The sequence below is a fragment of the Pleurodeles waltl genome, chromosome 10 (assembly GCF_031143425.1).
Source record: "Pleurodeles waltl isolate 20211129_DDA chromosome 10, aPleWal1.hap1.20221129, whole genome shotgun sequence".
Classification (NCBI taxonomy): Eukaryota; Metazoa; Chordata; class Amphibia; order Caudata; family Salamandridae; genus Pleurodeles; species Pleurodeles waltl.
Genome location: NC_090449.1, coordinates 91,444,403 through 91,588,581, shown reverse-complemented (window position 1 = coordinate 91,588,581; position 144,179 = coordinate 91,444,403).

Sequence of the window (144,179 nt, the reverse complement as noted above, 5' to 3'; positions counted from 1 at the left end):
TCTGTGAGCTTCCTCGGGTGTCCCACACCCCTCCTTTTTATATACTAAATGTTGACTTACATTCTCTTGTGTTCCTTTCATGTGCCAGTAGTTTTCTCTATTCTACTACTGACCCAAGTATCTGCCCAACTTCCTTATGCTTCCAGCTGCCCATCTATCCTGCTAGTGACTCGGCTGACCAATCAATCTCCAGAGAGACTAATCTTAGTCTTTGGGTCAACATGGCCTAAGTTGTGCATCTCACCCGATAGTCAAGCCTTAGTGTGATACAATGCAAAGTCTTGGCAGAACATATAGCATTGTCTAGTTAGCTAAATTGATTGAGGTATCATAATTAGTGTAAAACACACAAGGACATCCAATCTCTCAATGCAGTACATGGGCTTTTGCATGCATTTATACTCATCAACATTGCCTAGGCTATTTAACCCTTTTGCATCACTTCTTCTACACAATAGTTCCTATATACTGCACACTATCTAAGAGGTCAACAGTCCTTATCCTTAGAATAAACTTCTGCTCTGAAGATTCATAAACAATATTTTCTGAAGTTATCTGTAGTCTTTTCTTACCTTACCAAGTTCCAGAAGCACTTTGATTTCAGGTGGTGGGTCTTAATATTTAAGGATAACTCAGCACAGATTATTGATGACCCTAAACCTTTCACTTTAAAATGTCCAACTTATATATTTTCAAGTACTTTCTGCATTTTCTGACTGAGCTATACCGGAAACACCATTCTTGGGTTTTCAAAATGGCCAAAGGGAGGATCAAGCATCTTCATTTGCTTTGGCTCTCCTAACCCACTTATAAGTACTCTCATGCTAGTCAGTGGCAGCATTCTCCCTTTCTAAGGTAAACAACCTATACTGGTCACCTATCAATTGTTCATCTTCTAGAACCCTCATATGGTGGCCCGTAAATACTGATGGGCCTGGTAACAGAAATTACTAGGCCCTTCAAAATAATGTATTTTTATTTTTCAAACAGAAATTGTGGCTGCTGAAAATGTGAACTTCCAGAGGAAAACAAACAGGCATCAGCCTAGATACACCAATTCCTGCAGGGTTTTCTCCACATGTAACCTCTGTTGTTTACTTACACTGGGACACCCTGTAACATTAATTCTTTTGTCTTCTGAGCAGGAATGGCAGGAGACCAAATTTGGCTTGCTGAGATACATCAATCAAACTTCACCTCACAACTAAATGCTAAGCAGATGTTTGAACTTTTCCAGTTAGTGTCAACTCCTGTAATTACTTAACATTGTCTTTCTGGTAGTGTACCAGCAGCAGGGGGCAATGTGCCAAAATACCAATTGTCTCAAAGAAAGGTGGAACAGCAAATATACAGGGAGTTCATGTTTACTGCAAGAAACTGCAGTCAATTCAGTGGCTTCTACCTAGGTAAACTAGTTCTAATTTCAGTCTGTAAAAGGCAGAGGTTTATATATTTTCAATAAATCATTTTTCTGAGAGGGTGTAAGTGAAGTAATACCTGAAAATATATGAGGTGCCTATTAAACTTAGTATGGGCAATTGTACCTGGCCAAAGATAAATTTGATAATCAGATTTGTAAATATTAGCTCAGGGAATAATGGCAAATTGATGAAGAAGCTAAATTGTTCCTCCATCAGATTAGGAATTACAAGAAATTAAGGCTATAACAAGGTCACAGAAGACAGGCAGAGCAAGCATCCAGAAAATGTTTTCGATTGAGCTATAAAACTGTATGATATAGTTATTCTCACCCATGAAATATATATATATATATATATATATATATATATATATATATATATATATATATATATATATATATATATATATATACATATATATACAATTTCAGAAAGTCTGGGCTGAAAATAAAATACCAACTAGTAGAACATTACAAATATTTATATTATCAAACTGGGTGGGGAGCCTGGTCAGTGTGAATTATGGCATCCTATTAATTTGTGAGTACCGCACCTAGCACACAGGGGAGGAGGGAGAAAAAAAGAGTGACACACACACGCAACAAGCAACACCCCCACCCCCACCCCCAACACCATACACTCAAACAGATGCAATAACATTACATATCCACCCTGTATCCCTCAGGAATAATGCAAGGACAAAAATAATTGATTAAAGTGAGTGTAATAAGATACAATACTAGAAATTCGTGATTCAGAATCAAAAAAGTATATACATATATACAAATGGAGGGACACTGCCCAGTCCATAATGTCCGTGGGCCACAGGGTCATATCGCATAGGCCAAGGCCCCACTTGACATCTGCCTCAATACGGAGAGAACACTGCAGGGGCATCAGGTCGAAAATACACAGGCACCTCAAGGGGACGGGGAAGGGGGGGCACCTCAGCCGGAAGATGGTAGAACGCCACTGCTCCTGGAGGGGGCTACATGCCCACTGCTTGGTCCTGTGGAGTGCAAGACCACAGTCTCTCAAGTGGGTGGTTTGCCCACTGCTTGGTCCTGGGGAGTGCAAGGCCACAGTCTCTCAAGTGGGTGGTTTGCCCACTGCTTGGTCCCGGGGAGCGCAAGGCCACAGTCTCTCAAGTGGGTGGTTTGCCCACTGCTTGGTCCTGGGGAGTGCAAGGCCACAGTCTTTCAAGTGGATGGCTTTTCCGCTGGTTCTGGAGGGAGCTTAGTGCCCAGTGTGCTTCATCCTGGCAAGGAGGGGGTGAGTGGATGCCTTCTTCCACTGGTTCTGGAGGGGGCTTAGTGCCCAGTGTGCTTCATCCAGGCAAGGAGGGGGAGAGTGGATGCCTTCTTCCACTGGTTCTGGAGGGGGCTTTGTGCCCAGTGATGCAGCACTTGGGGAGTGCCAGGTCACAGTCCCTCACCTGTGTGTCAGACCCATGAGATCTGCATTGGGCAGGATGCATGACACTCCATGGAGGCAATACCACAGTCCATCCGCCTGCGGCTACAGCTGCACAGTGGTGGTAGTGCCGGTGCTGGTGGCGGTGCTGGCAGTGGTGGGGAGAGGCACCAGCTCTTCCCCTACAGCCTCGGACGGCTCCCCACTAGGGCTGCTGCTGCTGACAGTGGTGCAGGGGACGCTGCAGGTGGCGGTGCAGCTGGCAGTGCTGGTGGCAGGGCTGGTGGTGGTGGTAGCGGTGCTGGCAGTGGTAGGGAGAGGCTCTAGCCCTTCCCCTGCAGCCTCGGACAGATGAAGTGCCATGGTTGGTGTTGTGTGCTCAGATCCAGCTCCAGCACCAGGCTCCCTGCCTGTAGTGACCAGCCCTCTGTCTTTGGCCTTGCCAGCTGGTGGTCGCCTCTTGCCCTTGCCAGCTGGTGATGCCTCCTTGCCCTTGGTAGCTGGTAGTCCCTTCTTGCCCTTGCCAGCTGGTGGTGCCTTCTTGCCCTTGCCAGCTGGAGGTGCCTCCTTGCCCTTGGTAGCTGGTGACCCCTTCTTGCCCTTGCCAGCTGGTGCAGGCACATTGCCAGTACTGACGGGTGTCTCCTTGGAGCCTCTCACACATACAGTAGCTGCTGAAACTACAGTGGCAGTGGACTGGGTGGCTGAGGTGCTGGCCTGGGTTCTGCCTACCCTGGCCCGAAGTGAAGGACGGGGGAGGGAGGGGCAGGGAAGAGGTCAAGGGTAAAGAGGAAAAGTTTTTTAGGGTACACTGGGGCAGGAAGAGGGTGAAGGTTTGGGAGTGGAGGAAGAGGGAGTGATGATTGGAGGTGTCTGTCTGCTGTGTTTGGGTGCAGGTGCTTGGGTGTCTGAGTGCGTGCTTTTGTGTAGTTTGGGATGAGGGGGCACAGACACAGTGGGAGAGAACACGGGGGACGTGTACATGGATGTGGGGGGGGGTCTGCCAGTGAGGGGTGTGTAGTGATAGGCGTGATGGGGGTAGTGGACGAGGATGTAGTGCATGCAGGTGTGAGTAGAGATGCTACTGGGAGGGTGGTGGAGGACGAGGAGGAGGGGGAAACAGTGGAGGCAGTGGATATTGTTATGTCTGCATCTGGATGGTGTTTGTGTGAGTGCCTGTGGGATGATGTGTGGTGCTTGTGTTTGCCTGAGACACTCCTGTGTGTTGTCTTGGGTGCATGCTTGTCTGATGGTGTGCTTGGGATAGGCTGGGGTGAAGGAGAATGGGACTGGGTAGAGGAAGTTGAAGGGGGGAGGCTAGAGAAAGGGACAATGGCTGCCATCAGGAAGGAGGCCAGAGCCTGGAATGATCTGTGTTGGGCCGCCACGCCAGAGTAAGTGCCCTCCAGGAATACATTTGTTGTTGCAAATGCCCTGCCAGCCCCTGGATGACATTCACAATGGTTGACTGCCCAACAGAGATGGATCGCAGGAGGTCAATAGACTCCTCACTCAGGGCAGCAGGGCTGACTGGGGCAGGGCCTGAGGTGACTGAGGCGAAGTAGATGCCCACCCCCCTGGGTGAGTGGGCACAGGAAACACGCTGAGGGGCTGCTGGGAGGGCGGTGCTGGTATGGGGAGTGGCGGCTGTACCTGTAGTTGGGGTGGGCACAGAGGTGGAGGTATCACTGTTAGAACTGTCCCCTCCAGACTCCGCCGTGGTGCTCCCCTTGCCCTCCGTCCCCCTGGTGCCCTCACGGTCGGTGGATTCGGTCTCCATGCCCATGTGGGATGCAGCTCCCTCCGTTGCTGGTGCCTCTGCTCCTCCGCCAGATGATGCTAATGCACAGAAGGACAGGGTGACAAAACAAAAAAGGGGGGAAGAGACAGAGAATACACTTGATCAATGCCAGCAACAACACCACCGTTGGTGTACACAACACACAGGGGACAGCCCTATGCACTACCAGTCACAATGCTAGTTACCAGGCCAAGGACAATAATGCCTAACGCCAATAGCAGCATACCTGAGATCCACAGAACCCTGCCCAGTAGTAGATGGTCACTAGCATGTTTGGGGTTGGAGAGCAACAGACCCTGCCCAACATGGAACCTACCCTGCAATGTTCGACCTGGCCTAGGGGCACCCACAGACCCTCATCCCCCACCCAGATAACACTCCACCACGCGCAATTTGCAGAATAGGAAACTGTACTCACCCGCTTGTGGCTGCTGTGATGCCCTCAAGCACCCATCCAACTCCGGATAGACCACCACCAGTATGCGGAACATCAGGGGGGGTCAGGGTTTGACGGCACCCCTTCCTTGTTGGGAGGCCATCCCCAGCTGGGCCTCCACAGTCTTCCTTGCCCAGCGTCTCAGGTCCTCCCACCGTTTGCAACAGTGGGTGCTCCACCTGTCGTAGAACCCCAGGGTCCGCACATCCTTGGCGATGGCACACCATATACCCTTTTTCTGATGGGCGCTGACCTGCAGGGAAATAAACATAGAATAATGCTATCAGTCATACCGTCCGGCCTGTTACACTCCTGCCCCACCATATCCCTCCCATCCCCTTACACACATGCATTGCCCACCATACATGCAGCACTCTGCCCAGGACCCCTCAACCAGCCCCCCCTTACACGAGGCCTTCGCCCACAGCATTCCATGCATTCATGCCCCACGCATTGTGCACACAGTGTACTCACCTGTTGGTCTGGAGGCCCATATAGCAATCGGTACTGGGGTAGGACCCCATCCACCAGTCTCTCCAACTCCTCCGAAGTGAAGGCTAGGGTTCTTTCCCCAGAGACTCGAGCCATGGTCGCTTCCAGACACAGGTCACAGCAGCACATGCAGTGTAGGTCCTCTCCTGTTGAAGGTCAGGTATCAAGTGAGTGAACAGATAGAAAATGGCGGTCACGTCCACTGCAGTGCATACCGTCACCACCGGCGTACATCACCATTGGCTACTGGAAGTCCTATCAGTGCTACATTTCTCAGCAAGTGGCTCCTTCCAAGCGACAGTGTCTATGGCAGCAGGGATGTCTAAGCCAATGTTCTCAAACGTGCTGACCAGAGTGTTGTCTGTCCTGATGAAACACATACGCAGCTACATCGTTTCCCCCCAGGTGAAGGATTGGGCCACAGTGAAGGCTGACTTCTATGCAATGGGACATATCCCCAACATCATTGGGGCTCTTGATGGTACACATATTGCCTTTGTCCCCCCCGGAGAAATGAACAGGTGCTCAGAAATCGAAAGAGCTTTCATTCTATGAATGTGCACGCAGTGAGCCTGGCAGACCAGTACACCTCCCATGTGAATGCTAAGTATCCTGGGTCTGTGCATGATGCCTTTATCCTGAGGAACAGCAGCATCCCATATGTGATGGCTCAACTCCTGAGGCACAGGGTATAGCTAATAGGTGAGCCCTGGTCCCAATCCAATTGACATAGGTATATGGGTGTGGGTTTGGCCCTAAGGGTGAGTGTCTGGCTAACAGGTATCCCTCGATATTTGCAGTTGACTCTGGTTACCCCAACTTCTCATGGCTATTTACCCCAGTGAGGAATGCTAGGACAAGGGCAGAGGAAAGTTACGATGAGGCACATGGGCGTACAAGAAGAATTATTGAACGCACCTTTGGCCTCCTGAAGGCCAGGTTCAGTTACCTCCATCTGACAGATCGATCCCTGTGCCACTCACCCAAGAAGGTGTGCCAGATCATCGTGGCATGTTGCATGTTGCACAACCTAGCCTTGAGACGGCAGGTGCCTTTTCTGCAGGAGGATGGGGCTGGAGATGGACGTGTGGCAGCTGTGGAGCCTGTGGACAGTGACGAAGAGTAGGCAGAGAATGAGGATGTGGACAACAGAAAAACTATCATACGGCAGTACTTCCAGTGACACACAGGTAAGACACTGTAACTTCACCTTCCATTGCAGTTTTGTGTAGTTAATTTTCTCTAGGCAGGCTGCTGTTCCCACTACTCTTGCCACTTACTGTACCCTTTGACATGTCTGTTCACAAATCTTTTTGCCCTACTCTGGCTCCTGGTGTATTGACTGCAGCACATTACAGGTCATACCTATGTATACATAACTGTACAGTCTAATTGTAATGTCTACAGATTGTTAAACAAATACATCCTTAATTCATTTGACAGACTCCATACTTGTATTTTTTAAGAGGGTGTTTTCAGTGCTGAGAAGTAAATGGGGATGTGCAATGGGCCGAGGTGATGATGGAGGAAAGTCTAGGATAGAGTTCAATATATTTGTATCACAGGTGCATAGGAAGTGGAACAATGGCAGTTCAAGGTGGACAGGGTAACAGAGTGGTACATAAAGGTGACAATCAGGAGAGTATGATTTCCTGGCGGGGGTCTTGGCAATGTTCTCTGGTTTCTGCCTGGATTGCAGGGGCCGTTTGCGTGGTGGTTTTCCTTCTGCAGTGTTGTTCCTCTGGCGGGGCCTCCTGTCCACTAGCATTGGCAGAGGTGGAGGGCTGTTCATCGTTGTGGCTAGTGTCAGGGGCTTTTGGTGTGCCACTTCCTCCCTCATGGTGTTGGCCATGTCAGCCAGCACCCCTGCAATGGTGACCAGGGTGGTGTGGATGTTCCTCAGGTCCTCCCTGATCCCCAGGTACTGTCCCTCCTGCAGCCGCTGGGTCTCCTGCAACATGGCCAGTATCTGGCCCATCATCTCCTGGTAATGGTGGTATGCTCCCAGGATGTTAGTGAGTGCCTAGAGGAGGATCGGTTCCCCGGGCCTGTCCTCCCTCTGTCGCACAGCAGTCCTCCCAGCTCCCTGTTGTCCTGTGCCTCTGTCCCCTGAACCGTGTGCCCACTGCCACTGACCCGAGGTCCCTGATCGTCCTGTATTTTTGGGGTGGCCTGGGGTCCCTGTAGTGGTGGACACACTGCTGATTGATGTGTCCTGGGGTCAGGGGTATGGGCCCGCTGGATGGGTGCTGTGCTGGTGTTTCCTGAGGGTGGAGGCTCTTTGGTGTTATGGGACTGTGGCTGGGTAACCAACTATCCGGAGGTCCCTGATGGGCCAGGTAGGTCATCCTGATACAGGCGTGCAGAGCCCCTGTCATCACTGTGGGCCTCTTCAGTGGAGGTACTGGATGTTGCTGGCACCTCCTCTCCAGTGACATTGTGTGAGGAACCTCTGGGGATGTAAATACAGTGTTATAGTTTCAGCGTGTGTCATCTTGTGCATGGGTATGTTGCCCTCTATGGCTGATATTGCCATGGCAGATTGGCCTCAGTGAGAGTTGGTATTTGGTGGGCCAGATGATTGTCTCTAGTGTGCATGCAGTGGTGATGGTTCTCCATGCAGGTCTGTGGGTGGTGTCCATGCATTGGTATATCATGCAGGGCTTGGCATTGGGATGAGTGGGTTGTGATGGTGTGGTGTGTAGGTAGTGGTGGAGTGATGGGAGTGAGGATGGGGGTTAGTGATGGCAGGCAGGTGGGAGGGGTGAAAGTAGTAATGATTTGAGTTACCAGTGTCCAGTCCTCCAGCTACTCCTGCAAGGCCCTCAGGATGCAGTATTGTCAAGACTTGCTCCTCCCATGTTGTTAGCTGTGGGGGAGGAGGTGGTGGTCCACTGCCAGTCTTCTGTACAGCTATCTGGTGTTTTTCAACCACGGAACGCACATTCCCCCGTAGGTCGTTCCACCTCTTCCTGATGTCATCCCTTGTTCTTGGGTGCTGTCCCACGGCGTTGACCCTGTCCACGATCCTCCGCCATAGCTCCATCTTCCTTGCAATGAATGTCTGCTGCACCTGTGATCCGAATAGCTGTGGCTCTACCTAGATGGTTTCCTCCACCATGACCCTTAGCTCCTCCTCAGAGAACCTGGGGTGTCTTTGTGGTGCCATGGGTGTAGTGTGAATGGTGTGTGTGAGGGTGTATGGGGTGATGTTTTGGGGGGTGTACTGTGAGGTGCATGGATGGAGCATGGCTGATGGTGTTCTGTGGCTCTGGTTGTGTGGGTGCTCTTGGTGTCTTTCTCTCTCAGTTGTAAAAGGTTTTGAGTCATAAAGGGTTCTGGGTGTGGGTGTGGTGTGTGTCTGTGTGTCAGGTGTGTGTAGTTTGAATTGCCCAATGTGGTGGTGTTTTGTTGAGTGTGTGTATTTTGAGCGTGGCGGTATGTACTGCCAATGGTTTACCACGGTTGAATGTCTGCCGCGGTGATTCATGGGTCATAATGCTGTGGGCGTAGTTCTGTTAGCGTAATGGTGTGGGTTTGGATCCCGCCGGTTTATCACTGACCCTTGTATGTGTGTCTGTAAAGTGACGGATTTCTATGTGCGTGTCATAATGTGGGTGGCGGTATACCGCCGCAGTCGCCATGGCGATAGCGGGACTTACCGCCAATGTCATAATGAGGGCCAATGTGTCTATGGGAAAATGCCTTAGTACATATGGGCCCAAATTCCATACTAGCTAAAAGACTATTGAGAATGGTTGATGAGGCAGTCATTGCAGAACCACATGGATTGGTGTAACAACGGGATGTTCATGACCATGCCAAAGATTTTGCCTTTTGAACTGATACTGCAAATCAGCAGATTATACCACTGTCTATTATCATATATGACTACACAAATATATTACTTGTGAGGAAACCAATGTGGTTTCAAGTGCAATTGATTGTTTCTTTATGGAAGTTAACTCAAAACCCTCACAGACTCTATGGATTTTATGGTGCAAAATGTTATAGAAGACATTTGGAACATCAATGAGAGGAACTTCCACCATGTGGGATAACTCACACCTCCTGCATATCTTCCATTCTAAAGGATACTAGAGAAGCGCTAAAGATATTGGATTATGAAATACACATCAAGTGAACGTAAATGGGATTTAAAATACTTTGAAGAGATACAAATGGTCTGAGGCTTTGAGTTCCAATAGTCCAAAAAGTCATATTTCCTGAATGTGCTCGCTGATTAACTGTTTATAAAACAATGAAATTGGAGAGACGATGCAAAGACACCCATACGCCAATATCATATACCACAATAATACAAACTGTTATGAGCTATTCAGGAATCTGGTGACACACTTACGACCTGAAATCTGCTAAAATATGCAAGTCTCAAATTGCTTGCCCCTTTCTTGCACGTGGTTCCCACATTTTGACGCCTTTAATAAGAAAATATTTTACCTGCTTTTAGCAGGTGAAGATGTACTAAGTAATACAATGATTTTACCTGATGCATCCCAGGAAAATCTATAAGGTTATGCTCTTTGTAGCTCAAACCAGTGCTGTCACTGGCTCTGGCACGGGTCAAGACAAAACATTTTGATGAGTACTCACACCCAGGAATTTTAGCAGCCGTGGGAGGGTAAACATCTAAGTGGATCTGCCAGGATCAAAATATGTGGTTTGTAGGTTGGGCACAGAAATCAACAGTAGACACATTAACCAGCTGACCTATAACAATTGCACACACAGTGTGCCTAGAATAGGTGGAACACCAGCTTGAAGCGCTACATATATTCTTTTCACATTTTGATTTGTGTCATCTTCAACTGGTTTTGCGTTATATGTCATTTGCACATTGGAAATAAAAACTGCGTGTTGCAGGGACATTGTTCCCATCCTCGTAAACAACCTGTTCCCCCTTCTCTTTCCTCTACCCGGTAATTTCTGCACCTTACTTATGGGTTTTTGACCACCAAAATGTTTTAGATACACAAAAGCCAAACAGTGAACTTTACCATTCTGGCTAAACACATTTAACATGTCTGGACTTACCGTTTCTAGTAATATTTAAAATGACGTACTTTCCTTATGACTTTCTCTGAAAGGCTGGCAGGAAATCTTTCAGGATGGCTTGCTGTTGCTTTGTATCGAACAAACCCGATTCTCTTATTCAGTTGTCTGTGCACTGCTTGTATATAGTTTACAATAAAACTTATAGTCTGAAGCGCTGGTATTGTAAAAAAAAGATGGTTCCTTAAAAATGTAATATTTGAATGGCAGGTTATCTAAAAATGATGGTCTGATGAATTGGATGTTATCACAAAAATACTTTCTATTTCTGATACTTTTCCTTAGCAAATTATTATATGTAAGTCATTTGTGTTGACATGCTAACTATCTAATCCTCAAAAGAAACTGTTAAATAGTCTCTACTATTAAATAAATCACCTCTAAATGGCACGATACAACTTAACCATTGGTATATACATAATGGGGATCAATCTTCACTAGGCAAGGTGCACCTGTGTCTATTACTGCACTCACCGCAGTTCTTCTTCATTTCAACTATTTTGAAATCCAATTGTCAATTATTGTACTAACTCTTTATGATTAGATAGTTAATATTTATTGTTATGTTTGACCAATTTTCATTTTCTCATTAAGCACTTCTACTCATTTGTACTATTAAGGTACCTTGTAGTTTGAATGCATTTAATCTCTAGCTCTCTGTTATGTCCGACCCCGGACGATACCACCAGTCCCGGGGGGGGGGGGAAGTGGTGACCCTCACTAAATGTGAGAAAAGAATAATGGTGACCCTCTGGCGTCCGGCCAATGTGGTATGGTCCGGACGTCAGGGACCAAGGTAATAAAAGACACTGCAGGGAGGGGCGGAGGCAGTGAACGTTTACTAGCACTTGGTGTGGTGTGCTCTGTTCAGCGCGTATGCTACCGCGCGTCCGCGCATGCTGCCGCGTGTCCCAGGCCCCCAAAGCGAGTGTTCTCCTGACATCGGAGAACACAACAAACTGGCGACGAGACGGGATACGATAACTGACATCCCTCCGGAGGAGCGACAGCGCTGTATGCAGCCGCGCGGGTCGGAGCGGCCTGGCGGAGACACGTGGTCGGGAGCGGTCTCGTGGAGACACGTCTCCTAGCGCAGCTCCGAAGCGGCAGAGACGGCCGGCTGGGGAGCGAGGAGGTGGAGCCACGGGGAGCCGGCACTCCGACAAGCCCACAGAAGGAAATAAACGATACCACGAGGTGGCAGAGCACACGGTGAGAAAAGGGGGCGTGGCAGTGGCAAAAGGAGGCATAAAACAGGAGGAAAGGCGGCGCGAGCCTTAGCTCACAGCACCCGATACAGAAAAAAAAAAAAAAAAAACCTCAGCAAGCACAAAGGGAACAGCAACTGGGTCCCAGTGGCAGGGCATACACTGCAAGCACAGGAGAAAACGCTAATACAGGGGAATCTGAAGAGAGGACAGTAGAAAAAAAAAAAAAAAAAAACACGGCTCGGCAGCACAATGGCCACGTTCCCAGCATTGGAGCCGTTCGTAGTAGAAGGGCCTCCGTCAGCTCAGGCGGCTAAGTGGAAAATGTGGGTAGAGCGCCTAGAAAACTATTTTGCGGCAATGGCGCTGGACCCAGACAGACAGAGACCAATGCTCCTGCACATGGGAGGAGCAATGATACACAAAATAAGCAAAACAGTAGTGGAGGAGGGGCCCCCGTTCAACTATCGAACGCTAAAAAGGGCAATTACAGCCTATTTTGAGCCAATGGCAAATCCAGATTATGAACGATTTTTACTCCGCCAAGCCAGACAGCAAGCGGAAGAATCTGTAGACACCTACTATGCAAGACTAAGGGAATTGGCGAGTACATGCACTCTACAAGATCCGGAAGACGAAATTAGAGCCCAGTTTATACAAGGCTGCTTCTCCACTAAACTGAGGGAACACATATTGCAAATCCCTGGCATGGCAATGGCTGACATGTTAACAATGGGCAGATCAAAAGAACTGTCCAAAGTGAGAGCGGCACACATGGAGTCAGCGCTCACGCAAGTGATCAAAACGGAGCCAGTAAACACAATCAACTCGGGACCTATTACAAAAAGGAAAGACAAACCAAGGTTGGCGACCAACCATCGGCAATGCTACATGTGTGGAGGGACGTTCCCACATCAAGGAAGATGTCCCGCGTTAGGAAAACAGTGCTCGAACTGTCAAAAGCTAAATCACTTTGCGAAGGTATGTCGCTCCGGGACGAAACCCAAGGCAGAGAGACAAAGAGGAAATCACTCGGCCAAAACCATTCAACAGCCAGACGTAATTCCGGACATGGATGATGACGATGATGAACCGGAGGGAACAGTGTATGTAATACATGCCACAGAGCCAGGCAGCCGAGCACGAAAGAGGGCACCGAAATGCCAAGTGAAAATAGCTGACCATCAAGTGACGGCTCTAATCGACACAGGGGCCTCAATCAATATACTGGCTCAATCAGCATTCAGACAATTACAACAACCTCCTCCACTTCGTCGAACGGCTGTACAAGTGTTCGCGTATGGGTCAACTACGCCGATTCCGCTGGCGGGAGTATTTACAACAAAGATCAGTCATGAAGAACACACAGTCCAAGCCAAAGTCTATGTCGCCAAGATAGGTACAGGGATGCTACTCAGTTGCCGCACAGCGGAAGAACTAAAACTGGTAACATTTGCATTCAGCATACATATAGGAACGCTGGATAACATCCTGGAAGAATATAGCGAGATATTCAGAGGGATTGGCTGTCTGAAGGGGAGGCAAGTGAGATTGCACATTGACAAATCGATAGAGCCAGTGGCGCTGAAGCACAGGAGAATAGCGTTTCACCTCCGACCGCGAGTGGAGGCTGAACTCAAGAAACTGGAAGATGCAGACATTATCGAAAAAGTGGAGGGGCCCACACCCTGGGTGTCTCCCATTGTGGTTACCACCAAACCGAGACAGCCAGGAGAGGTGCGTATATGCGTGGACATGCGCCTACCAAATGTGGCCATTAGGAGAGAACGCCACCTCACGCCTACAGTAGATGATATCGTGACGGAAGTCAGTGGTTCAAAGTGGTTTTCAAAAATGGATTTGCGGGCTGGCTATCATCAGATTATGTTAGCCCCGGAGTCTCGGGCAATAACAACATTTTCCACACATGTAGGGCTGAGGCGGTACAAACGCCTCAGTTTTGGAGTTGCCAGTTCGGCGGAAGTGTTCCAGGACACAATAAGGGGGGTACTCGCGGGGCTGGAAGGAGTGATCAATGTAAGTGATGACATTTTGGTACATGCCCCCACCATAGAAGCACATTTAAAGAGACTCAGGGCGGTGTTTCAAAGACTAAAAATAAGTGGGCTGACTTTGCACAGAGAAAAATGCGAGTTCCTAAGACAGGACATTGCGTTTTTCGGGTACCATTTTTCAGAACAGGGTGTTCGACCTGACCCGGAGAAAGTAGCAGACATAAAATCGGCGCCTGCCCCCACCTCTGTCACGGGAGTCCGAAGCTTTCTGGGGATGGCGACTTACTGTGGAAGATTCATGAAGAACTTAGCCTCTCTCACAGCCCCGCTAAGAGAGCTCACAAAGACAAACGTCCCCTGGGAATGGAATCAGACACAGGAGGCAGCGTTTCAAGCGACAAAACAAGCACTGTCCTCAGAAACAACGCTAGTGTATTTTGACCCGGCAAGAGACACTGAGCTGTCAGTAGATGCCAGCCCCGTCGGGCTGGGGGCTGTGTTATCCCAAAAGGGCAAAGACGGAGAATGGGCCCCAGTAGCCTATGCTAGCAGAGCACTAACGATGACTGAACAAAGATACTCCCACATAGAGAAAGAGGCCCTAGCAGTGAGTTGGGGGTGCCGCCATTATCATTTATACCTATACGGTCATCCATTCCTGGTATACACTGATCACAAACCTCTGATCCCGCTGTTCAACAAAACAGCATCCCAACCCCCTCCACGAATAGAGAAGTGGATTTTACAACTCCAAGGGTATCAGTTCTCAGTGGTGTATCGGCCGGGCGCTCAAAACCCTGCTGACTACCTATCACGTCATGCCAGACCAGCCTCAGAGGAAGAGAAGGAGGAAGCAGAAGAGATTGAGGAATATGTGCGACTGGTGATAGAACGATCCAAACCACTGCCCATGTCGCTGAAAGAAATTCAGGAAGCCACCCAACGAGATGAGGTGTTATGCTTGGCCATGTCATGTGTCCAAAACGGGAAGTGGCATCTGCTGAAACAAAACTTGGCACTCAGGACGGAGGAGGCAGGTCTAGCCTTACAGGCGTTGTTTCGTGTTCGACATGAGCTGGCTGTATCTTCGGAGGACTGCCTTTTACGAGGAAATCGTCTGGTCATTCCGGAGGCACTCCAACAGCGTACGATTGACCTAGCTCATGCTGCTCATCAAGGCATGGTAAAAACCAAAGCCAGACTGCGAAGTAAAGTGTGGTTTCCGGACATGGATTCCAGAGTGGAACAGACAATACAGAAGTGTCATGTTTGCCAAATGGTGGGGCCGGCGGATCCCCCGTCCCCCATAATCACAGAACCGATTCCATCCACCCCGTGGTACAGAGCAAGTGCGGATTTAGGGAGTTTACCAGACGGTAGACACATGGTAGTGGTCATTGATGATTTTTCGAAGTATCCGGAGGTTGAGGTGGTGGAATCTACTACCACGGAGAAGGTGATACCATGTTTGGAAAAAGTAATGGCCACCCATGGAATTATGCAAGAGTTGAGGACTGACAATGGTCCCCCATTCTCGAGCAGTGAGTTTTCCAAATATCTGGCGTCTCACTCGATTCATCACCGAAAGATCACCCCTCGATGGCCTCAAGCCAATGGGGAAGCAGAAAGGTTCATGAGAACCCTAAACAAAGTGATACGAATCGCCGTGGCCCAAGGAAAGAATATAGACTGTGCGATATTTGGATTTCTGCGAGAATATCGATTGACACCACACAGCAATGGGAATGTCCCCGAGCTCGGTATGTATAAGACGAAATGTCAGAGACACAATACCCCAGATCAGCCCTGATACCAGGATGTACGAACAAGTGCAAATAAAGTTAGGAGAGAGACAAGCCAAAAATGATAAAATGTCTAAGAAAAGACGAGCGTGTGTGAAAGATCTGCAAGTAGGCGACAGAGTATTAATAAAGAATCGACATCCGGGAGGAAAGTTTAAGACTCTTTTTGAGTCTGATCCCTGGGCCGTGGTGAGAATAAAAGGGACTCTAGTAACTGCAAAGAAGGATGAGGAAACGGTCACTCGAAATGTATCGTGGTTCAAACGATACAACTATGATGAGACCGCCCTCGAAAAGACGGTTTCAAGGGAGGAGGTTAAGGAAGAGCCGGAGGAATGGGTAAGGCCAGAATCACCGGGAAGCCTACGTCTCCCGGTAACTGTCTTCTGCAGCCCCGAGACTCAGCAAGAAGAGGGAACACAGGACGCTGGTGAGGTAAACCGAGAGTTCAGGATGAGAGCGTCGGAAGAAATGCCGGAAGCGGAGGTACCTGAGACTGTGACAAAAAGAGGGGGGAACAGGTACAATTTGCGACCCCGTATCACGACCCCTCGGAACCTCCAAGACTATGACTGTGAGTAGCGGAGCCACAGAACGAGGGAAGTGGATCCTTCCGTTTAACAATTGTGTTTTTACCTTGATAACTTTTTCAGGCCTGGGAACCTGAGTTTGCAGTTTGTATTCGTTTGACATCATCATGTTTGGTTTTATTTTAAGGTGATGAGGAATGTTATGTCCGACCCCGGACGATACCACCAGTCCCGGGGGGGGGGGAAGTGGTGACCCTCACTAAATGTGAGAAAAGAATAATGGTGACCCTCTGGCGTCCGGCCAATGTGGTATGGTCCGGACGTCAGGGACCAAGGTAATAAAAGACACTGCAGGTAGGGGCGGAGGCAGTGAACGTTTACTAGCACTTGGTGTGGTGTGCTCTGTTCAGCGCGTATGCTACCGCGCGTCCGCGCATGCTGCCGCGTGTCCCAGGCCCCCAAAGCGAGTGTTCTCCTGACATCGGAGAACACAACACTCTCTATATTATCCGGTTTGTAATTTATTATATTCAGTATTATTTTCGGTATTGTCTTATCATATTATATACTGAACTTAATCAAATAAAATCTTGAGTGGTGAGAGGAATGTGGGGTTGCCAGCGATGAGTCAGAGGTGGGATAGTGAGTTGGAGGCAACTTTAACGGACAAACAACGGACTTTCTGCTGGACTCAGAGGAGTGAGATGCAGACATACACTGATTCTGTCATGGTCGCAGACTGCATCTCTAGGGCCTCATGGTCACTGTGCAAACAGACATCTGTGGTAAAACACATTTCACGAACCCCTTTGGTAAATACTGGCTGCGGGGTCATCAGAGCTTATGCTCTCAACCATACTGGTAGGACTGAAAACTGCCATCAGGAATTCTCTTGACTGCCATCTGACCGTGTTTGCCTTTGTCCATATCAAACCATTGCTGCCTTACTTTTTCATGACCTTGTACTTGCAGGAGCAGGCTGGTTTCCATTGGAACTTCATGTCCCAGCATCTTTGAGCGGTAGCCATCTTGGGAGGAGCTCATGTATTAAAACAGCCTAGCCCTAGAATGCATGCTCGTTATTTTGTCAGATTTAGCGGATGCTGTCATTGGCTGTCTCTTGGCACCCACTTTGTCTACAGAATCAAGGAGCATGGTTCTCGACTCGACTCTCGCATCGGAAAGCTTGACCCCTTCCGAGCAGTTCCTAGGATAGCGACATCCTACCTGCTGCAGCACTACGGCGGCTTAGAAGAGATCGGACCTATCTCTGGGGGTAAGCGTGCATCAGCACTCCAATATTTGAGCTACTGACTTTAATATTTTGAGGCAAGGCGAATCTCACATGAGAGGTGTAGTGCTTCCCTGTCTAAGTTACTGGATATTATTATTCAAAGACAAGACTGAGCCAACACTAGAGGTAACACAATTCTTGATATTTAAACTATGAACCCCTCCTGTGTATATTTCTCCTGAAGGAACACCTGAGGGTGACAAGAGCCTTGATGTGGCGATATGAATTGCAACATTTGGAGGTGTGCTTTGACAGTGCAGAATGTCAGGAAATCTCCCCACAACATACACAGAGCTATTTTATGTATGTACTCGTTGTCACTATATATATATATATATATATATATACATATATATATATATATATATATATATATATATATATATATATATATATATATATATATATATATATATATATATTTTCTTTGTCTGGTGTATGATGGTGAGTTGGCCAGTGTAAGTGTATAAAACTAAATCCATGTTGCTGCTTACCTCCTCAAAGTTTGACTTCCATATCTAGAACCCAATATCGGCTCAGGGTTCACCAGACTATGCCAAGTCAGGTGTTTCGGGGTTTACTCCTGCACAAATATAGTAAAGGGAATGGGGAATATAATGCCATTTACAAATCACTATGGTTTTGTCTTGCAGATCTCCTTCCCAGCTGTTCCTATCCCACACACGTATTCCCTTGCCTGAACATTCCAAGTCTGTGCCTAATGACACACTGACTTGGTGGTGCCTGGGGGTGGACCTCTGAAGTATTGCTCAAGCTCCAAGGAACTCCACAAGCATCATGACAGAGTCACTATAAATTCCTTTGGAAGGCTAATTATTAGGTGCTCAGGAATCTGAGATTGTTGATAATCATGTTGCAATCCAAATTGGGCTGTAATGCACTTGGTTGACCATTCATGAAGTTGGCAGGAGGTCTTCAATCACACAAATGTATTTATTAGTGTCAATAGGATCCCTCACCTTTGATGACTCTACTAGATATGTGTTCCATGCTCCAATACCAGAGATATAGGCCCTCATTATGAGTTTGGCGATCTTTTGGCAAGACCGCCCCAGCGGCGGCCGCCAAAAGACCGCCAGTGTTGGGGGCATCCTACCCGCCGTATTAGGAGTCCATAATGAAGACTGCCAAAAACCAGATACAAATCTGACACTGGCGGGCAGGAAAGCTGCGGTTCCAGCAACGCCCTACCAACAACTTGCCACCCACCATATTATGATCCACAAATTAGCACATCGGTCCTTCCATGGCGGAAAACCATTGCCAGTCCAAAGGCCTGCGGTCAAAACACAGTCCTGTCAGGACACAACATCACATTGGACAGTTGAAGACCCCACACCTGACACACATACATACACTAGACTCACCCACTCACAGCACTATATAACACCCCCCCACACAACCCACAAGCCTTTGCGACTCAAACCACAGATCGAGAGATGAGAGCAGCCACAATCACAAATCTAGCACCTACACACTAGAGCCACATATACACTTCACACTCACCACACACCACACACCACACAACTGCACCACCAACACTAAACACACATCACAATTACACACAAACACCACAACCTACCAGCGCTCACAACCAAACACCCCCACCCATCACCCTATCCTGCCCCATACACACACAACACTCACCTCCACCCACAACACAACCACCGTGTCCCGTCAAAAGCACCCACGCTTCACTGATAAAGAGTTGCGGGTAATTGTAGATAAAATTCTCAGGGCAGAGCCACAACTCTTTGGAGAACAGGTTCAGCAATCCTCCATAGGTAGGAAAATGGAGTTATGGCAGAGAATCTTCGACAGGATCAACTCAGTGGGCAACCACCCACGCAAAAGAGGGAAGATCAGGAAGAGGTGGAACAACCTATGGGGGAAGGTGCGTTCCAATGCATCCAGTCACCAGCTGGTGGTACTGAAGACTGGCGGTGGGCCTCCACCTCCTCCCCCAGAGTTCACATCATGGGAGGAGAAGTTCTTGGACATCCTGCATTCTGAGGGCCTGACTGAAATACCTAGAGCACAGGACTCTGGTGAGTAACTAACACTCCCCTGGCACTAATTTGTCCTGTCCAGCATGCTTCCTCACCACCCAAACACTCCCCAATTCACTCCGCCTCCCACAACACCTCCCTCTCAGTCGCCTAATGCCCCTCTCCTGCATGCCACAGCACCACCCACCCCCAATGCCCACACACTCCCTGCCAAGTGCACGGCAAGCACTGCCAAGTACAATCACTACGACTCCCACAATGCACTAGCCTATCCACATCAAAACCTGCAATGTCACATCATACCTCTTGCATGTATGACTATTGCACTAGCTACAACAACGGGAAGCTTCGACTGAGGATCACTGCATGGCAATGACAGCAATGCAGTGGCACTACACAATGCCACACTAGCCCAAACCCGGACACAGCCCTGTCACTAATCCAAGCTTACTACCCTGGAATGGACTATTCTTGGCCTTGAAAGTAAGAAGGTATACTCCATGCACAACAGGCACAGACAGGACAAACAACTTTGCATACACACGTACCCCCCTTCTATTTGGACACCATGTTGCAATGTACAGCCATTCCCACTCACAAACACCAAGCCATAATGCCCACCAGCTAACAAGGCCAACCTGTCCTTGTGAACCATCACTCAGGAACAGAACCCACCCACCGAGCTAAAGTGACCAAGCCTGATTCACAGCAACCCCAAGGAGCATGGTACACATGTCTCTATCCACTATCCACAAACAGTGTTAGCTGTGCTGCACCTGTCAATGCCATTGCTGGAAATTAAGTAAAGCCACTCCATGCATCAGACTAACAGACAACCATACACACCTCTAACATTTAACTGTCTCCCACTCCATCCACAGGTACCCCTGCCACAGCCACCACAGAGAGGTTACCAGAAACTGCCAGCCCGCCTCAGGATGAAGGCCCCAGTGAGGACCACGCTGCTGGATGTCTGGAGAGTGATGACCTACCTGGCCCATCTGGCCTCCCCTGCCCACATCAACCCCCCCACCCTGTGGCAACAACATCCCAGCCTACCCTCCATCCCCAAACCTGTGGCCCAAGGATTGTTCAATCAACTGTGTGCCCCACAGTACATCGACCTGAGTTGACTCCTCACACCTAAGACAGTGAAGGTCCTGGTGAAACTGGGAGTGGGTACGCTGTGCCAGGGGCACAGGCACATAGGGGTAGGGGATGTTGGAGGGAACCTGTGGGCCTGAGGACAGGTCAGCCAAGGGAGGCCTATGACCAGGAAGCCATCTCCCAAGTCCTGGGTGCATATCAACCATCCCAGGGCAGGATGGGCCAGATCATATCCATGTTGGAAGAAAACAAGAGGCTGCAGAGGGAATACCACTAGTAGGTCATGCGGCAGTGGCAGGCCCACAATGCCACCATGGCCTCCATTGCAGGGGTGCTCAGGGACATTAAGACCACCCTGCATGCTTCCTCCACCCACCAGCAGGCCCCTTCCACTAGCCACATCACACATGAGCCTTCTATATCTGAGGTTTCTAGTGGAATGGAGGCCCTGCCAGAGGAAGTACAGGCCTCAGACACCCCTCCTGCTGTAGCTGAAGAACCCCCCACAAACATGGACGTCCATCCAGACTTCTGGCTGGAGCAGATGCCAAGACCAAACCCACTGCCAGGAAGCGACCCTCTCCTGATTACTCTCCCTTGTGTGCCACTGATACACCCTGTTGACTGTTCAGTGGCATTACTCCATTTTCCCATGGCCTATGGCCACTAGACTTGTGCTACCTACAGCTGTGCCACCTACTCTGAGAATTTTATCTACCATGACACCATTCATTGCCAGTTTGCCACTCTATTCACAATAAACGCTATATATCATAGCTACTGCACGTGTCTTTATTTGTACAGATACAATTGTATGTTTACCAAATTGTCAATGTGGTATGGGCCACAATCCATCAGGCTGAGACGGACTGCAGAGGGAGGCATCCTCTGCAGCATACATAGTACAACAGATATGTGCTAGGTCTGATGTAAGGGAGTCACTATTCTTGCCACACACTAGAGTAAATCCACTTATTCAACAGAGACTACCATCAGGATAGTAGGCATGATGCCACACAAAGCACATATATAGTCCATAGTTGACATGCTCAGTGTAGTAGGCAACTAAACAGGGCACAACAGATAACACATCTACATCACCAGTTGCTGGACATACATCACAAAACACTGTAGATGGTACCTCTCATGTGCAAAACACCGCTCAGTGAATAGTAATCAAAGGATACTGAACATGAATGTCTCAAGCAATAGGTAGGAGTGACAAAGATGAACAGTGCACAGTCAGTCGCTGGAATGACATGAGAATAGGAGAATGCAGGACACATAGCACAATACAGGCCTGTCCATAGGAGATGTGATTCTTGCAACCTGCAAAGAGTACATATGTTAGAGATGAGACATTTCAACTCAGCACCTTACATGCAGTCAGTCATCTCCCACAACACATATAGGGATAGGAACACATTACACCACTACTGATATTCTAAATCAGGATGACCATTGATACCAAAGTATGTTGAAATATTAGAGATGCAAATACACAGACAACATACCTGTAGGTTACTGGAATAACTGATTGATGAGCTCAGACCTTGAGTCGGCTGCACTTTCCTCAATTGCCCCTCATCCATTTACATTTCTGCATCACCAGCCACTGGTCCAGCTGTCTCCCCCTCATCAGCTAGTAAGGGTATCTGACGTCTCAGGGCTAGATTATGGAGCATGCAGCAGGCAACTGTGATCTAGCATAGCTTTTGGAGGGTGTAGAGGAGGGCACCTCCAGAGATGTGCAGGTACCTGAATCTGGCCTTCAGGAGGTCAAATGTCTTTCTATAACGCACCTTGTCTTTCCGTGGGCCTCATTGAAATGGTGTTCCCCTTCAGTGGCAGGATACCTCACTGGTGTCAACAGCCAGGGAAGGTTAGGATAGCCAGAGTCACCTGTGTGCACAGAGGTAGGACCTGTTACATTATAGGTACAGCCAGAGGGAACATTATGATGATAGGTGCCATAACAGGGACACATTTCCAAATGCTTACATACCAATGAGCCAACCCCACTCCTTCTGCAGACGTTTCATCATGTGCGGGACATTGCTGTTTCTGAGAATGTAGGAGTCATAGACAGATCTTGGAAACATGGCTGTTACATGGGAGATGTACTGGTCTGCCACACACACACCAGCTGAACACTGATGGAGTGGTAGTTTTTCCGGTTCCTATACACCTGTTCATTTGCACTGGGAGGGACTAAGGGTATATGGGTGCCATCTATGGCCCCTATCACATGAGGGATATGTCCCACATCATAGAAGTCTGCCTTCACAAGGCCAAATCCCCTCATTGGGGGAACCTGATGTAGCTGTCCAGGTGTTTCAAAAAATCACACAGTACATCCATCAACACAAGACTGAACATGGGCTGTGACATCCCTGCTGCCAAGCCCACTGTAAGCTGAAAGGAACCTGTGGCAAGAAAGTGTAGCACTGACATGACTTGAACTGTGGGAGGGTTGGCATAGGGATTACATACGGCAGGAAATAGATCTGGCTCCAAGTGGGTACATAGATCCATGATGGTCTGACGATTCAGACGATAGGTCTGAATTATATGCCTCTCATCCTGGGTTGCAAGGTCCACTAGCGGACGGTACACTGGTGCATGTCTCAACCTCTTCATGACATGGTACCTAAGATGGAGAGGAAAGATTGTACACTGTGATATGCACACCACAACTGTTAGCAGAACAGATCAAAATAGCACACACCTAACACTATAGACATGTTGCACACTGCTTACAAATACTATATTGGGCATGCTGAAGCGGCATGGTCTCCACCCTTGATGCACATTGCTGCCCCTGATCAATAGTTTCTGACATACATCACGTGTCATGTTTCATATGTTGTACACTGACCTGATCTGCACTGAGCATGTATGTAGTCATGCCATGTACCTATATGGTGACAGCGCCAATCAGCCGATGAGTATCTGGACATGCTGGTTGTTAGACAACCAGACACATATGGTCACTGTGTCATGCATGTCACAAGTATGTGCCAAACCGTGTTGGCACAACTGAGGCCTACTCTACATTCTGCCAAAAAGGTGCATGGCACTCTTATTTTGCTGTATCAAGATATGATATGTGCATAAAATAGCATCCACCTGTACTGCAGCACTGGACAGGTGGAAGTGACCTAAGTCTGCCAGCGTCATGGCAGTAGGCAGTCGCAACCGCTGTGCAACTTCTCATTGGGTAACATTGCTGCCTATGGGGGACTGTGGCCGATGGTGATGCCCGGCAGCAGATGACAAGTTGTATGCGGCGGCTGTGACCGCCATTTTCTTCCACCTTGCTCATCTGATTCCTGACACTCTAGCAAGCAATACCTCTATGATCTGAGCTGCTGTGTACTGTCTCTGGGAGCCATTATGCCACGTCCTGTAAGTGATAGGGCCCCTGCCTTCACCCCAGAAAAGCTGGAGAAGCTGGTCAGAGGGGTCCTACCCCTGTATGAACAGCTGTATGGAGCACCACAGGAGCAGGTGAGCCCAGTGCCATAGTCATGTGTGATAGGGGTGTGTGTGATGGTGAATGGCATACTTGTACTGGTCCGGCAGTACATACATGCCAGGGGCATTGAGTTTAGGCTTGTGAACTGTGAGGTGGGTATGTGTGGGAATTTGATGGGTCTGCTGTTAATAGTCTACTGCTGTTGGTATAGTGCCAGTGTACATGACTTTCATCTTCTGCCTGTGTCACCCTTGCAGGTCAACACCCATCAGAAAAAGGGGTTCTGGCATGCTATCGCCAAGCAAGTGCGGACCCTGCGGGTCCATAGACGGCAGAGCAATGGAGGCCCAGCTGGGGATGTCCTCTCAACGCGGGAGGGATGCCCATTGGACCCTGACCCCCCATTTGCTCACAATTTGGTGCTGGCCTACACTGAGGTGGATGGTCATTTGATGGCAGCACAGCAGCCACAAGGGGGTCAGTACTGTCTGTATTCTGGGGCTTGGCTGGCCTTAATTGGTATTGGGTGCCTCAATGCTGGCAAAGTGCCATTGTAGTTAATGCTACATGTGCATCAACATTTGGAGATTGGCAATAAGCACCCTGGTAGAGTATATTTTGTAGATGTGTCCCCACGCTTTACTATCAGTGGATTTACATCTCCCTGTTCCATACCTCTCCAAATCTGTAATGTGGTGATGCACTAATGACATTGACACATGTGTGACTCCATCCTGGCCATACGATGGATGTGAGTATCAGTGGCACCCTAAGCATTGTGTATGAGCAGCTCTTTCCATCTGCATTAGTGGCTCTGTGGTGTCAATCCACTTACATCTCTGTAGACTACCTGTATATGCAACTGGGTGACTCTCCTTTCATCACTTTGTAAATCGTGTACTGTTTCTGGTATAGACAGATTGTGGGGCTGGCATTACAGTTCCACCACAGAGCTGGCCTTCATGGGACAGGAGTACTGGCCTGAGAACTGACTAGGCATATATAGGTGATCTGCTGACTGTAGAGGATGTGTAGGTAGGCAACCTGGAATACCGATACATGTAGATTTGATGAGGTCTGATTGCACAAATGTTGCATTCCTAGGAACAATACTGGTGGGAATGTGGCCTTCCAAACTATGGGTTGGTACTGATGGTGGTAAGTGCCCTGGGAGATCACTGATGTGTCACCGTGGTGTGTGTATATGGCATGTATTACAAAGCCCTAGCTTGTCCTCTGCTGCATTGCTGACTGACTGCCTACATCATATTGAAATAGATAGTTGGGGGCAATTCAGATGGCCTGTGACTCTTACAGATTAGGAGTGTTTTGGGTATTGCATAACACATGGTGTGTTGATGTGACATAAATGTTTCAATCATTCTCCTCAGGCTGCTTATGTGGTAGTAGGGTGTATCTTAGATGTACTGCCAGTGGTGTTTGTCCATTTGTGCCTAATGCATGCAAATATTTACCTCCTGAGATGTGTCATCTAGGCTCAGTGACAGATTTCACCAATTGTTGTATGGTGTGTGTGAGGGTGGAGTTGTCATGTTGTGTAGTCCAACTGGTGTAATAGCATGTGTGGTGGCATGGGAAGTAGTCCATGATGTGGTATGTCTGTTCCAGAGGTACATCTGTTGTGACACTGCACTCAGTGGATGTGTTTGCTTGTGTAACATGTGATCCATGTCCCATTGTAGATGCACTTATCAGTATGCTGAGTAGTGATATATGTGTTTTGTGTCAGCAGCTCTGGCTCTGTGATAGGGTCTGATTAGTCACATGGCTAAACCACACATCCACATAGTACACATCTGGTGTGGTGTCTGGGTGTCTGACTGGTATTGACTAAATCTGAGTTGTCCTCCATAATGGCGTCACTGTACTGAGTGGCCAGCAATGTGTAAGGACAGGTAGGTGGTGTGTGCTCAGTGAGTGAAGTTGTTTTCACTGTAATGGAAATATTACAGGGAACATGGACTAATCAGGTGTAGTCCCTATAGAGGCCTGCAGCATTTTGTTGTGTCAGCTGCACATCCACTGGGTGATAGGGTAATGGAGAGGTAAGATGTGTATTCAGCCACAGTATTGATAGTATATCCAAAGCATGCTGTTCCAGCTTGGGCGGGCATTGATTGGCATTATGGGGATGAGTCTAGCACTACAGTCCTAATTAGGTATTGCTGTAAGTGTGAGGGTTGGCAGACAGGTGTGGGTAGTAGTGACATGCCATGACATGATGTAGGTAATGTGTCTTTGCAAATGAGATTGCCTAGCCATGATATGTATTGTGACAGAGGTACATGTTTAGCTGTGTCAATGGGAGGCGTATGTTAACCATTTTGCCCCGTCTCTCTCTCTCTCCTTCCCTCTCGTGCTCTCTCTCATTGTGTGCATTAGCATTGTCTGGTGAAGGAGAAGGGTCACAGGCGAGTGGGGAAGCAGCAGCCCACGGGATCCAGGAAGGTGGTACCACCAACACCGAGGGACCAAGTGGGACGGAGGACGAGGAATCCTGCACCAGTGGACACTCCCTGGCAGTGGCGGACCCATCTGGGACCACCCCGGCACCATCTTTGTCCACCACCCCCTTACTACCATCATCCTCCCTGTAGCCCCCCCACCCAGGGCCTGGTTTGCTTGGATTAAGACGATAAAAGCGTCTCACAAGTACTGGAGCATGAACATCGGATGCGGAAACCCATGAGTTACTTTTAGGACCATAACCTTTCCATGAGATTAAGTACCATAGATTACGCCCTCTCAGTTTAGAATCCAACACTTTCTTGACTTCGTATTCTTCTTCCCCTTGTACTAGAACAGGAGCTGGATGAGGGTGGACCTTTTGGACTGCCTTTTTTAAGAGGGAAGTGTGGAACACTGGATGAATCCGTAAGGATCTGGGCAATTGTAGTTTATAGGTCACCGGATTGATTTGCTGAAGGACAGTATAAGGACCTATGAATTTGGGGTTAAACATGTGCTTCTTCTTAAAGTCTATGGCGGTCATTCTGACCGCGGCGGTCGGCGGTCGCCGCCCGCCAAGCGGTTCCCGGCGAAAGACCGCACCGCGGTCAAAAGACCGCGGCGGCCATTCCGGCTTTCCCGCGCGCCGGCGGCCGACCGCCAGAAGACCGCCGCCCGGCCCAGCGGGACAGCCCCTTCAACAATGAAGCCGGCTTGGAATGAAGCCGGCGGAGTTGAAGGGGTGCGACGGGTGCAGTGGCACCCGTCACGATTTTCACTGTCTGCTAAGCAGACAGTGAAAATCATTGTGGGGCCCTGTTAGGGGGCCCCTGCACTGCCCATGCCAGTGGCATGGGCAGTGCAGGGGCCCCCAGGGGCCCCACGGCACCCGTTCCCGCCATCCTGGTTCTGGCGGTGGACACCGCCAGAAACAGGCTGGCGGGAAGGCGGTCGGAATCCCCATGGCGGTGCTGCAAGCAGCGCTGCCATGGCGGGTTCCCTGGGCCAGCGGGAAACCGGCGGCTTCCCTTTTCCGACTGCGGCTTTACCGCCGCGGTCAGAATCGCCCAGGAAGCACCGCCAGCCTGTTGGCGGTGCTTCCGCCGCACTCCGCCATGGCGGTTATGGACCGCCAAGGTCAGAATGACCCCCTATATGTTTTGTGGAAAGCCACACTTTGTCACCTGGTTGATATTGCGGTCCTTCATAATGTTTCTTGTCATAATGCCTTTTATATTTTTGTTTGGCTTTTTCTAAATGCTGTTGAATCAGTTTCTGGGTTTGATGTAAATGGTGAATGGTTTCTGACACAGCTGGAGTAAGAGAACTGTCTTGAGGAATTGTGATGGGCAAGGTGTCAGGATGATAGCCAAATGAACGAAAAAAGGGTGTAACGGCAATAGAAGTGTGGAATGAGTTAGTGTAAGCTAACTGAGCTAACCAGAGCATAGATGTCCAAGAATGAAGTGCCTTTTTTGCGTAGGCACGTAGGTATTGTTTCAAAGTCTGATTTAGTCTCTCCGTTTGACCATCTGTTTGAGGATGGTGACTAGTAGATAGCGTAGATGTCACTTGGAGTGTTTTACACCATGTCTTCCAGAAATTGGAGGAAAATTGTGACCCCCGATCGGAGAGGATAACCTTTGGCAGTCCATGATAACGAACCACTCTGTTCAGTAAAATAATTGCCAATTCACTAGAAGTGGGCAATTTTTTACAGGCGATGAAATGTCCATATTTTGTGACCCTATCTACTACCACCAGAATTACTGAATGCTGTTGAACCACTGGCAGACCGGTAATAAAGTCTAAAGAAATGTGCTCCCATGGACGACTTGGGGTTGGAAGTGGATGTAACAACCCTTTTAGTTTTGAATGACATGTTTTATTGCGAACACAAACTTCACAGTTGTTTACCATTGCTTTTGCATCTTTTGTTAGGGTAGGCCACCAAAAATAGCGTTGGATCAGTTCAAGAGTTTTAGGAGTACCTGGGTGACCTGCCGTAGGTATAACATGCAACCAATGAAACACTATCTTGCGGAGTTTGGTAGTGGGTATGAACAAACGAGCGTCATGAAAGGGTAAACCTTGCTTGATTGACCTTTTGGGATCTGCTTGGGCCCATGTTTGCCATTTTTCAACAGTGAAAGAGTTGCGAATTTCTTCAAAGAAATCTTCAGTATTTATGATACATAGAACCTTGTCAGGAGCAATGATAGCTCTGGAGGCTTGAAATGCAGGCAATGTGGTAGACTCTTGATGGTACAAGGCGTCAGCCTTGCGATTATCTTTACCAGGCCGGAAGGTTACTACAAAATCAAATTCCGCAAAAAAAAGCATCCAGCGTAATTGCCGAGGGGTCAAAAGTCTGGCGGAACTCATTAATTAAAGATTACGATGATCAGTATATACTGTGACAGTGTATTTGGCACCCAACAAATGATGTCTCCATTCTTTAAAGGCGTCACGAATCGCCAGAAGCTCTTTTTCAGCAATGACATAGTTCTGTTCGGCTTCGTTCAACTTCCGAGACATATAAGCTACAGGATGAAGTTGACCAGTGTCTTTATTTCGTTGTGATAAGACGGCTCCTATTGCTACATCTGAAGCATCAGCTTCCACTATGAAAGGTTGATTCGCATCAGGATGAGTCAAGACTGGGGCAGTGGAGAAAGCTTCCTTCAAAGTCGAGAAGGCTTGATCAGCTTCTGGGGACCATACAAACTTTTCTTTCTTTGTTAGTAGCTTAGTGATTGGAGCCACTGTCTGGGAGAAATGATTTATGAATCTCCGGTAAAAATTTGCAAACCCCAGGAAACATTGTACATCATGAACAGTCTTTGGGGTGGGCCAATCAGATACGGCTTTTACTTTCTTTTCTGCCATCACGATACCTTGAGGGGTAAGAAAAACCCCTAAAAACTCAACTGTGGTAACATGAAACTGACACTTGGTTAGTTTACAGTATAAATAGTCTTTTCGAAGGGCTGCAAGAATTTTCTTGACATGTTGGACATGTTCGTTTTCATTGTCTGAGTAGATCAAAATGTCATCGATGTAGACTATGACAAATATGTCGAGGTACTCTCTAAGAACGTTATTCAAGAAAAATTGAAATGCTGCTGGAGCATTACACAGACCAAAAGGCATGACGGTGTATTCAAAAAGGCCATATCTTGTCTTGAACGCTGTTTTCCATTCGTCACCCTCTCTCATTCTGACCAAATGATAAGCACCTCGAAGGTCAAGCTTCGTGTAGATTTTTGCTCTCTTTACTTGTTCCAATAAGACCGGAATTAGGGGTAAAGGATATTTATTCTTGATGGTGACTTTGTTCAAACCCCTATAGTCGATGCAAGTTCGAAGTTCTCCATTAGCTTTTGGAACAAAAAACAAAGGTGAAGCTGCAGGAGACTTAGACGGGCGAATGAAGCCATTCTCCAAAAATTGATCTAGGTATTTTCGTAAATGTTGATTTTCATGTTCTGACAGGGCATGTACACAACAGTTGGGAAGTATCGCACTTGGGGCTAGATCTATTTGACAGTCATAAGATCTATGAGGAGGTAGAGTCTCTGCTCCTTTCTCATCAAATACATCTTTGTAAGATGAATACTGTTTGGGCAGCTGAATTTCTTTCTCCGCGGCAGTAGCTATGTAAGACGTTGCAAACTTTTGGTACTTGAATCTTTTTGAGACATTGTTTGTTACATAGTGCAGATGAGAACACAATATTTCGTTCTGCCCAATTGATCTCCGGATTGTGATGAGTTAACCATGGCAAACCGAGGATAATCCCATATTGGGGAGCATGGATCACGTCAAGGATGATTTTCTCTTTATGTTTCTTTCTTTGATTCTTATCTTCACAAATCATCGACAAGGGGATAGTCTGAAGAGTTACCAGACCTCCAGTCAACAGTTTTCCATCGACTGCCTGGATGATTTCTGGGGTCTTCTTTTCAATACATGGGATCCCCCATGCACGAACCAATTGGACATCAACAAAGTTCCCAGTAGCCCCAGAATCGACTAGAGCCTTTTTGAAATAGATCTTTTTCTTGACCTGAACTCTTATTTCCAGTTTAAGATGTCTAGATTGTGAAGGGTCCACGGTGACACCCAAGAGCAACCCTTCTCTGCATCTTGGGTGTTTTAGTTTTCCAACTCGACTGGTGCATTGGCTGCGACCTTCTGAACTGGACCTTGCTTGTTCTTTGGTTTGACTGGACAATCTTTGGCAAAATGACCTTTTCGCCCACAATAAAGACATTGTCCATTTTTTCTGCGTAGGTCCTTTTCATCTTTGGTCAAAGGTCTTCTGATGGTTCCAATTTCCATCGGTTCCATCGTTCTTTCTTTCGGAGTTCTTGAGTCTCTGTTATCATGAACGCGCCATGAATATTTTTCAATCTTTTTGCACGTTCCTTTACGTTCTGCTAAACGATGATCGAGTCTCAAGACAAGATTTATTAATTCTTGACAGTCTGTAGGTTGTGGGTTGATTTGCGCTAAGATATCTTTTAGTTCCTCTTTGAGTCCCTTGTAAAACAAAACCGCTGGTTTTTCTTCAGGCCAGGATGTCTCGGCAACCAGCCGGTTAAAGTTGGCTAAATACGACACTAGGGGCCTCATTATGACCCTGGCGGCGGCGGAGGCCGCCCGCCAGGATGCCGCCCTCCAAAATACCGCGCCGCGGTCAAAAGACCGCGGCGGGTATTACAAGTTTTCCCCTGGGCTGGCGGGCGGTTGCTGAAAAACCGCCCGCCAGCCCAGGGGAAAACGACCTTCCCACGAGGATGCCGGCTCGTAATCGAGCCGGCGGAGTGGGAAGGTGCGACGGGTGAAGTGGCACCCGTCACGTATTTCAGTGTCTGCAAGGCAGACACTGAAATACTTTGCGGGGCCCTCTTACGGGGGCCCCTGCCGTGCCCATGCCATTGGCATGGGCACGGCAGGGGCCACGCGACCCCCCCTACCGCCATCCTGTTCATGGCGGCTTTCCCGCCATGAACAGGATGGCGGTAGGGGGGGTCAGAATCCTCATGGCTGCGGAGCGCGCTCCGCAGCCATGGAGGATTCACACGAGCAGCGGAAAGTCAGCGGGAGACCGCTGACTTTCCGCTTCTGACCGCGGCTGAACCGCCGCGGTCAGAATGCTCGTTGGAGCACCGCCAGCCTGTTGGCGGTGCTCCCGTGGTCGGTGGCCCTGGCGGCCACCGGCCGCCAGGGTCAGAATGACCCTCTGGGTCTTGATTCCCTTGGCGTAAATCTAATAATTCATGATCTTCTGACTGTGTTACAGTTCTACGATAAAAAACTCTCTTAAATTCATGAACAAAATGTCTCCAGTTGTACAACAAAGGACTATTTTTACGCACAAGAGGAATTGCCCAAGTAGCTGCATCCCCAGACAGATATGATAACAAGAAAGCTACTTTGGACTGGACATCGTGGAAAGTAATTGGTCTGCAGGTGAAGTGTAGTTCCACTTGAACCAGGAAAGATTGCGCTTTCAAAGGGTCACCTGAGAAACGTTCTGGGGGAGCTAAAGGAATTGCAGAAGGAACATTTAGGGAAATCGGATTACTTCCAGAAGCCTGAGAACAAGTACCTGGCCAAGACACACCTGTGGGACTTTGGGGGTTATTACAACTTTGGAGGAAGTGGTAATCCGTCCCAAAAGTGACGGTAAAGTGACAGATATACCACCAGCCGTATTACGAGTCCATTATATCCTATGGAACTCGTAATACGGTTGGTGGTAAATCCGTCACATTTGGGACGGATTACCACCTCCTCCAAAGTTGTAATAACCCCCTTTGTTCCTTCTTCTCTACCTTATCTTGCAACTGACTCACTCTCTCTGCTAAGCTAGTTGTCAATTCTTTGGATGATAGCACCTCTGCTTGGAGCTGGTTCATAGCCTTGACTAACTCATCTAGCGTGGCCATGCTGAGAACATACACAAGCCAGGAGGATAATAATTTGTGGGCTCTCTATCCTGTCAGAGTCACCAGATCCTCTGGGTCTGTGCACGTTCCCAACACGTTCACCACTGAACAGCTCCAAGACTCTGATAGATAAATCACAGAGACTGAGAGAGTTCAAGAGGGGAAGAGGGGATTAGGAAGGGAACAGCTGGGAAGGAGACCTGTAGTAAGAAAAAGGTTAGGACACACAATAAGAAAATTATATCTCCTGAAATCAATACTAGACTATGATTCTAAGCCTAGTCACTCTGAAAACATGAACAATCTAAGAGTTAAGTTTAAAATGACTAAGTTTCAAGATGGACGGATACCTGTAGGGGAATCAAGATGAATTAAATGAAAACTTTCTTATTCAAGTACTTTCCTTTACATGAGAATCAGAAAAACATTCTGACTAAATTTTAAACCAGTCATATAAATCCTGTTTTGAGAATGTATACTAGGACCATACAATATTGCATCTAGAAACTCTGGCCTTCTGTGTACTCTTAAAATGTTTCAACACACATTGCGCATATTGCAGATATATATATATATAGTAAACACCATAAAAGGATTGTGCACCATGAATAACACAATATGGATTCAGGAAAAAAAATCACATAACTTGTCAACTCGAATATTACATAATAAATATCTTAGAATAGTGGCATACAATAAACAACATGAATTAAACTTGAGGAGAGAATCGTGCATCTTGCCGATTCTAGTGTCACCATGTAAAATACCAAGAAATGGTAGCACGCAATGAATATCAAAGTCAAATCATCATTAATTGAATCGCGCGTCTTGCCGATTTGTAAAACACGATGTAAATGTCAAGAAATAACAGCTCACAATAAATAACAAGATCAAAGTACATTCAAACGAATCGCGCTTCTTTTGCCGATTCTTAAGCCACCATGTAAATGTCAAGAAATGATAGCGCGCAATAAACAACAAAGTTAAATCCTCATGAAACGAGTTGCGCGTCTTGCCAGTTTGTAAAACATCATGTAAATGTCAAGAAATAGTAGCGCGCAATGGACAACAATGTTTAAACACCATAAAACGAATTGCGCGTCTTGACGATTCTTAAGCCACCATGCCAATGTCAAGAAATGGTAGCACGCAATGAACAACAAAGTCAAACCTTTATGAAACAAATCCCGCGTCTTGCCAATTTGTAAACTACCATATAAATGTCAAGAAAAGGTAGCGCGCAAGTAATCTGTTACTCATTTAAGAATTAAACCAAGAATATGAAAATTCTCAATAACGTTGTCGGGATAGTCCAACCACCGTCTTACCGCCTGGAACAATGATCACCGATGAAGGGCAGAAGACTGGAAGATCCAAATAGGCCGCCGGGAGCTCAGGAAGAAGCTGCTGCTCTGCACCGGGACCTCTGAATAGTGAGCACTGGGAGTTGGGCTGGCTCTCTTTTATAGAGTCTTGGCCTAGCCCAGAACCACGCCCAGGCATGTTGCAGGGAAAGTCTCTGGAAGGCCCTGGAAAGGGACCACACCCTAACACACTCTGAAAATCTGCAGCAATACATTGCAAAGGAACAGTATTTGTAAGCATATTAAAAATAAGTTTTCAGGATTGAACTCTGCAATGCAAAAGGTTAAACCACAACATATCAGCACAATGCATAAATTACGTTGTTTTGAGAGTGCTGGGTTTTTGCATTTTTGTCGCCAATAGAGCACGTACTGCTCTGGTGTTGACAACACCTGAGACTTTGGACTGGCCACTGGCTTTATGAATTTTTGTACATAGTACCTTATTTATTTGGTATCATATTAATACATCTGGGCCAACCTGCTTTTGGCTTCAATAGTAACATACTTGTCCTGACTTTTCTTTTTACAGGGGTGTTTAGTGTCAGTGGGCTTTGGTTTGTGTGTTTTGGTCGTGCTAGCTGTTGTGTTTCGCCTTCATGTGTGTGTGGGGGCCTGCCATTGGTTCCAGTGTCATTGCTGTGTTTTTTGTGTTAGATTCATTTGTGTTTGTTCCATGCATGTGTGTCGCCAAATTGTGTATAGTTTGTGTTGGCATGTGTAATGTTGGTGTTGTGTGCCCATGTGTGGTTGTTGTGTGTGTATGTGCGTGTATGTGGTGTTGGCTATGTCCTATGCTTTGTGTGTGGTGTGGGCGTGGTGGGACAAATGGTTGGTTGTATGGCTGTGTGATAGTATTGATTGGTTGTGTGGGGTTTTTATGTGTTGTTGTATATATGTTTCGTCATGTGGAGGTGTGCAGTGAGAGTGGTTGGCGAAGTGTATGTGTAGTTGCTGCTGAGATGTTGTTGTGTGAGGTGGTATGATTGTGTTGGACATTGACAGTGCTGTGTGTGTGCCGGTTGGTGTGTGTATGACACATGTGTGATGGCCGTGGTGTGTGTAGTTTGTGTGTGTGGTGTGTTGTATGTGTGTGCATGTGCATACTTAGGTGTGTGTGTGTGTGTGTTTGGATGGGTGTGTGGTTACATGTGTTTGTGTCCATCGCAAGGCATCCTGGCTGTGTGTTGTGTATGGGTGTGTACTAATGCCTTTCCCTCCAGTGTGTGCTAGGTGGCTGTACTTACGGTTGTTGTCTTCGTCACTGGTTCCGGAGTCATTGTACGAGTAGGAACAGTGAGAGGACTCAGAGTTCAGGTTCCATGGCAGCTCCAGGCAGCTCTGTGTTCCAGAAGGTGGGTGTTTCCTGTTATAGAGTTGGTTTCTGCCAGGGTTTTGGTGCTGGTGCGACCGCAGCGGAAACCCTGGGGGTGTGCAACCTCAATATGGCCAGTGGAAACATGGTCCCTGCTGTCTCAAGGTGCCTACCACCATCCGCGGTGGTCTGACCGCACTCGCGGTACTGGCATTGTATTGGCTATAAACTGTTGGGAAGACCGCCTTTATCATAATTTGGCGGTCTTCACTTCCGGGCCATCGGCGGTACGACCGCCACCGCCAACATGGCGGTCCGGGTACCGCCAAATTCGTAATGAGGGCCATAGTGTTTTTGTGATCCTACTGGCAAAAAGGCAAGTTGCAATGTGTTAGAAATGGGGCCACTGTCTTGGAATCACTGACTATGTAAGTAATTTGATTTATTATAAAGAAGTAATAGATACATACATTTCCCCACTCTTTTGCCCTTCACCCCTTTTGTCCTAGGAAATCTGTGGCCCTTTCCAAGTTTATCTTTCACACCGAAGGATAGTGCACAGTCCTGAAAATTGATTGTTGTACTAATTTGTGATTAGACTTCTAGAATGCTTATTAAACTCTCTTAAGGGAACTGCTGTTTTCACAGGGAGGCAGGATACTAACTAATTTGCTTGGATTTCTGATTTGTAGACTTATCAAAGTAGTTCCAACCTGAAAATTGCTTATATTGTTAGCTAGCAACCTCAGCTGTTGAACATTATGGGCCTGATTCACAAAGGTAAACTTAGTACAGGCCTGTCTTTTTATGTGCATATGCTCTGCAACAAGTGCAGAGACTCCACAATCGTAAGGACACTACTAGTAAAATTAGTTCACGAATAATAAAAAAATCGTAAATTTACACTAAAGTGTGAGTTTACCATGTGTGTCGTAATATACTGGCTGATGTTTGCAGGTCTACTTTAAAAGCTAAGCAAAGTTAATATAAAATGATATTGTTGTTTGTGTGTGAATTAAACACAATGCAGCTAGTTAATTACAAGCCATCTTAAAAAATTTAATGAAAACAGATTTTTTCTTATTTTCTCTATCTCAGGCTTATATCAGTACAGATATTTGGCAGGTTTCTAGTAACATATGCTGTTCAAGTAAGAATATGATCAATGAAAGGTAACTTTTAAAACAACAATTACCTCTTTATTATTTTGCTTTCATGATACATTGGCTACATTAAGGTGGCAATGCTAATCAAGCCATATTAATCAGATTAATTTTTCAACCACCACTAAGGGCCTGATTCTAACTTTGGAGGACGGTGTTAAACCGTCCCAAAAGTGGCGGATATACCACCTACCGTATTACGAGTCCATTATATCCTATGGAACTCGTAATACGGTAGGTGGTATATCCGCCACTTTTGGGACGGTTTAACACCGTCCTCCAAAGTTAGAATCAGGCCCTATGTCTACTATCCTGTTCAGCAAACCATTTTCTCAATCAGTGTTACAAACATCTGTGCGCCGTGTTTCTCCTGGTCTGCTTAGCTTCGATGTACTTGCTCATAGCAAACTATGTAATTACTGCATCCTACTAATCCTGATATTTCGGAGGATTCCTAACTAACCTTTCTCTCATATTTTGTACCCTTGGGGTTAAAGGTAAGATGAACGAGGTCTTACTCATAGGTAATTATTCTGACCCATCTCTAGTATGGCATTAGTAACAGAGAGTCTGTCTTTCATAAATCCAGTTTGACCTGCATGAATTAAATTAATTAGTACTTTGTTGGTCTAGTTGATTAAACTTTGCCATAAAGTTGACAGTCTTGATTCGTTACTGAAAATGTATGATAATTAGGTACAAGAGTATGGTTCTTCTGATTTAGGTAGCATTATTGCCAATGATTCTGTAAAAAGACGCAGATACTACACCAGTTTTAGTAAATGTTGAAAATATTTAAAAACAAAACTTGATGCAAGATGCATACATTTGTAACATCCATCAGACATTCCATTGGAACCAAGGAACTTCCTTGCCTTTAGAGGATTGTTAGTAGTGATAAATTCACCAACAGTTCTACAGGAATCTAGGCAAAGTTTATTAGACTGGTATATCACAGATAATTTACAAGATTTAAAAAATAAGTATATTTTTTTAGCAGAAATTACTCCCAGTGTACTATAGAATGTGGAATTACATTTCTGAAGCTGTTTGATTAGATTTGAAGTAGACAGTAAAAAAATCCCTTCATTTGGACTAATTGCATGTATCTGAGTTTTATCATTTTTAATACGAAGATAGTTTGTAGCTTTGAAGATTTTCTTGAAGTGAAAAAAACGTGCTTTGTCTTTCATCATCTGCAATCCAATCTTTTCCTAAGTAGTGAATTATATTCCTAGCACAGTTTCTGCAACTTTAATTTACAGATGCTGTTATTTGGAGATATCAATACAATTAGAAATTTAGCAACTATTTTTCAAAATCTAAAAGTTTAGAATGAAATTGTATGTGTTCATGTGCCATAATAGAAGTTGTTGTACCTCAAGTGTATGGTTGGAAGGCATCCCAACATATAACATTTGAAGATGCATCTTCTACATTACAAGCAAATTAATTTTCAATGGTAGACAACGTTTTCCATTTGGTACCATCTCTCAGTTCAAAGTCAACATTGAGTCCACCTACCTACAGTGAGAAACAAAAAAGTATTTCTATTTTAGACAAATAGAAATAAGAGCATGGTGTTATTTATGAATTTGTCCAAATTTGGAATTAGAGATTAAATAACACAGTGTTTTACATCAACGAGTAGTCAATCCAGGGATGAGAAATTTGAGAGTTAGAGTAGAAAGGCAATTCTATTTGCATAGGGAAAAAGGCTCCAGTGTTTAGAATTCTTAAAAAGCCCTTAAAGTATAACAATGAGTAGTAGATCTACATTTGGTAAAGGGTAGTCTGTGAAGCAGTGGGTCTCTTATTAAGCTGAAATCACTAGCCACATAAAGAGGAACATTATCTAGTCTTATGCTTTTAGTTGTGATATTCCTGCAAACAGTGGGTACATTAGCAATGGGCCATTAATACTGACCAAATGTATATTAAATTAATCTAATTTAACATTAGTTAAAATAAATATACCATCTGAGTCTAATATTTGTAATCTGAAGTTTTACGAAAATAAGATTGCAGCTCCATTATTCTTTACAATTAATTAGAATGATACAAAATGTACCAACCATCCTTTATTCATATAAGACAGAATTTTATAATAAAGATGTGTCTTGAAGTAGACTTAACTCTGAGTTATGTATGATCTTTCTTACATTTAACTTGGTGTATATGCCCTTCAACATTTAACATAAGTGATTTTGAGATTACGTGATTCATCCGTGGAGTGAGTAAAAAGGAGAAAGTTGAAGAAGTATACAAAAAGTACTCCATAAAACATTTGACCAACAAGAAAGAACAGGGTAGCTCACTCAGTTAAGACGATCAAGACATAAAAACAAACAGTACTTAACATATAATACCCATACCAAAACATAAATAACAATTTTGAGATGCGAACTGAACTGGCCAAAATGAACCAACATTTCAAAACCCTTTATACTGTATATATTTGTAATTAGGGCCTTGTGAGAAATTGGGTTGTTGGTTAAGTGGGGTGTTAACCCTGCTCAAGCAACAGCCACCCTCCCTGTCAGGGTAAACTACCAAAGTTATTAAACTAAACTGTGCTTAACCCTCTGGTAGCTTGGCACAAAAGCTGCCAGGTTTAAGTTAGGAGCAATGTGTAAATGATTTATGCAGCATACAAACAGTAACAAAGTGAATACACAACACAGGAGAAATCTCACACTATTTTTGAAAAAAGAATACATTTTAATAAATTATTTGACACCAAAACAGCAAAAATCCAATTAGTAGAACTGGAGTTATGAATATATAAAATTTACTGTAAAAACTAGTGCCTAAAAGATCAAAACGCTAACCTCAGACATATAATCATTTGAGACTGGGTTGAAGTAAAAAATTATGGTCAACTGCATCGGAGCACAGATTATATACAAGAGTAGATTGGGCCTGGTCAGCGTTTACCTTCCAACTTCGGAGAAATTTTGAAGACAATGGGAGAAAATAAAGTTCAGTGGGGCAAGCCTGCAGACGGTGTCAGAGGAGGAAGCCTCATCATCAGGGAGATTACTTCATTCAAACTTAGTCACTTCTTTGGAAGTTGAAAATCTCCAGTGGGATAAGGCTGGAGGCTTTAGCTGACAAGAGTTCCACAAGGCAGGATACCCTTTAGTATAGGAACTCTGAACAATAATTGCTGCTGAAAAGAAAAACAATAGTAGGAGATGCTACAATGTCAGGCCGACCAGCTATGCACCTTTGGCAGATAGACGGGCAGGTTGATCCCGGTCACCTCTTAGTTCTCAGACAAGTTTCAGACCAAAAATATTTTAAGCCAAGTTTTGGATTTTGGCTATCTGAGCTCTTTTAGGACCCCCATCGAGGGCCCAAGACCGGAGGGGCACCACTTGGAGATTGGAACTCACTAACTAGGATGTGGGTTCAGGATGGTTGGAGTCTTTTCTGTCCTTGAGGCTCTAATTAGGAGGCCAGCCTACTAGCTCTTGGAGTCACTCTGGAAGTCCTTGGTTCAACAGTCAAGCAAGGCTCAAACAGCAGGGCAGACCTCAGCAGTTGAAGGCAGACTTCAGGCAGCAGAGCAGTCTTTCCAGACGCAGCAAAGTTGTCTTCTGAAGTACACAGAAGGCCATGGCAGCAGGCTTGTGGAGGGAATCTCAGAAGACTTTCTGAGACTTCCTCCACAATTCCAGAATGTGAACTGTGAGTAGGTTTAAAGGTTCCATTTTGTATACCCGGTGCTCCTTTGAAGTAGGAAAAGTGCTTAACATTACCTACTTCTCATACCCTAGCTCCAAGCTGTTTGCATGAACAAAGCAAGGGTACCAAGTCCTTTGTGTGAAGGAAGAGCACAGCCTATTCAGTTGCAAGTGCAGCTATGCCCAAAAATGCCGCCCCATCCTGCCAGTTGATGGCCCACCCAGGCACCCCTAATCCTTTTATTGTGTGGCTGTATGGGAGGAATAAACAAAGTCCAACTGTCAGCTACATCCACTCATGTGGCACAGGAACAGGCTTGGACATTACTTATCTGCAATAAAAGGGGAGTTTAATGTTTGGCAAGGGGGTTATATTTCCCAATCGAAATGGCAGTTTAAAACTGATTTTGGGCTGCCATCGCAGACCTAGGACATGATTTAAGGAGCTACTTCAGTGGTAGCACAATGAGCACTGCAGGCCCTTTATTAGCATTTTATTTGTGGGTCCTGGGTATATCGTATACCACTTTGCCAGGGACTTAACAGTTAATTAAAAATGCCAACTTGGTGTAGATCAATTTTACAATGTTTGAGGGAGAGAGCACAAGCGATTTAGTATTGATTAGCAGTGGTAAAATTCAAAGAGTCCTAAAGCCATAAAAAGTGAATACAGCAACTTAGAAGAGTAAAGGCAAAACGCTTAGGGGTAGACCACCATAATGCTGACAGGTCTAAGGCCTTCATGTCAGTAAATATGATACAAGTTTAATATGTTTCTGAAAGAATAATAGTGTTCTGAGCTTCCACAGATGGAGGATGGTGCTGGTCAAAATCATCTATTAAATCAGTGGGATGGTTAAATGATTTATGAATATAACTTTCCCAGTTTCTCATGATGGAAGGGTCAATGAGGCCATTAAAATCTTTCAATCTAGGTCTCAAGGCTGTAATTTCTTTGCAGACTGCCACAGTTTCTTTACCAAAATCTTAGTGTAAAAATATTGTGTTGCCATCTACCACCAAAGAACAAATTCTCTAGCAGCTTTCCTTATCATATTTACTTGATTATGATGGAAAACCGTAAAGAAATTTTGGAATTTTCTTTTTTTAAATCTACCACGGTATAAATCAGGCCCTTAGTCTTTTTGTCTGGAAGTCATACTCCATCAGTTGGGCAAGGTAGCAGGCTCTTTACGAAGACAGCTTATAATGTTGGGTGGGCTTTGGTGAAGCTGTTAGTTTTGGTGGGATAAGTATAGCGCAGGAGTAGTTTTCACACCTCTTCAGGGCTATTCACCTGCTGGGTCACAGTTGAAAGCTAATGCAAATTAGCCTCCAGAAGATACAGCAAGTGAAAATATAACTTTCTGCAAGTCTCTTTTCTCTAGTATGTATTAAAAATCCAAATTCACCATTGAGTTGGGCGTTTGATAAATATTAAAAACTGTTCTTGAATTATGTTTCTAAATGGTCCATAGCCTGAGACAGCAAAAGTAATATTTCATATTGTTTCAGCATGCTTCTCTATGGGCCAGCTGGCCTTCCTACAGTGAAAATAGCTTTTTGGTGATAGCCACTGTGAGGACATCTTAACTTAACATTTTTAAATGTCTTATTTTTAAATACCATGTACCCTGCGTCATGGGCCGCAAAGCCTACATAATGGTGGCCTTTTAAAATTTAAAAGAGAGGTTTTCTCCTGTCAAATATGGTTTATGTTGTCAGATCGAGTTGCAGTTTTAAACTATAGCTGCCAGGCTGTTGTGGCCAACCTGGAGTCATATTTTCCTGGTCACGGCAGTGGATAGCACAATAGTGCTGTAGACCATATGTGACATTGAAATTTTCATATCATGGGTGTCCTGTAGGCATTACTATACTGTTGACCTATGGGAGAAGTTAAATATTCCAATTCGGTGTAAGCCAATAGTTCATGTTTTATGGGTCAGAGCACAGCCACAAACATCAGAAGCATCAATTCACAAAAACATGGGAGTGTCCGGGTGTTAGACCTGCTGGGCTTAGGGTGGTGTTTCCCAAACATTTTGCGTTCACCCCTCTTATTTTTTATGTTCTCGTTTCTTTAAACTTTTGGGTTCTATGCCCTTTACCACTGCTGACCAGAGCTAAAGTGATTGTGCTCTGTTTCCTAAGCATTGCAAAATTGGTTTGTACTCAATTGGTTATTTAAATTTACTTTTAAGTCTCTAGTGAAGTTGTACCCCATGTACCCAGGGCCTGTAAATTAAGTTCTACTATTGGGCCTGCTGTACTGATTGTGCCACCCACTTAAGTAGCCTTGTAAAACAATTCTCAGGCCTGCCATTGCAGTCTGTGTGTGCAGTTTGAAACTGCATTCTAACTTGGAAAAATAAACCCTCTGCCAGGCTTACACATGCCTTTTTTAAATACATACAAGTCACCTCTAAGATAGACCCTAAATAGCCCATGTGGGCAGGGCATAGCAAATTTAAAAAGCTGGACATGTACTTTTAGGTTTTACATCTTCTGGGAAAAACACGTAACTTTGTTTTTCAGCACCAACTCCTACCTCTACCATAGGGTAACATTTGGTTCCCTTATTAAATGTAATAAGTTGTAACTTTCAATTGAGAATAGGTAGACAGGTCAAGTTTGGTACCTAAAGAATTGTAATTAAAAACCCCTCTTAATTGTAAAGTGAGAATTTAAGTCATAATTCTGAAAATGACATTTTGAGAAATATGCCATTTTCATGACCTAACCATTTGGTGCCTGCAGCCTGTCCCTGGGTCATATGACTAGGTGTATGTAGCAGTTTGTCTTTGTGTTTTGCTCCCAGACAGTGAGAGAAAGGGTCTTATGTGTTAGCTGGATGGGCAATCTCTTGAGTTAATGAGAAGGAGGAGCTGTCACCTACTAGACTTGCTCTTCACAAAGGCTCTACCTGAGCACATTCACAAAGGGTTTGACACAAGTCTATTGTGACCCCAGGCATGGAGGCATGACATTTCCAAACACCTCAGGGGGTGGAAACCTCCAGAACAGTCTCCTACTTCAAAGTTGAAACCAAGTATAAATATTGGACCCTTAGATCTAACTCTTCAGTACAAATCTGGACCCTTGAAAGACTCACAAGCAGGACTTCTGAGCTGCTCTGCTGCAAGAGCGCCTGGCACTCTGCTGCCCTGCAGGAATGGACCTGCAGTTTGTACCCAGGACCACCAGACGGACTCCAAGAGCTAATTGGCTGGACTCCTGATCAGAAGCCTAAGGGACAAAATGGGCTTTAACTATCTTGAACCTAGCACCTTGACTCAGTCAGTTGTGAGTCCACTCCCTCAAGTGGTGCCGCCCAAGTCATGGACCCTTGGAAGGTGCTCTAGTAGCCACTGTGATCCCAGCATAACCGATGAAGCGTGATGCATAAACTCCCAGAAACTCTACATCAGAGCCTCTGTGCAATGCACCATCTCCTGAAAACTCTTTATCGGAACTGCTGTGTGATTCAACCCCCAAGTCAGGGCTTCACATCGCAGTCTGCAGCCTCATCAGCCCATGGATGCACCCACCCATCCTTGACTTCAGTCTATGCATCACAAGCCACTTATCAACAGTAGCCTCAACACAGTGCACGATCCTGCATTTCAAGCCCTGCAGCTTCTTCACAACCAGCCAGTGCACAACATATCTTTGACACAGGACTTCGCATTGCAAGCCCCTTGTTAGAAGCTTCTTCGAAGATGAAGCAGGACCTCGCATCACAGCCTTGCAGTCATCTTAGTCATCACTGAACAACACATCTCCACACCAGGACCTCGCTTTGCCTTGGCTGTATCACACATCCTCAGTGAAGGGCCTTTCAAAGCTCCACAACCAGGCTTTAAGTTCCTCTTATTCATTGGGCATAACTGGGTCCCCGCAGCCGGCCTAGGCTCTACTGCGGTTGGCCTGAATTTGTGACTTTGACCTGGACCAGCTCGAACAGATCACCACAGTTGGTGCTTTGTGGTATTATGCACTATTTTGCTTTAATCTTTGTATTTTTTATTTCAGTTTTTTAAATTGCATAGCTCTTGTTCTACTGTTTTCTGTTGTTTTGGTCTTGTTTTATTTTACGCTATTGCTCTAAATTGGTGAAGTAATATCAGACATAATACCACTTAACCCCATGCAAGCATCTGTTTTCATTTGATGTTAGGATTGTGGGTGAAGCCAGGTCATGCTTGTTTAGTAAATGTTGCTTACTCAGAAGTTTGCACTGGCCTGCCCCAGAGATGCACTCCTTGCATATATTATCAGAGGAGTGATGCAAAAGGATTTTGGTGCAGCCGTTTATGTTTCTATGTGCTGCTTTGCAACATTTTGCAATGCTTGTGTCACACGAACACCAGTGCAAACCCTTAGTAATCTAGCCATTAATGAAAGGAAAGCTATTACTCTACGTGTCTACCAGGCCAAAATGGCATACTAACTGCACAATCATTTTCACGGCTGATAATAATGCCTTTTAGTGGTTCCTGAGGATCCCAGTGTCAGGTTAAGCAATATGTTGAAATCTCCCCTACCATATGAGAGTGCATGGTCTGAGAGGGATACACCTAGGGCCCGATTTATCATTGTATTGTGTTGCCCTTGCATCACACATGGGGGGTCATTCTGACCCCGGCGGTCATGGACCGCCGGGGCCAGGGTTGGCGGGAGCACCGCCAACAGGCTGGTGGTGCCCCGCAGGGCATTCTGACCGTGGCAGTTTTGCCGCGGTCAGAAGTGGAAAACCGGCGGTCTCCCGCCGGTTTTGCGCTGCCCAAAAGAATCCTCCATGGTGGCGCAGCTCGCTGCGCCGCCATGGGGATTCTGACACCCCATACCGCCATCCACAGGATGGCGGTATGGGGTGTCGTGGGGCCCCTGGGGGCCCCTGCAGTGCCCATGCCAATGGCATGGGCACTGCAGGGGCCCCCGTAAGAGGGCCCCACTTTGAATTTCACTGTCTGCATTGCAGACAGTGAAATTCGCGACGGGTGCAACTGCACCCGTCGCACCTTCCCACTCCGCCGGCTCCATTCAGAGCCGGCTTCCTCATGGGAAGGTTGTTTTCCACTGGGCTGGCGGGCGGCCTTTTGGCGGTCGCCCGCCAGCCCAGTGGAAAACCCAGAATCACCGCAGCGGTCTTACGACCGCGGTGCGGTATTCTGGAGGGGGGAACTCTGGCGGGCGGCCTCCACCGCCCGCCAGAGTTAGAATCACCCCCATGGTGTTGCAAGTGCAACGCAATACTTAAGTTAGATTTACCAAGCAACACAAGGCCACCTTGCATGGCCTTGCGTTCAATGGTAAATCTGCCCTGGGAAGTCATTCCATGGGTGCAGCTACGAAAACTACCCATGAATTTTGGCAAATTCCCAGATTTACCAAATGTGCTCCACCTAGGAATGCATCAAGTTCTATGCCTTCCCAGGGAAGGGTCAACGAGGAGAAATATCTTTATTTCTCCTTGTTTCCCCTGCAGAACACTTATAGGAAAACCACTCTAAAGATTGTTTCTGTGCCCGGATAAGTGTCCCTTCCTGCAAAAAAACAATGTTGCCTGTAACATAGGCACTCTTGCACCATGGCGCAGGGTGCCTCCATTGGCACTAGGCAGTAGATTGTGTGCCATCACAGGCAGAGCGCAGGAATGCGCTATATATTTGTAGATATGCAGCATTCCTGCCCTTTTACATAGCACCATCCCCTTTTACATTGCATTGTGTGTAACATTGAGAAATCTAGACCCTAGTCTCAACACAACCTTAAAGAACTAGTGCAAGTCAGATACTGTCCATGAATATTGACCAGTGTGATGAAGGCGTGTCCGAGTCAGTGGTGCTGGATGTTACTTCCCCAGATGACCCGGAGAGTAGTAATGAGGTCTGTTAAAGAGCTATCCTTTTAAGCCCTTCAAATCTGTTTGAACAATGGTTAAGTATTTTACATATTCTTATGTCAACCAAATATGTATTAAGATATGTAAAGCCGAAAAGTGGGGACCTCCCTTGAACTGAACTTTAGTAGCAGTTGCTGGGATCTAGATAGTGAACGCAGAAAGGTATGACAGTTTTTAGCTCAAAGCGACACAATTGCAGAGTGACTGATCAGTGTGCTCTGTAACACCACAGGCACATCTAATGCATTGTAAGATTATTATCTGGTCTGGTGGTCTTTTGCTTTATTTAATGTATTGATGGACCAGAAGGCAGGCTGGCACACGGACCCAGTAAGATACCAGGGCAATAATTGATACAAGCCTGCTCCCTGTTATCCCATATAGACAAAGTACATATATAAAGATTGGTGATTGTAGTTACAGATGTGGAATTACCACAAGGAGTGCAGAAATCCCCCCCTGTTAAACAACAACTGGAGTTTGCAAGAGTATTAGGGAGTGGATTTTGAAATTGTTGACAATTGCCAGTACAGCTTGGTAGATACTCATACATATATCCATATACCTAAATCAGCACAAAGATGAACCAGGATATGTGATGCCTATGTCTACTTAATCCTGATATTTTCACAAGGGGCTTGAACGACTTTCATTGAAAAATATTTTTCCACGAAAAGAAAGAGAGGGCAATTCATCTTTCCCGAGTAAGGACCTTAAACACTTAAAATATATATTTTTTCTTCTCCATGAAACCTCTTTCCTTCCCCAACTCCCCCCCCCCAATTCGAAATTAGGACACTTGGGTATATTTTCCAATATGTGGTACACTGTTTACAAGAGGCTCAGTCTGGTTTGAGATCTATGGAGCACGTAAGTAGAGAAAGTGTGCAAAATACCACAAGATGTTATGTATGTGCAGGGGAATAGAAACCTTATCATAGGAACAATATTTCCATGCTAAAGAAAAGCAAAAAAAGAAATTTGTGAATTTCACAAATACTCAAATTCTTCAACAGCAAATTTTCGGTAAGGCGGACATGGGCTCAGTGGCACAGGCATGTAGGCCAGTATAGTTTAAAAAGAACATAGCTATAAATTGAGTAAGCGTTTTAAAATCAATTTGGGAGTTGTAAATATCAACATGAGTAGGAGAAAGCTAATTGAAGAGTACATTTATGATTTCTCTAATAAATTAGGCCATTGGGGCATACCAGATTCATCACATTTTCAGGAGATGTAAACTAGAATAAATTTGGAAGTTTGCAGTAATGTGGTATTAGTGGAATCTATGGCAATGTTCTTTTCATCTGAAGTTTTGTGGATCTGTGTAACAGGCATGCGAACCTATTGAACTGCTATATAATTAACTGTCAATCAAATACAAGGAACAAGTCCTCTTCTTGTGATCATGATTGAGTAATTAAGGACAATTACAAAAGCACACTCTAATAAAAAGTTCTGTTTGTGTTGTTTATGTGGTCTGATAAATGTGAGGAAGAAGCCAGAAATAGAAGCCTTAGTAAATTACTTACAGTGTTAGGAGCTTCAAAAATAAAACAAATTTGTACTGCTAAACACAGTTTTGATTAGCAAAGTATGAGATGCCCCTTCCTGAAAAAAATACTTAATTTGATGGTTGGTGCCAGAAGTTGCCATTATTACATAGTTACTACAAAGAAAAAGGTCAGTGGACTCACACAGACATACATACACAATTAGTATATATTTATCAAATCAGTTGTAGATAAATTTTTTAAGGCTAATGGCGCAAATAGGAGGGCATCATTAGATGGCAAAAAAAACGTTATGCACATTCCTTCTTTCCAGAATAGGTGCCCTGCCTCATGTCTATACACCCACTCTTGCAATCCAATGTCCACACGCGGGATAAAGAAAAGACCTGGGTGAAATTTGAAAGATGTTGGTGTAGTTCATGTAATTTCTCAAATTTTGCATTGTGCTTGTAATGCCACCATTATTCCATTTTGCATAATTATGAGCCAACATTTGGCAAATAGTAAAAATGTATAGTGTATGCACTATTTGTGGAACAAATACACTATGGACGCATAGGAAAAAATAGAATGCTAGTGGCTGTTGTTTGCGGTGCTTTGTTTTTGTTGTGCATTTTTTAGTGTGAAATGCACCCTCGTGTCTAAAATTGAGATTGGATGCTATTTGTGGTAAAACATAGTGGAAAATGACTGATTTACATTTTGCAGAATTATGCAGAATTTCCTGTCATTTTGCAAAAGTTTGATATAATTATTAGGAGTGGGCAAAGATATCCCCTCATCTGGCGGAGTTAGCAGAGTTTACCCCACTCCGCGCTCCAACGGGGTTCCGAAAACCTCTGTGGAGCAGAGTTTTTTCTTTTGGGTGGCTCATCAACGTTAAGTTGGCGAGCACAAGCGAGCAAAATCGCTAAAGTGGTGAGCATGAGTGAGATGTCTGAATGCGGACGATTGCGAGCGGCCGCTACCGCTCACATTGAGCAAGCTGCCGCACCCATTGAGGAAGCTGCTGCTCATGTTGAGGAAGCTGCTGCTCGAGTAGAAAATCTAGAAAGAAGTTAGCACCCTCTAGCGCTCCACGTGATGCCGTGCATGGGAGAAACTCCTGCCACTGAAAATTAGCGCAAACAGTGTGAATTACCCAAGCTCTGTCGCCCGCAAAACTCCGCGTAGCGCAGCAGAGTTTTTCAGCAGTTCCTGAAGTTCCACATAGTGGAACTCTGCGATCTCCACCCAGGCTTAATAATTATGGAAATGCAAATTGCATGAATTTCACACACCCCTATTAAGGATGAGGCTGGGTGGTGTTTTGCTCAGTGAGGACATCAGTTTTTGAGGGCTGTACCTGTGAAAGACAATGTTCAAATTTTGTTGTGTTTTATTATAAGCTATAGACACATAACTCTTTGCAGTTGGCACTGGACTCTGCCAACAGGATACAACACATCACAATTTCAAATGATGCTCTCAGTGGCACTGGGTATTGCCACCAACAGATATGTGACAAACTTTGTATCTTCAAAAAACAGTAGGCATTTTTAAAGTAAATTTGGTGTGAGTCTGTGTTATTGAAAGAATAGCTCTACACAAAAGAGGGCCTGATTTAAAGAAAGTGGTGCTGCATCCGGTGCAGCACCACTTTCCTTGCGCTCGTTAGTGCTCCCCTAATGCCACCATCTGAGCGCCATATCTAAGATACGGCGCACCATGGTGGTAGCTAGGGAAACTAGCGTTAACATTTCTGACCCTAGTTCGGAGCCTTGCAGGACTGGCATAAAAAATGTTGATGCTAATCCTGCAAAGCCCATTGAGGTGCAATGAGAACAGTGGTGTGCCTCCTTTTATCACTTGCTAGGAGCAGGCGTTAAAAGTGCCGAAAAAAATAATGCAAAGAAATCTCTTAGATTTCTTTGTGCCATTTTTTCAGCCCCACCCCTAATGGTGGAATGCCCCCTTTGCATATATTATGCCTGGCGCAGGCGTAATGTAACACAAAGGGTTACAAAGTGGCGCAATTGAGCCACTTTGCAAATCTGGCGCAGCGATTTTGGCATCGTAGGCCACATTAGCGTAAAAAAAATGATGATAATGTGGTGCAAGTAGGCGCTAGGGGCTCCTAAATCAGCCCCTAAGTCTTACCAAAAGCAGAGCTTACATCGAGTCTGCCCCAAACAAGTATAGATCTTTCAGTGGCTAAGATAAATCTCAAATGTAAGGAGGTTTGGTATGACAGCAAACATGTCAGAATCGCTGTCCAAGCTTTTCATAAATAAGCTAATCATAGTTGTCCTCACCCAGTATTAATCTCAGAGTCACCCTATTCACAAAGGACAGGGAAGATATGATGTCTCGAAGACGATCAGGGACGACTAGGACTAGGTCGCTAAGTACCACAGGGGTGGGAAATTCCTAGGTCAGGATTCCACCTCTAGGTTATTAGTGGTAGAGCATATTTAACTGTACACCATACAGGCCAACTTGTCTGGCAACAATTCCTTCTGCCATGCCTCTGAAGATGGCAATAGATAAATAAATAACAAATCTAACACTACTAAAAATGTGAAACACCAAAAAACTAAATACAAAAAGAGAAAAAATAGACACAAAAGTCAGCTGCAGCCAAATGAATTTTGTGAAAGGAGTTAAAGTTGTAAAATAGAATATAGGCAGGCTACGTAACCAAAAATAGTTATACTGTAAGCTCAGAAGTCACTGACCATGTGTTGTGTAGTAGGTGCGCAGCACATTAATGTAACACAAGAGTCTCTTGCGTGCTTTTTTGTACATATGTATATATGTCATGAATGTTTTAAACTTTCCACTCTAAAAGTGGAATACACGGAAAACATGTAATTCATGCACACCAAGAATACACGATTTCACTTGACGAAGAAGAAGAAATGTAACATTCGAAAATAGCAAAAACTTCGATGTTGTTTCATAGGTGCATTACTTTCACAAGTGCAGACTGCCGGCAATTCCCACTCCCTAGATATTACTTCGCATGAAATGTCCAACTATGTAGTGAAAATTTAGAAATCACAGCGCAATAAAACGAACTACATATATTTTCAGATGTAACATCAAACTTCGAAACATAATACAAAAATTGCATAATATTATAGCAATACCTCAAAACAAAAACATGTTTTTCTTGCCCTTAAATTCGAGGGATGCAATACATTTCATATTTTTCTTAAAGATGAAAGACTTTGCTGCATGGGAGAATTGTGCTCGTTCAGGTGCACAACACATGAGACTTGTTACGACTTGGAAGAACTGTGGGCCTGAGATGTAGCAATTTATTTGAACATTGTTGTTTTCAGCGTTGTATTTTCAGGGAGTAGACAGGCTGGTCTTCAGGGATCTCTGTTCAAATTTCACAATCATTTACAATAACCTGTTTCTTGGTATTATATCCATTAAAGCCATTATTTGTGTGTTTTCCTTTTTATTCCTATGAGCACTGGTGTAATTGCTATAAGCAAACGTGTCAATATAGAAGTAGGCGAATACACCTGGTTGTCCTTTCTTATGAAATGTAATTTGACAGACGTTACTGTTACTATCGGTTTTAACTATGCTGCTTTTCTGGAGAGCTTGTAAGCTTTGATTGATGTTCCACTGGAAAAATGTGTTTAATGTATGAGGCTGCCAATATGGTTAGATACATCAGGAAAACGAGACACTTGACAGCTCTACCAATAAATGCAATGTTATTTCAGGTCACAGTGAATTTCAGTTTGTTCTTTGTTTATGGTATCACCGTATTTCAAGTAAAAGATGCGCACAACGAAATATGCACCATTGTTCGCTGCCTATGCCTGTACTTTCATGAACTAGCCACAAAATATCTTCGGCGTCCCAATACCGAGATGTATGCCTTTTTACTCGATTTACAAAGCTTCTAATTACAGCCATGAATAATGTACCATTTCTGTACCTTTGCGCCAGATGTCCTAATCGTGAAAATAGTTCTTGGGGTTGCAGGCATTCTTAATTGATAGAGTTAGGCAAATAATGCAATTCCCAAAGTGGCATTTGACTTACATTAATTTGCTCATGAAGATGATTTTTCTAGTTATTTATCATTTTTCTTCTTATGATCCTCTTCCCAGAAAATTAAATTGGATATTGCAGTGTGCTTTGCCACACTTTACCTGCCACCAACGCAAGGTGCATTTAGGCCTAACTTAGAAATGCAGATGTATGTGGAAAATGCATTTCAAATGTTTGGGAATACTCACAAAGTGAGGACTATGTGCAAAACATTTAAATTCATTTTTAAGACCATATTTCTGGAAACAGCGTCTTTTGCACATGCAGATGTCATGGCTATGGATTCCTGCTTACTTTATGGATGTTCTACAGTTACATATGGCATTTGTAAACATTTCAACCTTTGCCATTTAGTATTCAACCACACACACTTGACGTAAAACATATTACACTTGTAATAACGACTAGTAGAATAAGGAACAAAAAAAAACAGATCATGGGAATTGCATGTCGATAGCATGCAGAAGCATTGATTACAATGGTAATTTCCCATTAGATAGGGGACATCTTGTAATGGTGACGTAAAATTGTACTCTGAAATTACTGCACAACTTGTTAGGGGAATTTCTGGGTGTGGCATTACCACATTTGGAACCTCGGGCAGGCCGTAATGTTGGGTTTAGTAATAATAAGCGTAGACGTTTTACACCGTGAAGGGATTGCATTTTAGTGTTTGCTTTTAGATGTACTTTTTCTGTGCATTATGGACCTAAACTTATTGTAACCTTCCATACAAATTCGTGGCCTCTTGAAAGATAAAATCTGTAAAAGAATCGCTTTATTCGGTTGTAATGAACGAGGGTCTGTTTTAGCATCACAGGTACAGGGGTCCCGATTCATAATTCATTGCTACAACAATAAAATGTGACAAGAGCCAATTGTGCTTGCACCTACCGCAAACTGTGTTTGTCATGGTAAGTTATAAAAAAATAAAGTTTGTGCATAGGACAAAAATTGAATTCAGATGTTTGTGTATTGTGTAAGTCCAGTGCATTTTTCTGCAGTCCCAGTTCACGAGCTTGGAACGTAGTCATCTCCTCGCACTACAAAAAGTCCTCTAAAACTCAAATAAAAACTTCTAATCAGGTGCGTCTGCAGTGACTAATTTGTAAAAGAATGAGTGCCAGGGCCCATCTGCAGTGCCTAATTTGTAAAAGAATGAGTGCCAGTGCCATCTGCAGTGCTTAATTTGTAAAAGAGTGAGTGCCAGTGCCCGTAACTTTTTTCAGAAGCCGGTGGAAAACGCTAATACAATTCAGGGAACCGAATACAAAGGCTGCATAGCCTGGAAGCCACCTCATGCCTCTTTAATCTACTACCAGAAACTCCCTGTCCCTTTATCTCACTCTTGCAGGTTCCTGCTTCTTCCTTTGTGACAATTTCTGACTTTTCCTTGTTCCTCATTTCTCCTTTGTGTGTCCTTCCCTCTCGATGGGAGCCACTGGAAACCACCGGCTCAAATTAAGCACTGCCTCTCAGGAATGCCTGACTTAGGGGGTCATTCTGACCCTGGCGGTCACGAATGACGGAAGCACCGCCAACAGGCTGGCGGTGCTTCACATGCCATTCTGACCACGGCGGTAAAGCCGCGGTCGCCCCTGGGGGCCGGCGGTTTTCCGCCGTTTCTGCCCCGGCTGGGAGAATCCGCCAGGGCAGCGCTGCCCTGGGGATTCTGACCCCCGTACCGCCAGCCTGTTTCTGGCGGTTGTCACAGCCAGGAAGAGGCTGGCGGTAAGGGGTGTCCTGGGGCCCCTGGGGGCCCCTGCACTGCCCATGCCACTGGCATGGGCAGTGCAGGGGTCCCCTAACAGGGCCCCGGACAGCTTTTCACTGTCTGCCTAGCAGACAGTGAAAAGCACGACGGGTGCAACTGCACCCGTCAAACGGCCGCAACACCGCCGGCTCCATTCGGAGCCAGCTCCTGTGTTGCAGGCCTCATTCCCGCTGGGCCGGCGGGCGCTAACTTGGTTAGCGCCCGCCGGCCCAGCGGGAATGTTGGAATGGGGGCAGCGGTATTTTGGCCGCATGGCGGCCAAATGACGGTTCCCGCCTGGCGGGTGGCTACCGCGGCCCGCCAGGGTTGGAATCACCCCCTTAGTCTATGTTAGAAAAGGAGAGAAAATCTGCCCCCATGTGGTTAAAAACTTGTCTGAAAGTGGCAGACTGGCCCAGACTGGTCAGTCCTGCACTAGCAGTTTGGCTAACATACAGGGGGTATTTCTAAGATGCCCTCTGTGTGCATTTTTCAATACATTTTACACTGGCATCAGTGTGGGTTTATTGTGCTGAAACGTTTGGTACCAAACTTCCCAGTATTCAGTAAAGCCATTATGGAGCTGTGGAGTTCATAATGACGACCTCCTAGACTATATACTCAATATGGCTACATTGCACTTACAATGTCTAGGAATGGACTTAGACACTGCAGGGGCATATTGTTGATGCAGCTATGCCCTCACCTGTGCTATAGTGCACCCTGCCTTAGGGCTGTAAGGCCTGCTAGAGGGGTGACTCACCTATGCCACAGGCAGTGGTTTGTGGGCATGGCACCCTGAGAGGGGAGCCATGTCGACTTTGTCTTTTTCTCCCCACCAGCACACACAAGCTGCTCAGGCAGTCTGCATGTGCTTGGTGAGGGGTCCCCCAGGGTGGCATAATGCATGCTGCAGCCCTTGGGGACCTTCCCTGGCCACAGGGCCCTTGGTACCATGGGTACCTTTTCCAAGGGACTTAACTGTGTGTCAGTAGTGTGCCAATTGTGTTAACGCAGGTACAGATTTTGGGAAAGAACATTGGTGCTGGTGCCTGTTTAACAGGATCCCTGCACACACTCAATCAAAGTTGACATCAATATCTGGCAAAAAGTGGTGGTGTAACCATGCCAACATGGGGTCTTTCCTACAATCACGTTATGGGAGTAAACAATAAAACATACATTCCCCCTCTTCTCCTGGTGACTAAGGGCCTGATTTAGATCTCGGTGAATGAGATATCCTGTCCACCGAAATATTAAAGCCATAGGTTGAAATAAAATGTGATTTATATTTTGCAGATGGGATATCCGTCACAATTGTGAGATAGAAATCAGGCCCTGAAATCTTAACGAAATCACAAACAATCCTTTATATAGAAGCCCTCACACTTGGTGTGTGTGCTTCTGCTTACCAGTGCTAAAATCACCCTCTTCCTTACAAAAAATCAGAGTGACTAAAACCAGCCCACGCAGCATGCACACTATTTAACCTGTTCTTATTACTCACTTGCATTTGATTAAACCCTTACACTGTGCTGATGCTGTAAGGCAAAGCAAGAGTATTTTGTCCTCTTTCCATCCCAGTTCAGTATACCAAAATGATGGCCCATATTTAAGCAGGGTAGTAGTTCTTATGTTCATAGCTTCTCAATTTCACCACAGTACCACGTTTATGACGCTTCTACATTTAATGAGACAGTAAAACCTACCTGATTCTAACAGATGATGCAAACATCTTGTATACTATTATCAGCCCCATTGTATAAACACATCATTTAAGAGGACACAAAAGTTTCTCATGCTATTTACAATCCAGTTTAATATGTATAACAAAAGTTGACCACCTTCTTGAAACAGTCTACTTCTCCAATGGCTGCCTTCAAAGCCACAATCCAACCCAGACTATCACAAAAATAACATGCAAACTTTTCCTGTAACATCTTGATGTTCAGGACAAAATGCTGACCACCCTTCTCGGACCCACATGTTCTTCGAGTTATTGATCAACCTATCTATTGTGTAGTGAAAAATTAATTTCTTATAATCTCCACATCATCAATGCTCATAACACAGGCTAATTCTGCTTAAAGCAGGCTATCTCTTTCTCCAATTCATAAAGAAAGGAATTGGACCCCACCAATATCTCTCATATGGCTAATAATAAAAAAGGGGAAATTTCAATTCCTACTTTCATCATCTTTATTGTTACAGATATACAAACATCAGGATAAAACATAATAAAAATAACAACTGTGCAGAGTCTTGACAGATTATTTTGTCATAGAAAAAAGTTGGTCTTCTTTTAATATCCAAGTGGAGTAATTATTAATGTCATATAAATACATTTTAAATTATTAAAAATATTATTTTTCTAGATGTTTGGTATTCTCAATAGCTTCCTTTTCAGATTGTAGTGTTTGTATTACTAATTGAATGTGTGAGACCTTTTTGTGATTGTTTTGTTAAGAATTATCAGTGTACTAAGTGGAAAAGTTTTGATCTCCGACTGGCAACCACCAGCACAAATCAAAGAGCTGGTCTTGGCATTTTTATGCATTCTAGAACTTGTAATTATGCATTTATGATGGTACAAATGAAAAATACAGCCCCAAAATTACAGTAACACATTTGAAATAAATTAGCTACCTATGCCTTGCATGGTAGATCATGAGAATTCTAGTTACACTAGGGTCATACAACTGATACCTCAGCACACTGCGATGTTCACTTACACAGTCTTTGGCTTAAAAAAACAATGATTTAATATTTTATTATTGCAAACCCATATTATTCAGCAGTGAAAGTTGGGCAGTTAGCACCATCATTTCTCTAGTGCTCACAGGCATGGCTTTCCCAATATTGTGATACTACCACATTTTATGGTGTGGTAAGGTAACCTGGCCAGGTACCGCCGAGGTCTCCCGCCAACCCCCAAAGTTCCCCTCTTCCCATCCAGCCAACAACTACCATTGGAGAATGAAACTCAACTTTATTGTGTGTGGGGTCGTAAACCCCTGGCCATATTTTATTTACAACAAAAATCACAATTCAAATATCAATCAACACAATTCTTTATGCAGTAACCCCAAGATATTTACATATTTGTTCACACATGTTTATGCCTATCCTTAACAGAGTACACTAATACATCTGAGTTCCTAACATTATGTAAAGTCTGTTCCTGCGTAACCCCTTCAGTGACTGCGGATGAGATCATGACTGATTCCTAGGGAGACACCCCAGCCCTTGCTCCACCCACATCTAGGTGACCCTGAGGTAGGCCCCCCATATGAGAGCAATCTTCCTCCCCTTTCAGATTATTTTTCTAAGTGTATTGCCTGTGCAGGGGGCCCACCTGCCCACCAGGATACCTGCCTCAGGCTCATCCTACACCCTCAGACTCCATTGCCCCCTTCCAGGGGTCGGTACTAGCACTAAGACCCTTGAGCATGCTCAGGTGGTAAGCTCTTGGGGACCAGATGCCAGTGATTGCTCAGAACCCCTGCACCCCTGGATGACATCTACTTTTTTCAGCCAGCATACCTTGGAGAGTGTGGGAAATTAAAAGACCCGCTCGCCCACTGCGGCCCACTTTTAAGGGCGTGGTCCATGGAGTCATTCATGAGTGTGGCCCTGGAAGCACTAGAAGTGCTTTCTGGACCGCCCTGCTGCTAACCCCAATCACAGGGATCCTTATTTGGTGGTTGGGTGGCCAGAAACAAAGTTGGTTCTGGGTGGAGATGCTTCACACCTCCCCTCTGCAGGAACTCTAACACCTGGCGGTGAGCCTCAAAGGCTCAATCCTCTTGTTACAGTGGCCAGGGCAATCCAGCTAGACAAAGCCCTACTTTTGGCGGCAAGTCCGGCGGGAAAGTTAGGAAAAGCAGGGGGGAGTGACCACCCCAGCTGGGACCACCCCTAGGGTGTCCAGCACTGAGGTGACACTCTCCCTAAAGCATCCTCCATCTTAGTTTGGAGTGCAGGGACCAATAGGGTTAGGCTTTGTGGCCCCCTCCCCAAAGAGAATGGATGCAGGAAGGGTTAGCCACCCTCACGGATAGTAGCCATTGGCTACTGCCCTCTGACCCCTGTAACACAGTTCATCAGATTCCTGGTGACCTCACAAGAAATAGAAGAACTCCTAAGCTGGAACCCCAGCAGAGAAGAAGGAAGATGAAAACTGACTTGGCCCCAGGCTGCAGCATCTAAGTGACCCCCGGATCCCATCATAGGAAAGCATTGGGTGCCCGATGCTGTGTTTGCACCCTGCACTCGGCTGCCACTGTGCCGCTGAGGTTGTGTGTTTGGTGAATACCTATGCCCCCCTCAGTGCTCCTTTAAATCCCCCAGGTCTGCCCTCTGAAGACATGGGTACTTAGCTGCAAGCAGACCTGAAACTGATTGCCCCAACTGGAGCCCATGTTGCCTTAACTTTGAGCTCTGCACCCGTCCAGCCCCGTGTTGGTGGTGGTGGGTGTTTGGAGTTAACTTAAACCCCAACCTGTGGACTTCCTAACCCCCGGAGACTGGTACTGTAAGTCTTGTACTTATCTTCAAAGCATACTAAAATGTCTTCCCCCAGGAACAGTTTCTGAAAATTGCACAGTGTCAACTTTTGAAACAGATTACTGCCACTTATTCAAAAACTGTATGACTTGCGATTTCTAATCAAAGTAATATTGATACATATATGTGAAATCCTTATATATTGATGAACTTACTGCCAACTTGAATATTGTGGTTCTAGAAATAAATTAACAAAAGATATTTTTTCTATCTAAAAACAATTGGTCTGGAGTTAAGTCATTGAGTGTGTGCTTCTTCTGTTGTCTGTGGGTGTACAACAAATGCTTTGTACTACACTGTGATAAGCCTAATTGCTCGACCACACTACCACGAAAAAGACCATTAGTATTATCTACTTTAGCCTCTGTTAAGCCTCTGGGGAACTCCTGTGCACACTATGGCCCTCATTATGAGTGTGACATCTCAGGACCGCCACACTCGTGATGGTGGTCGGACCGCCGCAGACAGGGCGGCGCAACTGCCCTATTATGACTGTGGCAGAGCCACCACGGTCTAACCGCTGACATCATCAGGCTGCCACCAGCCTGGCGATCCGAGCGGATCTAATCTCCATGGCAGCAGTGCAAGCAGCGCTGCCCTGGAGATGAAGTGTCTCCATACCGTCAGCCTCTCCGTGGCGGTCACAGTCAGGGTTAGAAAAGGCTGGTCGAATGGGGGAGGCTGGGGGCCCCCATGCACAACCCCGTTTCGCATTTGTAGGAGGCTGGCCTGGCTTGTAGTGGGTACCAAGGGGTACTTACACTTTGTACCAGGTCCAGGTATCCCCTATTAGTGTAGAAGAGGTGTCTAGCAGCTTAGGCTGATAGAAAAGGTAGCTTAGCAGAGCAGCTTAGGCTGAACTAGGAGACATGCAAAGCTCCTACTATACCACTGGTGTCATATGCACAATATCATAAGAAAACACAATACACAGATATACTAAAAATAAAGGTACTTTAATTTTATGACAATATGCCAAAAGTATCTCAGTGAGTACCCTCAGTATGAGGATAGCAAATATACACAAGATATATGTACACAATACCAAAAATATGCAGTAATAGCAATAGAAAGCAATGCAAGCAATTTACAGTCACAATAGATTGCAATGAGAGCACATAGGTATAGGGGCAACACAAACCATATACTCCAAAAGTGGAATGCGAATAACGTATGGACCCCAAACCTATGTGAGCTTGTAGAGGGTCGCTGGGACTGTAAGAAAACAGTGAGGGTTAGAAAAATAGCCCACCCCAAGACCCTGAAAAGTAGGTGTAAAGTGCACCTATATTCCCCAGAGAGCACAGAAGTCGTGATAGGGGAATTCTGCAAGAAAGAACAACACCAGCAATGCAACCAAAGTGGATTTCCGGACGAGAGTACCTGTGGAACAAGGGGACCAAGTCCAAGAGTCGCGACAAAGTCGAGATTGGGCAGATGCCCAGGAAATGCCAGCTGAGGGTGCAAAGAAGCTGCCACCGGATGGTAGAAGCTGTAGATTCTGCAAGAACGAAGAGGACTAGGAACTTCCCCTTTGGAGGATGGATGTCCCACGTCATGAAGAAGCTTGCAGAGGTGTTCCCACGCAGAAAGACTGCAAACAAGCCTTGCTAGCTGCAAGGGTTGCGGTTAGGGTTTTTGGATGCTGCTGTGGCCCAGGAGGGACCAGGATGTCGCCAATTGCGTGAGGAGACAGAGGGGGCGCCCAGCAAGACAAAGAGCCCACTCAGAAGCAGGCAGCACCCGCAGAAGTGCCGGAACAGGCACTACAAAGAGGAGTGAACAGGAGCTCACCCGAAGTCACAAAAGAAGATCCCACAACGCCGGAGGACAACTCAGAAGGTTGTGCTCTGCAGGTTAGAGTGTCGGGGACCCAGGCTTGGCTGTGCACAAAGGAAATCCTGGAAGAGTGCACAGGAGCCGGAGCAGCTGCAAATCACGCGGTACCCAGCAATGCAGTCTAGCGTGGTGAGGCAAGGACTTACCTCCACCAAACTTGGACTGAAGAGTCACTGGACTGTGGCAGTCACTTGGACAGAGTTGCTGAGTTCCAGGGACCACGCTCGTCGTGCTGAGAGGGGACCCAGAGGACCGGTGATGCAGTCTTTTGTTGCCTGCGGTTGCAGGGGGAAGATTCCGTCGACCCACGGGGGATTTCTTCTGAGCTTCTAGTGCAGAGAGGAGGCAGACTACCCCCACAGCATGCACCACCAGGAAAACAGTCGAGAAGGCGGCAGGATCAGCGATACAAGGTTGCAGTAGTCATCTTTGCTACTTTGTTGCAGTTTTGCAGGAGTCCTGAGCAGTCAGCGGTCGATTCCGTGGTAGAAGGTGAAGAGAGAGATGCAGAGGAACTCTGATGAGCTCGTGCATTCGTTATCTAAAGAATTCCCCAAAGCAGAGACCCTAAATAGCCAGAAAAGGAGGTTTGGCTACCTAGGAAGGAGGATAGGCTAGCAACACAGGTAAGAGCCTATCAGGAGGAGTCTCTGACGTCACCTGCTGGCACTGGCCACTCAGAGCAGTCCAGTATGCCAGCAGCACCTCTGTTTTCAAGATGGCAGAGGTCTGGAGCACACTGGAGGAGCTCTGGGCACCTCCCAGGGGAGGTGCAGGTCAGGGGAGTGGTCACTCCCCTTTCCTTTGTCCAGTTTCGCGCCAGAGCAGGGCTGGGGATCCCTGAACCGGTGTAGACTGGCTTATGCAGAGATGGGCACCATCTGTGCCCATCAAAGCATCTCCAGAGGCTGGGGGAGGCTACTCCTCCCCAGCCCTGACACCTTTTTCCAAAGGGAGAGGGTGTAACACCCTTTCTCTGAGGAAGTCCTTTGTTCTGCCTTCCTGGGCCAAGCCTGGCTGGACCCCAGGAGGGAAGAAACCTGTTGGAGGGGTTGGCAGCAGCAGCAGCTGCAGTGAAACCCCGGGAAAGGTAGTTTGGCATTACCCGGGTCTGTGCTAGAGACTCGGGGGATCATGGAATTGTCACCCCAATGCCAGGATGGCATTGGGGTGACAATTCCATGACCTTAGACATGTTACATGGCCATGTTCGGAGTTACCATTGTGACGCTATACATAGGTAGTGACCTATGTATAGTGCACGCGTGTAATGGTGTCCCCGCACTCACAAAGTCCGGGGAATTTGCCCTGAACAATGTGGGGGCACCTTGGCTAGTGCCAGGGTGCCCACACACTAAGTAACTTAGCACCCAACCTTTACCAGGTAAAGGTTAGACATATAGGTGACTTATAAGTTACTTAAGTGCGGTGGTAAATGGCTGTGAAATAACGTGGACGTTATTTCACTCAGGCTGCAGTGGCAGGCCTGTGTAAGAATTGTCAGAGCTCCCTATGGGTGGCAAAAGAAATGCTGCAGCCCATAGGGATCTCCTGGAACCCCAATACCCTGGGTACCTCAATACCATATACTAGGGAATTATAAGGGTGTTCCAGTATGCCAATGTGAATTGGTGAAATTGGTCACTAGCCTGTTAGTGACAATTTGGAAAGCAAAGAGAGAGCATAACCACTGAGGTTCTGGTTAGCAGAGCCTCAGTGAGACAGTTAGTCATCACACAGGGAACACATACAGGGCACACTTATGAGCACTGGGGCCCTGGCTGGCAGGGTCCCAGTGACACATACAACTAAAACAACATATATACAGTGAAATATGAGGGTAACATGCCAGGCAAGATGGTACTTTCCTACAGCATTCCACTGCCCGAATTAGGAGCAGTGGAATGTGCGACAGGTGCTGCTGCCACATTGCAGCCAGCTCAATTACAAGCCGGCTGCAATGTTACGGCCCAGCAGGAATCTCAAAATAGGGCCAGTGGGGTTTGGCCCACAATGGCATTCTAGTGCCGTTATGAGTTTGGCGGGAGGCCCTATATCTCATTTTGATATAGTATATACAGAGCCAGCTTCTTACAGTGATATTTGGACTACTTTTATTTTTAGGTGCCCATATGTGGGGAAGATAAACCATATTGGTGCTGAGAAGTGTTTGGGGTGCTGATATTGGCGAAAGGGTGTTACTAAAATTGGAACTGGATTTATTGAAGCTAGACAGGATTCAACAGGTAAGTTAGTCCAGAGTGTGAAAGTTTTGTGTGATTAATAGATTAACACACTAGGAAGGACATAATATGAATAAAAATCTGTTTATTTTTTGAAGCACATTATCCTAAATTCACTACAGATTTTGCATTGAAGGAGGCTATATTCATAGGATACATACAAATGTATAAGAACCCCAACATGGAGTTTTGAGATTGAATGGTTCCTGGTCTCATGAGGTGTAAGAAAGAAAGAAGGGGTGGAAACTAGTCTTATACATATTTTAAAATTATTAAAGTAAACTTATCACTTATAGCTAAGGGCTACTATCCATAAATAAAAAAATATATAAATCTTTTTAGGGCTGAATGAGGCGTTACTCGAGTCTGATCTTGCAGAAACATTTTTTCAGATTTCTATTGGATTTTGAGGATATGAGTCAGGTAACGTCACTGTATTGCCAATGGTCAGTATGTACAGAATGGTTTGGAAAACCCTTGATATGTCGTGGATGTGAGATGAGATATGCTTCGCTCACTCAATATAAGGAAAACATCAAATTTCTGTTGTGAGAAGGGGTGCGCAAATATGAGTATTGGATCTTGATTGAAATTAAGGATGTATGAGATTGAATAACTGAGCGATGGAATGTCTTATGATTCTGGAAAAAGGAAATACTTTGGCCCATATTTATACTTTTTGACGCAAACTAGTGCCGGCGCTGGTTTGCGTAAAAACATTTACCGCCTGGTAACGCCATTCCAACGCACCAGGCGGGCGCCTTATTTATGGATTGACCTTAGCCGGCGCTGTGGGCTGGTTAGAGAAAAAAACAATGACTCTAACCGGGCAGCGCAGGCGTAGGGAAGAATGGGGGTTGTGCATCAAAAAATGGTGCAAGTCAGGTTAGAGTCAAATATCATGGCTCTAACCGGACTTGCGCCATTTTTTGACACACAACCCCCATTGAAATGACTCCTGTCTTAGGAAAGGCAGGAGTCATGCCCCCCTGCCCAATGGCCATGCCCAGGGGACTTCTGTGCCCTGGCATGATGATTGGGCACAGTGGCATGTAGGAGGGCCCAATTTAGGCCCCCCTATGCCACTTAAAAAAGAATTAAAAAATGACTTACCTCAACTTACCTGTAGTTACCTGGGATCGTTCCCCCCATCCATGGGTGTCCTCCAGGGGTGGGGGAGGGTGGCAGGGGGTGTCCCTGGGGGCAGGGAAGGGCACCTGTGGACTGCTTCCATGGTCAGAGACCATGGAAATGAGCCCACAGGTCCCTTAACGCCTGTCCTCACCCAGGCGTTAAAAAATGGTTCAAATCAGGCTGTGCGCCATTTTTTAAGGCCCGACACCTCCTGTGCGTCAAAATGGCGCTAGAGTATAAATAAGGCGAACAAGTCATTTTTTGGATGGGAACGCCTACCTTGCATGTCTTTAACGCAAGGCGGTTTCCCGCATCCAGAAAATGACGCACACTGCTGAATTTTGACGTTCGCGGGGTCGGGCGTCAAAGTATGAGTCTAGTGTTAGGCTTGCGCCGAATTTGCGTCAAAAATGTTGACGCAAATTCAGCGCAAGCAGAGTATAAATATGCCACTTTGTTTTTAAAAAATATTTTTTTAAATCTTGTTATATGTTTTCCCGTTTATAGAGGGTGTTTTTATGAAATCACATAATGTGTATTATACATCAATTTATGTGATATTGTTTCAGTATGCTATGCTGTGGTATATTTGTTGTTTTTTTGGTATGATGCATTGTTTTGCTATAATGATGTAATATAATATGATGTAATTATGTTTGTTTGTTGTTCTTTCTTCTATTTACAGATGTTATAACAAATCAGTTTTATTATTGCAAGAGACTAAATTGGATTTTGTCTTGGACAAAGTGGAAATATTATAATCAACTAACCAAAATGAGTAAACGATCAATTGTGTTACAATCTACCTACACTGGACTTTTGCATATTTCATAAACATTGATATATATATATATACATGGTGGATGCACATTTGTCTACATACAGATTATTTGTCTAAGAAAAAAGTTTATCTTTCTTTAGCATTTATGTGGTGTAATTTATGCAATATAAATATATTTTTAATGATTAAAATGATTATTTTTCTTGTTTGTTATTCTTATTATCTTCATTTGCTCACAAGAGTGTGGTGTTTGTATTACTAATTGAAAATGTGAGAGAAGTTTTTGTGATTGTTTTGTTCACTAATATTAATGTACCAAGGGGAAACGTTTTGGTGCTTGGTTTCAGAATCCTGGCCCCTTGATTAGAGAGGTTGCTCTCTTTGCTCACGATTGCTGTCTGGCAGTACCACCGGTGCTTATTTTTGCCCATCAGGTCTAATTAGGATGTCCTACAAGCAGCAGTCACAGAAAGTCCAGTAATAAGACAACCAAAGTAATTACCCACAAGATAGAAGTGGGCGAACCAACAAATTAACAGGGAGAGCTGATCAAGAGCTGAGCCAAGAGTCAGCTCTGGCTCCAAAAACCTGTGCACGAGCCCTGAACATATTTGACATCGAAACTACAGAACACACATCATGTTAGAATATACTAATCTGTATTCCACATAAAAAAAGACTTTGTTAACAACCAAAAGTGTTTATCTTGGTACATAAGACTGAATCTCTGCTTTGTGAAGTATTTATTAAATGTGATAGTTTTAAAATATAAATTGAGAAACATTCCTGCTCACCCTGATGACAATGCTGTTATTGAACAAGGAGGCAAGTCAGCTATCAAGTGTTCGCTATAGTGGCCTATATTCTTATTATACACAGAGCAACATTATAGGTTATTAACCCATGCACAAGAGAAGAGCTTGTACAGCACACATCCTGAACTTATATAGTTGATGGTGGTCTGATATGTGATAATAATCAATAAGGAGGCTAGGTGACAAAGTGCTTGCCTAGGATGACAAAATGTTGTCAAGTACAATTCATCCACTAAATGGGTATCTCTTTCTGGCATTAAAGGTTATTGCTTTATCTTGAAATCTTTTAAGGGGAGGTTAGAGCATGGATGATAGGCAGAATCTATATTTTATTTTCGGCATTTCCACATAGAGGAAAACTTGCCCATGAGCACACAGGTGCTTCACAACAGAATACAGTTTACTTTGTACATCTATTTATGACTCAGGCAGATTTGTGGTATTTACAGAATGCAGAGCTAACACCAAGATTGAACCTGGTTCCCTATGTTACAAGGTTGGTATTTGTAGCCACTAAGCCACATGGCCTCCCATAAATGCTTGGCTCGTTTTAGGCTCAGGGTTCCAAGAGGACCTCGAACTGAGACAGAGCCAAGCATCTGGCTGGAGCCTGGCTTGAGTTTTTAGTGGCTCACCCACCTCTAGCACAGAAGGTGTATGCTTTTGTATATTGTTTATGGAAGAAGCTGACTTCTAGAGCAGCTGCTATAGGCTCAAAGATAGTTGCACTAGGGAAACAAGAAAAAAGTGATATTTCAGGACATTGCAAATGGCCTCTGTGCCACTCACAAGAGGATCAAGTGTCTACAATATCTGAGGGCAACTGGTCACGCAAGACAGGACAAAGGTAAAGTTTAAGGTTGACCACGATGGACCAAGGAATGGGTACGAGACCCAGACAGGTCTGGGTCACAGAATTACCTTCCGATTTAGAAATCTTCTGTAAAGGTAGAGTCTTCAGTGGGGCAAAGCAGCAAGCTAGGACCGAAGACGACAACAAAGGATTGGCAAAGGATGAGATCTCAGTAAAGGTGTTGATGAAGGTGGGAAAAGCTCTGCATGGAAATAGTCTGGAGTTTTTGCTCAGGAAGCCATCAATGTCGATCGGGTGTTGCTTGATGTCAGGTCTGGTGAAAGATTCTACCTCTGGACTAAGGGGGTCATTACAACTTGGGCAGTCCCACTGCGGAACCTCCAAAGCCATGGGAAGGATGCTGCTGTCTTGCCGATGGCTTCCCTCCCCATCGTATTACAATGTCTCTGCTGGGCTGACCGGCGGGAACATTATATAACGACGTTCTCAATGTCCTGACCGGCAGGAACAGTACTATAGTAATGTCCAAAACCATAGCACAGCAGACAGTGCACATTCCGAGGGGCCCATGGGCATGGGCAGTGCAAGGACCCCCTGCAGCCCCCTGCACTGTGTTTCTGCCAGCCTTTTTTTGACAGGGTCCCCGGCATGAAAAGGCTGGTGGAAACTGGACTCATGATCAGCGTGGCAGCACTGAACTCAGCACCGCCATGGCTGACTACAAATTTGACCGCCATCAGCCTGTCTGGAACTATGTTCCTGTTGGAGACAGCAGTCTCCAGGCGGTGCCACCCACCTGGGTTGTAATGTGGCAACCAGACCGTCTGGAGTAAGGAGGTCTGACTGTCCCCACAAGGCTGGCAATCTCAAGACCACCAGCCTCGTAATGAGGGCCTTAATCTCTGTCCTAGAAGTCAGATTCATTCAATGGGGCAAGATTGCGGGCTGTAGAAGGAAAGAGTTCAATGTCACCGGATGCAGCTCGGCATCAGGCCTACTGAATTAGATTTGCTGCTATGGTAAAGAATGTTTATTTATTTATCATCAGTTCTGATAAAACATCCATTGACAATTACATAAAATCATAGATTTACAAATGACTTTAAAAATGCATAAAAACCATTCAAAGTAACTCATAATGTGTTTATAGGAATTAGCTTAAGTAAAATAAGTCTGGTTTCCTAACCCAGCATTCATTCCCAGCCAGAACGGACTAACAATGATGGTCCTTACAAAAAATAAATAAAAGAGTTTTGCTTTTAAGGGGACTAAATAAAAACAATATAGCTAGTTAAAAAACTCAGCATCCCCTATATCTATGATAGAAAATCTCACACAATAAAACAATCCTTATACAATTATTCTAGAAGTAAGTTCTTGGAGCTCATATTCAAAGCTTTACTTCGTACGATCCAAGCAGAGTATAACAATTTTGAAACTGCACAGACCAGGTTAGGATTCGTATTGGTTTCACATAGTCTTATCACATATAGTTTTCCAAACGGCCTTACCAATTTGGATCATAGTCTAATATATACTTTGCAAAAGAATAGAATGTGGCCCTCTGTTTCTTTCTGAGACATACAGGATGGGCAGTTGCTAATAGTTTGTCCAACCAACTTATGACTATTTGCTACACAAAGAAGCTATTGGTAAGATCCCAAATCTGAGTTTAATGTAAAGAGTCTCATCAGACCATGGTTGTTTGTAATCCAAGAAATCCTCAAATTTAAAATCCCATTTCATTGAAAGAAACTTGTTAGGCAAACAGCCCATAGAGGATACTGTGTGAAGCTTTCTGTAGACCTAATGCCAAAATATTTCCTTGTTAACACGTTTGGCACTGTATGGAAGGGAATCATCATTGGACCAAAAGTCTTAAAGCACAATCTATGGTAATTCTTTATCTATCTAAACCAAGGTATCTTTAGCGCACTCAAGTTCCCCGTTATGTCTAAATGTGGTCTGCTGTAGATTTGAGGGCCATGTCTAGTTGTACCGGCAGCAGGAGTACTCGGTGGAAGCTTCAAGAGGGATCAGACAAAAATGTTCTCAACCTTCTCTAACATAGTGCTGTTACAATGGCCCCACATCTAGGAGCTATACACAGCTGCACTCACTGCTTCAACTCTGTAAACCTCTAGGCTGGGGGAACAGGGTGAATATTAGCTCCTTTAGCAAAATAAACTTAAATCTTTCTATTAAAATCTGCAGGCCTTTCTCAGTCTCGAACATTGGCAGAATGCATCAGTGATAAGGAGAGCAGGGAGAGCAAGCACTTTATTCTCAGCCAAGACTGGGGACACATAAACACAATTTAATAAAGTGTTTATACATCCATTACCGAAAATTAAAAACAATGTAGGAGCCAGAACACACCCTTGTCAAACCCCTTTCTTTACTGCAATTCTAGTAAGTACACCATTTGGTCCACACCTGACCTGGGCATAGTTATCAGAATGTAACCACCTTAATATATCTAAGAAATCTAATGAGACTTCTAGGTCTCTGATTACTTCCTGTTACTTAATCCAACGAACCATATCAAAAGCTGCGCAAAGGTCTACGAAGGTAATATAAATACTGCCCCTTTGAAGATCCCTGTCTTCCAGGTAATCAAGAAGAATGTAGCAGGGACTGTGGAAAAGTCAGGCCTACCGAAGATGCACCCTTGATGGATCAGCTGACAGGAAGGTCCCAGTCTTCAGTCAGTTCTTCAGGAAGAAATCTTTGAAAATATTTCTAGGTCCAGCTTAGAGATGGCAAGGTCTGGGCAGGTCCAGTTGGAACTGGTCAGGTGGGCTCTTCAGAAACTTGGGTTTTTTGTAGCTTTAGTGTCCTTGTGGCTTACAAGGGGGTCAGCCAACTAATCTTTGGAGTTCTCTTCTCAGTCCTGGATACAAGTGGGAGCAGGTCGAGCCCACAGTGATCTCCTCATAGGTCACAACAGCAGATGCAGTCCTTTTTCTGTCTTCCATATGTCCAGACTCCAGGGGTGTTCTGAAGAAGCTTCTGGTGGCACCAATTTATGTCTAGCACCAGCCCCTGAACACTTCCTACCAACAGGGTAAAATTTCCCACGGGTGAACCTACCTACTTTTGCAGTACCTTCTTTTGGAATTGTTTGTAAACTACTCCACTGTGCCCCTCTACCTGAAACCAAGATGGAAGACCTTTTCTTCCTCTGTGCAGAGGCAAACCTCCCCCTGTGATTGCTTTAAGCCAGTTCTGGGGTAGCTCCCTCTCCAAGTGAGTTTGGAGGGGAAACATCCTTTTTTACGACTTTTTTTTTCCGAAAGTCGTGGTTAACGAAAGCGCAACAACGCTTTTTTTAACCACGACTCCGGTTTTTTGTGCCTTAACTACGTATGTTCTGAACAACGAACATGCGTGGTTAAGGTACAAAGAAGGGAGTTGGCGAAGGTAAGTGGTGGGTTTAGGTTTTGGGGAGGGGGTGGGGGTGGGAGGTCAGGGGGTTTTAGGTTTTGGGGTGGGGTTGGGGGGTGGGGCGTTTTTGGTTTTGGGGAGTGGGTGGGGGGTCAGGGGGTTTTAGGTTTTAGGGTGGGGTTGGGGGGGTGGGGCGTTTTTGGTTTTGGGGAGTGGGTGGGGGGTCAGGGGGTTTTAGGTTTTGGGGTGGGGTTGGGGGGGTGGGGCGTTTGGTTTTTGGGGAGTGGGTGGGGGGTTAGGGGGTTTTAGGTTTTGGGGTGGGGTTGGGGGGGTGGGCCGTTTTTGGTTTTGGGGAGTGGGTGGGGGATCAGGGGGTTTTAGGTTTTGGGGTGGGGTTGGGGGGTGGGGCGTTTTTGGTTTTGGGGAGTGGCTGGGGGGTCAGGGGGTTTTAGGTTTTGGGGTGGGGTTGGGGGGTGGGGCGTTTTTGGTTTTGGGGAGGGGGTGGGGGGTCAGGGGGTTTTAGGTTTTGGGGTGGGGCGTTTTTGGTTTTGGGGAGTGGGTGGGGGGTCAGGGGGTTTTAGGTTTTGAGGTGGGGTTGGGGGGGTGGGGTGAGGGATGTAGGGTGAATGGTGCCTATTGCTAATGCTTTTATCAGGAATGCCTTTACAACGAAATATCGTTGTTAAGGCATTCGTGGTAAAATTATTAGTAGTAGCAACGAGGTCGGTGTTCCGACCTCGTTGTTAAGGCAGTAGTTGTTTTTGAAGTTGTTGTTTCGTCGTACAATCAGTTTGGAAACAAGTTGGCTATGAATACAAAAGGGAGAGAGGCTTACGTATGAGTTACATCTACCAGTGACAGGGTAGTTAGTCTTCCTTTAATTGAAGGGGCTAGGGACAACAACCAGTCCATCCTGTTCAGGAAATAAAACATCTATCCACACCAAAGCCCTTTATTCATTGGCTGGAATAAATACACATCTCACCACAGGAGAGCCATTAACAGTCGGGTGACACTGAACATTTGGCAGAAAGGCACATTTGACTTAGGCAAGAAAACAACAACATTCTAAAAGTGTCATTTTCAAAATAAAAATATAACTTGGCAATTAAGCTGGATTTTAAATCACTATCAAAATTTGCCCCAAAAACATTTTCTAGCTATTACTAAACCGAGGTTTTGCATTATAATATGTTCTAATGTGACCGAGTGCTTTTCTGTGGGAGAGCCAGTCTTGCCACCGTGAAAAATGACTTGGGAGGTTTATTCTCTGCCAGGACATGTGAAACATAAGTATTCATGGCCTGCGTTAGAAATATAATGCACCCCACTCTATGTGCATTTAGGGCTTACCTTAGGTGTGACTTATATGCAATGAAAAAGCAAGATTTAGGCCTGGCAAAAGGGTATTCTGCCATGTTGATTAGGCAGTTTTAAAACTGCATACTCTGGCTGGAGTCATGATCTGCATTGTCACTTTCAGTGGTGGCATAATATGTGCTGTAATGCAGTTGAGACATATAACATACAGGGCCTGGGTACACATTTATTCCATATATTATGGACTTATAGGTGAGTTAATTACGCCAATGCAAAGTGCACCCCATTTCAACATGTTTTACATGTTTTAGAGGTCATAGCACTGGGCCTCGATAACAGGGTCCCAGTGTGCAGAGGAAAAAAAACAGCAGCGTCAGTCCAAAAAAATGGAGGTAACCATGCACAAAAGGCAGTTTCCTACACGGGCTTAAAAGGAAACTAACCTCTTTGGACTCAAAGCAAATAAGGGCATGATTTACAATTGAGTGGTTACTGAAAATCAGGGCATTTTTTAAAGAAGTGCTAAATCTGGAGGAGAATCTATCAAATGAATTTCCCCTGGTTGGAAATATGAGCATTAAAAAAATTATGAAAGATGATTCCTATTGACTTGTGATAGTTAAGGCACATGGTAACAGGGACTGCCAGCAGGGAAAACCACCACAGATGTGAAAAAATAAGTTTTCAAAAACATTTCTCACAGTAAGGTAACAGTTGCAATAGTGAATGTTAGGATTTCATGTCAGATACAGGTCAAATGTCATTGTATCACATCACGAAAAATTGCACCTACTCAATAGACTACCGCTATATCATTATGATAAGTAGATGTGGAGTTAAGAATAGTAAATCTATACTTACCTTGATGACATAGTGGCAGCTGGTATATTTAATGCAATTCTTTTATAGGGCGATAATTCTCTAGGAGAGATATCACAGACCTCTGCATAGAGACATACAACCCAACTGTATATTACATGACTTTTACACACGTAAACCCAGACAGGCATACAAGCTCTAGCACATTCTGTAAGGAATATATGTAAAGTTGTAGCAAATAGATTGTGTAAATAAATACGTGTAATTGGTTTTATTCTAAGTGTTACTATCTCAGGTCATAGCATAAGTTTAGATCTATAATGAACTATTCTGTGTTTCGAATTTGTACCCGTGTGCAATACTTACACGAAGAAATAATTGGCTAACAAGTCATAACACAAATGCATTTTCCTAGCAGATCACATATCTGTGCATAACCAGGATGAAGAAACCACAGACAACATTTTCATGTGTTAGTAAACTGTGAAACTAGATAGAATATGGTACTCAGGACATAATGTTATGTGCACAGTATTATCCTCAAATCATAATGCCCATATTTGCTATTAAAGCATATCTTATGTTCACTGCCCTTTTAATGTAGTTCAGATTATAAACACCTTTCAGATCTTATTTGTTGAACCATTTAGGTGAAGATGCTTAATGCAAAAGTATAGAAGTAATGCACAAAAAATGTCAGTTCCGAATGGTAATAACATTCACCTATGAATAAGTAGTACATGATCACAATAGCCCATGTGGTTTAGAAATTTAGGAAAATGGTGATTCCAACTGACAACAATGATGAATGGATAAAACTATTTTCTAAGTTCTCCAAGTATTTTTTAAGTTCATGCTTTTCCCTCTGAAGTAAAGCATATATTTAACCATGTGGGATTTTGGTGTTTGATATCTGATGTATGGCACACTCATATAGCTGGTGCAGAGGTAGAAGTGGAATTCCCTGGAAGACATGAGCACAGTAGAAGCAGGCACACAAGATTTTGTTTGTACTGCAGCGGGGTGTCATTTGTCAATCTTACTGGAAAACAATTGATTTGGTATATGATACCGAAAAGACACACTGTGTTACACCCTGTAATCACAGGGCAGTGCTTCCATAATTAGATGGTACTCAAAATGATGAAAAAGGGGGAGGCATTGAATGATTTCAATGTATTCTGATAAAGGCACCAAAAGCAAAGGCTCAGTTGCATGTGTTATGTCTCCTGACATCAAAGAGGTACCATCAATGGCACATATGGGGTCTGCTTTTATTTTGTTGTTTAAAGGAATGATCAAAAAAGATAATACAAAGGATTCCTTGAAGCAATCAGTCATACACATAATGAGACTAGGACATGAAGTGCACCTGACATTGTATGAGGATTGCAGAAAACATAGAATAATCCAGTTTCATAGTTCTCAGTAGAGGTGATGTAAATACCTATGGTATTAAAAGTTTGAGTTGTGTTATCAGTGATCCTACACACTGGTACAGAGACCAAACCAAACTGTTTTGGCTTTGCCTTTGTAGTTGGTTAAGTCAGCTAATAAAGTAACTCTTTCAGGAAAATTAGCGCTTGATTTAGATCTTGGCAGATGGAATACTCCATCACAAATGTGACGGAAAACCTGTCCGGCGTATTAGGATCTCCATAGGACATAATGGGACCGTAATGTGGCAGATGGGTTATCCGTCACATTTGTGACAGAGTATTCCCCTCCACCAAGACACAAATCAGGCCCTTAGTCTTTAGATCTTTTTGTATGTGCTCTACGGCTGGGCCAGAGTTGCTAAGGGGGTGGTCTTGGAGTTTATGTTACTGCCCTGGCAGTCTGTCAAGTCCTACTGGCCTAGTAGGACTTGCGACTATCCTATCCTTACACTATCCTGGAGCTGCAGAGACAGCCGCAGACCACCTGTGCACTAGAGGAGAATAGAAAGCTACTGCATAAGATCAGATGCCTACCCAGCTCGGATACGTTCTCAGAACAGATTGATCCCACAATGGTAACTACTACCTGGCAGTCACATTGATTGCATGTACACTGTGAGGATAGAAGTAGAGGTGTTCTTCCCATACAGGTGAGCAGCACTTGCTCGAGGCACAGTTGTTGTGGGAAATCCAGGTGTTTCACATCTAGTAGCCAGAGCTCTATTTAAAGATTTAGATTTTACACTGTAATTTCATCACAGATGGCATTTTCAGAGACACAGAAACAGCAAAAAGGGGCTGTCAGGAGGAGCAGTACCACAGAAGGCATGATATAATGTATTGGCAACATGGCATTGAACACTGTTTAGCCATTTTACTGTGCAGTCTGTATTGTTTATTTTGCAGGAATTCAGAAATAGTGTCCGACAAGACAGAGTCCAGAGCAGGTATTGTACCTTGAGCATGAGGCTCAGCTCACAGTGCCTAATCTCCAGTGTGATGGCCAGCTTACAGCAATGCGCATGTTAAGTGCTGGAGGCAGCGATATGTAATGTAGGTTGTGTAAGAAAATGGGTGTGCTACATGGTAAGGATGGGGCCTTATCGTGCAGTACACTCACATTTATCTTCTTGGGTCCAGTCAGATTTATTTACTTAATGTTCAGCTCAACCCTTTGATAGCTATGGCACAGTGCAGCAAGGCTTAGTAAAGAAAGAATGTGTAAAACATTTAACAGTACCAAACAAACAAAATAAGAAAGTTGCCAAAAAACTAAACACTACAAAAATGTATAAAAATAGACCATATTTTTATGAATATTTCGAGTTCCCGATGACTAAGATGCAGCAGAGGGCCCTGGAGATATGAATTTTTAAAGCATTTAAAAACTTTACCATCAAGTACAAACAAGCACTAGCAAATCGGAACTTTCCAAACTTTTGAAAACTTTCTAAAAGTTTGCAACACTGAGTTCAGTGACTCTGACTCAGCTGACCCAGACTGGGTGACCACATCTGATGTAATAGGGGTCACGGAGTCTTAAGAGAAAACTTTGAACAGTTACCTGGCAACCAGAGCATTTTTAAAGTGACTTCCAAACTTTACAGCACAGCAGCGATCAACGTCTATGGACTGGTGCTGAGGGATGCAGGATTTATGATGCTCAATGGATTCTCCAGGTGCTGTGCGGTACCCAGGGGTGAAGTCCATTTCAGTGCTCGGTCCACAGGTGAGTGGGGGTGACTCCGGCCATGGATCTCGGGGTCCCACAATGTAATTTATACAAGGGTCAAAGGGCTGCTGATGCAAACCTTTAGTTCTTGCAAAACAGCAGTTCGAGAGCAAACATTTGTTGGGGGCTAGTGTTTCTTGGGGTGGGCGAATCCAATTACAGCCAACACCCATGGGTCCAGCATACTTGGGTGCAACTTCTGGTTATTTTGAAATTGCCCGGATAAGTGCCTGGCATTCAGTAGTGTCAAAACAGCTCCGGTGGCTACCAGGAACGCTGTTTGGGCTCTTCCAGCTTTAATGACCCCAGTTCCATTCTGGGGGTACAGCATACTGACCCTTGGAGTCTCTGCTTCAGATTGGGGCTAAAAAAAACTTTTCTTTGAGCCAGGCAAGCAGAACAGGTACAAACTCTGCTACCCCAAAGTGTAGCAGGTGCAGTTGCTGTGACATCGCAGCCTCTCTTTACGCAGGTGAAAAGTGGTCTTCTTCTTGTCCAAATCCAGCAAGTACTAACGTCTTGGCTGCCAGGGGTGCCCAATATGTCCCAGTTAAGTGTCCCTATGGGACAATGTTGACATTTGCCAATGGGCTAGTACAGGTCCTGGAGAGCCGGGTCCAGGCCAGGTTTTTAGCATATCCACATTTAGAATAAAGATGTTTCAGAAATCTACATTTTTCTAAATGTGGATATGCTAAAATCTGGCATGGACCCGGCTCTCCAGGACTGACTTTGCAGAACCCTGGGCTAGTAGGTCCCCTCCTACCTGGTGACACAGTTCCAATGATGTGTGGCATCTGACTATCCCAGAGAGCACCTTGCATGCCACAACCCACATGGCTGAACTCTTCATCACGTCTCACAGTGGCCCTTCAAAAGTGGCATCAACCTTTGATGCTTGTCTTTTGGGCTAACACAGTTTGCAGCCCATCCTGTGGGTGGGTGTGGCATCCCAAGTGCGGCAACAGCCTTTGCACTTGGTCCGGGAGTCATTCACATGTCTCCCTCGGCAGGCAGAAACCTGACTCAATCCCTATGACTCTGTAAAGTCAATAGGGTAGATGGGTCAAGGAACGGCAACTTTCACAAAAGTGGCCAGCATTAAAATGGACATAAATATTGACTGCACCACTGAGTCTCATTTGATGTCCCCTTTAGTTTGATACCTTACATGACATAGTTAGGACGCCTCCATCAGACGTTAGATGCATTGGTGTGCCAACCATTAAATCTACTAATACCTTATAATGCTACTTTACTATCCTCAGTGAACATTGACACTTTAGAGCTTTGCTGCATAGACATATCAAAAATATATGCCTATCTTATACAGCTCTTTGCCTTAGGGCTTCATAGGCCTGCCTCACAGGAGATATATATAGTTAAGGGACTAGTGGACTTTAAAATTAGTGGTAATGGCAAAGACGTGTGTAGTCCATGCACAGCATCACCAGCTTGCAATGGCAGCTGAAAGTCATGCTTTCACTTTGTCACACAAAAAGTGGTACAACTAGTGCTGCAGCTCTTATGTGGACAGTGAGGCTTACATGCCCCTGGTATCTGGGTACTATATACAAGGGACTAATAAGTAAGTCAGCACATGCCAATTGGGGGTACTCAATTAAATATATAATTTGATATTGGAAAGAACACTGTCACTGAGGTCTGGACAGCAGGACTCTATGCACTCTTAAAGTCGAAAACCAACAGCTAGCAGTCCAAAATGGGGCAACACTTTGGGGGAAACCTGGAAAAGGCCTATTTTCTTACACGTTGTGGGTGCTGCAACAGGTGCCTTGCCAATTTCCATTTGCTTTATATCTTAGAGCAGGCTAATTTGAGTTGCTACTGAAGGACATGTAACATGTGCATGGCACACTGTCATTGACATCATGTGGACTGAGGACCTAACTCAGGGATTGCTGCTACTGTGAGGCAACTCACTAATGCAAAATGTAATTGCCAGGAAATGTAAACATCACTAATATTCCTACATTAATACAAATAGGCATCACCCAAGCAAAGACCGAAGTTCGGCTTCAACAAATCTCTGTGTGTTGTATATTTTAAATTATGTGTTATATGCTGTTGTTATTTTGACACAAGTTCTTGTAGTAAAACCTTTAACAGATAGTATTCAATGTTAGTGGGATTTACATATGGGGACCTTGTAAGAAACTAGTTTTTGGTTGAGGGGTGTGGAAGCTCCCCCTCAGGCAACAACCATAATCCTTGCCAGGATGAACCTCAAATGTTACTAATTGAACCAGTGCCTAGGCCTCCAGAAGCTTGGCACTCAAGCAGTCAGGCTTAACGTAAGGGCAGTGTGTAAAGCATTTATGCAGCACACAAACTGTAATAAAATGAAAACACAACACAAGAAAAATCCCAAACCAATTTAGAAAAATAGAGAACATTTTAGTGCATTAAATTGCATCAAAACAGATTAAATCCAATCAGTAAAACCAGAGCTATGAATGTTTAAAGTTTTAGTGAAATCTAAAAGAACAAAGTGCCAAACAAGGGTATCTGGTCATGCGAGACCAGGTCAAAGTCAAAAGTTAAAGCCAACCGTGATGGAGTGTGGTTGGATATAAAGGGTGGATTTGGCCCAGTCTTGGCTTACTTTGGATTTAGAAAAGTTTCAGTCAAAAAATCTTTGAGTCGGTAGGGTTCATTAAGGTAAGGCAGCAGGCTTTGTCCAAGGATGATGCTGGGAGTTGCTGAACAAAGTTTTGGTGATGCTGTCAACAATGGGCAGAAAAGCTTTGAGTAGGAAAAGCTGGATTACCAGGCCGAGGAGGTCGTCATCTTTGATAGTCGATGCCCAGTCCGGTGAAGATTTCTACCTTCAGACGTAGACAACTTTTTGAAAGTCAGATTTCTCCAGTGGGACACAGCTGCAGGCTGTAGCTAAAGAAGGCAATATGGGAGCTACCACAAAGTCAGGCCAACTGCAAATGCACCTTGGGTGGATTGGCTGGTAGGCAGGTCTGGGTCTTCTGTTGGTTCTCAGGGAAGTTTTTGTTGAAAAATGTTTTAAGTCCAGCTTTTAGGGTTAAGCAAGAGCAGGTTCTCTTGTGTCACTTTTTAATAAGTGCAGGGCCTCTGTGCACTGCTTTAGGACTAAATTACAACATAGAGGAAGGATCCACCTAGATCTAAGGGTTTTGCATCTGTGACAAATAGTACAAAGTGTACCTCAGTTTCCAGAGTTTTTAGACAAAAGACAATCACCTCCAGCTTACCCCTCCTTTTCCCATTGGAAATGTACCAACTCAGAAGTGGATATTCAAGGTCTTTGCCTCAGAGGGGATGACTCTATCAAGAAATGGTTTGAATTATGGACTTCATTTATGACTTAAGAATTTATCTGTCAGACCATCAGTCCTTGCTTCATGCTATACCTTCTAGAGGACATACTCCCAGTACATTCTCCTTATCCATTTGACTGGGTTTTTCCTCATCTGACTAAGGTCTTCCCACACCCCCCCCTAGCTTATACTAGCTACATAAGATTTTCACTGCTTTCAGCCAGTGTGTAGTATAGCACTTGTCTAGCAGGATTAGCTCCTGCAGCGCAGCTTTATAAAGAGTGAACTCCTGGGTTGTCCAAATCCTGACCCAGTATGTCAACATTATAAGGCAGGTAATATGGGCAATATGGTCAATCATTTTGATTCAACTCCCCACTTAAATGCATTTGTGGTGTTCTAACTGGAACATTTAGGAGTGATCTTACAAATTTGTTTTCCATAGTGCTTAATTGCAAAATGTTTCCAGAGCTCCAAATTTCTGCACCATATACTCCCCCTCCCAGGGCCACAGCTCTATAAACTTCAGTAGCTGAGGACACAGCTGTATAGGCCAATGCTTTATATTTCCTAACAATAGTCACTGACCTATGTGATAGTATGTAATTACTTTTTAACAACTCAAGATCCCAAAATAGATTGTCTGTAAGCCTGACTCCCAAATAATCAAAGCTCTTGACCTGGTCAATGATTGAACCATCCTCAGTCATTTATTCCTGAATGTATGATGAGGATTTATGGCCATTAGCTTGGACTTCCGCGCATTATTCGCCAGGTCCCTACACTTGCTAAACCCTACAAAATCGATTAACAGTTCCTGCAGACCCATTGGAGTATGTGGGAGTAGCAAAGTCTCATCAGCAAAGAGCAGTACAGGGGTGCAGGTGCCAGCTATCTTGGGAGCATCATGCCGACACTTATTCAATGCTTCCACCATGGCGTTGATAAACAAATAAAACAGTGTGAGAGCCAAAACACATCCCTTCCTCATCCCTTGTTTAATAGGGATCCTGGGAGAGAGGTCTCCTTGGTCATTCCACCTGACATGTGCATACGTGTTTGAGTGTAGTCTGACTAGAAGATGGAGGAGATCATGGAGCATCTTCAGTGCATCCAGTAGCTCCCAAAGTGTGTGTCTCGGCAGTAGGTCAAATGAAGCCTTCATATCCATGAAGGCTACACACAGGTGGACTTTGTTGATAGTAATATATTTCCAGCAGCATAAAAAAGCGGCATATCTGGTCAATCTTTCCTGACAATACAAGAAGACCTGGTGTTCAGCCATCTACTCCTGTAGGCAGATTAGGACTTGCCTGCAGAAGACCTTGTGTGAATTATCAACAAGACTGATTGACCTGTAATTTGCAGGAATATCTTTTGCCCCCTTCTTATAAATAGGGACAATAATAGCACCATACCATGATTCCAGAATTTCTCCCCATTTGTTACAGCATTGCTTAGCATATTCAAGTAGAAATCCCATATATCTGGCTCTGACTGGAATAAATCCACTCATATACTATCAGGGCCAGGGGCTTTTTTTTCTTATTATGTGAGAGGGAAGCTTTAGTTTTCACTAGAGCAAATACCATTGGGGAGCACTGGAGGAGAAAGAGGGAGCTAAAATATCAGCCAGCCTCCTGGGGGCAGGAGCCTGGGCAAGTATTATCCCCCTCAGTACATAAGGCTTTAAAATGTTCAACTAATTGATGTACTGGAACAAATACCTCTGGGGTGGTGATTGTGAAGCTGCTGCCAGCAGCAATGAATTAACAAAAGTCTCAAGGGCACGTTTCCCATGGGCAACTAGCACCTTGGCTCATTGCTCCTCCTCCCATTTTTCCATGGGATTGTCTTGTTGGCCTATCTGGTTCATGTTATGTCTAATTTAGAACCCTCTTTAATGGCCTTTATTAACTCTTCTCCTTTGCACCCCTGCACTTATTGGTGTACCAAGGGCACAGGGTGGATCTAACTTGTGTCTTTCTTTATTGCTTCCTAAAGACGTGTTTAAGGGTTTCAAATAGTTCAGAGTGTATAGAGCTAAACGTAAAAGTGTTCGAGTTAGAGTATTCATAGTGTTCCAAATCGGCCACCAAAGATTGATAGATATTAGCTTTACCATGTTTATAATTGTTAATATTAGCCCATTTTATGTCCCTGCAGTTATTTGTAAGAGCTAATGGCTTTAAGGAGGTGTCATTAATTTGCTCAAAGGACTTACAAAATAGATCTAAACTGAACTCAGCAATAACAGCATCGTGGTTCCTATCTGCTTGAATCCCAAGTTTCATTTCAGCCATGTAACACCATAAACTGAGGTCTAGAGGATGTAATCTATGTAATTAATATACAGTCCAGACTTCCATTATTTTCTATGGGAGGACGTTCTTAGTGTACAGGTTGCATCCACTCCTTGCAATTTTCAAGTAAGTGATTTAAAAAAAAAAAGTAAGACACAGATGTGTCAGTGGAAACGTTTAAATCCAAATAAATATATAAAACTTCTTCTTTTCATATTACACCCACTCTGTCTCCGTTTGGGGGTCCTGGCCCAGTGATTTACTCTCGTACAAATTTTTTAAAAGGCTACAATAGTATACGGTCTGCTTTCTTCACTGGAATTATTAATGACTTACACTCACATGCACTATAAATCTGTATTTTCTTTCTCCATTTATTAAGAAGTTTCACTGAATGAATAAGGATGAAGTGAGTACCAACTATATGACATTTGTCAGCTTTTGTTGATAAGTCACGAATGTGAAATGACCATGCCCTTCAGCCATGACAGAATTCAAAATGCAGTGAGACAGAATAGACCAAAGCAAAATATAAATATGAATCTCGTGAAAATCTTTGCAAAGCGCACCTTGTCTTCAGTTCAATTAAAAGAATGTAAATCAATCTGAAAATATATGCAGCTATCAGTTCTCGTGGCCTGAAGATGTTTTTCATTTCAGCACTAATGATTTCAAATTACATTTTCTTCATTAGTTATCACATGTTGCCTCATCAAGGGATAAAAGTTATGCCTAAAGTAATTGATTTTATAATCATGGATTATAATTTTCAATATTATTTCAGAGTAACTAGACCCAAGCTACTGCAAGTTAAGTCTAAAAATAAAAATGGTGGCTTCACTGAATGAAAATGTGCAGCAAATATTAAATAAAACCGAGCAAATAAAAATGGTCTTAAGCACTGTTTCTCTTTCTGTGAATAGGTACTTTGAAAGACACCATCATGAAAATAGCGTTCACATGTAGTAAAAAAAAACTAGATGTCACTAACACATCATTCGGAAACTGGCTTCCCGTGAACGTAAACCATGCTGCCATCATCAGTGCTTAATTTGAACAAGTGGCTCCTTGTTGGGCCCACCGGCAATCTTTGTTGGGGACCAGCAGTTATTCGTCGTCAATAGAACTTGCTCGAGAGAAAGAAGGAGACAAATATAAAATGGGAGAAAAAGAAGGCAGAGACAGACAGAAAATCAGTGACTAAGGGAGAGTACAGGGATGAAAAAGAACCTGCAAGAGTGATGTAAAGAGGCAGGGCTTGTCTGGCGGTGGATTGAAGAGGCATTCAGGAGGGATTAAGATTGCTTTACCTTGGGATTCAGCCCCGGACATTCGATAGCGCTGGATGTAAGCTATGAGCAAAGGTTTGGACCGTGGATTTTACTCCTTTGCAAATTAAGCACTGCATCAATGGTGTGCCATAATTATTAGTTATTTGGCATTCTGACACATATAGTGATAATTCCATTTCAGAATTTCTTCCAACCATTGTGTAACAAATTGACTGTTTCACGCCACATGCGTTGTCACCTGGTTTTGCAATTTACCAATTGCATTATTACCTTTTATTATCATTATTTAATGCTTGTTTTTTGTGAAGGGATGAGGGACATTTGTTTTTATATCAGAATGGGTATTTCTCCCTTTTCCCCATTGGCCTGAATCCAGATCATTAATTTATATTATAGCATAAATCATGACTTATTTTATTTATGTGTAAGTCTGATGTCACAGGAAATATTTTGAGGGAAAAGGATCAAATGTTGTGTGAACATGCACTCAGCTCATTTAAACATTATAGTCCGGTCATATTCTGGGCCATGTGATCTAATGGATTAAAGTGAACCCGATCTACATATTAGATCTGAACTAAATAAACAAGAATCTAAACACCTTGACACCATCACAACAGTGATAGGGTGGAGGTGTTGCACATCAACTATGAAATATTACCATGCATCTCTTCCTCACCAGGGCTCAGTGAGCCCATGGCATCCACATCCCAGGATCAGCCTAGCATACATGGCTTGAGTAATCAATTTGATTCAAAATCTTTATTCCGTACAATCATAGTCACCATAAAAGTTTAACAAAAATATGGAGAACCTTATCTGCCCATGAGAACTATGGTAAACATTATGTATCCACACAGTTTCCCCGTGGGACTCATTTGTCAATACCTTTTTATCACTCCCGAAGTATGTAATGGTGTTCAACTAATCATTCGGTACTGAATACTGTCAAATGAAGAACAGAACACCTTTTCTCCTATGTAACCACAAAATAATATGTTTGCTTCATAGAAACAGGATAAAATGTGTTCAGTACAATAATAGTGCAGACCACGCAGTGTTCAGACAGAAAACAAAATACACAAAAACGTATAGCATGGCCCTGAACAAGTCCCAAGGTTGAACAATGATTCAAAAACAAGTGTGGATTGATATAGTATCTTTGTGCATGTGGTATATTCTAGAACAGTCTGAAGAGCTGGACAACCAAAGGATGGAGGGTTGACGTTTCGACTCTTATAGGCCATAGTTACATTATTTAGGTGATGCAGGTCCTGATGAGACCTGCCAAGTAGATACAGGTCAATATGTCAGCACACCCTCCGGTGGTTCTTTAGCACTTGACACTTCGCTAAGAGATACTATATACACACAAACATTATCTCAAGTGACCAGAAGGTTATGCACAGCTTTATTTAGTGACTTTAGGGGTCCACCCTGACAAGGGTTGTGAATATTATTTGAAGTGGGTTCTGACACACCTCAATTTTTACTCTTCTTTCTGACAGAGACTTTAGACATTATAATTGTTTGGAAGTACAGATGTTTCAACCCAAAGGTAGTACCAGGACACATGTGCTTCCTTTTCGTGACGCAGTAATGAGACCACTGCACGGATGTGCCATCAGAACAAATGCAAAATATGGCCTGGTCCCATCAGTCATGCGATCAACAAGATATATGCTTGCCAACTCCAAAATGGTTATACAGTTGAGTTGCATAGAAATTAAACTAACATGAATTAAAGTCTTGATCTATAAATACTAAACTCACTGTCCATCTGTGCTTAATTTGTGCTTATTGTTTCAGGTGCTGAGCACCAGCACTTATTTTTGAGGGCCGGGGCTTATTCTTCTACCTCGAGCATTTGCCGCGAGCAAAAGACACATACGGGTAAAACGGAGAAAGAGAAAAAGGAAAACGCATCACAAAGGGAGAAAGCTGAAAGCTGCCAGAGTGGCTTTTTACAGATTGAAGAGGCCCGAGATGGCTTCAGGATACGCTGCCTCAGTATTCCGTGGTCTCACATTTAAATGCAGCAGCCGCGTGTTTAAAAGGAGGGCTTTGGGCACCGGCACGTTTTTATTTACAAATTAAGCACTGCCGTCCGTACAATAAGCTTTTAAAACCAGGCAGTTTAAGTATGAATACATAGGGAATAGCTGTAGGAAAGATGATCAATTGCTGTGTGAACATGCAATTAGCACATTTAAACACTATACTCTGGTCATATTCTGGGCCATGTGATCTAATGGATTAAAGTGAACCCGACCCAAAATAGGTACAAACTCATTCCCTCAATTTCAAGTATTGGCAATAATTCAGAATATTGTGTAATCTGGTTTACCACTTTATGGGTCTGATTCACAAATGTAAACATACATATTTTTGTAAGTCTACAATTATTTGCTATTCACAAAGGTATTTTACTAGTAGCATTTTTACGACTGAATAATCTCCACAGATAAAAAGATAGGACTGTCCTATATTTTTTATGTGCAAAGACTCTGAAGTCAGTCGTAAAGATACTACTTGTAAAATACATTTGTGAATAGCAAACAATCCTAACTTTACACAAAAGTGCAAGTTTACCTTTGCAGATCAGGTTCCAAATGTTGACACCTGTGTATCTAAAGTATGAAGAGTTTCACCATATGTGGTTAAACCCTTCTGCTGTGTTCCACTAAAATCCAGTAATAACCAAAGGGTTAAATTCCATTAAATTATAAATCATCCTTCACAATGTTAATCTCATAAATAAACCACTACCCTAAAGGAGAGTCTCTTATAGGTCTCAAGTACATCCACTGGAAATGTTGAAATCACAAGCCTGCACATGCAGCCCACTGCGAATGACCCAATTATTGATGCACACATTATGGCCCATATTTGTGGAAGCTTACCATCGCCTTAGCACCATTTACTTTGGCACTAAAGCAGCGCTAACTTAACTCCACATTTATATTTTGACACTCGACCCGTCTAGCATCAAAATATTGGAGTTAGTGCCATTTTTAGGATGCGCCAACCCATCTTGTGTTAATGAGATGCAAAGTAGGTGCTCCCTTCCGAAAAATGACGCTAGTCCCCAAACTAATTATTTAGCTCCAGACACAGAAACAACGAGCAACTGGAAGGCAGGCCTAAATAATGGCGCTAAGCCCATTTAGCATCATTATTTAATGCCTGGTCAGACCAGGCGTTGAAGTGCAAGTAGGCCCATTTCCATGGGTTAACACCATCGAATGGGCACAAAGATGCCCACCCCAACCCCCAGCAACACCGCCAACCACACCACAGGGACACTAGAGGAGGAGGGAGCCCATCCCTGGTAAGTAGCTGGGAAGTCTTTGTGTATGTGTGTGGATTGCCATTAGGGGTCCCTTACATGGAGCCCCTGCCTGGCACTAGGTATTTAGGGCTTGCCCAGGGGACACTGGTCCCCTGTGGTGGGCATTGGGGTAGGGGTAATGACTCCTATCTAAACTTAGACAGGAGTAATTTTTTGGTTGCTTGTGCATCAAAAAACAACGCTAGGCTGACTAGCGGCAGATATTTTGCCGCTAACCGTCATAACATAATTCCTGACCCACTAGTGCCATTTCCCCTAACGCCATCCCTCACCGATTAGCGTCTTTTTTTGAGACGCTAGCCATTCCTTAGTGCCACTGTGCGTCATTTTATAAATATGGCGCACAAATGGCATTAGGGAATGGTGTTAGCCATTGTAAAGAAATTACGCACAACTGCGTTAGCACAGTTGTGCGCCAGTTTTCATAAATATGAGCCTCAATGTCTAAATAATGTACTTTCCCTTCTTTATGCATGTAAGTGCACTGAACCACACTAGATTAGTATTGTGGGCCCCATCCACAGAGGTGGATCCAACCATTGTCCCTGAATGCTACCATCTTGCAGGGCATTATCACATCAGCAATTTTGCATACAAAAATGGTGTTAGTGCTGGTATTTGCATCAACATTTTCAACATTTTTTAGCATCTACCTTGCAGTGAAGTTTAATGAAGAGGTGCTCACACACGTGACTAGATGGTATTAAGACACACAGGTGTTTCTCTCAGAATTTCATCTCACTCACAATGTGTGCATCAGTTCCTACATGAACGCTCGAGTAATTTTCAACTAAACAAAAAATATTCAAATTTGTAGACATGGTTTTAAGTCGCAGGTTTGCTAGTACCTAATGGTGATACAAATACCTCATTATAGCATAATATAAGGGGCCTTTCGAGGGGAATCAAAAGTAGTAAGACAGTTATAAAAGTACCACTTTATTTAAACAACATACAAATACAAATGCAATTTCTACTTAGAAATAAGTACTGTAGCAGAAATGGAGCAACAAAAAACAATTGAAGGTTCTTATGACACCTTTTTTGACCGAACGCATAGTTGTGGGCTACGCAGGAAGAAAAGTTGAGTAAAATCTTTGTAGCTACAAGATGTGTCAAAAAAGGATGCCCCTTTGAGTATGGTACAGGTTTCTACAAACAAAATATTGTCTAATACAAATACTCCATACTCAATTGTGTTTACAAAATTATCTCCCTATTTTAGATTGTAATATAAAATCCGCACCCAATTAAACAAAAATATTCTAAAAAATAATTGTGGCAGATATTTGCTAATGATATACTGATATATAAACCCTGTGAGTAATTGTACTTTTCTTCATTTATGCCAACCCAGGAAAGCATGATTTTGTATGCTGCAATGATTGACGTATTCCTGGTACCTCTCCTCTTATATGCTGATGCTTCCTTTCACTGCTAGCTTATGTACAGCCAGTATGATCCTACCTCAGGACAAACAAATGAATTCCTCCAATCCCAAATGATCGTGTGTCACCAACAAAGACAAAAAGAACAGATGATGGACAGAATGCTGAACAATACAAACATTCACAAATATTTGGGTTTAATCCATTGTTTTTTACTCACCACGCCACCCCAGTTTGGACCCAGCCATAACCAAATCAGTCTTGACCCAGTTCCCCATGGGAACAGTCCAGCCCAAACTTCCAAGCCAGGTCCTCCCTGGGGCAGAAACAAGCATCCTATGACTGGTTTCAAGATATCACCCTTCATCAGCCAGGCTAGCTTGAATCCAGTGGCGCAGTGAGCCACTGGATTCAACAAAGAGGCAAACCCAGGCCTCTAGCTGAATATAAACCTGTAATAGAAAACCCACATGAGTTCCAAAAAAATCTAACGTTACAGTGAATCTACATGCAATGTACTTCATAAGACAAATCTCAACACATTCTCTGATCACACTGACAAAGTTGCATCTATTGTGCCAACGTTTATGGCCCATGCAGCACAAATATGGGGCTTTGAAAGTAACATCCAAAATCTAAGCCACCTGTCAAAGGCATTTTTCTTGAAGAAACTTATGTTGTTCCCACTGGGCTTTCCAACATCAGCACTTAAGTCAGGGTTGGCATTTTCCCGAGTCTGGACACATTTTGCAATGCACTTATCAAATACACAACCGGCAAAAACAAGGCTAAGGATATTCTCATTGGGTACCAGGTAAGGAGGAAACACCTACCTGCCTTGCAACCTAAAAAATATATATATAAATTTTTTTTTTTAAAGTAATTGAAGTGGAAAAAATCAGCGTAATGACCGATTGTCTCAAGGCTTAGAAGAACTCCTGACCTCTACAGCATGGCTAAAACACCCAGTTACAAAAGCAAAAAAAAACAATACACTTTATAACTGGATAAACTGAATTCTCTGATTTTGAAAGGATAGTTTAAGGTATCAGAATTGCAGAATATCTCAAAATACTGTAGAATCCTTGGGAACGAAGACCCTCATGTAGAGGGAAGCTAAGGAAAGGTGAAGAGTATCTCGGTTGCCAAGCAGTAGAAGGAAGATGTAAGGCATTTTTTAATACCTCTCCTTAAAATTTAGAGATTCTGCTCCACTAGAGGAAAGGTGAGGTGAGGACCTGATGCAGACAAGAGACAACCTTGGCGAAAGCAGTGCTTAAATTCCACATATTTTCCTGTTCGGTCTTCTTTAAAATCCCCCATACTGCTATGCCCTTCACTTGAGCAGCAGGTTTTGCAATACTTCATGGACTTAAAGTGCCACCATCCTAAGTTAAATTCGTGTCCCTTTCACGCACTCACATCAGCTCTGTCTTTTATCCAGAGGACCACAGGCCTGCATGCCGGTGATGGCAGGAATTCTACCTTTCTTTAACAAATGGGGGATATAGTCGGTAATGCTCTCTTTATGTAGAAAATAGACATGTTGTACTTTGGATTCCTCATTCCGGAGTCTGTAGAATCCCAATGCTAGCCCTGTAGATTCCCCATTTCCAGCCTTGTAGATTCACTTGTGCTCATTGACAACATTCAGAAAAGCTCAAACCTGTTCTTAGCACTTAACGATGATCAAGATAGGATTTTGGTTGGCTTAATCTGTGTCACATCTTAAGGAGGTTACATAATGTTCTTATTTGTTATAGAAAAGTGTGTTAAGTCAAACATTCCTTCTCTGTTTCAATACCCAAGTATTTGTGGCACTGAAGGAGTAATCCTAAATTAATTTATCAGAAGCTACACTAAAGGCCTGGCCCAAAGTTACATTAAACCCAAATATTCTGGCCACTTGGCATATATTTGCATATAATATTCCACATTATGAATGTATTACAGAATGTCCTGTGGCAATGACATTAAATGTAGTCATCTTCATCGTATTGACCTATGGATATAGTCACATATTTCATGAATGGATCACCAATAAAATCTTACAGTTCTTTCTTAGCAGAATAGAATCATGTTGTAGTTGATTTTTTTGATTTTCCAAATAAGTGAACCTTGCATGGGCGACAGCTTTCACTAAATAACAAACATTTTCGAAGCAAATACGATGGGTTTTTATGTGCCAACACATGTAAATATAGGCATTCACAACTGAAGTTTACATGGTTTGAATGCATAAATGTTAATATCATCAAGCCATGCCATATTGGCTTATGCAATGATTGAAAAAGCTGCAAAAAGATTGCATTCGGTATGGAATGCATGGATGGGAGATAAAGAACTGATTGTCACAAACAGCATGCTGATTTAGTTAGTTTTCAGACGTTCCAGTGGTAAGTACTTTCTGGCATGCATAGTAATTTACCAAGCAGCCAATCACCTAGTTTTGGTCTCTTTTAACTAATAATACATTATATCTATACAATGCAGTATAAAATAAATATTCCCAAGCTATTTAGTTTACAAAAAAACAGTATCACCAAATGAATAACCCTGCTTTTTTAAACAAGTTCACATAGCACTTGCAGATTACCACACTGAGCAAACATGCAACGAGAAGGCGATTGAGCAGTTCTCTAGTAAACTCAGGAGGCTAAGTCAAGCTTCCTAAAACACACCTATGTGCACCTACATCTGCATCTCTGGATGACACACAACATGCAAAACAGGCGAGAAAAATGCAAACATGCGTCAATCATGTTTATTGCACACCCACCAGCAAACACAGGACAGGCACGTATGGCAAGAAGCATTTTGGGGATTGAACAGATTTGGAAGATGTGTAACAAAGCTAAGTGGTTATCAAAAATAGCAAACAAGACTTCCGGAACGATAACAGCAGTTGCAAAGAAGTGCTGTCTCCGTCAAACCATACATTTTGCCCCTACCTGGCTCTGGAATGACAGACGCCAAAGGGTAGAACCGGAGTGGAATCCTAATGGTGAAAACCACCTAAATCCCGACAGCTAATTCGCAAGTATTCCTGATTTATTTTAGGAAAATCCCCAAAGGGGCGACCCCAAAATTGGTTGCACAGTTCCGGGAAGTACGTCCTGAAGACACCACATCTTCGTATTGCATATATCATTGATATTTTGGGATGGACCTCTTTGGGTCCTTGTGCTCTAAAAATATTGGGTATACTGTAATTCGGATAAGACATGTAGGGTTTTTTCCGAATTAGTTTGCTACGACTTTTCTTTTAGGTTGCCAGCGCAACTCATTTGATTCTTGAAGAAATCCTGAGGTACATTTTCACATCAAGAGTGCTCGGTTTCAGACCTAAGACAGATAATAGCAAGAAGATAAAGGCATCTTAAGAAGAAATGACCTAGTTAAGGTTTTTGCAAAACCACCCAAGGGTACTGTAAAAGAACATGTTCGGTTTCATCGTCTCCATGGAAATATGAAGAGAAAATGATGTTAAATTCTCTATCGTTTACCACGTGACTTTAGTAAATTAAACCGCATGTACGATTTTCTATTTTTAATGGCTGGAATATTTAAGTATTGCAAAGTCCCCAGATGGAGCAGCTGAAAGACTAAACCAATTAAATAAACGTAATTACAATATGAATGCAAATGCATCCATGCATGAAGTAAAAGCAAACATTAATGGAGTGTGATATGTTTACCTTGAGTTCCTCACCAAATGTTTTGCTACATGGAAAGGTCAAATCAGGAAAAAAATCAGTTGATTGGTAGTAATTACTATTACGAGTGCTGCTATGGAACTCAGCAGATAAAATTGGTCGGATGTTTGATTGATTAGTAAACGGGGTGTGTTAATAGGTCAAAATGATTATGGCGGCACCAGAGCTGTCACTGATATTAGCAGATGTCCTTCTTTGAGGCTCAGAAGCCCTCCCTTGACCACTAGATGGCCGCCCAGAGAGGCGTAGGAACATATTTAAAAAGACTAATTTAGTTTGCTTCTAGGGTTATCTTTCCCTCTCATCTGAATGCAGCATCTGCTGCTTTGATTTAAGGTATTGCGTTAGCTAAGATCTTTTGATTTTACTAAAATTGAATAGATGTTACCCTTACCAAAATGGGTCTTTCAGACATTGCTCTTTATCCATTTGTCTCTCGGTGTGTCATTCACTCTTTGCTTCAGCCCTCTACAACACACAGCATGGGCCAATAGGTTAGTCTACTTAAGCCACTGTTTACCTCAGGTTGAGTGACTGCAATTTGATCTTTCAGAAGGAACAACTGCATACAAGATAGCTCCCTTTGGCGCCAGTGATTTTGTTTTTATTTAATTGTTACTTTAGCAATGCCTTTGTGTTTAGAGCCTCATATGATAGCAGAACACTGTGATGTATGTAAGCACAGGGCACAATGCAGATTTATCTGATCTCCTGCTAATTATGTTATAAATTCGTTTTGGACTGGCCTTTGTTGATCTGGCTGATGCTTTTTCACATCAGCTCACACAATTACCGAATATAAGCTAATCAGTGTGGTTTGCCAATCATTTGTACCCTAACTGTAGCTTGCATTCTTTCTTATTTTCCTTCTTTCTTACTTACTTTCATTTCCTTCTTTCATCCTTTGCTCTAAACTTTTCTTTCTCTCTTGCCTTTTACCTTCACTTTCTTTCTTTTTTCTCTCTCTCTTTCTTTCTTGCCTTCTTTTTTCTTTCTTTCTTGATTTCAAATGTTCTTTCTTTCTTGCTTTCTTTCTCAAAGGCATGAGATGAAGGATAAGAAGAAACTTTATTCGGTATGAAAAAATTCATCCATTACAGCAAAATAATCAACCAATAAATAATTAAAATACAGATAAAAACCATATGTAATAAAAACACCCATCATAAAAACCTCATTCATCAAAACAGAAAAAGAATAAGAAGAATTCACTCTAAAAATTCTAAATTTTTTCGCCAAGTAGTAGCTCCCTTCAGGAATGATCCCAGGCCCTTCCATACCAATACATCTGAGGCCATTTGCAGCCACATAAAAGCAGGACGGTATTGCACGAAACCCTTGTTCCTTAGGAGCGGTAATAAAAATCGAATTCTAAATGGTGCATAAAAGACACAAAAAAGTGTAAAATGGATCAAGGTCTGATGGGACACCCCATCACAGGGGCAGGGTCTAATGCATTTTTCCCCATACTGACCTAAAGGGAAGCACAAATTACTTCTAAGGATCCCCAAGCGAAATCGAGTTATGAGAGACCTTTCCCTCACATCCTTGATTTCTAAGAGATATCGCTCAGGACCCACCCACATCTTTAGCACAATAAAATCCCTGATCGATTTTTTCCCCAGAACCTCCCCCTCTCTCTTGGTCTCCTGTATTCTCAGAAAGTTATCCTTAGCCCATTTCTTATCATAGCTAGTCAGGTCCTCGGGATAGTCAAACAAATCAGGCCGCCCCAGGTCATGTGCCATCTTCCTTATGTGTGACAGCCAGGGAATATGCTTCACATTATCGCAGGCCAGACAATCCCTTAGGATATCCCTATTAAGAGTGGCATGTTCCTTGCTCCAAACTGAGATCCATAGCAGAAGGGGGGCCAGCTGGGTAATGTCCTGTACATACTCAAGCTCGAGTTCCAGGTGTAGGCAAAAACCAGGAATATTTTGTCCAACACCCAGAAGCCTTCTACAAAAACGATTTTCTTCGACCATAAGGGCTCGGGTATCCCTATACCCCCAAAGTGCCGAACCATACAGGAGGACAGGTAGGCATTTCCGCCTATAGATTTCAAGCATGGATTTGATAGGTTTGCTGCCTACCCTAGCCGCAAAGTCAAAGGTTGCACCAACTGTTGCATGAAAAAGCACAATCCTTCTAGCAATACAGGGTTTCCAAGATCCTTTCTCATCAAAAATGACCCCTAAGTATGGAAACTCGTGGACTCTGCTAATAGCTTGATCCCCCACCCTTAGCTCCCCCACCCTACTCATAGGTTTACCGCACACCATAAAATGTGATTTCTTAAAGTTTACCTCCAGTCCCAAAGCTGACATAAAGATAACATAAGCTCTAACTAATTCTCGGAGACCGTTCATCGTGCGGGCCATAAGGACCGCGTCATCCGCATACGTCAGCACAGGGATATCAATACCCTTCACCTTCGGGACATCCCTGCAGTATTCCATCAGAAAGTCGGACAATCCATTTGTATATAGTAGGAACAAGGTAGGGGCCAAAACACACCCCTGGCGCACACCCCTTGAAAGCTTAAAAGCCTCCGAGCATTCCCCATTAGGGCCCACCCCCACATTTGCGATTGTCCCTGAATGGAGATATCGGAGAAGCTCTACAATATCCGGATCCAGCCCTGACTGAATTAGCCTTTTCCATAATAAAGACCGGTTCACTTTATCAAAAGCACAGCTAAGGTCCATAAATGCAAGATAAAGGGTACCTTTCCTAGCCTGGGTGTATTTACCGATCATCATCAGTAAATTGAGACATTGTTCTTGCGTGCCGAGGCCTTCCCTGAAGCCATACTATTCCTGACTTAGAATATCATTTCCTATCATCCAGGCCTCCAGACGGCCTAGGATAATTCGTCCCAGAATCTTCGCAGAGGAATCCAAGAGTGATATGGGGCGATAAGACTTAGGATCATTACGATCCCCCTTTTTAAACACTGGAACTATACATGCCAGTCTCCAAGAGGCAGGGATACCCACAGTAACAGCTGCATTGAGGACATTTAGGAGAATGGGTGCCCATAACTGAGGGTTAGCTTTATACATGTCCATCGGGATCGAGTCCGAGCCCGGAGCTTTATTATTCACGCTACTCTGTATTGCATCAATAACCTCCTGTAGTGAAAACCTGATTGCTAGGTTAGGAGCCGCATCATACACGCTCTCCCAAATATTTCTTAGGGGGGTACCATCAAATATTCCACAGAAATGAGTTACCCAGGCCTCCGGGGCGATATTACAGCCAAGGCCCTCAGAGGTTTCTGTTTCAAAGGAGCTTTTATTTACCACCTTCCAAAACAGGCCAGGGTCCTTCAAAGCTGTAGCACGCTCTAAGTCTTCCCAAGCTTTATCTTTATATTTTAGCTTACTATCCCTCAGGGACCTTTTATACCTCATTCTAGCTTCTTTTACGAGAGCCCAGTCTCTAGGGTGAGTCTTAGTAGCCATCTTTAAATTTACCCTTGCATCATAGCAGGCTTTGTCGTACCAGCCACATTTGCATTTGCTAGGGTGGCTGCCAACTGGAAAGAGGCAGTCACTGACTGCTGCATTTACTACTGTTATCGCATCTATAACTGTCGTGGGATTTGGCGCTTCTGTCAGGAGTATTTCCATAAATAGGTGTAAGTTTTCCACCACAACCCTTTCTACTACTTTTTGAGAGTCTACTAGCTTCCACCCAAGCCTCCTACCCTGGTCCCTTGTCTCCACCATTACAGGCCTACCTCGTCCCCGTAAGCGTAGGACCCCAGGGAGTTTAAAGGACAGTATAAGGGGATTATGATCGCTAAAGCACTCGCCTAACACTTTACCCCCAATCACCAAGCCTCTCATAGGAGGAGAGACAAAAATATAATCAATGGTGGATCCAGACCCTATTCCCACATAGGTTGGAAGTTGATGGGTGCCTACTGCTTCAATATCATAGAAATTTAAGAGGCCCAACTTCCTGAGTTCCTTTAATAGATCTCTGCCTCTAGGGTCCTGCAGACCATGCGCTGAGTAGTCCTCGCGGTCAGGAATAAAGGGATTAACTACAGTGCTTACCCTGCCCAATTTGGCATTAAAGTCACCCAAGATGATGGCACGAAATTCCAATCCCACCTTCTCCATTCTATATTTCATAACCTTGAGAACGGAGAACAAGGCCCCAATTTGGCACCCCACATCCCACACAGCATTATAAAAGTTGACCAGTAATATATTAAAATGATTAGAGAAGAGTACCCAAACCAGCAATATACCTTGATGGTTGCAGTTGATTTGAAAGGCACCCACTATCTTTGAGAGGCGAATTAGGGTAACCAGGCCACCTTTTGAGCGACCGCCAAGAGACTGCACAGCTGGAATTGCATATCTGTCATACCCATCCCACACAGACAGACCCTCCGACCAGGTTTCCTGAAGCATGATGACATCATAATTAGCCACACACCCAACCCAAGCTTGGTCTGATAGCTTAGCATCATAGCCTGCAATGTTCCATGAGATAAGATTACACTGTGTGAGCACCTCTTCTTGTACAGCCAGCGCCGCGGCGCATTGTCAATCCACCCCCTCCAGGGATAGGTTGCTGTTGGTTCTTCTGCTATTTTCCTGCCGGCTAATCTGTCCCAGGGGGAGATTCCTCCCAGAACCAAGAGACACCCCAGTACTCAGACGCATGTGATTGTAGAAATAGCCCAAAGGGACCATACCCATTTTACTTGCTCTACACACAGGAGGGCGGAAGCTAGAAAGAAGCCTTTTAGTCAGGGCAGGATATCTGACGTTTATGATAATACAGTCATCATTTCCCACCTTATTTTTAGGACCAACCCAGCCAATTCTTCTGGCAAACAGAATATCCTTGAAGTCTTTACATGAAAAATCACAATTTTTGCTCAGCCAGTGGCCAACCTTATTTATGAGTTGGTTGGTAGACTCAGTTGTCCCAGAAACAAGAGCAGGCACATTCAACAGGACTACGACATAGGGGGCACATGCTGGGGGGAGATCCAAGCAAGCTGAGGAGGGCCTGGCCGTTGGCGGGTTCAAAATATCGATTTCAGACAGCAGTTGACCACCCCCCTTGGCTGTCACAGAAACCGTCTCAGGCTGCCTCCTGCAGCTAAACATATTGACGGTCCCCTCTGGCCTTACTGAAGACGGAGCAGTCTCAACACAGGCACCCTGACCCCCTGAATTTACTGGATTCACCAATAGGTAAGGTGATTTACCCATGGGCCCCAAAGGTCCTGCAGCTACCTCTGGAAGGAACATCTCCTCCCCGGCGCAGGGATGCTTAGTTGGAGCCATACCATGTCCTCCTTGGCTACCATGCGCACAGATCAGGGATACTGTTTTTTCTATGGCTGATAGTTTTGCCACCACAGGAGCCAAAATCTCCTGTATAATTTCTTGAAATTTGGTCAGTATACCAGTTGCATCACACCCCAGATGCTGGCCAGGTGCAAGGTCGCTGCTCGCATCCTTGGAGTGCTCCAGGAGAGGTGTTTTCGTCTTGGGTATCAGTTTTTTTAGGGCTTTCTTTTTCCTTGGAGGGGGACTACATTTTTCCATGGGACAGGCCGGGGGAGAAGATATTAAAAGTCTTTTACTTCTTCTAGAGGGGCCAAGCCCCCCAGAATCCACTGTTGACTCCATTTTCCCAGCCTGGACAGGCTCAGCATCAGCCATACCAGCACCTTGCCCCCCCCCCCCCCCCCCCCCCCCAGGTAATCCACCTCCACAGCCACAGCCTCACAAGAACCATTTTCTATTGAGGCGTGGTGCCAATCCTCTAATTCCATGGATAGCCTCCTCTCAGCCAAATCAATCTCCTTTGCAACACCCCGACTGGTCTTGCAAGAAAGGAGTCTAAGGTGGTGGTACCAGGTGGTCTGCTACTGCCTCCACCACCCCCCAGAGGACCAGATGAAAGTCCTTTTTTCCTGCCCATTTTCACAATAGTCAAACAAGCAACAGGCAAGATAGACTGATTTAGACTAATTAGGCTTTTTAGAAGACCACTAAAAACAGAGAGGAGGACTTCAGGTTACACGTCGGGGGTTAAATAGATTTAAACAGTCACTCCTTGCTGAGACGGCGGGAGCGTGAAGTTCTTTTTAAAGGGCTCCTGCCCCCTGGTAACTAGTGACGCCTTCCTTTGCAGCCAATGCGCTACCCGCGACGGCGGGAGCGCGAAGTTCTTTTTAAAGGGCTCCTGCCCCCTGCCCCCTGGTAACTAGTGACGCCTTCCTTTGCAGCCAATGCGTTCACCACAGATACGTAAACTCCCACCGGGCTCGAATCAATCATAAAGCTGACAATGAATGCCAGACCAATTGGCTTTTCTAGGTCTGTGTTAGCAAACACATTTTGATTTTACAAAAATATGTGCATATCTACTTGCTTATAGGGGTTTTCAGTCACACGTCATAAATTATTCTGTGATTGTGTCATTTACATTTTTCTTCCACCCACTTCAGCATACATCAGCCCACTTCAGCCACTGGCTGACTTCACTATGACTTATGGTATGCTGCCCTTACACAAGGAGCACATAAATACCAAGTAGTTACCATCAGTGCCAAGGAGGTCTGTGATAATGTCTGCTTTTTTTAGACGAAAAACATTTTTGGTTTTAGCCAATGTTTGTTTTTCTTTTGGAATGATGAAAGCATGGCAGCTTCTTCAACAGTAGTCTTTTACAAAAAAACAGAACAAAAGAAAGTAAGACTTGCTAAAAGGCTAGCAGGCAATTATGACCGATTGGCTTTGCCAATGCTTGTTTATATAATAGCAGGCAGATGTCCTATCCTGGCTACCCTTATCAAGGACAGAATCACATAGGTGTATCTGATTTTGGGGTTCCAACTAGGTGCTCTGTCCACGTTGCATGTTTGTTTTTGTGAAATACCCCTCCAGTATTGTAATCTTCACAATTTCACATAATTTACTCTAAGATTTGCAGAGCAAAGACATATCAAAAGCCAACAAAATAGATTCATTTTGCCTTCCCACAGATCCACATCAAATATGCTCAATGGCACAAGGATTTCCTAATCCTCTCACAGCTAAAATGGTGTGAGAGAACCCCTGGGAATAAATACACATATTTATTAAATATGTGGATACACTGTTAATCCTAATCAAGCTCATTAATTTAAAATGAGTCTCCTTAGCTACTTCATTTACCAGATGATACACATCGCCTGAGCACCAAGGTTCAGACCACAAGAGATACGTGAAGGCCCAAAGCATCACCCTTGGAAAAAACAGAAAATGCAGGAAGGAAAAAGCAAGATGCCAACTCTTCTTCCCAAAGAGTGTAGCACTCCATCCTAGTATAAGCCTTATTGACCTGTCAGGCCCATTCTGCATTCATATCAGCAAAGGGATGAGAATTTATCTCTTCCAGCAGTATCTCATTGCTCTACAATCAGCGGTTGAGCTATTGAAACTTGTTCCCTTTTCTGCCTATACAATAATAGAATTATGCACCCCCTTCATACTGTAACCCTGCTACATCTCTAAATCTACCTGCTACTGCTCATTTCTGACACCTTGGTAGCCCCCTTTAGACCCCTGTTTGCCACTGCACTGCTTTTACCCTGGTGATATTTTCTTGTTAAGCTTCAATTTTGAACAGTCCTCCTTTTTCTTTGTAGTTAATTTTCCACTAGATATCATGTAATGTATTATAAAAATACTATAAGTCACAATGGGATTCCACGACAATACAGAGGCTTGAGGCCACAGGCTGAGTGGCTTTATAGGGACATTAATCTCCAAGGCCACTTGCAACATACTTACCCAGAGGAGTATGTTTTACTATGTATTTTGTTGGTCCGGGTATTCAGTACACTCTTTTTCTAGCAATGAGACCCTGAAATGGAGAATCTACCCTGCTGCATACAGCTTCACTGTCAGCCACTGCCTTCCTCATTCTTGCTGAGGAGACTTGCCCACCATGGATGGACTCCCTATCTTCTCCACCTTGTCTTACGAGCCCCAAGATGTCTGCTCTGCCCTATGTGTCCTCTCCATTCGCCCTTCTGCTTTCATCTGAGGGACCTACAGACCCTCTTTGTTACTTAAGGCTATGGAAGGCAGCAGTGTTAACAGAGCCTTTAGGTGTAGCCTGTATTTTGCTTCAGGTGTATTTTTTTCTGCTGAAGGGCAGAGGGACATCATCACATATGTCAATACTCGCACTAAAGTATTATAAAAAATCAACAGCATAATTTTGTTATTATAGGCACTTTACAGGATAAGAAGCTTCCTCTAATAAAAAACATTTTACAGGCCTTAAGAGGGAGATTATGCACTCTCCCACACGGTGTAAATCATTGACAGACATACACTGCATACATTGCTATTTCGTATGGTTCAGTCCTGATGCCTTTCAACCTGCAACTGTTAATTTGTAGGCCTGGGCAGAAACATAACTCCCGTCACAGAGTTGAGGGAATTTAGGAACTCAGAGCTAAGCATATAATGCAGCGTTCCTTCTAAATCCTGCAAACCAGCACGTGTTGGAGTTATTTTTCTGTGTGAGCACACAAGACTTGTTTTAGTGTGTGCAAGACATGTTTTAGTGCATTCTGGTGACTATGATGAGATTTGTTGGCCGCTAACAAGCACATGCAAGATTTTCAGGCCGCTGGGGGGCATGTTGTGATCGCTGAGTCTTCCGGCACCATTTTTGTCATGCTGGTGAGAAAAAGCGTCTATAGCTGTTTCTCAAGCAAACCTTCTACTCAAGAAGCAGCTACAGCTATATTAAAAGGTATTCTGAGTGAATATTCTACTCCAACTTTCAGGTTGTTTTTTTGTGTGGAAAACATTTTTTTTATTTTACCTCTTTTTTAACAGAAATGAGGTGCCCCAGAGACTTCAACTTCCTCTTTCTGTCCAGAAGGCTCCTCCCAGTGCTTTGCCCATCTCCTGGTCATACTTCACTTGGATTTCAATTGGATTTCTAGGTGGAAGGATCACTCTCTAAGTCTTCAATTCATGCTGCATGTATACCATTGGATTTTAAGGACTTTGATTTTGTGATATTGCAAACAAGTTGAAAAAACATTTGTATAAGGGTGTGGTTCCTTTGATAGAGGGTACACACCAGTATTTTTGTGTACTCATTGTTATCATGCCTTCTTTGTCTGGCCAGTGTGTCTGTATTTGCCATAGGCCACCATTTGCCTTTGTTTGCTTTTCATGCCGTGTGGCCAGAGGCCATTTTGTGTAGTGTCCATAGGCCAGCATCTGCACTTTGGCCATTTTGTCTAGCCTGTCAGTGTGCTTTTGCCATAGGTCTGCAGGGGTTCTTTGTTCTTCAGTGACTCCATGCTTGCTGCTGTTGTTGTTTGACCATGTTACAAGCGGACATTTTGTGCAGCTAGTGTGCTTTTTCCAATGGCCTACATGTGTTCTTTGTTGTCCATGTCACCTTGCTTGTTTTTGTTTGACGATGCAGCCGGTGGCCATTTTGTGTAGGACGTTAGTGTGTTTTCCCATAACACTGCATGTGTTCCTTGTTGTCCATGCCTCCTTGCTTGTTGTTGTTTGACAAGTGCTGGCGGACATTTTGTATAGGCATTCAGTGTGCTTTTGCCACAGGTCTGAACGTGTTCTTTGTTCTCCAGTGCCTCCATGCCTCCTGTTGTTGATGTTGTTTGACCATGTGGCCGACAGCCATTTTTTTGCAGCCAAAAAGTTTGCTTTTGCCATAGGCCCGCATGTGTTCTTTGTTCTCCATGCCTCTTAACTTGTCATTTGACTATGCAGCCTGCAACCATTTTGTGTAGGTAGTCAGTGTTTTTTTTCCATAGGTCTGCATGTATGCTTTGTTTTCCATTACTCGCTGCTTGTTGTTGTTTGACTATGGGGCTGGTGGCCATTTTATGTAGACATTCAGTGAGCCTTTTGCCATAGACCTGCATGTGTTCTTTGTTTTCCATGCCTTCTTGCTTGTTGTTGTTGGTTGACCATGTGGCTGGCGGTCATTTTGTGCAGCCACCCAGTGAAAACATTTTTTGCTCATTTTCAAATTCAGATTGAAAGAAGAGATCTGTGCCTTTTTGTTGTTATTTTTTTTTACTTTTCTCTAATGTCGGTTTAATATGCTTGAGGATCATTGTAGTATATGTATGAACAGTGTATAATATTATATACATATTTTCTATTTTTTACTTGCACCTCCTTGACTCCCAAATCCCAGTGGGTTACTCATACCCTCTTAGTCTATGTAATGCAATTGGAGGGGCACCAACACATTTTGAAGAAAAGTTCAATCATCCAATCAAGTGGCTCCAATGCATCCTTTATTTTCTTCCATTTAATGGAAAACAGCCAATGCCCTGAGGAAGTTCAACTAGTTTTGTGTGAACTTCCTCAGGGCATTGATGTTTCATGATAGTGAGACACGTTTCAATCTTCAAATATATCAACTTCGCAAATTTAACTGAATGTATTCCATTGCATGGTCCTTACTGAGCGATCAGAAAGGTTACAATGGCGGCTTATCATGGCTATCACACTGGAATTGACTTGAATTGGTGTTACTACACATGAGATAAAGGGACATTGCAACGGAATGCATTCAGTTAAATTTGCAAAGTTGATATATTAGAAGATTTCGGCGTTCCTCACTATCATGAAACATCAATGCCCTGAGGAAGTTCACATATGGTGAACGAAACACGTTGGCTGTGTTCGTTGTATGGAAGAAAATAAAGGATGCATTGGAGCAACTTGATTGGATGACTGAACATTTCTTCAAAGTTTGTTGGTGCCCCTCCAATTGTATTACATGGACTTTGGAACTTTTTTGGTTGCACCTTTAGAGTGGCAGGTGCCTTGGTTCGGAGCATGACACTACGAAATACTTGGGACAAGGTGGAAGATGCGGTTAGACTATTTGGCTCGCTGCTCTGGTTGAATGATATTCATATTCCCTTAGTATTCCAACAAGTATTTTTGGCATTTATTATTTATTTATTTTACTTTTTTTTTTAATTATTTTTTACAGTTTCCCTTCCTCCACCCCCTGCCTGCATAGTTGCCTGCCGCACACCAGCATTAATTTTTTAAGGAATTAATTACTCATTTTCCCCTAGACCCCGTGCCTCCTTTCGGAATACAGCCGCATACACACCAGCATTCATTTTCAAGGATTATTCCATATCATCTGGACCACCCTGCCTGCCTTAGGCACACACCAGCATTTATTTCTCATGGATTATTCTATTTTCCCCTGGTCCCCTTGCCTGCCACACGTAGCAGGATTATTCCATTTAACCATGGACCCACTGCCTACCATAGGCACACACCAGCATTTATTTTTTAAGGATTATTCCATTTTACCATGGACCCCCGCCTGACATAGGCGCACACCTGCATTAGTTTTTTAAGAGTTATTCCAATTCCACTGGATCCCCCCGCCTTCAATAGATGTCTCCCCTTAGATGCACTTAAGAGTTGACTATGTTGTTATCCTGGTAGAAAATGAAATATATTTGTTATGGTGGTGTAGTTTGACTTTGCAATGGATACACTAACTACACTAAGCTATATTGTCTGTACAATGAATAATTAAAACTCCAAAAATGTCATGTTTTACAAAAAAATATTCTTGATTCTTTGCTTTTAGGTCCACAACCGACATCATCCACAGAGTTCTGCCAGGCATAGTGATATGACCACAACACGTGACTCCTTCATTCTCTTCCACTTGTGCAGTTAAGTGCCATTGCCAACTGACAGAGCTTGAGATGACCTCAAAGAAAGGTGCTGCCTAGAAAGTGGCCAGTGAGGAGGAGAAGAAGAAGCAGATTTCCACCACTGGTTTGCTGCCCCAAACCCTTTTTAGGAAACTTATACCTGCTGTACTGTCCTTCTGCTCGAAAGCTGGGAGCAGTACTCTCATATCAGTGGCACCACCCAAACTAAGTCCAAAGACATGTCTCTCAGCAAGACAGGCCCTGCAATCATGGTGATGAGTTGTAAGTCGGAACTGGAGTTGTCTCAGCCACATACTAGTACCTAATTGGCACTGGAAACTGAGCAAAGTAGACAACAGGAGCTGCAGTCAACAGTAGTAGATCTTCCTGATGTAGGAGTAGGATAGGAGGTTGAAGTTCCTGCTGAGCAAGATGTATCTCTTCTTGAACGATTGGCTTTCCGATCTCCAGCAAGAAAAAGGAAGGGTACTCCACCATCTTCTCCAAGCCCCCCTTGTGATGATGTGGACAGAATTGGACCCCGGCTAAGTCTGAGACCCGCCACACGAGACAAGGGAAAAATACATTTCCTGAAAGTCTTTGAATTATGAAAGGGGAGGAAGAGGACAAGCCACTCACTGTCATGGAAGCTGGCTCAGAGGGTACTACATTACCCCTCTTATTCAACCTGCTCTGAGAGAAGTTGTACTGGTACCACCACCACCGCCAGCCTCCATATTTGTAAAGCTCCTGCTGAGACCTGCATTCACCACTACCTCAGTTGAAGTATGCACAGCAGAAAGGTATCAACACACCCACCTACTTCCAGTTCTTCAGTCACTGACAGTGCTACCAGTGGCCCACTAAAAAGGTTCTACTCTCCAGTTTAGGATTAGCAAGCAGGAGGCTAACATTGCAATATGCTCCATTTGCCAAGGAAGTGGCAAGTGTTCATCGAGGTATGCCTGGTTCACACTATGGTACTGAAGACCAAACGGTCCCTATGAAAAAACATTATGCAATTCAGTGGGAGGAGAATCTTAAAGAAATTGCTGCAGGTGGTGATGGTGATGACAGAGGGGAATCATCTCTGATCACAGTGGGAAGTAATGGTGATGAGCAGAAAGAGGATGACAGCTTTATGCAAAGCAGCACTGTACCCAGGAGGGCAGCAGTATTAGCCACCTCAGCAACCTCAAGATGGCAAAAGAGTCAGATGGAGACACCACAGTGTACAGTGACTGCCCCAAGAAGCGCATTGAGTCTACCATCTCCTAGTTCTCAGAAGTCACCTGCATCAGTGGCATTAGAAAAGAAAAAAATCCAGGCTACTATTATGGGCATGTTTAGGCAGAAGATGCCCTACATATGGAAAGAGGATGGGATGCAATTCGGAAAGCTATGACCATGTATGTGGTCAAATGGGGCCTAGTCAAATGCCTGATGCAGATGCTACTTCCTTTTGAGGTTTTCACATGGGAAGTCAGCAAGGAGGACAGTGCAATGAGCCAGGCTATCCCATTGTTGCATCTACTACAAGGTCAATTAAAAAGGTTTGTTGCAAAGGTTCTCTCGTGTGAACGGCAACAGAGACGTGCATGAGGTGGTTGAGACTTTAATCCTTCGCTGATAATCCAAGGCTGCAAAGAGAGATCATGTCCTCCAAAGAGTACATCTGTGCCACAATACTTGATCCATGGTACAAAGAAATCATGGCCACTTTCAGAAGGGGATGTTTCATTATACAAGACATGGATTGTTTAGCCAGCAAGAGACCTGAAAGAGGAACAGCTGAGAGTTAGGGGCCCAGGCAGAGTTTTTGGAATGCAGCGTTCAACATCCAGAATAGGCAGTGCTGTTGTCTCACAGCAGCCAACATCAGCAACAAGAACACTGGCAACAACAGAGGAATCAAACCCAACCTCTGTAATGGCTTGGTTTCAAGTGGCATGGCTTAAATCAAGTGCAGAGATGGAGGCAAAAGAGGACGAGCAAGTGGCAGCACCAAAGACAATTCAGAAGATGTTCCAGGACTATCTGGATGACCCAAAAGTGGTCTACGTGGATCAAAATCCATTGGTCAATTTGTGTGGGAAGATTAACTAATGTCCAGAGCTCGGCAGGCAGGCAAAAAAGTATCTGGCTTCTCCTGTAATCAGTGTGTCTGATGAGTATGAATGCTGCTTGGACAGTTGTAACTGTCAGAAGGTCCAGTCTCTTGTCTCAAAACGTGAAGAGATTGACCATGATTAAATTTAACCAACACTTCTTACCACATGATTATACTGTGCCTGAAACACCACAGGAGGACAATGAGGGTGATTGGTCAGAATTAAGTGTGTTAGCTGACCAACATCTGGGGAATCCCATAAGTTTGACTATTAACTTTACATCCCTGACTGAGTAGGCTACCATAGAACTTTCAGATTATTTATCATCAACCTGCTTTGCCCCCCAAAAAAAAGGAAAACAGACATAACTAGAGGAACATTGTATATTTTGTGTCTGATTTATGCAGCGGCTCCATTTATCCACATGTATGGTCAGACTGGAGTTGGACCATTGTGCAGTGAAGAACTCTCCCCATTACCATAAAGGACATGAAGCCAAAAATGCTGGTATCTGTTTCATGCTTATCTTTTTCTTCATTCCCTAGTAGAGCTGCCCCAGTATAGATTGCCATTGTGTTGTTTCTATAGGAACAAAGGAAATACAGTACAACAATAGTGTACTGTACCATCGTGCTTGGATTGGAACAGATAACTATTGCACCAATGAGTCATATATATTGAGTATGAAAGAAGAGTTATGTCACATGGTGGCAAACAGTGAAGGTGTTTAGCTAATTTGCAAACTTGATTTCAATAATTTGCAATTTTAGGGGCTGATGGGTGATTTTGCCTGAATGTGACTCACCATTTCACATTTAGATGAATGTACTTGCATGGTCCTCTCCTTGCTGTACTTATTGCTTGTGGTTCTTCAGAGACCAGACCAGTCTGTTTAGTTAACAAACATAAATCTACACAAAATTATCACTTTCTATGGCTCTTCTTGTTCATCAACTGCAGTGCGCTAAAGGTCTATCTCTCAATCTCATTTGGATCAGAACTCAGACTGATTCATTACTCAGTGTTGGAGTGAGGAGGACTCAGGGCGGGATCACCTCAACAGCCGGACGGAGGAAAGTATCTACTTCAGAAGGTAAGCAACATGATCATGACTCTAATAGTGCTACTGAGCCCCGTGGACTGGTGAGAGAGATGTGTTGATTTGAGAAATGCAGAGTAGCTAGAATGCTGACTCAAATGTCAAACTTGTCTATTATGTGGTTGTTGTTGGTGGAGCTGTAACTGGAGACAGACTGGTGGTACGGCAGTCACTTAAATCATCACATGATGGATGCACTCGGTTACATGTTAGTATGACAGTTATGATATTGATCAGTCAGGTACATGCACCTACTTGAGTGCTATTGGTTGTAAAATTGCTCTGTTGATCACACAAACACGAGTCAATCTATGAATGGTTGCACCCGCCTATGCTCTTTCTCTGCCTCTTTGTCCACTCTTCATGAAGTGTACCCTCTGTCCTGGCTTCTTCTTGACTCCACAATGTCATTACTGTTTTACATTCCACAGGCCTTCCCTTCTTCAGCATGACAAAAGGTGAAAGCTCAATAATTTCCTGCAGCTTACCTTCCTTGACCAGTTCAGCCAGGCACCCAAGACGGACATCCCAAGAACAATGAGGATGCACCTCCCAATTTGCCATTTATTGTATACAGTATCACTTTTATTTTAACTATCATAATTTTAGAACAGCATGAGTAACAGAACAATTAGATATACAATAACATGGGTCTCTGAGGCAAAAGGACTGTTTGCTATTCATTAAAAAATGTTTTTATTTTATTTCCTTCCACAACAGATTTGATGATGTGCTGCTCATTGACCGAATGAATATTTTTGTTGTGTGGTATTTGTCTTGTCAAATCTTTCCCCAGCTCCCAGCTCCGAGCTCCCATCCATTCATCAAACCCCTAACTCTCTTCCACCAGGGAGTGGGACCTTGCTTTGAAATTGTGATGTCTTCCCTGGTAACACAAAGAGAATAGGAATACCACCACCATTTATAAGAAGGCTCTTTTGGGAAACAGTGCAATAAGGTTTGGCAAGATTTTCAGGAGGTACCAATGACTAATCAATTCAGGTAAAAAAACTAGACACATTTTTTAATTAGTAGTTAAGTTGTTCTTTGGCAGGAGAGATAAATTAAATTTTTGTCTATATTGGCAGACCCCTACACAGGCAGCAGGACAAAGGTAGATACTACACTATGTACTACTGTACTGCTGTAGAACTGAGTAGTGGCTGGGTGATGCAAAACCTCATCAAGTGAAAGAGATTGAAATTAAGCAGTTTTTCTGGTGCCATACAGTGCCACTTTGGTGGTGAGGTCTAACTGGACTGCAGGAAAATGTAAGTAACCTACTGAAGAATAAAATACTAGGACTCAAAAATACATGACAAAGGGGAGCAAGGTACGAAAAGTTTAGGAGGGACAACAGTACACTCAGCAATGCTATATTAAATTATACTATGCCAACAGGCAATAATAATACAGATAATGAATGATGGCCAAGAAAAAACGTTAAACCAGTTTATTTTTAGAAGAACCGACCCTCTCCACCAACAACAGGCTCACCAACATCCCGAGCCAAAATGTCCCAAAATCCAAACTCAAAGTTCAAAGTGAAAAAAGCATTTACCAAACTTTATGCCCCACCCACTGCATCCCCAACATGCCCTCCCACCAAAACAAAACAAAAAAATTAAGAAGCCTTGAGGGAATCAAGGTCTCAGGCCATGTTCTGCTGCCCCTGCTGTAGCAGTGCAGTCTCCTGTGTAAGGTGCAATAGCCTTGGGAGGACGTGATGGAGAAGGCTTATGTTACATGATCAAAGGAGGGAAAGGTGGTGGTGAGGGTTGCAGTGGAGGACCCAAGCTGTAGGAAGTCATGGCTGAGTTGGAGGCAGGCCTGGCTGGTAGCCTGAGGTGCCAACCTGGGCCTGTACATCTTGATCCTCAACTTCCAGGGCCACCAGCCGTTGATATTCTGCAGTCGCTGCTTCCATCTTGTGCTGCTACAGCTGGGCAGCTATCTTCTGTCATAGTGATGGATGGGGCGGTACTGGTGGTTGCTACCTGTCACCCTCACTATCAGCAGATGTAGCTATAAAGTATGAAAAGAAAAAAATACAAAAACAGAAATTGTGATGCACACTTCAAAGACTTGTTTGTAGTTATATTGTCAACAGTGGCACAGTACAGCAGTAGAACATTGCTGTTCACCTAGGACCTTAGGGCCCGTATTTATACTTTTTAGCGCCTCATTTGCGCCGCTTTTTGACGCAAAAGCGGCACAAAGTTACAAAATACAATTGTATTCTGTAAGTTTGCGCCGCTTTTGTGTCAAAAAGCGGCGCAAATGTGGAGCTAAAAAAGTATAAATATGGGCCTAGGTGTTTTATTTGGATGTGATGATTGATGATATTGGTAGTAGCTGTCAGTCACACACAACTTGGGCTAAGTTTTTCTTACCCATGCATCCTATCATAGGAGGTAATCAAACATAGCACTGACTGCAAGGAATAATTGAAAGGCAGAACACCAACACAGAATCAAAACAAAGAAATGAAAACATAAATTTCCAAAAGGATTTAATTTCATAGCAAAACTGAACACACTTTGTATGGTGAAAAAAATTGGATCACCTTTCTTGCCATTATTAAATAAGGCATTTAGGTATGTAAGCTTCACAACTAATACTTGACTATGCAACATAAATGGTGCCATGCAGGTCTTGCGAGGTTGGTATCCGGCATGTTTTTGGGGCAGCCTAGCTGCAGCAGAACTTATAATTCCAATGGCCCTGCACTTCTCCAAATCCCTCCTCCATCGACACCCTTAGTCCAAAACTTAGGATATTGGCATAGGCTGATAGTCTGGCAGATGAGACATAGTTGGTGGATAATGGATATCCCATCCACTGGATTACAGTCAACAAAAATAGTAAAGAATGATGAACTAAAGTGCGGCAAGTGGGATCTTTATTATTTTGTTTGTCACAGAGTATCCCATCTGCCAAAATCTAAATCAGGTCCTTAGTCCCATATCAGCCAGGTGGTGTAACAGCTGCTACTTGGTGCAAGTGATTCTGGTACTGCATTGCATACACGACCACTCTTACCCCCAACAGCAGTTGAAGTTCCTGCAGACAGCCCTTTGCAGGCCTGCCACCTGCTGCGTACATGCTCGGGAGGTAAAAATGATTGCTGGCATCCCAACTCTTCTGCAGCACCTGCATGGGGTGCTGGTGGCACCCGTATTGCCTGCTTCTGCCTTAGTGACAGTCAAGAGTTAAGGAGGGGACTGGAGTAAAAAACAGAAGGAGGGCAGACAGGATAGGCCAGAAAAGGAATATAAGGAATAAATGAAGTACAAGAAAGTTGACAAAATGTAAACTAACCACACAAATAAACACAGAGACAATGACACAGTACGGAACTAAGTGCAAATGTTGGAATGGAGGAATAGGAAAGAGTAGATGGGGTAGAATGGAGCTACATAGATAAAAATGTAAAGCAGCCAGCAAGAAAAGGAAAAAAAAAGCAAAACAAAATAGCCACACCCTTCTGGATTGCATGGTGCCATTTATGCTGATTTTTCCATGTGAAATGCGCTACTGGCCTGAAAAAGCAGCACCCATCTGCAGACTTCCAGTGAATCTCACAGTTATTTTGTAACTCAGCGGAATTCCGCAGAGCAAACCTCTGCAAGTTTCGTCCAGGCCTACTCTTATTGAAAATAATTTGTAATTATTTTCATCCTTCTTAAATTCACTTTGTCAATATTTATAGTAGAATCAGATGTTCGTCATTCACAGATGCTGCTGACTCATATTATTAAGCATTAACTTTCAGAAAATGATTATTTGGACATTTTTTTTATTTCATCCTCTCTCCTGTTGATTGTGCATCATGGAATTGGGTAAAACTCAGAAGTAGAAGTAAATACCTTTATTCAATATTAAAATCAATAACATAATCTATTGTGCAAAACATTATTCAAATATACACGTTCTTAAATGTACCTAAGAACAAGAGCAATTTATTTCCAAACAAATAGATGCTTAGAATTCATTAAAAAAAAGAGTATCAATATAATTCCTCTAGCACTCCAAACCTCAGAAAGGCAAGGTTGCAGATATTTACTACTTCATTCCACCATGCCTTCACTGCAGTACAGAATATAAACAAAAGTCTCAACATGTAGACCACAAGCACAACACGTGGTCATCATAGACCGGTGAAAGTGCAGAACCACCGCAATCAAACATTCTCCCGTCCTGTCAGAATTTCAGTTTCCTGCATCTCTAGAGTTGGAAAATGCCTAGCTTCACAATATTTGAGCCTCATCTGGCTCCATCGATGTAAACTTTTCACTTTATGACCTGTCCCCATAGAGCCATCAGTTTAAAGTGACTAAAGGTTTAAAGGTTAAGATTTCAAAATCAATAGGAGTGGACAATGGAGATGTCATTCTAATCACCATATAGTCTTCTTTTAATGTACTAATTACCCTTTCTGATCACTTGATAGCCACTCAAGGAGGCAGCTAATATATATTTACATGTCTTATAATTCGCCACTTGTAGAGTTAACCAATGGCCTCTGCTAGCCAGCTCTGGGAAGCAGACGTCATTTCCCATCATCTATCTCCAGAGGCAGTGACTCTACTGATTTTATACCAAACAGAAGGTGGCAGGCAAGTGGACTTTCACAGGAAGCCAAATAACTACAGTTCCCAGCGTTCATCTGTACAAGAAGTGACATCATTGCTTGCGTGCTCACTACTTCAATTAAATACTAAGGGTGTCCTCAGTGCATCTCGGTGTCCCCAGGAAAGGTCAGACACCGACAAGGCCACTGCCCATTTGGGCTTGTTAGGGGCAGGAGGGGCCTTGCCCAGAACCAGCGTTCACTAAATCTCACACAGTAAGAAATTATCAACAGCCTCACCCAGAACCCCATATTGCTAATCTCCCCATTCCTACTTGATTGCCTGAATGCAACTTTTAGTAACCGGTTGAGATTGGGATTAAGCTTGTTCTTTTCTTACTGTAGGAAAGTGGTTTATTGGTAATTGGGGATAGTAGCCCTCAGCTAGTAATAATACCACAATCACTAATAGGTCCAGTCAAGTCTCAGAACATTATCCCTTCCTCAACCCTTGGTAGCTTAGCAAATGAGCAGTCAGGCTTAATTTAGGAGACAGGTATGTGTAAAGCATTTAATAACACCAAAACAGTAAATACATCCAAAACATAACACAATAAAGTTCCAAAACCAATTTATAAAAGTAGAGAATATTTTTATGTTTAAAATGACACTAAAACAACAACAATCCAATGTAAGGCACAAGTAATATGAGTTTTATTCTAGTACCAAAAAACATAAAGCACCATTGCAGCTATCTACTCACGCTGCACTGGGACAAAGTCAAAGTTATAGGCTAGCCATGATGAAGTGAGGGTCAAACAGGTTGAGAGCTAGGTCCCGGTCAAATGTTTACCTTCGGACTTAAGGCCGGATTTAGATCTTGACAGATGGATTACTCTGTCACAAATGTTAACTTTTGCGTGTTGCAACTTCGAAAGGATGTAATGGAATCTTAATTTTGGTTTACAGGATATCCGTCACATTTGTGACAGAGTAACCCCATCCACCAAGATCTAAATTAGGCCCACTGTCTTTTTTTTGGAGCTTTTAGCTCAACGTTGGGTTCACTGGGGGGGGTCCTTTGGTTTCTTGGATCCAAAATTCGAAATGACAACAGCGGCCAGCTGCAACTCAGCAGCTTGGTGAAAAGACAGGTGTCAAATCCTTGTGCCAATGGTGAGGAGGATCTTGAAGTGGCCATCAAGGGCTTCCCTTTCAACATCAAGTTGGGCTCTGCTCGGAGCCTTTCAGCGAGACGCATCAGCAAGGGCAATCCAATGAGCAAGTCGACATCGGCAGCTTGACTCTCGACATCGAGCCAGTCTGCTCCTGGAGTTTTTCTGCCAAACTTTGTGGAAAGTTTCATAACTTTTAGTTTTTGTAGTTTCTCAGTTCATTTGGAAAAAAACAAGATTGCAGTAGCACTTGCCAAGGGTTCGGAAACTCTGGATTACCTGCAGGGGGCTAGGACTCAGATCTCACTATGCACCTGCACAGTCCAGGAAAAATCCAGTTGCAACTGGCCCGCTGGGGTGATCTTCTCTTTGGCTTGGCAGTTGATGTCTTCCAGCTCTATTGTACCTGTTGCTGATCAGGGAGTCCACTCTTTCTTCTTTCAGTCAAGCACAGACCTCTATTTGTGGAGCTTTGTGAGAGCAGCAGGTGCAGTCCTTCTGGTGCAAGACTTCTGTGGTGTAGTGCAAGGGTCCAGCAGAACCGTCCTTCTTCTTATGATGTTCAAAGCAGTAAACTAAGGAGTTCCTTCAGCTCCTTCATATTTAGCCTCCATTGTGGGCTGGCAGGAGCTGGGGACACCCCAACAAATAGTAAAGCTACCTCCCTCTGCTATGACCACTTCCTGCGAAGTGTGGTATATTTCTGACCCAGGATGCACTGTTCTCCCAAAAATCAAAATTGAGATTTTTTTTCCTTGGTGTGTGTGTCTGTGCAGCACAACCCAGAGTTGTGGATAACATCTGACAACACTCCCCTTCCAGCCCCTCTTCTAATCTAATTAGAGGGAGAGCCCATCTGGCTGAGGATCAAGGAAGTTGGGACTGACCTGGGTCCTATGACATTTGCTCTCCTGCGTTTGAAGTCCAGCATATCTCCCCAGTCCCTTCCTCTCCCTGGCTTCTCCAGGAGGCAAATCTCTTCCCACCAATGGCTGTATTCTGGCAGTCCCAGACCTTTTGACACCTACCGAGGTAATAGCTTGGCTCATGCTGTAAAAGGCTGACCAATCAGGAGAGGCTGCTTCATGGATACTTTAGGTAACTTTAGGAAAGTAAGATTTTGAAAACGACTTTCCTGTAGTAGCTATAATAAATCTGACCTTGCCACGTTGTTTGATTTTATTGTAACCATTATGTTGATACTTTGAATGCTATGTCTAGCTAGCTACAATCAAAAGTTAGACTTTATTAAGTTTAATAAAAACCTTCCTATCTTCGCCCTATGGGGCTAGCAGCACCACAGTTGGGAAAAGCAGCTTTGACTGTATTTCCTTACCAGGGCATATAAAATGTATATTGTCCCTGCTTTTTATACCAATGTGCCCTGCCCTTGGAGCACTTATGGGAGACCTTAGGGGTGACTTAAATTTAATAAAACTGCAGTTTTGGACTTTGGAAGTACCTTTAATTACAAAGTGGAATTTGGACATAATTTTATTTTAAACCCAGCCTGGAAGGCAGGCCTGATTTTACAATGACACCAGACACTGCAGCAGTGCACACTTAATATTTTTACAACTATATTAAAGATAACAATATTTTCTACAATATTTAATTAAAAAATATTTTACACCTAACAAAACTATCTTCATACCTTCTATTTCTGCCCCGCAATATTTTTGGGTTAACAATATTTTTGACCCAATATTTTTGTACCACAATATTTTTTTATATGTTGGCAGAATACAATACAAACCTTACTAGATTTGTGAGTAAAGTGGCACTGTTAGCCAAGATTACCCCATTAAACATGCAGGACAAGTTAGATTTAAACACTACCTGGTTGGACCTTGTTGTTACAAATCACAGTGGTTGCTGACTTGCCAAATATCACATTTACTACTGTTATGACAAAGGCATAATTGCTTTACATTTTCAACAGTGATGCCTGGCCTTGATTGTGATACGGTTGCTAAATCCTTGCTACATAAAAGGTAGGTGTGAAGAATTTGGTGCTATACCATTACCATCCCTAGATTTGTTTCTTTTGGACCACCTGGTTTATGGATCTCTTCTGTGATTGAGTGCCATTAATGAGTGTTTCACTAAGTGGCTCATATTTTCTTGTAAAATCCCATGCTTCCAGAATCACTGTCTCTTTTAAATCTGATGGTAGATCCTCTACAACCAGTATTGGGTAAAACCTAGTGTTTCTTGTTGAGTCACTGCTGGCTCTGCTTAAATGGATTTCAGTGCTACCTGTCAGTACCCACCTTTTGGAACAAAGCTCATTGCTGGGGTAAGAGGCTCTGAGTTAATTGCACATGACCCTGAACCAGGCATGTGTGTGTATGTATGTAGACCTAAATATTAGGATTGCTGTCTAACTTAGATGGGTATCTGCTGGCCTGTTACAAATGATATATTAATAAATTGTTTATGGCCAGCGCAGGCCTTACAATTTATTTTGGCATGCAAGAAGAAATGTTTCAAACTATAGTTCGTCTATTGTGTGTGTCTATAGTGCTTTTCTGAAAATTTGTAGTGCTTTACTGTATTTTCACAGTAGACAAAAGCTTCATGAAAGTAAGAACTTTGCATTGAGTGAATATAGAGAGAAGTTTAAAATTAGGGGTGGGAAGACCTCACGGAGTTTTACTCTGTGGAATTCTGTGGAGTTACATAAAAACTCTGCAAAATTCCGCAGAGTTCCTACCAACCCATTATTTCATTCAATTTTAGTAAAAACAAAAAGCACAGAACTATAGTGCAGTGATAGAAAGCGGACGATATTAGATGATTGGATGTACCATACATTCATATGAATGAAGAAGTAACTGTGGGCATAAATAAGGTTAATTACGATGGTAATTCGAAACACTTGTGACAGGTAATAGGAAACTTCTCCTGATAGGGTAGGTAGGGTGCTGTGTGCACCAAATTCAAAATCCACTGCATGCCGACACCTTCGTCTCTCTCAATATGCAACCATACTTACTATACTAGCATTATAATGTCCAGGTTATTATGGACAAAGAAGAGCAATAACACCCTGTGAGAAGGTAGCCTCTTTCTAGCCTTGTTACCCCCACTTTTGGCCTGTTTGTGAGTGTATGTCAGGGTGTTTGTCACTGTTTTCACTGTCTCACTGGGATCCTGATAGCCAGGCCTCAGTGCTCATAGTGAAAACACTATGTTTTCAGTATGTTTGTTATGTGTCACTGGGATCCTGCTGGTCAGGACCCCAGTGCTCATAGGTTTGTGGCCTATATGTATGTGTCACTGGGACCCTGTCACACAGGGCCCCAGTGCTCATAGGTGTGTATGTATATGTTCCCTGTGTGGTGCCTAACTGTCCCACTGAGGATCTGCTAACCAGAACCTCAGTGGTTATGCTCTCTCATTACTTTCAAATTGTCACTAACAGGCTAGTGACCAATTTTACCAATTTACATTGGCTTACTGGAACACCCTTATAATTCCCTAGTATATGGTACTGAGGTACCCAGGGTATTGGGGTTCCAGGAGATCCCTATGGGCTGCAGCATTTCTTTTGCCACCCATAGGGAGCTCTGACAATTCTTACACAGGCCTGCCACTGCAGCCTGAGTGAAATAACGTCCACGTTATTTCACAGCCATTTTACACTGCACTTAAGTAACTTATAAGTCACCTATATGTCTAACCTTTACCTGGTAAAGGTTAGGTGCAAAGTTACTTAGTGTGAGGGCACCCTGGCACTAGCCAAGGTGCCCCCACATTGTTCAGAGCCAATTCCCTGAACTTTGTGAGTGCGGGGACACCATTACACGCGTGCACTACATATAGGTCACTACCTATATGTAGCTTCACAATGGTAACTCCGAATATGGCCATGTAACATGTCTATGATCATGGGGGAATTGCCCCCTCTATGCCATCCTAGCATAGTTGGCACAATCCCATGATCCCAGTGGTCTGTAGCACAGACCCTGGTACTGCCAAACTGCCCTTCCTGGGGTTTCACTGCAGCTGCTGCTGCTGCCAACCCCTCAGACAGGCAGCTGCCCTCCTGGGGTCCAGCCAGGCCTGGCCCAGGATGGCAGAACAAAGAACTTCCTCTGAGAGAGGGTGTGACACCCTCTCCCTTTGGAAAATGGTGTGAAGGCAGGGGAGGAGTAGCCTCCCCCAGCCTCTGGAAATGCTTTGTTGGGCACAGAGGTGCCCAATTCTGCATAAGCCAGTCTACACCGGTTCAGGGACCCCTTTGCCCCTGCTCTGGCGCGAAACTGGACAAAGGAAAGGGGAGTGACCACTCCCCTGACCTGCACCTCCCCTGGGAGGTGTCCAGAGCTCCTCCAGTGTGCTCCAGACCTCTGCCATCTTGGAAACAGAGGTGCTGCTGGCACACTGGACTGCTCTGAGTGGCCAGTGCCACCAGGTGACGTCAGAGACTCCTGCTGATAGGCTCCTTCAGGTGTTAGTAGCCTATCCTCTCTCCTAGGTAGCCAAACCCTCTTTTCTGGCTATTTAGGGTCTCTGTCTCTGGGGAAACTTTAGATAACGAATGCATGAGCTCAGCCGAGTTCCTCTGCATCTCTCTCTTCACTTTCTGATAAGGAAACGACCGCTGACCGCGCTGGAAGCCTGCAAACCTGCAACATAGTAGCAAAGACGACTACTGCAACTCTGTAACGCTGATCCTGCCGCCTTCTCGACTGTTTTCCTGCTTGTGCATGCTGTGGGGGTAGTCTGCCTCCTCTCTGCACCAGAAGCTCCGAAGAAATCTCCTGTGGGTCGACGGAATCTTCCCCCTGCAACCGCAGGCACCAAAAAGCTGCATTACCGGTCCCTTCGGTCTCCTCTCAGCACGACGAGCGAGGTCCCTCGAATCCAGCGACTCTGTCCAAGTGACCCCCACAGTCCAGTGACTCTTCAGTCCAAGTTTGGTGGAGGTAAGTCCTTGCCTCACCTCGCTGGGCTGCATTGCTGGGAACCGCGACTTTGCAAGCTACTCCGGCCCCTGTGCACTTCCGGCGGAAATCCTTTGTGCACAGCCAAGCCTGGGTCCACGGCACTCTAACCTGCATTGCACGACTTTCTAAGTTGGTCTCCGGCGACGTGGGACTCCTTTGTGCAACTTCGGCGAGCACTGTTTCACGCATCCTCGTAGTGCCTGTTTCTGGCACTTCTCCGGGTTCTACCTGCTTTAGTGAGGGCTCTTTGTCTTGCTCGACGTCCCCTCTCTCTTTAGATCCAATTTGCGACTTCCTGGTCCCTCCTGGGCCCCGGCAGCGTCCAAAAACGCCAAACGCACGATTTGCGACTAGCAAGGCTTGTTGGCGTCCTTTCAGCGGGAAAACACTTCTGCACGACTTTCCAAGGCGAGAGGGATCCGTCCACCAAAGGGGAAGACTCTAGTCCTTTCCGTTCCTGCAGAAACCTCAGCTTCTTCTGTCCAGTCGAAGCTTCTTTGCACCCGCAGCTGGCATTTCCTGGGCATCTGCCCATCTCCGACTTGCTTGTGACTTTTGGACTTGGTCCCCTTGTTCCACAGGTATCCTAGATTGGAAATCCACAGTTGTTGCATTGCTGGTTTGTGTCTTTCCTGCATTATTCCTCTAACACGACTACTTTGTCCTTAGGGGAACTTTAGTGCACTTTGCACTCACTTTTCAGGGTCTTGGGGAGGGTTATTTTTCTAACTCTCACTATTTTCTAATAGTCCCAGCGACCCTCTACAAGGTCACATAGGTTTGGGGTCCATTCGTGGTTCGCATTCCACTTTTGGAGTATATGGTTTGTGTTGCCCCTATCCTATGTTTCCCCATTGCATCCTATTGTAACTATACATTGTTTGCACTGTTTTCTAAGACTATACTGCATATTTTTGCTATTGTGTATATATATCTTGTGTATATTTCCTATCCTCTCACTGAGGGTACACTCTAAGATACTTTGGCATATTGTCATAAAAATAAAGTACCTTTATTTTTAGTATAACTGTGTATTGTGTTTTCTTATGATATTGTGCATATGACACTAAGTGGTACTGTAGTAGCTTCACACGTCTCCTAGTTCAGCCTAAGCTGCTCTGCTAAGCTACCATTATCTATCAGCCTAAGCTGCTAGACACCCTATACACTAATAAGGGATAACTGGGCCTGGTGCAAGGTGCAAGTACCCCTTGGTACTCACTACAAGCCAGTCCAGCCTCCTACATTGGTTGTGCAGTGGTGGGATAAGTGCTTGAGACTACTTACCACTCTTGTCATTGTACTTTTCATAAGAGAAAAATATACAAAACAAGGTCAGTGTATATACACATAGCCAAAAAGTTTTGCATTTCCTCTTTTCACTCTTTTCTAAGTGCTGAAAAGTACTTCTAACTTTCTAAAAAGTTCTTAAAAGTTTAAAAAGTTTTTTTCTGTCTTTCCAAAAAGTTCTGAAAACGTTTTTCTCTTTATCTATCACTTTAACTCTCTCTAAAAATGTCTGGCACAGGCCAAAATGTTGATCTGTCCAAACTTGCATATGATCACCTTAGCTGGAAAGGAGCAAGGAATCTCTGCATAGAGAGAGGTTTGAGTGTAGGGAAGAATCCTTCCTTAGAACTGTTAATTAACATGCTTAGAGTACAGGATAAGGCCATAAGTGCCCCATCTGTAGAAAAAGTAGCTAATGGTTCTCAATCTGATCCAGGGACTCCCCCAGGAAAAGATTCAGGAAAGAAACTTCATAGCCTGCCCATTACTAGACAGTCTAGCATAGATGGTAATGATGATGAGCCACACCAAATAAATAGTGTTGTCTCACATCATAGCAAAAGCATATATTCTCACCATACTGGTAGTAATGTTTCTGTAAACCAAGCTGTTAGGGTGCCTTCTGTAAGGGACAGGTCTCCTTCTGTTCATTCCCATCATAGCTCTGTTTCTAGAAATGTCCCTCCCACCAACCCTGATGACAGAATGTTAGAGAGGGAACTCAATAAGTTGAGGGTGGAACAAATCAGACTGAAGCTTAAAAAGCAACAGCTGGATTTGGATAGACAGTCTTTTGAATTAGAGAAGGAAAGACAGAAGTTGGGTTTAGATACCCATGGTGGCAGCAGCAGTATTCCCCATAGTCATCCTGCAAAAGAGCATGATTCCAGGAATCTGCACAAGATAGTTCCCCCTTATAAGGAGGGGGATGACATTAACAAGTGGTTTGCTGCACTTGAGAGGGCCTGTGTTGTACAGGATGTCCCTCAAAGGCAGTGGGCTGCTATCCTATGGCTATCATTTAGTGGAAAAGGTAGGGATAGGCTCCTTACTGTGAAAGAAAGTGATGCCAATAATTTTACAGTTCTTAAGAATGCACTCCTGGATGGTTATGGCTTAACCACTGAACAGTACAGGATAAAGTTCAGAGAGACCAAAAAGGAGTCTTCACAAGACTGGGTTGATTTCATTGACCATTCAGTGAAGGCCTTGGAGGGGTGGTTACATGGCAGTAAAGTTACTGATTATGAAAGCCTGTATAACACAATCCTGAGAGAGCATATACTTAATAATTGTGTGTCTGATTTGTTGCACCAGTACCTGGTAGACTCTGATCTGACCTCTCCCCAAGAATTGGGAAAGAAGGCAGACAAATGGGTCAGAACAAGGGTGAACAGAAAAGTTCATACAGGGGGTGACAAAGATGGCAATAAGAAGAAAGATGGTGAAAAATCTCAAGATAAGCATGGGGATAAGGGTAAAACCAAAGATCCCACTTCAAATCTTAAACACTCTTCAGAGGGTGGGGATAAAACAAATTCTTCCTCTTCTTCACAACCTGCACACATTAAAAAGCCTTGGTGCTTTGTGTGTAAAAACAGAGGCCATAGGCCAGGGGATAAGTCCTGTCCAGGTAAACCCCCTGAGCATACCACCACTAATACATCAAGCTCTAGTGCCCCTAGCAGTAGTGGTACTAGTGGTGGGACTGCTGGCAACAGTCAAGCAAAGGGTGTAGTTGGGTTCACTTATGGGTCCATAGTAGAAACTGGGGTAGTCAGTCCCAAGACAGTTTCTGTCACACCTAGTGGCACTGGCCTTGCCACACTGGCTGCTTGTCCCCTTACAATGGATAAGTACAGGCAGACAGTTACAATAAATGGTGTTGAGGCCTTGGCCTACAGGGACACAGGTGCCAGTTTCACTTTGGTGACTGAAAACCTAGTGCCTCCTGAACAACACATCATTGGACAACAGTATAAGATTATTGATGTCCATAACTCCACTAAGTTTCTTCCCTTAGCTATAATTCAGTTTAGTTGGGGTGGAGTTACTGGCCCTAAGCAGGTGGTGGTATCACCTAGCTTACCTGTAGACTGTCTCTTAGGTAATGACCTAGAGGCCTCAGGTTGGGCTGATGTAGAGTTTTATGCCCATGCAGCCATGCTGGGCATCCCTGAGGAATTGTTCCCTCTCATTTCAAGTGAAATGAAAAAGCAAAGGAGAAAAGGCCTGAAAACTCAGGATCCCTCTCCATCAACAGGTAAAAAGGGTATCACAGTATCCCCTAACCACCCTACCATTCAGGATACTATTCCAGTGGTGGGAGAAACCTCTCCTGGGGTGGCACCTGTTCCAAGAGAATCATCAGCTGGACTCCCTGAGGTAGAAGTACCTCTCTGTGGGATAACTAACATTGGTGAGAAAAAGAGCACCATTTTAGTTAACATGGAGCATCCCTCCAACCCTCCCAGAGAAACTTTAGTGCAGAAACCCTGCACTGCCTCACAACACTTAGGACAGCATCCCTGCCCTAGTGTGGAGCTCATAGGACAGCATCCCTGCCCTGCTCCAACTCAAGAGAAACAGCATCCCTGTTCTCTCTTCCAGCCATATGGACAAAGTTTTTGCCCAGCTATGGCTTTTCTGAGACAGCATCCCTGTCTGGCATTTCCATCACTACAAATAGGTTCAGTGGACAATTCCCACTGCTCTAAACTAAAACTTACTGATAGAAACTCTGAAAATACATCTTCACATTGTTGCTTAGCTAAAAAACTTCAAACAGGGTGGTTTACATCCCCACAGGGAAGTAACCATATAGTGGATGATAAAGGGAGTAACCAGTCTATTGCAGAGCTACTCTCTACTTATCACGACTTAGACAATAAAGTCTCAACTGGCCAAGGTTAGCCTTATTGTCCTTCGTTTGGGGGGGGGTTGTGTGAGAAGGTAGCCTCTTTCTAGCCTTGTTACCCCCACTTTTGGCCTGTTTGTGAGTGTATGTCAGGTTGTTTGTCACTGTTTTCACTGTCTCACTGGGATCCTGATAGCCAGGCCTCAGTGCTCATAGTGAAAACACTATGTTTTCAGTATGTTTGTTATGTGTCACTGGGATCCTGCTGGTCAGGACCCCAGTGCTCATAGGTTTGTGGCCTATATGTATGTGTCACTGGGACCCTGTCACACAGGGCCCCAGTGCTCATAGGTGTGCATGTATGTGTTCCCTGTGTGGTGCCTAACTGTCCCACTGAGGCTCTGCTAACCAGAACCTCAGTGGTTATGCTCTCTCATTACTTTCAAATTGTCACTAACAGGCTAGTGACCAATTTTACCAATTTACATTGGCTTACTGGAACACCCTTATAATTCCCTAGTATATGGTACTGAGGTACCCAGGGTATTGGGGTTCCAGGAGATCCCTATTGGCTGCAGCATTTCTTTTGCCACCCATAGGGAGCTCTGACAATTCTTACACAGGCCTGCCACTGCAGCCTGAGTGAAATAACGTCCACGTTATTTCACAGCCATTTTACACTGCACTTAAGTAACTTATAAGTCACCTATATGTCTAACCTTTACCTGGTAAAGGTTAGGTGCAAAGTTACTTAGTGTGAGGGCACCCTGGCACTAGCCAAGGTGCCCCCACATTGTTCAGAGCCAATTCCCTGAACTTTGTGAGTGCGGGGACACCATTACACGCGTGCACTACATATAGGTCACTACCTATATGTAGCTTCACAATGGTAACTCCGAATATGGCCATGTAACATGTCTATGATCATGGAATTGCCCCCTCTATGCCATCCTAGCATAGTTGGCACAATCCCATGATCCCAGTGGTCTGTAGCACAGACCCTGGTACTGCCAAACTGCCCTTCCTGGGGTTTCACTGCAGCTGCTGCTGCTGCCAACCCCTCAGACAGGCAGCTGCCCTCCTGGGGTCCAGCCAGGCCTGACCCAGGATGGCAGAACAAAGAACTTCCTCTGAGAGAGGGTGTGACACCCTCTCCCTTTCGAAAATGGTGTGAAGGCAGGGGAGGAGTAGCCTCCCCCAGCCTCTGGAAATGCTTTGTTGGGCACAGAGGTGCCCAATTCTGCATAAGCCAGTCTACACCGGTTCAGGGACCCCTTAGCCCCTGCTCTGGCGCGAAACTGGACAAAGGAAAGGGGAGTGACAACTCCCCTGACCTGCACCTCCCCTGGGAGGTGTCCAGAGCTCCTCCAGTGTGCTCCAGACCTCTGCCATCTTGGAAACAGAGGTGCTGCTGGCACACTGGACTGCTCTGAGTGGCCAGTGCCACCAGGTGACGTCAGAGACTCCTGCTGATAGGCTCCTTCAGGTGTTAGTAGCCTATCCTCTCTCCTAGGTAGCCAAACCCTCTTTTCTGGCTATTTAGGGTCTCTGTCTCTGGGGAAACTTTAGATAACGAATGCATGAGCTCAGCCGAGTTCCTCTGCATCTCTCTCTTCACCTTCTGATAAGGAAACGACCGCTGACCGCGCTGGAAGCCTGCAAACCTGCAACATAGTAGCAAAGACGACTACTGCAACTCTGTAACGCTGATCCTGCCGCCTTCTCGACTGTTTTCCTGCTTGTGCATGCTGTGGGGGTAGTCTGCCTCCTCTCTGCACCAGAAGCTCCGAAGAAATCTCCCGTGGGTCGACGGAATCTTCCCCCTGCAACCGCAGGCACCAAAAAGCTGTATTACCGGTCCCTTGGGTCTCCTCTCAGCGCGACGAGCGAGGTCCCTCGAATCCAGCAACTCTGTCCAAGTGACCCCCACAGTCCAGTGACTCTTCAGTCCAAGTTTGGTGGAGGTAAGTCCTTGCCTCACCTCGCTGGGCTGCATTGCTGGGAACCGCGACTTTGCAAGCTACTCCGGCCCCTGTGCACTTCCGGCGGAAATCCTTTGTGCACAGCCAAGCCTGGGTCCACAGCACTCTAACCTGCATTGCACGACTTTCTAAGTTGGTCTCCGGCGACGTGGGACTCCTTTGTGCAACTTCGGCGAGCACCGTTTCACGCATCCTCGTAGTGCCTGTTTCTGGCACTTCTCCGGGTGCTACCTGCTTCAGTGAGGACTCTTTGTCTTGTTTGACGTCCTCTCTCTCTTCAGGTCCAATTTGCGACCTCCTGGTCCCTCCTGGGCCCCGGCAGCGTCCAAAAACGCCAAACGCATGATTTGTGACTAGCAAGGCTTGTTGGCGTCCTTTCAGCGGGAAAACACTTCTGCACGACTTTCTGAGGCGAGTGGGATCCGTCCACCAAAGGGGAAGTCTCTAGCCCTTTCCGTTCCTGCAGAAACCTCAGCTTCTTCTGTCCAGTCGAAGCTTCTTTGCACCCGCAGCTGGCATTTCCTGGGCATCTGCCCATCTCCGACTTGCTTGTGACTTTTGGACTTGGTCCCCTTGTTCCACAGGTATCCTTGATTGGAAATCCACAGTTGTTGCATTGCTGGTTTGTGTCTTTCCTGCATTATTCCTCTAACACGACTACTTTGTCCTTAGGGGAACTTTAGTGCACTTTGCACTCACTTTTCAGGGTCTTGGGGAGGGTTATTTTTCTAACTCTCACTATTTTCTAATAGTCCCAGCGACCCTCTACAAGTTCACATAGGTTTGGGGTCCATTCGTGGTTCGCATTCCACTTTTGGAGTATATGGTTTGTGTTGCCCCTATCCTATGTTTCCCCATTGCATCCTATTGTAACTATACATTGTTTGCACTGTTTTCTAAGACTATACTGCATATTTTTGCTATTGTGTATATATATCTTGTGTATATTTCCTATCCTCTCACTGAGGGTACACTCTAAGATACTTTGGCATATTGTCATAAAAATAAAGTACCTTTATTTTTAGTATAACTGTGTATTGTGTTTTCTTATGATATTGTGCATATGACACTAAGTGGTACTGTAGTAGCTTCACACGTCTCCTAGTTCAGCCTAAGCTGCTCTGCTAAGCTACCATTATCTATCAGCCTAAGCTGCTAGACACCCTATACACTAATAAGGGATAACTGGGCCTGGTGCAAGGTGCAAGTACCCTTTGGTACTCACTACAAGCCAGTCCAGCCTCCTACACACCCTGCCACAGCAACATATGTTGTGCATTCTGCTGATGGCACTTCCCTTGCACTAGAATTTGAAAGACAACTGCAAGATATCACAAGGGAGGACAAGCATTTGCAATGCAATGGGTGTCGCATCTGCTCGAGTTAGAGATATTAGCGTTGTAAACTTCTAACTGGACTTTTCTTGACACACAAATTACAAGAAAAAACACAGCATGATCGCGCTATGTAAAATGCACCGCAACCGTGCTGAAATTGTAAACGGAAAAACCGAGCACGATTGCGCAATGTAAACCCCAGCGCGATTGCGCTGTGTGGAAAATAAAAAGATAAAGTAGTCTAGAAACCATGCTGAAAACATCGAGCCTCGAATGGTTTCAGTACCTTACCGGTGCTGTGTAGGTGGGCTAAACAAAGGAAAAGGCATGACATATGCATGCCTTTCACAAATGAAAGCAAGCAGATTTTAAAAGGCAAGCCACCGAACCAATGTAAGTGACCGTCATGACATGGGCGTGGTTTAAAGCCCAAAGAGAGATTACAGCACGGGACGGAGCGCTTTGCGCTCGCCCATACAAAAGCACATGGCCTAATTTGGATGTTTTTCCTCGCTCACTTCCGTGGCGCACTGCTGTGGCACGAGTTGGGAACGAACCCAAAGGCATGAATCCTCACCATGTTCAATCATATGCATCTCCAGACCAAGAGCCAAATGAAAAGTGTGGCAAAAGCCTGTTGATGAGTCAGTCACACCTCTTTAAGAAGCTCTGTGGGTCATAGTATTACCGAATTTGGATAAGGAGTCTTAAAGACTGAAAAAATCAATGGTGACAGTTACATCTAATAGCAGGAATTTCACATACATTTTTTTATATTTCCTGTTTTCTTTTAAAAACAAATTCGTCTCTCTGGCTTCTGTGAAAAGGAAAATGCACATGATGTCCTAGAGGTTATAGTGGTTTTGTAACTTGTGGTAAATGTAACATTGCACTCATTTAAATTCACAAGAAGCTATTTCATTAAACAATCTGTGGAAAACACCACAATGACTACCTTAAATGCATCGCCCGACAGCAGCAACGTTTGTTAAACGAAATGGACTCCACTGCGATTTCTATTCCATAAACTTTTATGATACATCTGAATATCCATTGCTATAAGAGACAACCGATAGGAAGTTGTTTTCGGCACTCATGAAGTTTATTAAAATACATTTTAGAGATAATTCAGTTTGCGGCACAGATGTTTCTTTAACTATAGACGTTTTTAGTTAGTTATTAAGTACCAGAGGCTGTCCAACCTCGTGATGCAGTAAGTTCCTGACACGGCTGGCTGGTAGAGGAGAGCTTACAGGGAAGGAGCAGACTGTAGGTGCAGCTCTTGTAGTGCAGGTGTAAGGCTTCTGGCAGTGACATGAGGTGGATTGCTTGCAGAGACACCACAATCCTGTCTCTGGTGAGGTCTTTCTTTTATCTCTGCTCCAGCTGATGACAAACCCGTGGGGCAAACTGGACTGAGAGCGAATCAACAGTATGGGCGAGGACATGGGGCATATCTAGGCAAGCCCGTGTAACACCAGCACTATGCTTCCTTAATGTGCTTTCTCCAACTCTGACTCAGAAAGCATGGTGGAAAGGAGACATAGTCAGACTAACATCTGAAATATTTCTTTTGAAGTGATGATAGTTGAGGTCTGGAATGTATTTTGAATGCCATGGGACAACCAGCTGCCTTTGATCATTTAATCTTAATTATTAGTATGGGTGTTATTTAATACGGAGCACTGACAGGGCAGTCTTGCTCCGCAAAGGAAATTAATGTACCGAAAGCACAGCAAGGAGATCACTTAGTACCGACCAGCTTAGAAGTCTCGTCTCTCACGTCTCCTCTCCAAGGTCACACAGCGCAGGAATGAGTGCACTGGGAGTGAAGTCTCCGGTGAGAGGCAGGATGCCTCATGTTTGAGTCTTGCATAAGTCACAGCATGTTTCGTGGTTGCAGTCCCAATAATGCAAATAGCAGAGGGAGGAAAGTTGCCACAACAGTCCTTGCAGAGACTGACTTGTGAGTCGTACCAGGGGTTTGGGCTTAGATTCTGATGTTGGGGAAAGTGCGACTAAACCGAAATATGAAAAACAATCTGAAGTCCTCAGTTTGTGTTAGCAAGCCCGCCAATACATACCATGTGTGCAAGCCATCAACACGTCAGAGAGGTAGGGGAGGCCATTGGCAGTAAACTCTGCCGTGTGGCAGAGTTTTTGCCGAACTCCCTACTCTGCTGGGCAAAACACCACCAACTCTTCCAGGAGTGTGGAGTTTACAGCCCACCCATATTTAAAATAATCTCTCTTCGATAAAAGGTCCCAAGTGCTAATATAATATTGATTTGGCTACATTTGAATCTGCAGGACCTTAGGACAGATGGTGTGAGTGAACCCCTATTTGAACTGGTGGGATACTCTAGACTTATATTGGCGTTGACTCTGTGGATATGTGACTACAGGGCCAGCAGCATTGGCCTACCTTGGCCTTTCCACAGGTTGAAGGGGACAGTAGAGGGGTAGACTTGCAGGAGACCCCAGAGGACAGGATTCAGCTGGAACTTCAGTAGACCAGTGCTATGTGAAGATGACCCCCCCACCCCTCCCGAAATTTGGACCCCTGACTCCTGCTAAACATATAGGTGTTCTTCAAGTGACCGGGATGCCATTGGGTCTGGGACTGCAGGCAGAGAGGGTTAATCAGCCTTGAGGGATGTGGGGTGTTGCAGAGGATGACCCTTGACCAATAAGAAGTAACAGGAGCTTAGAGAGAGGAACAGGTTCTGGGGCTGTACAGCTACTTAAACTGAAGAGATGAAGCTGGGTGCTGGAGCTGAAGAAGTCTTATCAACAGGTAGTTGATGGAGGAGCTGAGGGAAAGGAGGACAGTCCTCTCAGAAAGGCAGCAGTGAAAAATCAGTTACTAGAAGTCCTGCAAATGTGGGTACCAGGCGACCACAGATCACCAGTTCATGTAGATACAGCTCACTACCAATTTGCCAAAAGCCCCACTCAAATTAGCCAAATGGTGCCGGGAGAAACAGCTTTTGTGGCTTAACCTCATGCAGGAATCTGCTTATCGAAGAAATCATAACACCAGGCACGGGGCTGAGTGGGATAGGGGGTGGGTGCCACTTGTGGTGAAACACCTTAGTTGTTACCTTTATGGTCAAGTACTCACTGTCTGCCCTGGAACTTTCTGACCCATATTCCTCACAGGACGTATTAGACTTGTATCTTGCCTGCACGGTTGTTGTGCACTTATAGCAGACTTAAAAAAAGTTGAATATATAGATCAATATATTAAAAATATTAATGTTAACGTTGCAGCTGTTGGTATCCTGAAGTATGTTGATGCCCCCTTGAATGGATGTAACTCTATTCTGTATGGCTGCCTAAATCCTGACTGGTAATGTGCAAACAGGACAGCGCTCTTAATAATCATAATTAAATCCCATCTGTCATTCTATTGCTGATTAATTACTCACACGATTTCATTAAATTTTAAGAGTGGATATTTAGATGGACGGCTAATAGACATTATTAATTGCAGATATCTTCAAATGATTTTACTATTAGTTGATTAGATGTCCTGGAGAATCATCACACTGCCACTTTGGACATCTCTACCATTTAACCTACATGTGTATATAAATGATTAGGCAAAAAAAGGAGATGGCAATGTTTAAAGTTAAAATATAGAGGGGGTGTCGGTTATTAATCATAAGAATTCGAGGAGCATAGACTACAATTTTCGATGCCACGTGCAATCATTTAATCAGATTGCTCGATAAATATTATACAGGTATCTGTGGTGTGCAAGTATGTTAAAAATATCCATTTGTTTAAAGAAGATAGACAGGTCTGCATAATCCTGGACACCCAGTACCAACAACTGCTCAAAAACATATTTGTCCCCTGCCATCAGTTAAAAGAGAATGCGCAAGCTCGGGTCAGATGAATCTTTCTTCAGTGTAAACCTTGTTAAAGAGTTCAGAGAGTCCATTTTGGATAAGACCAAGTCTGTCTGTCAGACACTCGGCCTGTAGCCTAACCATAATTCCTTAGCTTTTTGCTATTGCAACTAGACACTGGCCCATCTCTTGCCACGTGGAAATATTTTCAGTACATTCCTGAACCCAGTGGACGGTTTACGGGGTCACTGGGTTTGTTATTTTGGGTGGAAGCAGGGCATCTACACCGTGAACGTGCTTTTATATGATCCATAAAACAGGAGATGCTGAGTTCAGCGACCAGGGTAATTAAATTATTTTAGGTAGCTTTTACACATGGGCGATTAAAGAGTATTTATGCTTACCCTGTGGTTTCCCGGTTCAGTGGAGAAGAAAAGAAGAAGGATTGAATGCTGCCAGTTTAAATCTCTAGCAGTGAACTTTAAAGCTTGAGTTGATGGCTATTTATTCTTGCTGGCAGCTCCAATACACATTCTTGGTGCAGACTAAAGCAACAGACAGGACTTCATTCTGCAGAACAGGTTAAACACTACTGTCCTCAAAGCATATAATATCTTACAGATATACATCTTTACAAAAGTACATTATTAAATATCAACATTTGTTTTGTGAATTCATATTTCTTTATCGACTACTACGTGTCTTAAATTTAACAGAAGGCAAGAAATAGTGATTAAAGAGTATTTTTCAATACGGTTGGCTGTTTTTATATTTCCTCCTTGTGGATGGATAAGAAATGTGATAACATTTAGGCTTTGATCCAGAATGCATACAGTGTCATGCAGAGGTAGAATGCTTGTGAAAAGTCAATTTAACTGAGTCCGTTCATGTATATACCAATAGCAAACGATTCTACAACTTTCTTTTCAAAGAAGATGGCATACTGCCTAATAAAAATACATTTTATAGTTACGTTAATATTGAGGTTTATCTAGCCCATGGGTACTCACAAACTTTTTCTCGGGGGCCAAAATTGCAGTATGGTTTGCGGCCGAGGGCCGCACTGAAGTGACAGCGGGGGGCGGGGCTTAGAGGGGGCGGGGCTTAGAGGGGGAACAACCACCCCACCCCCTTTTTCAAAACAATGCCCCTACCCCAGTAACACACACAGCGCGCACACATACAGCGCCATCTGCTCTCACCCCTACCCCAGTAACACACACAGCGCGCACACACACAGCGCCATCTGCTCTCACCCCTACCCCAGTAACACACACAGCGCCATCTGCTCTCACCCCTACCCCAGTAACACACACTGCGCCATCTGCACACAGCGCCATCTGCTCCCACCCTTACCCCAGTAACACACACAGCGCACACACACACAGCGCCATCTGCTCTCACCCCTACCCCAGTAACACACACAGCGCGCACACATACAGCGCCATCTGCTCTCACCCCTACCCCAGTAACACACACAGCGCGCACACACACAGCGCCATCTGCTCTCACCCCTACCCCAGTAACACACACACACAGCGCACACACACAGCGCAATCTGCACTCACGCCTATCCCAGTAACACACACTACATTAAAAACAAATAAATAAATAACCAAAGAGCCTTACCTGACTCAAAGCACTGTAAAGATGCCACAAATGTGGAACAGCAGGCAGGCAGGTGGGCAGCAGACGTGGAGCCGGTGACAGGAAGCAGACGACCAAAGCCCCTTAAAAGTTAGCTGCAAGCGCTGACTTTTATGGGGCTTTGGCTTCCAGGATCGTCAGGGCAACGCCATAAACAATGGCCGCCGTATGTAAACATAGAGGAGGGCCGCGGGAGCATGCTCCCGCGGCCCTCTTCTATGTTTACATACTGCTGCCATTATGATGTGGCGTTTGGTGTGCGTCTCGCGGGCCGCCAAGCTAGGTCCGTGGGGCCGCTGGCGGCCCGCGGGCCGTACTTTGAGTACCGTTGATCTAGCCTGTCTTTTTAACTTATGTCCTTTTTCATTTTCTATGAAACAATCTGTTTAGAGCCACACCTGAATATTTCAATTGTTGTTGATGAAGCAGAAAATGAAGGTTTTACATTTATTAGCGCTTAAACGTAGTACTGAAATAATCATGTGTGACTTTAACCGAACTAATAAAGATTGTACGGGGACAAAATGTGCCCTTAGAGTAGTTTGCCAACATTATAAGCATGCTTTATACAACGTGATGTATTAGAATTGCACTAATCCGACATAATCGTAAACGTGTGCTACGATTTGCTTGTTTGAAATGCTTTAGCTTAGCATAACTTTAGTGGAGGCTTTGGCCTAGTTGCCTGGTCTCACGGTTTAGATGCTCGTATTTTTCCAATGTGCTAATAAACGTGTATTTTTGCTTGAAGCTGTACTTTTCCACTGAGATCGTTCACATGCTTATCTTAAAGTTTCGTGCTAGCTTGGCATTTTTCTCTTTGCTCCAAGGTCAATCTGCAGGTGCGGACAATGGAAGCTCTGAAAGTGAGTTAATTGGTATAAAATGTTGCAACTTGCGTACCCATCTCCAAGGATAATGTATGCTTAAGTAAAAGCTTGAGAATTGTTGTTTTTGATTGGACAATTTGAAGCTAACCTATGAACCCTCCAATGGAAGACCCTACTGGATTTGAACTGTTGTCTATAAAACCCAGGTGCACGAGAAGAAAGTAGCCATTACCAGCTCAATACCCGCCATTTTGCAGGACATTGCAGCTATTATGGCCCACCTTGCTGCGACGCCATTTTGAAAGAGACTTTGATGCTTTCTCTAATCGAGAGAAAGAGACTGAAATGATTCTTGCCCTAGAGACTTTAACTCTGATCCCTTTGCATGAAGTAGTAGTTTTACCTTGCCGCCGTGAGGCAATTGCCCCGTCCCCCCCTGCCCCTTTGCCCCGTCCCATGCTGATCGAGAAACGGTACCTGTGAGACGAAGACTTCCTTGAATGCTGATCGTAATTGGTAAATATGAAAGGAAATTGTACAATTGCATTGTGTTTATTTTAGGTAACCAACTGCTGATTTTTGACAAGATCCCTAGTTAGGAGTTTTTCTAAATTAATGTTGCTAAATTGTTTTTGCATGAAGTCCCACATGCCGATGCTAATTTGAGGTTAGATGAGGATTCCTTTTGTTGCACGATGCAATTTGAGACCTTGTTATGCTGACTAAATGTATGCAATTAGCTCATTACAGATTATACTATTAGTGATTTGCATTGCTATTATCTAATGCCTTGTTATTCAAATGCTGCATAGATTGAATCTGTTTCGTCGTTATGGACAGCTATTAATGTTCATTTATGTTTATCATTTGGTGTTGAGACACATCTATATTGTGCTAGCTTTATTAATATAGGGAAATAAATTCACTAACTTTGAATAAACTGGTGTGGTTATTCCTGACTGAAAGGTCAGGGTTCGCCGAAATGTATTCTGGATTAATTGTTAAGTGTTATGTTGATCAGGGCATTGCTTATGTTCGTTATTGATTATTGATTTAATGAAATTGGCTGATTAAGGGTGTCGTGGGTCCCACTTAGCCAAAAGATTCATCGGCCTAAAGAGCGTCCAAATACAGGTAAATTATTAGCACGGAACGCTCTATCAGTAGATGGTAGCAGAGGACGGTTTCGCCTTTTGGGACCCCGTACTCTTAAAGTACATGGTGTTGAATTGACGGTTACACCCTTTGAGACCCCACTCGAGAAGTTGAATTAGATTTTTCTTGGGTAAAACTGATTGACAGAATGATGATGGGCTAGGTCCACCGCGACTTTCCCGGGATCTCGGAGCTTGCGAATGGAGAGAACGGAGGTGTGGAATCAGCGTTGGCGGTACTAGTGATGGTATGAGTGAAATTAGGGTTTTGCGCTTGCACAGCTTATTGCCGCAGATTGGGTGAAAAGGTTGCGAGGAATTTTTTTTCTTTTTAGAGGATAGCGGAGGTGCGACTCCGAGTGTAGAAGTAGAGAAGTCGTCGAACTTCATAGAAATAGCGGAGGTGCGACTCCGAGTGTGAGAGTAGGGAAGTCGTCGAACTTCATGTGCGTGTGGCGCTTTGTGCATGAAAAGGTCCACGTGGTTGTTGTTGTTGAGACGGGCCCTGCGAGGTCAAGAGACTCCGGAGTATGTTGATTTATGTTGTGGTCTGGGCGGTTTAGTAGGTTGATCGGGCGTGGTCAACGAGTCGGTACGTGTGTTAAGGGAGTGAAAGGAACTTCGACTTCGGGCTTTGACAAGATTCTAAGTGCACTAGAATAGATCATTGACAAGTTGAGAGCGATCTGCGGGTCAGATTTGCTTGCGAACGTGGGGACCGAGAAAGATGGAATAACTGCCGAGGCTAGTGAAAAATCCCTAAGGTCCTGAAGCGATTGTGTTACCCTTCCTGTAGTAAACCGACAGATCTGTTTTATTTTTGTAGCTCGCGATACATGCAAGAAGTTGTTACGAGAGGAGCTGAGTGAAGGAGGACTAGCCGCGAGGCTTTGTCAGCCGCAGTGTGTGTGAGTGTGACGTCACTAGGAGCCGCGCTGGGATAGGTTGGTTGTAGAGAAGGGTCGCGCACGGATTGGACGCAGTCCGTGGGGCTCGATTGGAAGGGGAAAGGCAAGCGAAGAGTATTCCGGGAATTAAAGTCACCTATTGATTACAAACTTTGTGAAATAAAAGACGAGAAAATGAAATTTTTTAAGGCATTAAGGAGTGCGATGAAGGGGGAGTCTTACATTAAAGCGAGCGTAGGAGAGGAGACGCCACCCGAAGGTACACCAGCTTACATTGTAATGGAGGAAAAAGGGGTAGCTCCGTGCCTTTGGCTAAAGCAATGGCACAAACTGACAGAGAAACATGAGAGCGTAGCGTTCCCGATTCATGGGACATTCAATATAAGGATCCTAGAGAATTTGAGATTCACGATGTACGACATGAAGGTACCTCCAAGGCCAGCACAGTTTGAGGCTCTAGCGATTTGGGAACTGATGGCTAGACAGCAACAGCAAAATAAGTTCGAGACAAGGATAAGGAAGGTAGAAAAGACACTAGCGGACGCTAGGTGGGACAATGCACAGAAGGTGTGGAGGTCAGATGTATTGCAGGGGATAAAATTGTTTCCCGCAATTACTAAGGAAGAAGAGGAGACAGGTAAGAAAGCTACCTGTAAGACAAACAGGAGGTGTTCCAAGGATAGAGAGGACGAGGAAAAGTTGAGAAGAGAAGAGGAGTTAGAGGATGAGGAGTTAATTATGCAATTGCTGAACGACCGTCCACCACCTTACGCAGAGAGTGGACGAGGTCCAAGTACCAGTTCTGCCCCTCCGGCATCGGTACAGAACAGTGAAAGTCAGAATTCAGGAGCATCATCGGGATCTAAGGACCCGAGTCTACTGTTCACCCCGCAGATACCGCAGGTTAGGAGAATATATCCAGATGTGCCCATGTTGAAACCAGCAGAAAATTATCAGCCACAGATCCCAGGATACTATAGCAGTGGCAACAGTGCAGGAATGATTCTAGATCCAACCGTAAGGGGAGTACAGAGTGGTCACAACCCGACATTGGCACAAGCCGAATCAACTCAGTTTTTGATGCCTCAAAAGCAGATGCAAGGGGGAAATGCACATGCTCAGATGACGGGGAGTCAAATGGGCATGCCGGCAATGATGACCCATAGTGTGGGAATGAACATGTCCCAGAACATGGGAAATGGACAGAACCCAGATGCAATATCACTACCCATTACTGTAGGTCCACCGGTACCTCTGTACAGTCAGCCTAACTTAGGTATGAGCTGTCAGGGATCAATGCTGCAGAGTGGGACCGAAAGGAGGTGCATAGAAAACACTCCAGGGATAACTCCGATAGCGGCTCAGCCAACTGGATCCGGATCCTTGATGGAGTTTAGTCCCATATGTGCTCAGTCAACACTGGTGAGGTCGAGTCCCCCACTGATAATACCGCTGTCATCGAACACTGAAAAGTTGCCGCAACCATCGATGGCAGTCGATGTGAATGCTACACTGATGGGGTTGAATGCACAACAGCTGACACAGTGGTTCAACAGTCTAAATTCCACACAAAGTTCAGCCAGTGGGAAGGGAGAAGATTATATGAATAGGATGAGGTTGAACATGGAAGCACAAGAATTGGTGGAAGGGACTATGGGTGTGAATAGGTTGGAGTCCTATTCGGAAGAAGAGCTGAGATATCTATGACCCAGGATTACAAAAGAAGTGAACAAGGTACATAAAAGCTTGCAAGAAATAGCTGATAAAAACGGGGTTGATATAGAAAAGACAAAACACTTGAGCAGGAGCTACAGATTGGATTTTGGGACTACAGATTTTGAACACATGAGGTCAGCAGGCATGAAGGCGCACCTTAGAGAATTGCTGCAGAGTGCACAAGTGTGGAGGTGCTTAGACAAGTGGGAAAGCAGGTGGGTAAAGAGAAAGGAAAAGAGGAGGGACAGTGCTACAGAGCTCAATGAGAAAAGACCACAGAGTAGCGAGGCAGTAACCATGTTACCAATGAGGGAGACAGCAGGGGGGAAATTAATACATGTACCATGGCACAGAAGCGACATTCAGTCCTTTACGGATGATTTTCCCAAACTAAGAGAGAAGCCGATTGAATGGTATCAGCAGACTGACAGGTTTGTGAAGCTTGCAAAATGTCTTTGGGAAGACCTGAACACTCTCTTTGAGATTGTGGTTCCGGCAGATTTGTGGGAGGATTGCAAAAGAGCTGTAGGTTGGCCGACAAGTGAACCAGAGAGAGACAGGGAGACGGGTGCACCATCACCTATGGTGATGAGCTTGTACTATAAGGTAATTGAGCATTTGAAGACGAAGGTGGCCGCTAAAAATGTGGATTGGCAGAAGATCGATCGAACTGCCCAAGAGGCTAAAGAGTCGATTCATAGTTACTATGAGAGATTGTTGAAGGCGTTTAAGAACTACAGTGGCACGGAAACAATAGAGGCGAAGGACATGCTTCATTTTGTGTTCAGATTTGTGGAAGGGCTGAGACCAGAGATAAGTCAGATGATAAAGTCGCATTTGATTTGTTGGCAATCGAAACCGATTGACGAGGTGTTGAATTATGCGAAATACTGTAGCGACGAAATTGAAGTGAAACAGAAAAGGTTGAAAGAGAAGGTGATGATGATGCAGCTTAAAGCAGCTCAGACGGGTCTGCAAGGTTTGCAAGGGATGCAAGGGTTCCAACAGCAGGTACCGCAACCGCAACCGCAGCCGCAGTTGCAGGGAAATATGATGTTTCAGCCACAGGCCAGAGGCAGAGGCAGAGGAGGTTTTGTGAATAATGGTCCGGATTTGAACACTGTTGTGAATGGTGTGCAGGCAATGAAGAAGGTGATGCCGTGTCACGTGTGCGGAATCGTCGGTCATTGGAAACGCGAGTGCCCGATGGTGGTGCAGGAAGGTGCAGGTACAGGTGTTGGTCAGCAAAACAATGATGTCAATGCATTTCAGACAATGAGGGGACCGAAAATGAGAGGTCCAAACCCAAATTTTCAGACCGTAAATCAGTTGCAGGGATTACAACCTATGCAGCCGCAGCAGATGCAGATGCCTCGTATGCAGGTGGCGCAAATGCAGCCAATGCAACAGCAGTTACCCATGGTACCTAATCAGCAAATGCAAATACCTTTGGCACCAATGAGTCAGCAGCAAGTGATGGTTCCTCCACAGGTCTCGGGTCAGGTAATGAGTACAAATGGCACCGTACAACAGTTCCCACTACACAGTGAGAGTGGAATAAACAATGTATGGGAGAGTGAAAGTTCAGAAGAAGAAGGAGATTGTGTGCTTGCAGCATCCTTGGAAGTTGATCAAAAGGGTCCGTACGTAGAGGGAAGAGTAATGGGTCATCGTGTTTCATTCTTGGTTGACACAGGAGCCACACGTTCAACTGTTAAGAGCAGTGAAGTACCAAATTTGCCACTCTCAGGGAGGACAGTTCAAGTGGTGGGAGTAGCAAACAGGCACCTGACGAACCCAATAACAGATCCGGTACCAGTCAGCATCGGTAACTATCAAGGGGTGCATCAGTTTGTGGTATGTGACTCAAGCCCGATAGCACTGTTAGGGAGAGACCTATTGTGCAAATTGGGATGTTCGATTATGTGTTCGAACGAGGGAATTAAAATTCAGACGAGCAGTGATGGGGAAGAAGAGGACAGTGTAGAGGGGGATGAGATGGAAACTGTCGATGAAGAGTATCCTCTGATTTGCCTTTTCCCGATGATAACTGAAGAGGATATTCCAGCTGAATTACGGGAAACAGTCGGAAAGGAAGTGTGGGATATGACAGGGAAAGAGGTGGGATTGATGAAAGGAGTAGAACCAGTGAAAGTGACTGTAAAGCCCAATGCAATCTTTCCCCAGACCCCACAATACCACATGGCACAAGACACCCTCATGAAAGTTGCCCAACTTATTGACGAATTTGTAAAACAAGGGGTACTGAAAGAAGTGTTAAGTAGTCCATGTAATTCACCAATAATGGGACTAATAAAGCCAAGTGGAAAGGTCCGACTAGTGCAGGACTTGAGAAAAATAAATGACATCATAGTCAAGTGTTGCCCTGTCGTACCAAATCCAGCTGTGATAATGTTTCAAGTCCCTTGCGATGCTGAGTGGTTCTCAGTCATCGACTTGTCCCAAGCATTCTTTTCTGTGCCTCTTCATGAGGACAGCCAATTCCTCTTTTGTTTCAAATTCCTAGACAGAGTGTACAGTTGGTGTCGAATTCCTCAAGGGTTTTCTGAGTCACTGTCAATCTTCAATCAGATTCTAAAGAAAGATTTGGAAGCATTAGAATTGCCATTCGAGTCAACCCTAGTACAGTACATTGATGACTTATTGATTGCATCGAAGACAGAAAGTGGCTGCACAGCCGATACCATTGCTCTGTTGAACCATTTGGGAAGGAATGGACACAAAGTGTCTCCTTCCAAATTGCAGTTCTGTCAGAAGAAAGGGAAATACTTGGGTCACCAGATAGAGAAAGGGTCACGGAGAATAATGAAGGAAAGAATTACAAGTGTACTTCAAATGAGTCCACCCAAGACAAGGAGGGAGGTGAGGAAGTTTTTGGGAATGGTGGGCTACTGTCGCCAGTGGATTCCCAACTTCTCGACTCTAGCAAAGCCTTTACTGAAACTGACCCAGAAGGATGCCTTGGATCAAATTGAGCTGAAAGGCGATGAGATGGATGCTTTTGTTGAATTGAAAGAATGCATGTGCAGGGCTCCAGCTTTAGGTATGCCTGATTACACAAAGCCTTTCACATTGTTTTGTCATGAACGTGATGCATGTTCTTTGTCTGTCTTGACTCAAGCCCATGGTGGTGTAAACAGACCAGTAGCGTATTTTTCAGCTACTTTGGATCCGGTCGCAGCAGCACTTCCAGGGTGTTTGCGCGCCGTAGCAGCAGTTGGTATCAGCCTCACCCAGAGTGAAGGAATAGTGATGGGACACCCAGTAACAGTCATGGTCCCTCACTCAGTTGAGATACTTTTGACCCGCTCCCGAACGCAACACATGACTGGAGCAAGACTCACAAGGTATTAAACGGTAATTCTGGGCTCACCGAATGTGCAGCTGAAAAGGTGCACTACGTTGAATCCAGCAACATTGCTTCCTGGTGAAAATGCTGAAATTGAGAACGCTGAGGACGTCGAGCATGACTGTCTTCAGGTGACTGAATTTTGCACAAAACCTAGACCTGACATTAAGGATACTAAGCTTGATGAAAATGACCAAATTGTTTTTGTTGATGGTTCATGTCTAAGAGATGGGATGGGAATTTTGAAAGCAGGATATGCTGTATGTACTGTAACAGGTGTCTTGGAAGCGGGCTGGCTTCAAGGAGTCTATTCTGCACAAGTAGCAGAACTTGTAGCCCTTACAAGAGCATGTCAACTGTCTGCATTGATGAAAGTCACCATTTACACTGATAGTCAGTACGGGTTTGGGATTGTGCACGACTTTGGACAACTATGGTCACAGAGAGGTTTCCTGACTTCTTCAGGATCCCCAGTGAAAAACGGGGAGAGAATAAGGGAATTGTTACACGCCATTCAAATGCCAGCCGAAGTTGCAGTGGTAAAGTGTAGTGCTCATACAAAAGGACAGGACTATGTTTCTCTGGGAAATGCATATGCGGATCAAGTCGCAAGATTTTGTGCCTTGAATTGTATATTACTCAGAGATGAATGGAATTCGATAAATGAACCAGAACTCGAACCAGCTGAAGCATTTGCCTTGAAAGTCGTAGATACAATAGATGAACTAAAAGCATTACAGAATAACGTCAGGGAGGATGAAAGAGATTCCTGGATTAAATCACAATGTATAAAGAGACCAGACGAGTTATGGGTTTCAAATGAGGGAAAATTTGTTTTGCCAAACAGTCTCTTATCACAGCTTGCGCGGTTCTATCATGGGCAAGCTCACCTAGGGAGAGATGCCATGATAAGATTGTTCAAAACTGATTGGTTTAACCCCAGGTTTCGTCAAGCTGCAGAAGCAGTTTGCCATCGATGTGTCACTTGCCAGCAGATGAACCCAGGGAAGGGAACAGTTGTGAACGCGAGCCACATTGGTAGAGCAAGTGGCCCGTTTAGTCGAATGCAAATGGACTTCATTGAGATGCCTGTGCATGGAGGTTTGAAGTATGTGTTGGTGATTGTGTGCATTTTTAGTCACTGGATTGAGGCATACCCCACACGTAGAAATGACAGCCTTACAGTTGCAAAGCTACTGTTGAGAGAGTTGATACCACGTTTCGGATTCCCGATCTCTTTAGAATCAGATAGGGGAAGTCACTTCAATAACGAGGTGATAAAGTTACTTTGCGAAGCGCTGAACATTGAGCAAAAACTGCATTGTAGCTATCGCCCTGAAGCATCAGGACTGGTGGAGCAGATGAATGGTACACTGAAATCAAGAATGGCGAAAATATGTGCATCGACAAATTTGAAATGGCCTGACGCATTGCCCTTGGTGCTAATGTCAATGAGAAACACCCCTGATAGAAAGACTGGATTGTCTCCGCATGAAATTCTCATGGGCAGGGCTATGAGACTTCCTGCAGTTCCAGCAAACGCGCTTTTGAATATTACAGATGATATGGTGTTAGACTACTGCAAGGGTCTGGCTGACGTGGTCCGCTCTTTCTCTCACCAGGTGGAAGCAACCACCTTGCCACCGATACAAGGTCCAGGACACGCACTGAAAGCAGGTGACTGGGTCGTGGTAAAGAAGCACGTGAGGAAGTCGTGTCTGGAACCCCGTTGGAAAGGCCCTTTCCAAGTGATCCTGACGACAACTACCGCTGTGAAGTGTGCGGGAGTTCCCAACTGGATTCACGCCAGTCACACAAAGAAAGTGTTGTGTCCCACAGATGAGGAAGTTGAAGCGCTGAAGCTGCCAGTGCCTGATAAAACAGTGCTGAGTGCTGAGGCAGAACAAAACCGAACTGAAAGCGAACAGGCAGAAACAGGAGAGAGAGAAATATTCTCTGAGAACGAAGAGACTAACTCACTTGGGGAAGACCATGGTGAAAGTTCAGACAGCGACGAAGCAGCTGAAGGTGACAAAGAACCTGAAGCAGCTGAGGGTAGCAAAGAGCCTGAAGCAGCTGAAGGTGACAAAGAACCTGAAGCAGCTGAAAGTGATACAGAGCCTGACGAAAGTAATGGTGACGAAGGGCTCGAAAAAGGTGAAAAAGCAGGAGAGCCTGATCAGAGGAGGGCTTTCCCAGAAGCAGACGATACAGAGAAAGAAAAAGAGAACGTGATTGATTCCCCAGAAGGAGGGGACAAGGCAGAACAGAACGAAAAGGTTCAAACTTCCACAGAAAAGGTCGCAGGTCCATCAAATGGACATGGTGCAAAGAGGAGACTAAGTATATCACCAGTAAAACAAAGGACTGAAGAAGGTTTGAACGACGGAGAAAGGCCAAAAGTGAAAGAGAAAAGAAAAGAAGTAACTGTCGTGGTACCATCCTCAAGTGAAGGAAAAGACTTGGCCAAAGAGGAAAGTACCAGTGAGGCAGAATCGAAAAGAGAAGCAAAATTGAAAAGGAAAAGGATACCGAATAGGAGATATTCCGGTCCAGAATGGGCATATGCAGTCAATGACGATTGGACTGACGAATTTGTATCTCTAAGCCTCGAGAATGAAGAAGAAGAGATACCAATAGAAAAGAAAAGTTTTATGGACTCTGTTGATTGAAAGGGTGATAAATGATATTGCTTGCTACAATCGAACGTGATACAACCAGCTGAGACATTGCTAAACCGGATGAGACATTTGCTAAACCGATAAAGACTGAATTATTGCCGAACTGAGACAAATGCTGCTAACCGATAAGTGACTGGCCTCTTGAAGAAGACTGTGTGAACATTGCGCTCGTTCAGCTTTGTAACTGAATTGCTGAATAGTTCATTTATAGGTGCTTCTAGCTCTCTGATTCTATACAGATCATGACGCAAAACAGTAGAAAGAAATATTGTAAATATGTGTGTATAGGCTTGATAATTGCATGTGTACTAATAATAATGGCAATAGTGCTTGCAATGCATGGAAATGGTGAGAATGAGAAAATAGATGCTTCTACTTTTGCTCCTGTTACTGTCACTGAACTAACCGCACTAAAAAGACTAGAATTAGATGAGACACTTGCATGATAAAAAGGAGCTTTCGTATAATGTTTGCTATCGCTTGCTAACAGAATATGTTGAGACTATGGATGCGAAAGATTGTTATGTGTGTACACAGATACCGACATCAGTAAAGGAAGGGGTGACTTATCACCACATGCCTCTTACATACGGGATTACATGTAGTATAGTAATGTCTAGATTTTATGGTCAAACTAACATACAGTATTTTTACTCGAATTATGATGTTACCTTTGCATATGTTCCTATAATAGCGCAGCTAAGCCAGATTGCTAAAGATTGGGATGCTAAAATAATGAGGGAATTTTTCGAGCCAATGCAACCTTTTGAAACGGCTCACGCTCATAGGGAAAATCTTACCTGCTCGCTCTCTGCAGTAGAAATAAGTTTTTTAGATCGCACAGATGATAGAACGGCACAAATGAATGCGAAATTAGAAAAAGAGCTACATAAGAGGGCTTCAGTAGATAATTATGATATTGCCGCAATAAAAACACAAGGGAGAATAGCTTTAGATGCTTGGCATGTAGGGAAATTTTGTATATATCGAGGTGAATCTTATTATGACAACATTTTTGTAGGAGCGAGTGAGTGTAAACATACGTTTATCTTTAAGGCCAAATGGACATTCATGCTGAACGGACTTGACCCTGTCATTCCAGGTGTATATTACATTTGTGGGTATAATGCCTATTATCGTCTTCCGAAAGGATGGTGGGGGAGATGTTATTTGGGTATAGTGTTCCCAAAGGTTTATCAACTGGATGACTTATCGATGATTCAAAAGACATCTGGATCCCATCGTATCCAGAAAAGAGAGACCGCAGCTGCTGTGGTAGGTGATATATTTGGAGCCATGATTCCTTCATTGGGAGTTGTGTTGAATTCCATCAAAATAAGAAAGTTGTCTACTATAGTGGATAACATGTTGACAAAGTTTTCAGGTGCTATAATCCTGATAGATGCTGAACTTGCAGCGGAAATATGACTCTTCAAAATAGGCTTGCTTTAGACATTCTTTTAGCAAAGGATGGCGGAGTTTGCAAAATGCTTGGTGCACAACACTGTTGTACGTATATTCCTGATAACAGTGTGAAAATTAAAACTATGCTTGCTAATCTAACAAAAGAGAGTGCAGATTTGAAGGAATTGAAAGAACCAGGAGTGTGGGAGAAGGTTGGAAAAGGACTTGCTTCAGTGGGAAATTGGCTTGGGGGAATTTGGAATGGAATATTACTAAAAATAATACAGGGAATATTAATTGTACTGATTTGCATATTTGGAATTTGGGGAATAAAAAGGGGAATAATAATGATTATGGAAATAATTAAAAGAAGGAAGGAAGAGAAAGTGATGAAAAGAATGGCAGAAGAATATAAAGAGAAAACTAGGGGAATTAAAAGGAAAAGAGAACTTACAGAATTTTAATGGAATAAAATTTGTGGGCATGATTTGGTGTGATGACAAGTAGTCATCAGAGGAGGGATTGATGAAGCAGAAAATGAAGGTTTTACATTTATTAGCGCTTAAACGTAGTACTGAAATAATCATGTGTGACTTTAACCGAACTAATAAAGATTGTACGGGGACAAAATGTGCCCTTAGAGTAGTTTGCCAACATTATAAGCGTGCTTTATATAACGTGATGTATTAGAATTGCACTAATCCGACATAATCGTAAACGTGTGCTACGATTTGCTTGTTTGAAATGCTTTAGCTTAGCATAACTTTAGTGGAGGCTTTGGCCTAGTTGCCTGGTCTCACGGTTTAGATGCTCGTATTTTTCCAATGTGCTAATAAACGTGTATTTTTGCTTGAAGCTGTACTTTTCCACTGAGATCGTTCACATGCTTATCTTAAAGTTTCGTGCCAGCTTGGCATTTTTCTCTTTGCTCCAAGGTCAATCTGCAGGTGCGGACAATGGAAGCTCTGAAAGTGAGTTAATTGGTATAAAATGTTGCAACTTGCGTACCCATCTCCAAGGATAATGTATGCTTAAGTAAAAGCTTGAGAATTGTTGTTTTTGATTGGACAATTTGAAGCTAACCTATGAACCCTCCAATGGAAGACCCTACTGGATTTGAACTGTTGTCTATAAAACCCAGGTGCACGAGAAGAAAGTAGCCATTACCAGCTCGATACCAGCCATTTTGCAGGACATTGCAGCTATTATGGCCCACCTTGCTGCGACGCCATTTTGAAAGAGACTTTGATGCTTTCTCTAATCGAGAGAAAGAGACTTAAATGATTCTTGCCCTAGAGACTTTAACTCTGATCCCTTTGCATGAAGTAGTAGTTTTACCTTGCCGCCGTGAGGCAATTGCCCCGTCCACCCCTGCCCCTTTGCCCCGTCCCATGCTGATCGAGAAACGGTACCTGTGAGACGAAGACTTCCTTGAATGCTGATCGTAATTGGTAAATATGAAAGGAAATTGTACAATTGCATTGTGTTTCTTTTAGGTAACCAACTGCTGATTTTTGACAAGATCCCTAGTTAGGAGTTTTTCTAAATTAATGTTGCTAAATTGTTTTTGCATGAAGTCCCACATGCCGATGCTAATTTGAGGTTAGATGAGGATTCCTTTTGTTGCACGATGCAATTTGAGACCTTGTTATGCTGACTAAATGTATGCAATTAGCTCATTACAGATTATACTATTAGTGATTTGCATTGCTATTATCTAATGCCTTGTTATTCAAATGCTGCATAGATTGAATCTGTTTCGTCGTTATGGACAGCTATTAATGTTCATTTATGTTTATCATTTGGTGTTGAGACACATCTATATTGTGCTAGCTTTATTAATATAGGGAAATAAATTCACTAACTTTGAATAAACTGGTGTGGTTATTCCTGACTGAAAGGTCAGGGTTCGCCGAAATGTATTCTGGATTAATTGTTAAGTGTTATGTTGATCAGGGCATTGCTTATGTTCGTTATTGATTATTGATTTAATGAAATTGGCTGATTAAGGGTGTCGTGGGTCCCACTTAGCCAAAAGATTCATCGGCCTAAAGAGCGTCCAAATACAGGTAAATTATTAGTACGGAACGCTCTATCATTGTTTCGTGCATAGTTTTCAGAGTTTGGGCATGCATTTGTTCAAATATATGCTGGATGCTATCCAGGCTCTCTCACGCTGCAAAGCTGTGAAATGAAATACAGGAACAGCCCGTCAAACAGGTGGTCTTTACTTTTTAATTGGAAATGCTTTTATCTTTGCTAGTGAGCTCAGTAAGCGAATCAACATGTCTTTCTCTCTGTAAAGATAATGTTTTGACCAGTGCTGGCGACATTACAGAGAGGGTTCAAAACTTTACGTTAATAGTTTGACAGTTGATTTATTGAACTTAGGTAGCTGAGAACAGTTGTTTTTTCATCTGCCAAGCATGTTTGACTGGAGGTCTTTTGGGATGCTGCCTTGGATGCAGCGCCAAAGCAATACTGCTATGGGCCCTCTAGCAACTCTAGCAAGCAAGGGAAATGAGCCCCCCGTCTCAGTAATAACACACAGCCTTAAGCCGCGGTGGGACTCCTACACCCATGGACCCTGATCACTGAACCTGCTGCTCTTAAAGTAGCTGACGCCTCCTGGTTCCTCATTCTAGGCGGCTTTCTCTTTCTTCTGCCTCTCTTCATCACTCTTCCATCTCTGTCCTCTTGTCATCCTCCGTCCACTTTTTATGGTCACTTTTTCCGTCGTATCATTGGTCCTTACCTGTCCTTTCTGCCTCTCATCCATTTTTACGTTGACCTTGCTAGCGCTCTGGCCTGTTGGAATCTGTCTGTGGGCCCACCACGCCCACCGCACACCCATCACTATAACTCGTTCATGGGCTTGCCTTTCAAAAATCCTTTGTTATCATTACTAAATGCTTTAAGTTTGTCCCTTCTTGTGGCAGTTTTGTTACCGCCTTGGCCATAAACCCTGTCACATGAATAATTGCACGTTTGTCAATATATTTGACTGCAAACAAACTTCTTTTCCCTTTAGTGTCTCTCCTTCACACTCACGCTCATAGCGGCTCTTGTGCTTTGAATTGGCTCGCTTATGTCAGCTGTTTTACTTTTCAATTTCAATTTATGTGGCAACAAAAGTCCAGCTAGGAATTTAAAACGCCAATAGCTCTAACTCATCACAAATGCAAGACCTGTTGCATTGCAAATTCTTGTTTCTCTCGGCATGCTTCTGTGAACGCTGAATGTATTACTAATAAATATTATGGCTCTCATTATGTCCCAATGTGGCGGTAGTACAGCCAACAACCTGGCGGTATATACCCATACATCATGAGATTGGTGGGTTGGCTGCAGCCAAACTGCCAATTTACCATTCATACTGCCATGGCGGTATGAGCCACCGGACTGGATGTGAATCCCCAGCCCGACAGCCGACAGAGTACTGCCCCAGGCATTCTGAGCCAGCCTACAGCCATGTTTTCTATGGTGTTAGCAACGCCACAAAAATCATGGTGGTAGGCCCTACTGGTGACAAGGAATTCCTTCCCTGTCACCTGTAGGTGGCTCCCCCACCCCTACAACATTCCCCTGACACCCCCCACACCCCTTCATCCAAACTCAGCTCCCCGCCCACTCCCATAAACACGCTAACCCCCTAACCCGACATTCAGATACACCCCTCCTCTCCCCATATACACACACTAAGCCCCCCACCCCCTCGGATTCATCCACACAGCCCCCACCCCCATACACACACACAGACACACACCACGCATACACCCATTAACTTACGCTCATCCATACATGCATTCATACACATACTGGCATACACGCATTTATACACACATTCTTCCAGACATACACACACACACACACACGCACAACACCCCCCCCACCCTAAAACCCCCCCCTCCCCTGTCAGACAATCACCTTAACTGCTCTGGGGAGGTCGTCCGGCAC